Source organism: Malania oleifera, chromosome 9 (genome assembly GCF_029873635.1).
Source record: "Malania oleifera isolate guangnan ecotype guangnan chromosome 9, ASM2987363v1, whole genome shotgun sequence".
NCBI classification, from domain to species: domain Eukaryota; kingdom Viridiplantae; phylum Streptophyta; class Magnoliopsida; order Santalales; family Ximeniaceae; genus Malania; species Malania oleifera.
Window position 1 is genome coordinate 11291167 of NC_080425.1, and position 144179 is coordinate 11435345.

At 37.0% G+C, this 144179-nt stretch overlaps 2 protein-coding genes across 4 annotated transcripts; both read right to left on the minus strand.

The window, feature by feature from the left end:
* Nucleotides 1-16141: 16141 nt before the first annotated feature.
* On the minus strand, nucleotides 16142-19358 carry LOC131164116 (transcription factor bHLH71-like). Of its 2 annotated transcripts, XM_058121085.1 has the most exons (3): nucleotides 18019-19358; nucleotides 17467-17892; nucleotides 16142-16608 (listed from the first exon to the last, which is right to left on the minus strand). In XM_058121085.1, the coding sequence occupies exons 1-3, from the start codon at nucleotides 18430-18432 to the stop codon at nucleotides 16513-16515; spliced, it is 936 nt and encodes a 311-aa protein (XP_057977068.1). In that variant the 5' UTR covers nucleotides 18433-19358; the 3' UTR covers nucleotides 16142-16512. The 2 variants fall into 2 exon arrangements, with proteins under 2 accessions (XP_057977068.1, XP_057977067.1); XM_058121084.1 differs by having other exon boundaries at nucleotides 16142-17892; nucleotides 18019-18679.
* Nucleotides 19359-21679: 2321 nt separating this feature from the next.
* LOC131164115 (uncharacterized protein At4g17910) lies at nucleotides 21680-119874 on the minus strand. Of its 2 annotated transcripts, XM_058121082.1 has the most exons (16): nucleotides 119671-119874; nucleotides 119480-119543; nucleotides 119325-119370; nucleotides 110420-110553; nucleotides 110018-110091; nucleotides 109779-109851; nucleotides 109576-109665; nucleotides 83328-83401; nucleotides 63669-63756; nucleotides 53317-53443; nucleotides 53122-53226; nucleotides 42453-42582; nucleotides 42292-42343; nucleotides 42140-42184; nucleotides 22822-22920; nucleotides 22316-22723 (listed from the first exon to the last, which is right to left on the minus strand). In XM_058121082.1, exons 1-16 carry the CDS (start codon nucleotides 119718-119720, stop codon nucleotides 22571-22573), a joined length of 1404 nt encoding a protein of 467 aa, XP_057977065.1. In that variant the 5' UTR covers nucleotides 119721-119874; the 3' UTR covers nucleotides 22316-22570. The 2 variants fall into 2 exon arrangements, with proteins under 2 accessions (XP_057977064.1, XP_057977065.1); XM_058121081.1 differs by lacking the exons at nucleotides 22316-22723; nucleotides 22822-22920 and adding an exon at nucleotides 21680-22256.
* Nucleotides 119875-144179: the final 24305 nt, after the last annotated feature.

The window sequence follows — 144179 nt, forward strand, 5'->3', positions numbered from 1 at the left end:
ATAACACAGAATACTCATGTTTCCACACACTAGTATTAGTTTATTTGCCTTATTGAAAGGTGTCTCACCCTAAATTTTATAAACATTTTAGGAGCCCCTGATAGGAGAGCGGGTAAAGCCCCGCAGATTTATTCCAGTTGATCTGCCCTTCTAGAAGGGTAAGTGTTTTGATAGGGTTAGATGTATTTTGTGGAAATGGCCCTAAGACATTTTTGGATTGTGTATTGTGTACATATATATACAGTGATTGTAGTAACTCTGGTATTGTGATGTATGGTATAATGTGGTGTTTATGATTTATGTTTCCTGCTGCATAGGCTTCTGTGATGTGTTTCTGATGTATCCCTGGTACCCACGGGCCCAGGTGGATTATGATTTGCTGAGCTTTGTGATATTGTATTTATATTATGAAAAAAAAATATGGAAATTAAACAGGTCGTCACAGATACAATAAAAATAAGTGGGAGTTGCGTGTAGGTAAACCCAGCCAAGACTGGGGTGTTTGGAAAGGCATCCTAAAATTTAAAAAATCTTTCTAGGAATGTGTAGAAATTCAGATAGGAAATGGGAATAGAACATCATTTTGGATCGATAAATGGGCAGCAAAATGATGTTTTAAAAACTTATTCCTTGCTTTTTCTTTTTCTTTTTTGAGTGATTTGCTTGTCAAAAGTGATAATAGCTAGCACTGTTGTGATTTGAATCGAGTATAGGATACACACACAAACAGCGGAAGATATAAATTTGCAACAAATCACCAAGCCTCAACAACACACAATCAATATGAATGAGAAACAACAATTTATCACATAAGAATAAAGTAAATGGCACTTAATATTCACTATAATGTGAAGAACAACAATACACTAGTCTTACAAAGTTCTCTATAAACAAAATACATTCATATATACATAAATAGAAGTTTCTCGGAGGTTTCCCTCCAAATACCCAACTACCATAACGTCCAATTCAAATTTTGAATTTCTCTTCATGGCCCAGGTGATACTTGTCAACGAGTATAAGGATTCATCAATGATATGAAGAAGACGACTCGTCGAGGTGTCCATACTCTCATCGAAGAGTTTTCAATTTTAAGAAATTCTAACTCTCAATATCTACTCGTCGACGAGCTCAGGGCACTTGTCGATGAATGCCTGCTGTGCAGCCCCTCCATGTTCTTCTTCCTTCCCTTGTTTATGAAACTCCAAGAATAAGAGCCACACCATGAACAAAAATCTCCACCTTAACAATTATACGTCCCCTTAGGAGAATACTAAAAAACATATGAATTGCTCCACCTTGAACTTGAATCGCTTGGTTGGGTTATGTCTCCCTTCTAACACTTGGAGACAAATACCAAGTCCAAACAATACCGCTTGAACTTACCGATGGCAACTTCAGCTTCTACCATCAACCTCGATGCAATTGTAGATTCATGACCCAAAGACTTTCCCCTAGGCTTCCAACAAAGCCTTCCAACAATAGTAAACAAAAACTGCTGCAAGTCTTATATCACCAAAGCCCCCTACATAGTCTTCAACAAATCTCACAACTGACAGTCCACTCTATTGCATGCTGAAACACCCCATTTACACAATCGTGGAGGACCTTTGACATATCCTGGAAATCACAACCAATCTTTGGGTACTGAGCGGTAGACATTTCACAACGATTTTCCACAAAATCCCCTTGAGACGAAAAACAAAGTCTCCTTACGATTCCGTCCACAAAGCCACTCTGAGATAATACCAATCTCCCTGCAGCTTTTTCCATGTGAATCAACAAATCAAGACCCGTCTTGGTCGTACCCAACACATTCATGTCAAAACCTTTCAACAGAGTTTCTAATTAATTAAAGTTTTAGTTAAAGCATTTCCAACCAATAACATGACATTCATACACAACAAACATATCACTCCACTACATCTTATGACCCTCTTCCATATTGGAAGCCTCACCACCTCACACACCTAAGTGGTGGTCTGATAGTGCACATGAGCTTACCGTGATTCTGTGGATCTCCTGAGCTAAAACTCCTTGCAATATGACCAATGTCATTTCTGCCCTGAGTTTGTTGCTCCACCTGCATCACAAGCCCATTTAATATGTGATATTGTTAACTTGAGTTAGAACTCCCCGCATTTCTACCCTGAGTCCCTAACTCCACCTGAATAACATGATTTGTAATGTCCTCAAAATTCTCACCATTTATATATATAACCATATCTACGCAACAGATACATAAGTCATACAACCATTTATACTGTACAATACCAGAACTCAAAATATTCAAACCATAGTCATATTAAACAACTCCCTCTAGTATCACCTGCCCCAAAAATCAGGGTAACCAAGTAACCTCTCTATCCGCGAGCCTGATCTGCTCGCCTAGTTGGTTCACCTGAAAAATGGTAAAGTAATAGGGTGAGACAACGTTCAGTAAGTGGAAATATGCTATTACTAGTGTGTGGTGACCAAGTAGTATAACTATAATAATAGTATTTAAAACTACATGATCTAAAAAATCTGTAGAGCACATATATCACATGTATAGTAGTTTGAAATATTTATATCATCTGAACTTTCTATCACTCATATTGCTAATATCATACTATATACAACAAAAGCTGTAAAAATGTATACATATACATATACATATACATAACTGTGCTCTTTTCCTGGGACTCTGTATGTTATGATTTGACCCCTCATGACAGCGTTGTGCGGCCTGTAGGTGGGACTTAATTCTGGTCGGCCCTCCAAGTAAGTCATCATACTCTACACTACCTTTGTCCGGCCAAATTGCATCCACTCCTAAGTTCGGGACTGGTTGCTACCTATTCAAACTGGCCCCCTCAACCCAGTGAATTAGGGAGCTGCAACCTCTCCGAGCACAGTTTGACGGTACCCACACATTATCTGAGATATGTGGTTGCACTCTATTCTGTATATAGCAACGGTACCGTGCTCTATAACTATATCTGTCTATAATCTTTCCACAGGGATCTGATACTATATACATATATACTATACTATTTTTACTGTTTTCATTATATTTCAAAAATAACCATAACACAGTTAATCTGAACTGTAAAATATCTGTAGCATCTCGATGCTATAACTGTATAATCTGTCAGTACTTTCTATATGTGTAATCTTTCTATATACTTTGAGTGTTATAGCATTTAGGAAAACATAACATTCTGTAAATACTATGTATACTGATCTGAATAAATATCTGTGTATATATATTTATTTATTTATCTGTGAAGCTATCTGAATAAAAACTATATATGTACTTATATCTGTCTGTATAATATCATATACTGGAAAAACTGTATAAAATTCTACATTAAATAATATCTACTCAGGCCACACATACTTTAGAATCTCGTATTCTTTAAAAGCTACATAATAACTGGTATACATGCACATATATAAAATTCCTGTTAATATAATCAAATCTCCTAGCATAGCATATTTCCCTTACCTAGTTTCTGAAAAGCCCTCACTAAACTATGGCCCTATACTCGCAGGGTTCTCCACTCAACACCTTGAAAGCGATATCCCCCAGAACAATACATCAGTACTTTCCTACATACAACATTTCCTATAACTGTAGGGAAAACAGATTTTGAATAAAACACCTTACCCTGAATTTGGGATGAATTCCAAACCAATTCCACCAACAATCAGCTCCAGCAGTCCTGCAGAGAACTTCACTAGGAGCATCATGGTGGTCTCGAATTTTTGATCTGGCGAGAAACGGGGTCGAAATCGAAGAGAGAAGGAGGGAGAGGCGTTTAGAGATAGAGAGAAAGAGAGAGAGAGAGAGAGAGAGAGAGAGAGAGAGAGAGAGAGAGAGAGAGAGAGAGAGAGAAAGGAAGATTTATGCCATTTTTTTGCAAATTAACCCAAGTTTTCACTATTTATAGGCCCGGATTCGTCGACGAGACATGTCATCTCGTCGACAAGTTCTTAAGTGATTTCGTCAACGAACCTTACTTCCTTGTCGATGATCTTCAGACTGCCCAAAACCCCTCTCGGTATCTTCTCATTGACAAGACATGGTTTCATCGACGAGGTCTCCTTATGCACTCATTGATGAACTCCATGTGTTCGTCGACGAGGCCCTATGTAAATCTTCTGAGTTATTACATCCAAAGTGAAACATCATCGACAAAGTCTGTTGCCTCCTTTTGTTTTTGTTTTCATTTCCCTCCCTCTTTATTATTTAAATATCATTATTCTTCGGGTTATTACATGATTGTTACTGCCGCAGTTTTCTGGCATTTCTGTTTCTCTTCCTTTAACTGAGTACGCTGCCCCATGACTTTATTAACAAAAAGTCATGCCCTCAATCACCCCTTTGTTTGCCATAGGATCACCCAACTTGCACCCTCCTTTCTTAGTGAATAAAGAAAGAGGAATTGTCAGGACAAAACACCAAGCCTAGATCCTTCATCACTAGAATAGTGCACCAGTGGACATCCACTCACAACCGATCACCCAACTTGCACCCTCATTTCTTAGTGAATAAAGAAAGAGGAACTGTTTGGAAAAAACACCAAGCCTAGATCCTTTTTCACTAGAATAGTGCACCAGTGGACATCCACTCACAACCGAGTAGTTTACCGCAAAAACATGCCCACAATTCACTTGCAACTTTCCCATCTAGCGATACTTTTGCCAATTGATTACTCGAGAAACGCACCATACTCACTGATTTCACCAAGAAGTACCCTGCATATAACTTGCCCTACTTACAAAACTTCTTAAAAAAAACCCGCGTACTCAGTCCCCTATGTCTAACATAAGGATTTCTCTCCTAGTCTGGTTCTCCACCTTAGCCACTACATGAAGTACACCAAGACCCTTCGTGATAAAGTCACAAAATACATATGTCTCTCCTTTGATGCTATCATCATCGGTTTCCAAACATCTGAATATATGTAGTCACTTATATGCTTCAACTGCATATACCACAAAGTAACTGATTCAGATTCAACAGTTGCATCTCCACCTACAACCGTAACACCCTACAATACATAGATATTTCCCTCTATCTTTTATCCTTTCATCACTATTGAATCGCCTTCACACACCTTCATTTCTCCTTTTTCAGACTCGTAACTATACTCATTACAGTCTAAAATACCCAATGAAATAACACTCTTTCCTAGACCCTCCACATGCCTTACTTCGTATATAGTTCTTACAACACCATCATACATTTTTATTTTTAAATCTCCAATACCAAGTATTTTATATGAAATATTATTTCCCATCAAAAGACAACCAGTATTGATTGACCTGTATGTATCAAACTATTTTTTGTTTGCTGTCATATGATAAGAGCATCCAGTATCTAGAATCTAAGAGTCTTTTGTGACGCACTCCGAACCCGATGAAATACATAGCATATATCCATCACTACATTTTGAATCTCTTTCCACTACACACGCAGATTTTGACAAACCTTGCTGATTTTCAGAATTCCCTTTCTTCCACTCTGGACATTCTGGCCTTATGTGCCCAATTTCACCACACTTAAAGCATTTCACATCCTTCTTCTCGGATTGCAACCGAGATTTACGTTGGGACTTACGTCTCCCATGTTCTTGATTACCTTTTACAACAAGTCCTTCACCATGTGAAGCTTCATTGCTAATCACCATTCTTTGATGAAAACCAAGCAATATACTTGTCACTTCTTCCAAATTCAAACTATCTTTGCCCCATGTAAGAGTTGTAACCAAATTTTCATAAGTTTGAGACGTAGGAAGGGAATTTAATAGCATCAATGCTATATCTTCCTCCTCAAACGTTACATCAACACGTGCCAAAACACTCACAATTTGATTAAAAATGTTGATATGTTGGTTCAAATCTGAACCCTCAACCATCTTAAGCCAATACAATCTTTGCTTAAGAAAAAGTTTGTTCGACAAGGATTTAGACATATATCGGCTTTCAAGCTTTCACCACACGGCCGCTGGAGAATCCTCATCCATCACATAATAGAGAACTTCATTAGCTAAACACAAGCGTATTGTAGAAATGACATTTGCTTCCAATTCTCTCCATGTTGCCTCATCCATTCCAACTGGTTGAACACCAAGTAGAGCCTTAGTCATTCCCTGTTGCACAAGAATATCCTTTACTCTCCTCTTCCACAAACCAAAGTTTGTGATTCTATCAAATTTGACAACGTCAAATCTTGCAGAAGACAATCCTGATGTCATAACAACAATTGCTCTAATACCAATTTGTTGTGATTTGAATTGAGTATAGGATACACACGCGCACACAGCAGAAGATATAAACTTGCAACAAATCTGCAAGCCTCAACAACACACAATCAATATTGATGAGAAACAACAATTTATCACATAAGAATAAAGTAAATGGTACTCAATATTCACTATAACGTGAAGAACAACAATACACTAGTTTTACAAAGTTCTCTATAAATAAAATACATGCAGAAATACATCAATAGAAGTTTCTTGGAGGTTTCCCTCCAAATACCCAACTACCATAACGTCCAAATTCAAAATTTGAATTTCTCTTCGCGGCCCAAGCGACACTCATCGACGAGTATAAGGATTCATCGATGATATAAAGAAGACAACCCGTCGACGTGTCCATACTCTCGTCGATGAGTCTTCAATTCTAAGAAATTCTGACTCTCGGTATCTACTCGTCGACGAGTGCCTGCTGTGCAGCCCCTCCATGTTCTTCTTCCTTCCCTTGTTTATGAAACTCCAAGTATAAGAGCCACACCATAAACAACAATTACACTCACCAGAAACCCAAGAGGAGCTGAGCATAATGAAACTGTCAAATTTTTTAAATTGGTATACAATAAACAAAACCTTGATGACAAAGTGGATACTAGCATTTGGGCTGTTTCCAAAGATAAATTGTTTTCGATCAAAAGCTTTTATTCTAGTTTGATTGCTAGTCCTTTGATGTTGAAATCCCAACTTGGAAAATTTTTTGGAGCCCATACTAACCTCAACAGTCTATTTATTCTTTTGATTCTCAACTAAGAATAAAATCTTAACCATTGATACATTAACAATAATAATAACAACAATCTAAGCCTAAGAATAATGGTATTTTAATAATAAAGAGAGAGGGTAATGGAAATAGTAACAGAAGGAGACAGCAGATTTCGTAGACAAAGGTGTGCTTCGTTGATGAAAAGATACCGAGAGGATGTTTTTGGCGACTCTGAATTCCGTCGACGAAGGGGAGAGTTTGTCGATGAGGTGACGTGGCTCGTCAACGAAGCCCATAGTATAAATAGCCCAAACCTCGGATTTTTACGCAGAAAATCAGAAAAATCCTCACTCTCTCTCTCTCTCTCTCCTTTCTATGGTTTCTCTCTCCTCTCTCTTCGATTTCGGCTCCAACGTTCACCAAATCAACGATCTGAGGCCACCACAATGCTCTTGGAGAAGTTCTTTCCAAATCCGCCAGAGCGGATCGTTGGTGGGGCAGAGTTGGAATTCATCCCTAGGTTAAGGTAAGGCTTTTAATGCAAAATTTGGTATTTCTGTAGTTATAGAAAAGGTTATTCATGGAGAAATACTGAAGTTTAGTTCTGCGAGTTGTCGTTTTCAGGGTGTTGAATGGGGAACCTTGCGAGTGCAGGATCAGTAGATTTTAGGGGGTTTCTTTTCAGAAATCAAGTAAGAGAATAAACTAAAGCTATTATTTGCCATACAAATTATTATTATTTATCAGCAAATTAATTTTTAGGAAAGCATGTATTATATTTGTATATTATAGAGAAAATGCATATTTGGGAAAATACTGTTATTATGTTGAAATGTATATATATGTATGAAATGCCAGAAATTATGATTTTAGAATATAATGTATGGTTTTATACAACAATGTGTGGTATAAATATTATTTTACATGGGAGTATTATGATATGGAAATTTTACGAAGAGAGCATGTTTCCAGAAATTATGAAAGAATGCAATTCATTATGATTTCAAAATACATGATACATGACTATTTTATTCAGAATGATATGTATGAAATGTTCAGCCCAAGGTCATGATTGATAGCCAGCGCAAGGTCGTGTATAATGTATGATTTCGGCGCAAGATCGTATATATATATGTATGATTTTGGCACAAGGCCACAGATATGAAAGTAATCGGCGCAAGGCCATATGTATTTACGTTAGTACGAAAAATGCTATCAATCTATTTAGGTTAAACTGTATATTATCATGTATTATATATTATTAAAACCCGGATGATAGTTTAGTTCAGTTACAGGAGCACGGTACCGTATCTATACATATTAGATTACTATGTTCAGATTTGTGCTAATAGCCCCACAAGGGGTGGGAAATGGATAGTTGATGTGGTTTTCAATGTAGAGTTGTAGACGTCCACCTGACAGTCTGGACTAGGGTGTGGCGAGCTCATCGTACTTACAGACATTTTTTATTCGGCAATGGTCAGCCAATCATTGTCGGGTCCCGCCTTTGGGCTGCACAACCCGTCATAGGGGATAATACATGACATTAGTTAGTTATATATTCCGGGTAAATTTCAGTATTATCAGATATATCAGATATTTCATGATCAATATGAATTATTAGAAATTATGAAAGTTTATGATTATTCATATATGTTATCAAGAATGTTTTTCATAATATGAAATGTACTATATATGTATTATAGTATCAAATATTCATGTTGCCACATAACTGTATTTAGTTTATTTTCCTTTACTGTGAAGTGTCTCACCCCCGAACTTAAATAATTTTCAAGAAACCCAAAAAGATCGGTGGTTCAAGGCCGCTGTTGAGATAGTACGATACTACCCCGCTAGGAGGGTAAGTTTTGATCTAGGAACATGAGATGTAGGTTGTGGGTTCCTAGATATATACATATATTTTGTATTTTTGGAGATTGTATATAAACACAGATACTTGGTTTATAGTTGACTCTGCTATTTTGTATTTTGTGGTTATGAGAATGTGATTTATATTTACTACTGCTTAGGTTTTCGCTGTGAATGTTAGATGTATCCCCATTACCCACAGGTTCGGGTTGACTTTATTAGTTATTATGCTTTATTATATGATAAGATAAGCAGATCGTTACATAACAAAGTAATTTACTAGCATTGTAATACATGGAAGGGAAGATGTCCCTTTAATGATATTTACCGCCATGACTCGTGTTAGTGAGTTATTTAATTATGATATTATGGTAATCTCACTAAATTATGAATAAGCCAGTGTTATGCGCATATTATGGTTATATTGTTAATCCATATAAATGTCATTCATATGGGCCAAGTGAAAGAATGTAAGATATGTCCCACGTGAATACTGAAGCGTATGTCTCATATGAATGGCATTATGGTCATATTTATGGATTAATGAAATTAAGGGTTTTGGCTTTTAAAATACTATGAGATTTAAAGGATGGAAATTGAAAGGTTTTCCTATATATTAGTTACTATTATGGGGAGTAGCTGTATGGTAATCTGAATGGAATTATGAATGGTAATAGAAGAAAGGAATATAGGAATTGTCCTCTCTCTGCCTTAGTTCTCTATCATTAGCCTTACTCCCATAAAATCTGTTGAAGTACAGAAAGAGATCGGGGTGAAGCGAAAGAAACGATTTCTTCGAGTGCTTTTCTCGATTGATATATATCATGGCTAATTCCGGTATGTGAATTTATGGTTTCTTTATTTTCCGCATAAAAGTAATTGATGTGAAGGTCATGATTATTAACAATCCTATTTCAGCAATACCTGCAAAATAATAATATAAATTCTTACATTATTAATTTTTTTTTTTAAAAAAAAGGGTAATTTTGAACTAATATTTTTTCTCATTGTTTTTAAGGCTTTCCTTTCATATAAATTTAAAATTAAAATTAAAAATTATCAACTAATAAAAATAAATATATTTATATTCTTTAAAATACTATCCCCACACCAGTCCAACTCCTAATTATTTGTATAACTTTTTCATGATCTCCATAAAGCATGCAAAAATGGGAGTCCACAACAAGCTAGTATGCGCGTGGGTGTATGTTTGTGCATACTACATAAACCCAATTATGCCTTCTTTTCTTTTTTCTTTGGGTGAAATTTTATCTTCAACAAAGGTACCCTCACACATGGGTAAATAGCATGTGGCAAACGCAACTTGCACTTCTCCATCATGCCATATCATGTACACCCATAATACTAATAATAATAAAAATAATAATAGGAATAGTAGTAATGCATTATGTAAATATGCCTATGTAGTGGAAGTAGCTAGACAGGATGAGGGATGACACATCTCACTCATAGTACTTTGGGGGGGTGTGTGTTTTGATTCTCTATGGCTATGGGTCTCTGGATCGTCAGGGGGTGTCCTCCATGTCTGTGCATGGTTCCACAAGCAGACATCCACCCTTAAATGAGGCCTTCTCAAAAAAAAAAAATCAACCCTTAAATGAGGGTGCACATTCACATACTTACAAAACTGAAGCCCTGCCCTCCCACGAATCTACGCAATTTCATACAGTATTATTTATATATACATAATTGCATCGAACTCATAAAACCTGCTCTCTCTCTCTCTCTCTCTGGTATGGTATGTAACTACAAAAGACACGGACGTACATGAGTTTCCCTAGAGCTTACGGCACTTATTCTTGACGGTGTTTTAAACAATTGTCAACCCTCCATTATTTTCAATTCCACTGCCAAGCTCCCCTCCCTCTCTCATTATTATACGTACTTACCTTGTGTATGTTTGTTTGTCTGTCTGATCTGCGTATATCTGCTTGCTAGATCACGGCCAGCCTCTCTACCACACTGCCCATCCTCTTCTCCCGACCTATGCCGCCTTTCATCTCAACTTGCCCTTCTCCCAGGGTAACCACGGAAACTTACTGCATGTGCTATTCTTGTCTACTAACGTCACAATTCTTAATTTAATTGAAAAACCTTATCTTGATATATGGTCCCCACTACATTAGTTTAGGACGGTGAAAAAGTGGTGAGATTGTTGTTGTTATGAGTTCAATGGGTTAAGCCACTGATATCTATTAAGAAATTCATTTATAAGCTTGTCCTGCATTGAAAAAATAGGGTGAAAGGATGAGTGTTTATATTCATGGGCGGAAGCCAAGATCTAATAGAGATAAACTTTTAGATCAAATTGGTTTTCATCCATATGTATCAAACTCTCATGTAAACTCCCTCTATGCCGACACTATTAATTAAGAAAAGAGGGCAGGATCCCAGATTTCATTAGAAAAAAAGATGTTTGGAATCCCACTAATATTGAACAAAAAATAAAATAATTTTGCAGAAATTTCTTTTTAATGAAGATAGTCATGAGTTTCTAATCATAGGGAAGCAAAATTTTAAATATTCAATCATACATCATTAGGTGGTGAGGTCAAAATAAAGTTCCATTATCAATTTTTAAGACAACATGTATGTGGTAGCTCGGGAACCAAACTAGAGTGGCCGCATCCCTAGAAGTAGTCAAAATCAAATGATGTCAAACAAGGGACCAATATATGAATCCAACTAATATGCCTCTATGATTTAAGTAGCATAGAACTGCGTAACAACAAAAAAAAATCAAAAGGAGCTTAACCAATTACACCTAAGATTGTCACCTTCACCAAAAAGAAAATAAAGTTTGAAATCAATTTCTAAGACAACATGCTTGTGGTAGCCTGGGAACCAATCTAGAATTGCCACATCCCTAGAAGTAGTCAAAATCAAATGACATCAAACAAGAGATCGATATATGCCTCTATAATGTAAGTAGCTAGCAAAGAACTCCTTAACAAAACCAAAAAAAAAAAAAAAGCCTAAAGGAGCTCAACCAATGACACCTAAAATTGCCACCCTCCTTACCAATAAGAAAAATGCTTAAAAATGGATTAGGCATTAAAAATGGGTCTCCATATTTAATTAATTGTTTGTGCCAACTTGCTTTTGAGGCATCCATCTCTTTTGTCAATTTTTTTTTTTTCCGTAGGCACATCTGGAGATTCATTGCAAAATTTAAAGGTGAATATAATGATCTAACAAAAGTCAAAAAATTGAAATGCCAAAAAATTTGAGCTTCATGATCAACTAATGTAATCTATGGAAGACGTTACAACTATTTTATGAAACAATGTATCAAGATGTTAGCATTTCTATAACTAAGAAGAGAAAATCTATAGTTATACCTTCAAATTGAGTCAAGGAAGCCTTTCAACATGAGCTTATGAAGTAATTGAACCATATACACAAGTCAATATATATCCTATCACAATAAATCCATGATTTTCAAGCAAAAACTAGTCAATACGATTGTATGCGCCATCAAATTAAAATTACATAGAAGAGGAATTTAGGCTTTTAGGGCTGGAATGGGTTCCAAATATCATTACTTGGAATCCAAGTTGCATTATAATTAATCCCATTTAGGTCTAGAATTTAGTCATTTAGGTCTAGAATAGGGCAGACATAAGCATGCATGGAAATAAGCAACAAAATGTTACCCATTGTCCTTGAAACGCTAAAAAACTATCCTCATATTATATAAATATATTCTCTAAATGATGAAGATGAGTGTTGTGTGCAAATATAAACTTGAGAGGAAGAAGCCATATAATTAATTAGCAAAGCTAGATCTCCATATTGCGCATAATAAAACGATCCAAAACTAGTAGTACAAGAAAAGAAGAATATCAGAAGTGGAAAGCCTAACTAAATTGTAAAAAGATAGGGCAATACAGATGAACAATGCCAATTGTTATTCAGTCAAAGTGTTTTTGGTGATCCCTTAACAAAGACATTAAGACAACCACCAATCAAGAGCTATAATGGCACCTTAGATCCAACTAATCATGTAGAAAATTCCTAGACAATCATGATGCTTCATGCAATTTCAAATGCCATCATTTACGATACTTTCGCAGCCACACTCAATGGCATTACCCTAACTTGGTACTTAATTGCCCAAGTTGTTTGAGACATAATTCATTAGCGCTTAAAAGGTGAGAAATTCGATTGTGGATTTGATGATGGTAAGATAAGGACTTCATGAATCCAATGATTCAAAATGGAAATTTGTGCCTTGGGATTAAGTTAGGATATTAGAACCATAACTTTCATTGATTGGATAAGGATCAAAACACAAATTTCAAATTTTTTATTTTCAAAATCTTCATTAAAAGGGTGGGGGATCAAAAGCATCAACTCTTATACAGGTACTCTTGACAAGCCCCTACAAAGACATTTAGACAACCACCAGTCAATGATAACGACAATCCAAGATCCTACTAACCATGTATGAAATGTATGGACAGTCATGATGCTTCATGTAGTTTCAAGTGCCACCATGTACCTAGCTTTCACAAAAATACTTAATAGTGCATTTGTTGCTAATGGCACTATCCAAGCTCAATTATCATTTGATTAAAGTATCCAAGTTATTTGAGACATAGTTCATCATTAGTAAGAAGGTGAGAAAGTCGACTATATGTTTGATGATGCTAAGGTAGACTCCATGAATCCCTTAATCCATACATGGAGTTTTTACAAGTGTTGGGATTAAGTTAGGACATCAAGACAACACCGTTATGGTTGGGTAAGGATTGAAATACAAAATTCAATTTTTTTCCCTTCCAAAATATCAACTAAAAGACTTTGCAAATTTTCTTATTTAGGATGTCAATCCATAGAAATTTATAAAGACCCAAAAGAAGATTCTATATAGTAGGTGCCCAAAAAGAAAAAAGAAAATTTGAAATACCACCACAACTTATTTTACTAGGCTAATGACAATAAAAGCAAGTAGAATCTTAAACCTACTTCTTCAATTAGAGATTTTGATGCACATCCAAATTTATGAGTGCGGTAAATGCCTAAGGCATTAAGAGGAAAGTCAAAACCACACTAGAAGGGATTGAGGTTATTGGAGTATGTGGCTCATATTGAGTCGAATACATGCTCGGAGGAAAGTATGGTAAAGTAAGAACAAGGTAGCTGAGCTACAGGAAGAAACCGTTAACAGTTGGGTCGACGATTTGGTCAATGGTTTGCTCTCAGAAGATAACGGTCATAGTTTCAGTCAGGTTACTTCATTCTCAGCATTAAACCATCAACGATTTGCTGAAACCGTCGACGGTATTTTTCGACGCTGTTTACTGGATTTGAATCGAGAAGATCATTAGCTTGAGCACTTTGGAGGATTTTCCTCTGGGGATTACTATAAGAGTATTTTAGATAATTTGTAAACCTTCTGTACGCATAGAGTTAGCATATAAACATTATTTTGTAATCCTTGTTTGACAATGATAGTGAAAATCAATCGCTTGCTCTCGTGGACGTAGGCACATTGCCGAACCACGTAAATTCTTGTGTTTTTGATTATTTCTTTCCTTTTATTCTCTTTGTGATTGATTGGTTTTGTATTGTTCATCGTTGATTGTTGCATTGCACGTTTCGATATAATTTGTGTTTCTACTACGCATTGGTATAGACTCTTTGCACAACAGAGACATACAAACACTATAAGTTCCATCAAGATCATAATCAAGCATGCTATAGGCCATCAAGGGCAATAACCTAAAAAATTATATTGCATATATATCTAATTGGTTTGGATTCTTGGGAAGATACAAGCCTAATTATACAATTGAAAAACAACAAAATGCCAATTATATTTTCCACTAGATGCATGATTCCTTCATTAGAATCCTAAATGCAAATAATATGATTTTTTTCTTGTTAGTGAATCATCCATAGATAATATTGAGAAGACTACTTGTGAGTTTGTGCCACCATAAAAAAAATATAGTGAAAGATGGATGCTTATATATACACGGTTGTACTCAAGGCCTAACGACTTAAATTTTTGGGTCAAGTTGGTGCTCACCCATGTATATCAAGTTCACCCATAAGGACTAACCCGATCCTAATAAGTGATATTAGAGCAAACAATTTGAACTGATTCAAGTGTTCATTCATTTTTTTCTTGCATGTGTTGATCTCATAGAAGAGGAATGGTGGATGTAAGAAGCAGAGAACTACTTAACAAAAGATTTGGAGGAGCTTAATGACCAATGATGCCAAAGATTATCACCCTCCTTACCAAAAAGAAAAATGCTTAAAATGGACTAGGTATTAAAAACAGGTTTCAATATTAATTAATTGCTTATGTATGTTTGCTTTTGAGGCATCCACCTCTTTTATCAGTTTTTTTTTTTTTTTTTGGTAGGTGCATTTAAAGATTAATTGCAAAAGTCAAAGTGAGAATAATGATCTAACAAAAAATTGACATGCCAAACAAATTCCAGCGTTTCATGATCAACTAGTGTAATCTATTGAAAATATTTTGAACATAAGTCATAACTACTTTTATGAAACAATGTACCAAGATGTTAGCGTTTCTATAATTAAGAAGAGAATATCTATAGTCATACCTTCAAATTGAGTCAAGGAAACTTTACTCAGCCAATGAAGTAATTAAACTACATACACAAGTCAATGTTTATCCTATCACAATAAATCCATGATTTGCAAGCAAAAACTAATCAATTAGATTATATGCAATAAGGTTAGAGTCATCAAATTAAAATTGCACAATGGAGGAATTTAGCCTTTTAGCACTGGAATGCCCGTCATTACTTGGAACCCAAATTGCATTACAATTTATCCCATTTAGGTATGGAATTTAGCCTCTTAGGTCTAGAATAGGCCAAGTGACATAAGTGGAAATAAGCAACAAAATGATACCCATTCGAAGAGAGGCAGACAAAGCCAAATGATACTTACCTCGTCTCCTTTCAAGCTTTGAAATTATAGCTTCGATTACAACCTTGCGTGCGCGCGCGCACACACATATATGAGGGCTTAGACTACCAATATTTAATTTTAATTAGACTAGCTTAGAGATTTGGCTCCATCATACAAAATTAAGATTCAAGTGTTACTCTTGCCATGATATTTATTTATTAAGGCCCCATAGTAAAGTTGGATTGGCATAAAGGTACTGTTGGACCCATGACAATGGCAGAACATTGTTTACATCGGTGGACATTCGTTGAAATTTTATGAGCATGCATGCATGAGTGCACCAGAATTCATGAAAATGACATTACTTGATTTCTCTCGAAGGCTCGCAGTCAACTCCCCTCATGAGTCAATTACAAAATCCATCCTTGATAAGATGGGGCTGCCTGCCCTTTAAACCCTATTAACTACATCTCCTTCTTCTCCTATTTTACAACATATATATATATATATAAACCAATTAAGCAAACCCAAGTGACAGCCAAACACAGCCATTGTGCTACATACAAGCACAGAAAATTTTTCTTTTCTTTTCTTTTCCTTGTTTTTTTTTTTTTTTTTTTCCCCCCAAGTTGATGCAAGAAATTAATAAAAGAAGTGAGTGGCATTCTAGTGATTTCAACCAACTCCAGGGGCAATCTTGGCATATCAACAACCTGATCAACATAGTGCACCTTCCCCCTCAATTATTCTCAGCATGTGGTGAACTGCTCCTGCTATGTCATCTACTGACGTGAGTTGGCATTCTTCCTCGACCTGCAATGAGAATGTTCAAACTTTAGCCCAGAAGCCTTTAATTTCCATATTCATCAGCCTAGCTAGCTACTCATTTCTCTACTTACGTAGAAAACAACACTAGAAGCTATAAAGAAAGACATTGCCCATTCTCCACTGAATCAATCAATAATGGCTAAATTAGCGAGAAAGACTTGAGAGGAACAATTCCTCGATCTATGTAAGATTAGGAGCAACTCACCAATAACAAAATGTCATAACAACATTTATCCTGCCTGTGAAAGTTTAGATCTCAGATCTTGAGTTTAGATTTGGATGGGTATTTTGAATTAAGAACAAATACAAAATCATATAATTTTGTCTAAATGCATACAACTACAAATATAGACCCCAACCAAACACAAACAATCTTAAAGTATACAAACTAATGAGATGTATGTTTTAGTTTGAATTCCAATGATATGGGTCCCAGCCTAATAGGTCCAGATATTAGCATAACATCCTTGTGCTTCATGTTCCATTGCAAAAATCATGTCTCCAAAACATTTCTCTGAATTGGCTAGCTAATGTTATATCCACCAATGTACAGAAATGGTTCAGGAAAAGACTTTCAAGGGTTCAGAGAGGGGGGAAAAAAAGGTTCAAGGGCCTCTCAATGAATTCCTATCCCAACCCCTCAGCCCCAAAAAAAGGGGGAAAAACATGCAAGTCATGGAAAAAGATATACACAATTTGCATGAAATGAATATATGTAAAAGTTTAATGTCATGCTTGATTTGCAGAAGGAATGAAACCGAAAGAAAATTTGAATGGAAAACAATTGACATTCCAATTTAGGAAACATATAATAAATGCACAAACACTTAACCACATCTGTACCTTGGCACTAATGGAGTAGAGAACCAGTTGGTCCAAGGTGGTGACATTGAGGTGGAGGATGGTAAGGTGAAGTGTCTGAAAGCCGATGACCATCTTCGAGAGCTGCCGGGGTTTTCTTTGCAGGAGAATTCGGAGATTTGCGTGGGTTTCAATCAGAGTGACCTCAATATCAGCTGTTGCCTCCTTGCTCTTTGAGGTATACTTGTTGGGGATCTGAGACCAAGTGTACTGAGGGTACACAAAAAATTGGGAAAAGGGAGGTGGTGACAATTTGGTCATACTGGCGATGGAGTCCTCTGAAACCCCACTTCCAGGCATTCCTTCTGCTGCAGGTAGCTGCACTTTCTGAGCTTCAAGGGACTGCAGCAATTGCTCCAGCTCCTTCACAAATTCTATAGCTCCACCTACTACAGAAGCCTGGTCACCCTACAGCGCACACAACCCATTTTTTCCTTAATTTAGTATTGGTGCAATTTTTCTTCTTCTAGCTAGAACAGGAAATGGGTACTGAGAAAATGAGTGAATTAACACATATATAGAGGGAATACGAACTCTTTTGATGTAGGAGTCTGGCATGAGAGAGCGTAAGACAGCGAGATGGTCATTCATCTGTCTCCGGCGATTTCTCTCCACAGCAATGTGAGTCATCCTCTGTGTCTCAGCTTCCTCTTTGTTCTTGCAAACCCTTGGTCTTCTCCTCCTCTTCTTCCGGCCTTGCACCACAGCCAAAGTCTTGGGTCGGTCAGCGAGTTCCAGCGCTGCTCCGACCGAAGCGGTATGGTGTGGCTGCATCGCCGGAGATGACTTATCAGAGACGCTGCCTGCCGGTTCTTGCGGCTTCAAAGAATACTCCAACAGGGAACTACTATCTGAGGAATGGTGGTGGCCAACACATGGGGTTGCCGATATTGTGTCATAGATGATGAAGTTCAATAGCTCATTGGAAGAAAGAGCTTCTAATGCCATTTCTCACTACTACACTCTTCCCTGTCTTCCTACAGTACTATCCTTTTCTCCCTGTCCCTCTCTCTTTCTCGATCTCTCTCTCTAAATGACCCAGTAGTACTGTTTTCTCCTTCCAATTCAAAGGGTCTCATCATTTTATAGCAGAACCCAGTTCTTGAATTCAGAAAGAGAGATAGAAAGGATGGGTTAAAGTGAAGGGAGGTTAGAAGAGGGGTAGAATGGAGGATATCCTATTGTGCACGTGAGAGGGGGAGGCAGTAAAGGACTCGTGCTTTTCTGCTTCAGAAAGCTAGGAAAAAATAAGATGCTGGAAGTCTCTCATCTCTTTACCCTAATTTGTTTTGTTTTGTTTTCTCCTTAATTTCATATATAGATTAGATGCTGCCAATTCTGCCATGGCTCCTGCAATCGAGAGGTGGAGGGCGTGGGGGGCCCCAAACCCAAATACAAAATTTGCATAAAAACAACAGAACAAGCTGTGTAAAAGCTACCCTTCACGTTCAATTTTGAGTTGGGCTTACCAAGAAATGAGAAATGACGGACGACCCCCTCCACCTTCACACACAGACACCCACGCACGCACACACACTCGCACTAGATTCTCATATTTATGGTTCACATGGAAAGTACAGCATATGCTCGACCTATATTCATTGTACCCATCTCGACCATTTAACAATTTTGGACGGTCTAGATTAACACCACCTCGGGTATTTGGACACATGTCGCCCATCGAAGCACATAACTCAATGTTTGTCATGGTAACAAGTCACACTAAATCGCTACCCTTCACGAATTAATGAGAGCCTTTAGATTACAACAATGAAAATTTTACATGTATAGGAATAGGATGCCTTTTTGGAATTCTACGAAAGCCAAGAGACTCGTATGAAAGGTCGTTGTCGCTGTTGGGTCAATTGTCAACACTGGGAGCAAATTCAGAAAATCAGAAAACAAAAGCGCTGAAAATTATAAAGATTAAGATTTAAAATAAATGAAATCAAGCGTTCCACAGACCGGGTTCCATTTTAAAAATAAATAAATAAATAGAAAGAAAGAAAAATTTAAAAATATATTAAAAAAAAAATTAAATATGATCTTGTAAGAAAAATATTCAGTAAATTTTGGGAAATTTTTTATTCAACTAAATTAATTTTATTGAGAATAAAAAAAATCTGAATTTTAATTTCTGAGCAGAAACCTAATGATGTGGAAGCTGATGGGACTGACAAATAGTTGCATCATTAGGGATTTGCAGCGTAGGCTGTGTGATGGCTTATATCCCAAAGTGGAAATCAGTGGGCCCTACATGCCCATGCTTTTCCCTTAAAAATGCAAATGATTTATTTTATTTTATTTTATTGATATGTTTGGACTGATAATATTAAAATTGCTAAGGAGTCATTTAGTATTAGAGAAATAAAAATTAAAAATAAAAGCTCAAAATTACGAACAGCCATTAAAAACTAAAACCAACCATCTGTTTGGTTAAAAGTTATAAAATTAACGTAAATTAAAATTTTAATTCATTTTCACCTTTAAATCAAAATATTATAAAAAAATATATATGGTTGAAATCATAAAACTACAAATATTATACATTAAAAATTTTACAATAATAATATAAAAATTTTATTGGGCATAGTAAAATTATTTTATAATTAAATTTATTAATTATTTTTTAAAATTTATGTTTACTTTTCTTTTAATTTAAATTTATTAATTATTTTATTTTAATTTAAAAGTGTATAAAATAAATAATTTAATTCAAAAAACCTATTGAAAACAATTGAAAACAGTAAAATTTTGATTTTCAATTAACACCCGACAAAAATAAAAAACTGACAATAGGAACAAATGTATTTTTATAATTTATTTTTTTACTGTACAAAAATAAAAACAGAAAATAATAGCGATATTAAAAAAGCCCTTTGGAGCATAAAATAAATTTTTTTTTAATTAAAATTAGATGATATTGTTATTTTAAAGCAATAAAACCTACTCCATAAGGGGATAGGCAGACTCCCATTCCAACACTCTGTTGGATTTCCCAAATTCTAATGTGGATTTAAAAATGGAAATTCTAGTCTCCCTTTAGCAATGAGACACCACTACCCCTGCCCAGCATTATGAATCACAGCCTTCTAAAATACTTGCACGTTTCATCTAGGAACATGATTTTCAGCGTTCGATTTAAGCACGTAAAATTCGACAGAACTCAATTCCCAATTAACTCTAAATTTCAAGATTTGAACTCTTCTCAAATATAATAAAAATGAAAAATCAAACTTTGTAAATTCGCCCTTTTTTGGCTTATTAATACCTAAATTGAAAATGAAGGGAAGGAATAAAAATGGGTAGATTCCGATTCCATATGCAGCCTGCCTATTCGTACCTTCGGATTCAAGCATTCAAATCATTTTAATTTGATTCCTACCTATGCCACAATCAATGCCTCCATGGAAACTACTATAGCACTTATAGTAGCCTTTATCAGCAGGAAACTTGTATTTCAAGAGGTTTTTGAGTCATCATATTTTGAGTATTTCTAAAAGTTTGACCTAAAATCTTGTATCCCAAGCATTAGAAATGTTCATGAGAATCCTATACCCACTTTCCACACCTCATCTGTTTATTGTCATTCATTGAGATCCAATATCACAGAACAAAAACATCCCTTCTTAGGATTAAGCACCTTAAATTACATTTTTTGAAAAACAAAAATCTATTTCTAAGATTAATATGAAATACAATAATAATATAATTAAAATTGTATAAAAATACTATAATTTAAAAACTAGCTTGTAACATTCCATCGAAGGAAGAATAAGAAAAGAATATTCCTTCCCATAATTAATTTTAGGAATAGTTATTTCTTATTTATCTCATTATCATAAATTCATAAAAAAAAATTACAATATTATTTGTTTTATAGATAACAAATGTTTTCTGTAAACTATCAAACTGTTTTATATTAAGACTCATATTCTTAATAACAAGCAGTACATGAACACGTAGAAGGAAAAAATTATGTCCACACAAATATTCTCACCTTATGTTTGGGAAGCCCCTGGATTTGAATTTGTGTTGTATTTAGATAAATTTTAATGTATAATTATATTAAAATTATTTAAATTCGTTCAAATCCAAATCCAAGCTCCGAAATATATACTTCTACCTCATGATATTTGAATTAGTGTGTTCCATAGGGATGGCTTTGATGATAACTTTCTCTAGAGTATGATTATATATATATAATGCCTTTTATGATTATATTTTCACCCTATTTGAAGCATACATCAAACCTCCAAAACATTTCAACCATGATCTACAATCATACTCTAGAGAAAGTTTTATATATATATATATATATATATATATATATATATAGAGAGAGAGAGAGAGAGAGAGAGAGAGAGAGAGAGAGAGAGCGTAGAAACAGTGGGAAGCGTTACATTATCTTGGGGTGATGGTGAGAAGAGAGTGAAGAGGACGGATGAGGGGAGGCGTCATCCTTGGACCATGGTCCAATGGGTGTCAGAGACCCAGGCAGGGGAATCCATGTGACCACACAGACCCACACCCAGCAGCAGCATTGCAGCATCCCTCCCCTCGTAAAGGTACAAAATTCCAGCAATCATCCCCATTTCAAAATCTCTCCAACTCAGCTTCTCCTTCTGTGCCCCCTCTCTCTCCCCAACTCCCCCATTTCCCAACTCTCCTTCCTTCCATTCAGCCATCGCTCTTTTCCTCCCCCCACCCCTACTGTCCTTCACTTCCGCAGCTGAAAACCACCTCACCTCTCCTCCCCCTATTGTCTGTGCCTGGAACACACGAAAGCAATGCACAAATTAAACTATGAGTTGTATGTTCACTCCGGATATGAAAAATCATGTGGGCATTATATTGTATATCAAATTAGATATATAGGTAATTAAAGTAATTTTGATGCTAAGAATAGCCTTCTGGTGCATTCTAAGATACAGGTCATCTGCTTGTGTCCAGGTGCCTCACTTCTGGAGCTATAACACTCCACAATTGCACAGGAGAGAGAAAAAAATGAAGAAAAGAGAGGCTAACTCTGTTAATGAATTACAACTCAGAATATAAGAATTTACACAACGGGTCAAGTACCCCTCTACCAAAATTTCAACCGAATGCCGTAAAAGTCTGCTAGTCCAACAATAATAGTCAAGGCAAACGAATAGACAACCAAAGTAACAAGGGCTACGCTTGAAGAGGCAAACAGGGTATCCATAGACAGGTTTACCAGCCCAGTGAGTATATTTGCCTGTGTGAACCATGAAGAGAAAATTCGTTAGTTGTCTTGAGTTCAACTGAGGGAGAAAAGATGATTGGGAAAGGGATGAAAATATCAGGCATATTCACCGCAAGAAATGAACCCAGTAAATTCCGGTCGAATGCTTCTTCAAGTACTGGAGTTTTACTTCCAGGGATATAATCAGACAGCATTAGGATTGCCAGACCCTGAAGAAACCAATGACAAGTCAAGAATGCAACTAATTTTAAAATCCTGGACAGTCCAAAAAACCTTTCCCAGCCCCTTGCAGTTTGAAGTCTGGATCAAGACAAAATAAGGGAAACTTTTGATCCAAACTATGCATTCAGTTCAGCAAACTATATAGTTCTCTTCATGAAAAGCTAAGTAGGTGAATGGGAGCCAAAACACATGCCACCTCAAGAGTTCAACATACAAAAGATACTGCTATGGTTTTGCATGGTTTATGCCCTGTATGGACTTTGAAAAGTAAATAGACAGCTTAAGCACATTTTTACCTTTTCTTTTTTTTTTTTTTGGGTGAACTTCAGCATGGTAAAACTACCAACATTTATTAATCTTGTACCAGCTAAAAGGGAAATCATAACATAAATTGATCTCATTATTCAGCAGAAAAGAATAAAATAAAAAAATAAGCACTCATCACACACAAAATCATATACACGTACACGCACGTGTGCCTGCCCCTACCCTATGGCCTCATTGTACCACATTTTGAAGGACAGCATATAATGTCCTCACTCCATTTCGACAAACTAAAAAAACCATGTCTTGAACTCGTATGACACAAATTTAATATTTGTGAAACTCTATCAACGTATCTTACACTAGTGAAAGAAATCAATTTACAATGAATGCCTTTAGAAGTGGCTTACCTAACCAGAACACAATATGTAATTGATATAAAAATGAAAAGAAAACTGATGATCCCTTTTTTAAGAGAGAGATCCCACTGCTGTCATAATTTATCACACAAACGATGCCACTTGTCACGGTCCGACTATTTTCACACCCTTGTGAAGGGCCGTGCGGCACTAGCTAAAGCATTCTTGCTCAACTAGCCAGCCTATCGTTTACCAACATTCATCCACGAAACACTTTCATTAACATTCATTTAGATAGCAGCGAAAACAAGAATCAATTCATGAAAGTCGTGGCAAACAAGCAGTAAACATTGAAGCAAACGTAATTCATTAACAAATCCTCCGTTGACATGTTGTACTTAGCGAGGGAGGCAAGTAGGCTAAGCACGTTGACATTTGCTAGTGAGTTTTACAATGACAGATGAACACTCACCCTCCTCTAAAGAGGTTTTTATGTAATTATCATCCTGGCACTAGGAAACATCAAAGTGACCGAGGAGTCATACTGCCTTATTTGTCTTACAAAGACTATACTAGCAGAAAATAACCCTACACTAATATTTACATGATGGAAACCCATCCTAAGCACACGAGATAAGCGGTCACAGGCAAACATAATGCCTTGAACAAGCTTAGCTCGTGACATTCTCCCCTACTTATGCGGTCGACGTCCTCGTAGACTTTTTGGCGGTAGGTACACTTCAACTTTGTCCACGAATGGCTTCAAATCTTCCGCACAAATCCAACTGATTTCTTTGTCATCAAGGCACTTCCACTTCACTAGGAACTTCTGCCGCTTCTTCCTTGAGGATATGAACTTTCTATCTAGAAGGATCTCTTCAACTTCATGTTTGTCAAGTTGCACTGTCTTCAACTCTGCGCTGTTTGACTAAATTCTGCTCAGGTCGTTGGTGTTGGTGTTGAATGGCTTGAGGCAGTTGACATGAAACTGTGGTCTTTTCTCATGATCTGCCCACTTCTTCATTTGCTCAGAAGCTTTCTCCAGATAGGCTTGGGCAAACTCTGCATTCTGTCTCCCTTTCACTGGTGAAGATGTACGCCCTGGGACTCTTTCGTCTGTACGGCTTGCCCACTGTGTGAGGTAACAACGGCAGCTGGCCTGTAACAAGCTCAAAAGGGCTCTTGTTGGTTGTTGAGCGCCTTTGGGCGTTGCCACAGAACAGAGTCACATCAAGTAGTTGCACGCCATTCTTCTGGTTGTCGTTGACAAAATGGCACAAGTACTCATCTAGTAGCTCTCTGAATCTCTTCATCTGTCCGTCTGTCTGTCGGTGATAACTCAAAGAGATGTCAATATGTGACCTGAATATCCTGAAAAATGCTGTCAAGAAGTTGTCAGTGAACATTAAGTCTCGGTCACAAACAATAACTTGGGGAACACCCCAATGTTTCACAATAGTCACAAGGAACAATTGTATCGTCCCCTCTGCCGAATAGTACTTTGGTGGCAATGAAAGTACCATACTTCTTCCGCTCCCCCTTGTCTTGTTAGCAAGTGAGACAAGTTTTGGTATAATCAACCACATCATCTCGCGTGTGCGGCCAAATTATACCTCCCCAGTAGTCCTGTCATTGGAGTCATTCTCTGTGAATACCTCTCAACAAACTTCCTACAGTATCTAGTAAGGCCAAGAAAGGAACGCAACTCCTTCACTGTCGTGGGGATCTTCCGTTCTTGAATCATCCTTACCTTCTCCATACCCCTCCGGATATGACCTTGTTCAACCACTTGACCAAGGAATTTGTTGCTCCACCAAGCGAAAGAGAAATTCTCCTTCTTCACATCCAGACTGTTTCCCCTCAGCCTGTCGAACACCTTCCGTAGATGCTCTTCATGTTTCCTCTGAAACAACACCGATGCTCCCAACAGCGTTTTGGAAGGACGAACACATCCCGCTTCCAATTCATCAAGCTGTTTCTCCAACTCTACTATCTCTCGAGGCGCAATTTGACATGGCCCTTTAGTAGGTGGTTTCACTCCTGATAACAACTTGATCTCATCCTCCACAGTCCATCGTGAAGGCAAATTGTGAGGCAGCTTATCCGACAACACCTCCTTCTACTCATCCAACACCGCTTGGATGGTCGTAGGCTCCAGCTCTTGGCCTACTTCTTTGTCTACCACCACCGTGGCTAGACGTGTCTGCTCACCCTTACCCAATCCTTCATTGAGTTGTATGGCAAAAAGGGACTTCCTGTCGTCTCCTTTCGTTGCAACGACTTGCACCATGCACGAGTGATCTCCCATCAGACACAGGGAACCAGCCGAAGGCATCAGCACTGCCCTCGTCCCCCTTAGGAACTCCATTCCTAGAATGACTGGAAAGTCATCCAATGGCACCGCTATGCAATTCGCATGACCTTCCCACTGTCCAAGCTTTATAGCCACTTTCTTGGCTACTCCTAGAGTAGGCTGGGCTATAAAGTTAACTGCTTTCATGCGTCCTGTATCCTTCTCTAAGGATAAGTTGAGTCTCCCTGCTTCCAACTGCAAAACAAAATTATGAGTAGCCCCCGTATCCACCATAGCGCGAGTACTCTTCCCATTTATCCTCAAGTCCACAAACATTAACCCCTTTGCTCGTGTAACTTTCGGTGTTTTTGCCTACTTTTCCAATGCGTTCACCAGCCGCACTAAACCCACCCTTGGGGCATCATCTTCTGCCTCGTCGTCTTCCACTGCCTGCTCTACAATGGAAGCCTGTAAAGCATTAAGTGATGCTTTGTGAGGGCACTCAAAAACTCTATGAGGACCTCGACACAAGAAACACTCAAGTTTACTCTTCCCCTTTCCATTGGGTGTGTTGAACCCTTGAGACAACGAAGCTTCCTGTGAGGTTGATGATTTAGAGTTGGCTCCCCCACTCTTGGGTTTGCCATTCTTGAAAGACTTTCCACTGTTTCCCTCTCCGCCAAACCGTTTGGACGAAGCGGTATCATCACCAGCGTAGTCAATCAAGTGTTTCGCAGCCGCTTGTGCAGTTGACAAGTCTTGAACCCTTTGCCTATGAAGTTCAGTTCTTGCCCATGGTTTAATCCCCTCAAGAAAATAGAACAACTTGTCCTTCTCCGACATATCCCGAATATCCAACATTAAAGCAGAAAATTGTTTCACATATTCGCTGATCGACCCCGTATGCTTGAGATCTCTCAGTTTTCTCCTTGCATTATACTCAACATTCTCAGGAAAGAATTGGGCCTTGAGCTTTCTCTTCAAGTCTGCCCAACTATCAATTACACAGCTTCCATTTTCAATTTCTCTGTACTTGGTACGCCACCATAGTTTAGCATCACTAATCAAGTACATGGTCGCAATATCCACCTTTGCCTGTTCTGAGGCCATCCTCACAACACAAAAGTACTGCTCCACATCAAACAAGAAGTTCTCTAACTTCTTGGCATCTCGGGCACCCCTATACGTCCTGGGTTCTGGCACCTTGGTCTAACTAACTCCCGGAGTGTTGGAGTTCCCCATAGCAAGAACCATCACATTCATCTTTGCATCCAGATCTACCATCCGGGCCTGCAAAGCTTCCACTGTGTGGCGAAAGTCCTCTGACAAGTCGCCTAGCAAACCTGTTTGATGTTTTTGTGATCCCATCACCTCATCAACAAGTTCTCTCATCTGGGCCACCTCCGCGGCCATAGTGTTGGTTGTTGTCTCAACCTGTGCTTCCAGCACGCTGATCCTCTCAGCAGTGTTTGGTGCCATGGTCACTTACCAAAGCTTCCCAAATCCAACAACGAAGGCAATCGAATTCACGTAGCAACTCAACCTTGGGCTCTCACCAAGTGTCACCGACTTGGCTCTGATACCAAATGTCACGGTCCGACTATTTTCACACCCTTGTGAAGGGCTGTGCGGCGCTAGCTAAAGCACTCTTGCTTAACTAGCCAGCCTATCATTTACCAACATTCATCCACGAAACACTTTCATTAACATTCATTTAGATAGCAGCGGAAACAAGAATCAATTCATGAAAGTCGTGGCAAGAAAGCAGTAAACGTTGAAGCAAATGTAATTCATTAACAAATCCTCCGTTGACATGTTGTACTTAGCAAGGGAGGCAAGTAGGCTAAGCATGTTGACAATTGCTAGTGATTTTTACAATGACTGATGAACACTCACCCTCCCCTAAAGAGGTTTTTATGTAATTATCATCCTGGCACTAGGAAACATCAAAGTGACCGAGGAGTCATACTGCCTTATTTGGCTTACAAAGACTCTACTAGCAGAAAATAACCCTACACTAGTATTTACATGATAGAAACCCATCCTAAGCACACGAGATAAGCGGTCACAGGCAAGCATAATGCCTTGAACAAGCTTAGCTCGTGACACCACTCCTTGGATAAGTAATATAACATAACTCAGTTACCATGTTTACACATGTAATGTATATGCATAAAATTACTGTTTTTCCCTCGATTATGAAATTATCCCACATTGTACTTGCATGCATGCATGCAATCATGAACTAATTGTTAAGAATCTTACATTTTCACCTTTGCAGGAAGTCTGACTTGCAGCTTGTGTACCAAAGACAGATCGCAGACATGTGATAGGTCTCCAAACCATTCCAATCCTAGGATGCTATAAAGAATCTTAGCTTAATAGGCTCAAATCAAGATTCTTTACAGACACACACATCTCTCAAATACACATGCAAAAATACCTTTTAACTTCGAATCCCTCTAGCCATCAAAATCCCATCACCTGTAACCTCTCACGCTTGAACTCCCTAGGGATTGCTTGATTTTTCCTACAACATCCACTACTTGTGTACAACGCAAGCTCTCATCCCTTTTCAAGAACCACCCCTACATTTTTGGAAACTCCACTAGGGAGGAGTGTGACCGCAAGGTAATGGCTAAAAGAAGGCTAGGTAATCACCGAGAAGCTTCCAACACTCAACCTACCCAATACAATGAGAATAGGATAGACTTGGGTGATCAGCCTACCAAACACTAAAAACCTCAAGATTTTGTCATGTACATAGCGCCCACCACTCCTCCCCCACACCCACGCGCGCGCGCGTACATCAAGCTTAACAAGAACAATGACTGAACAATTCCTCCTTTCTGGGGGACATGGCAACAACATGTTGTTGGTTTTAAAAAAGAGAACCTTCTAACTCAAACAACCGCAGTAATCCTAGACACCGACATCAACCACTAGAGATATAGTTCCTGTTGTACCTCCAACTACTACTGCAGCCCTCCCAAAATTTCAGCATGGGGATCTACTTTGCATGCTCCTCTGAACATCAATCATGTATCTTCAACTCCTATTAGATCCAATTCTACCCATTATATCACTAAAAAGAGATTGAACAAGATTTTGGAGAGGAAGCAACAAAATTTGTTCTCTCTAGGTTCAATATTATTTTTCCACTCTTTTATACAACTCAGGTTACTTCCAAGCCTTATCTGAAAGAATACGCTATTCAAGTTCTTATGGCAAGAGAGGAGCATCTCAAGAAGTTTAAGGAGATATCCAAAACTACATTTTGGATGACTAAGGAATTCTTTTGAGTCCTTGACTAAGAAGGCATATTCATAGTACGTTAAACCTTAAACTCACATCAATGGAAACCTAGAGTCAGATGTGTCATCTTCTCTATAAGAAACTCTTTTTCACTTATAAGAAGGTGACTTCAAAAGACTTCATGAGTGAGCATCAAAAGCCTGAGGCCGACTTGGTAGGCAGTATGGAATGCTTTAGTGAGTGGGTATTAGAAATTTGAGACACCATTGAAGAACAAGAGCAAAAAATACTTCGCAGCCCATTTGATGAAAAAAGTGGAGAGTTATAAGAACGGCATCATCTTCAATGCACCTTCGTTGATAATTGGCCATCTGTAGACTGTCAACGGAAGAGCAAACAGCAAACAGCAAACAGCAAAAGATTTCTTTCCTTATTTCATCCCACAATTATTTCCTTATTTCTCCATTCATTATTTTGTACAGTTAGCATATATATTTTTTGACAGATTATAGTTTACATGTATAGGGCTTGACAGATTAAAGTTTACATGTATAGGGCTCGAATCATGCTAGAACTTATTTACTTTCCAAATATAGCATTCTTGTAAAGTCTATATATAATATACAGAACTCAAGGCCAAACCATTCAGCCATTCACACAATACTTTGACATGGTATCAGAGCTTGCCGACTACTAATTTTTTTTTCCCCTCGAATTATGTTTTTTTGTCTTCTCAGTTTCAGAGGTGTCTCATTCCTGTGGCTGTTATGAGTCTATTCTCTTTTGGAATTTTTTGGTTCTCTGATTTTTGGTATTTCTGTGGCTGAGTGGCTGTCAGAACAGCTTTCTGTTGCTGCTCCAGTGCTTCTCTGTCCTTGTGATTCTCGGCACAGCAGGTTTCTTGGTTTGCAATTTATTTTTAGTGCAGGCAGGTCGACCAGAACAGCTTTCTGTTGTTGTTTCTGGTGCTTCTCTGTCCTTGTGATTCTCGGCACAGCAGGTTTCTTGGTTCAAGATTTATTTTTTAGTGCAGGAAGGTTGATCTTGGTTCTTTCTCATTTTAATGGAAGGGAATGAAGGGTGAAATCAAAAATTTTGTGGTAGAATGTGATGTTTGTCAATGACAGAACAAGGAATCCATGGGGAGTCCAAGCTTTCTACAACCTCTTCCTATTCTAGAAGAATCTTGGATTGATATCTCCATGGATTTCATTGAGCGACTACCATATTCACATGGTAAGTCTACCATTTTTGTTGTTGTGGACCATGTCACAACATATGCTCATTTTTGTGCCATAACTCACCCTTATATAGCTATAAGTGTTGCTCATACATTTGCTGAGAATATTGTCAAGTTGCATGAAATTCCTTAGTCTATTGTCAGTGATCGTGACAAAGTCTTTACCAGCAAATTTTGGAAGGAGCTTTTCCATTTGCAAGGAACACAATTGAATATGAGCATTGCACATCATCCACAATTAGATGGGAAAACTGAAGCCGTTAATAGGTACTTGGAGACTTATCTTCATTGTTTTGCTAGCAACAAACCAAAGGATTGGGTGTGATGGATCCTATGGGCAGAATGGTGGTATAATACCATTTATCATTCCTGAATCAAGTTGACTCCATTCGAGACTGTTTATGGTCGAGCTCCTCTTGTTCTTGCTAGGTATTCAGCCGGATCATCTAGAGTTGATCAAGTTTACACAGAGTTACATGATCAAGACAAAGTGCTTCAACTCCTCAAGGAAAATCTTGTTACAGCTCAAGCTCATATGAAATAGCAAGCTGATAAGCACCATAGCGAAAGGGAATTCTTAGTGGGAGATTGGTTATTTTTTAGGCTACAACCCCATAGACAGATATCTATGAATGTTTGATCTTCAATGAAATTGTCTCCTCGATTCTATGGGCCTTATAAAACCCTGAAACGCATAAGCCTTGTGGCTTATCATCTTGACTTACCAAGGGGTTCTAAGGTACATATGGTTTTTCATGTCTCTTAACTCAAAAAATGTTTAAGGGAGCAAAGTTTCTACACGACGTCACTTGCCTGATATTACACCTACTAGGGAGGTTCAATTATAGCCACAAGCAATTCTAGGTCGCAGAGTGGTCAAACGTAGAAGTCGAGACACTATAGAAGTTTTAGTTCACTAGTCTCACTTACCATCTGAATGCGCAACTTGGGGAAACTTATCAATCCTTGGAGGAAAAATTCCCAAAGTTTCTTGCTGCTCAACCTTGAGGACAAGGTTGATTTGAAAGATGCTAGAATGTTAGGATTCCCAAATCAATTGGGATTTCTAATCAATGTGTTATGACTCCCAAATCAATTGGGATTCTATTTAATATAGGATTATTGAATGTTCTTAAGATTCCCAAATCAATTAGGATCTCTAGGGGATATTTTACAGTTATAATAGGAGTCAGTTTCTCTACCCTATATATATGTGACCATATCACGCTGTTAGCATTCAAACAAGCAATGAAGCAATAACATAATTCATAACCTTTGGAATTTGGAGGTCCCCTCGAAGTGATCAAACCCTATTTATTGTAATATTTTCCATTCTTTAAATTTCCCTAATTTCTCCACAATAAAACCCCGGGGTCTTATCAGCATGAAGAAACCTATAGTGATCAGTTGGACAACTCTTCCATCAAGACCCTAGCATGTATGAGCATTGATTTCTGGCTAAGGCCGATTAAAAATTCTACAAGGTTTCATGTGATTGATGCTCCTATTGTCTACCATCAATGCATCTACTATCTACCATTTTTCATGATTGGAAAATGATTGCATCATGACAACTTAGTGCCTTCTACTCTCCATCAATGCATCAAGGGAAGGTGGAATGAAAAAAATGATGATTTATTCACATAGCAAGGGCTCCTTTCGACCATTAGGTGCCTTACTTGGTCCGATCAGCCCACCACGATGAGCTCGCAAAAACTGGCAAGACAACCATGACTTTCCCTGTCATTATACCCCTCTCATGGAAAGAGATGAAGGATACAACAAAGACGAACAATAGGGAGCTAGAAAGAGAAGGAAGGATATTTCAATGCTCAAGTAGATGGAAAAACAAAAGCTGTAAAGATCAAATCATGCCCTCATGCTAACAGGACGGTGTGTCAATTAAAAAGGAGTGGGAGGCTTGGGCAAGGTCCCTTTTTTGAGTCTCAAGCCCTCAAATGCAAAAAACACCTAAAAGAAGGAACTTGTTCCTCCCAAATTGCCTCCAATCCAAGACCCAGATCCCACCCTAGAGACACTCCGAGATGAAATAAAACCTCAAGGGGAGGAGTTCTAGGCCTCTTTTAATAGGCAATGAACTTCCTATAAGCATTGGGCCAAATTTTCTAGTTCCTAAAAGAATATCAAGGTGCATTTGCCTTAACTTATGCAGATTCCAAGTTTGAGTAAAATTGAGAGATGCATAAATTGGAAGTCACTCAAGGGAGTACGCCAATCAAGGGAGTACGCCAATCAAGCAATTTGAAGTCCATATAAAAGTAGAGATTGAGAAAATTCTAAAGGTTGGATTCATCAAGCTAACCTAACACTGTATAGCTGGCAAACATAGTTCTTATCAAGAAGAACAAACTTGGACATGTGGACTCTTGAGACATCAAAAGGCCTGTCTTGTCTCAAGGATGATTTCTGACTACCTAATATTGATACCTTGAAAAATGCAACTATGGGATAGAAGATGTTCTCCTTAAAAGATGGTTTGAGTGGGTATAATACAAGGTTAAGATGACTCCGCAGGGTGCGGCGGAGACAAACCTAAGTGGGAATTTCTACTATAGCATTATGCCTTTTAAGGATTAAGACAGCAAAAGCAACCTACCAAAAAGCTATGGATATTCTATCCCACAATATGATGCATTATACCAAGGAATACTAAATGTATAACATGATATTGAAATCTAAGAATCACAAACGCACTTACAGGGGGTTTAATAGATGTTGACAACTCAATCCAACAATGAACCCTCACAAGTGTGCCTTTAAAGCTTCATCTTGGGATGTATGTTTCACTAAAATTGTATTGATCATGACTCCTCTTCCTATGACTAGAAGCAACTCAAAAGTTTAATTGGCACGGTATCATATTGTGGGAAATTCATCCCAACCTTTTATGAGACCTCAACACTACAAATTCTGCTAAAGAAAGATGCTCCATTCAAGTGGATAGGAGAGGAAGCCTTTGATAGAATAATAGGGATCCTTGATGCTACTGCCACCATGAAAATACCAAGCAAGGTTCTCCTAATGAGGTTGTATCTCCCTCCCTTAAGAACTCTGAGGGGCTCACACAGGAAACAAGGTAGGCTGCAACACCCAATTTATTATTTAAGCAAATCTTCGCATATGAATGAAATTAATTACAAAAGAAAATAATTTCTCATCACTTGTCTTCAAAAGCTCCAACACTATTTTCTAGCTCACAAGTTCTTCTCATGATGAAGTCCGATAAAGCCAATTACCTCCTCCCAAGGCCAATTCTTTTAGGAATGGTGGCCATGTGGTTCTTGCTACTTGGACAACATCACATCGCCATTGTTCCTCCCAAGGCTATCAAATTTCAAGCTCTCCCAAACCTTTTGGAAATTTCCATCTCCATAAGATGGGGTTCTCTAGTAGGAAGAGATAGATGTTGGAACAATGCTTACACTGCCAAAAATAGAAGATAATTCCCTTGGAGTTGATAAGAGAACTCTAACCCTAGGCCGAGAAACCATCTACCTGGAGCCATGTGGTGATTGTGTCTCTTTTGCTCCAAGTCAAGGGGTATCCTCCCAAAATCATATAAGAATCATCTACTTCCCCAACTCTTGATCATGGATTAACAACTCCAAACCTAGTCAAAGAGAAGGTCTCCCCACAGCTAGGTCAAGATTCTATCTCCCCCAACATTAGGTTAAGGAGTGCTCTCCATAGCCCAAAGTCACGAAGCTACTTTGATGGTGTCAACGCAAACATGTTCTCTGCAACAATTTTGAGGCCTAATCTCCCATGCATTAGGTAGAGATACTATCTCCTTGTTACTAGCTCGAGATTTGATCTCCCTAAACTAAAAATTGGACTTTCCTTCCACAAATAGCAAGGCAAAATATGAGATCCCAATACTCAAAACTCCCTAGTTCCAAACCAAGTGGTCCTACCAAAATTATATAAGAATCCTCCATGAAAAGGAGGCAAAAACACTTATGTATCATACAAGACACCTTCCATGACAAGAGGGTTGATGAGGTGCTATATTGCTATCTATGTGGGCTAGCGCTTAGGAAGCTTGGGGAAGATTGAGACAAGTCCATAAGCAATGCAATGGTGTGAAGAAGAAGATCCATCCTTCCATTGTCGACTTCAAAAGGTTTGCAATGGCCAAGGATGCTTCTCAACATAAGAGTTTAGGAGCCAAATATGCAGCATCTCTATACCCTTGGGAGTGCAACTTCACTTGAAGCACGTATGATGTCACACAAACATTGATTTTTTCTAGAATAAGGTATTCCCTGTCAATCGTGAAGATGGCCTTTTATCAAGAGCAAGGTTAAGCAATATTCTTCGTGAGACAAAAAGCCTTATTGGATATCTTTCGGAAATCTTTTGAGGTGCCTTTCTTATGATGAGGCAAAGCATACAATTGACCACAAAAAGAAAGTAGATTATACTAGTAGCTTTTAGATAGCGATTATTATTGGTCAACCATGAAGAGGGATAGTTTAGAAAATGCTTGACTAGCCAACTTTTATTAGGATTCCCAATTCAATTGGGATTTTCCATTAATGATAGGATTCCCAAATCAATTGGGATTTCTAATTGATGTGTTATGTTTCTCAAATCAGTTGGGGTTCTATTTAATGTTAGGATTATTAAATGTTGGGATTTTTATTTAATGTCTTAGAATTCCAAAATCAATTGGGATTGAGTCCATTAAGGGCTTGGATTGGGATATTTTACATTCCTAATAGGAGTAAGTAAGTTTCCCTAGCCTATATATATGTAACCATATGAGGCTTTTCCATTCGAGTAATAACATAATTCATAGCCTTTGGCTAATTTGGAAGCATATCTCTCGCATTGATCAAACCCTATTTTCTCTTACTATTTTTGCTCCTTTAAATTTCCTCAATTTCTCCATGATAAATCCTAAGGTCTTATCATTTGGTATAAGAGTAGGCATTTTTACGGATGCTGTTAACCCACTGGAAAAAGCGAGATCATGGAATTCTTAATCTTCACTCATATGCAATTAACTCAGAAAATTCAGCAGTCTTAGATGGAAGCAAGGCTAAAGGCTGAACTTAGCAATATGTTTAAGTCTCAATTTGAAGAGATCCAAGCACTGCTCTCTAAACTACTCATTACATCTTCCTATTAAGAGAGAGAAGATGATGTCTCTACATCAGCTAATCGTAGGGAGTACCCATACAGGAGCAAAGGAGGGTCTTTCTCATATGAAGGTGGAATTTCCTCAGTGGGACAATGCCTACCGGTAGGGTTTCCAAGGCTGAAAAATACTTTCACTTTCACCACACTCCAAAAACATCTAAAGTTGAGATTGCTTCTATTAGTCTGGATGGCGATGCTATTCAATGGTATGACTAATTTGAAGCTCGTTATGAACTGCCTTCATGGGCAAAATTTATTTCTAGGTTACTTGTTTGATTTGGGCCCACTAGAAATGAGAATATCGATAAAGAACTTGCCAAAATACGCCAAACTAGCACTGTCTTGGCGTACCATACACAATTTGAGTAGCTATCAAACAAAACTAAAGATTGGAATGAAATTCAACTCGTCGGTACTTTTATTTAATGTCTCCTACCTGACATTCGGCATGAGGTCAAAGCGCCTCGACCATAAACTATAACTACTACAATTTTGTTTGCACAATTAGAAGAAGAAAAGTTGGGAGAAGAATGACGTCACTCCACCAAGACTATTAGTAAGTAAAATGTCAACATTACTATCACACCACCTACTCGTTGCAATCCTCTTGCCAAATGATTGACTCAGGAGAAACTTAAAAAGCGAATGGCAAAAGGTTTATGCTGGCACTATGATGAAAAGTGGCATAGAGGGCACCATTGCAAAAGGGATGACTCTTGATGATTGAACCAGTGGAGGAGCCAAAAGAGGTTGAGGATGAGGATGACCCCCATTATTCAGATCAAGAAGGTATGGAATCCGATGATAATGATGAACCTATCACTTTTTCAGTTCATGCTTTAGCTGGTTATGCTAATCCTCAAACCATGAAAACTAGTGGCTTCTTAAAACACCAACCTACTACTATCATAATTGATACAGATAGCACTAAGAATTTTATGGACACTAAAATTGCTAAACGGCTAGCCTATCTTGTGGAGCTGTTAGAGCAAGTGTCTGAAGGTTAAACTTACTATGCAAAACCATGGCTTGTATGTTGGTTTCTTTTTTCTACCACTAGAAGACCATGAAGTGGTCTTGAGTATTGAATGGTTAAAGACTTTAGATGATACAGCTTGGAATTTCTCTAAACTAGTTATGAAGTTTGCAATGAATGACTAAAAAAAAACTCTTAAAGGCAAACGATCTAGTAATGTCACAATAGCTTCAAGCCATCGTATAGAGAAGCTCCTTAAAAAGGAGCAACATGGCTGCCAAGTACAACTTCAAGCACCAATGGAGTTACAACATCAATCTGGATAATATAAAGGGCTAGACTCTTATTTCATAACTTTCTGACCTAATTACGAAGCCATAGGGATTGCCAGCTTAGCAAACACATGATCACCACAATCCTTTATTGCCAAGTAGTGTCCCTAGACTCCCAACCTACGTCTGTCCTTATCACTATCCTTATTTTCAAAAAAAAAAAAAAAATAGAAAAGATAGTGAAAGAAATGTTAGATGCTGGCATAACTCAACCAAGTGTTAGTCCATATTCTTCTCCTGTCTTATTAGTGAAGAAGAAGGATGGCTCTTGGCAAATGTGTGCTGATTATCAAGCATTGAACAAGAACACTATGAAGGATAAATATAATATCCCTGTTGGCGATGAATTGTTAGACGAGTTGGGAGGTGCCCAACAATTCACCAAACTCGACTTGAGATCAAGCTAGCACCATATTCAAGTACACATGGACGACATTCATAAGATTGCGTTTAGAACTCACGATGGCCATTACAAGTTCTTGGTTATGCCTTTTGGGTTAACCAATGCGCCTTTGACCTTCCAAAGTCTCATAAATGACATTTTTCGACCTTACCTATGTAAATTTGTTCTCATATTTTTGATAATATCCAAATATATAACTCATCTCTTAGAGATCATTTAGGTCATTTGCGAATTGCACTCACCACTCTTCATAAGCATGATCTGTTTGTCAAGAAATCTAAATGCAGTTTCACTCAACCGCATATGAAATACCTTGGACATATTTTGTCCCAAGAAGGTGTTTCAGTTGCCTATTCCAAAAACAATCAAAATGCTATAAGGATTTTTGGGGTTGCAAGTTTTTCAAGGATTAATGAAAGATTATCGCTCCAGGGACTACTCTACTGAAAAAAGATGCATTCAGATGGAGTGAGAAAGCTAAACAAGCCTTTGTCAAGCCTAAGCACGCAATATCCACCATACCAATTCTTGCCTTGCCAGATTTCAACAAGGTGTTCATCATTGAGTCAAATGCATCAAGAGTTGGCATTGGTGCAATTTTAATGCAAGATAGACGCCCCACTGCTATTACCAATAAGGCTCTTTTCCCATCCCACATCGGCTTGTCTATTTATGACAAAGAGGTGCTAGCCATTGTGCTTGCAATTACAAAGTGGAGACCATATTTAATTGGTCGGCATTTCCAAATCCAAATTGATTACAAAAGCCTGAAGTATTTTTTGGAGCAACGTATCTCTTCCATGGAACAACAAAACTGGGTTACTAAGTTATTGGGCTATGGCGATGAGATTATTTACAAGAAAGGGAACGAGAATGTGGTGGTAGATGCACTCTCACGACTTCCTGAACTAGTTGAACTTATAGCTATTTCTGTATCTGCATGTACTACTCTTGAACAAAGTAAGAAGGAATAGTGGCAAAATTTGGAGACTAGAGGCATTATCCAAAAGCTACAAAATGAGCCAACTTCAATACCTCCTTACTTTTAGGACTCTTTAAACTTACTGTAGAAAAGGAGGATTTTATTAGTGCCTAATTCAGCCTATAAGCAAACCATACTGAAAGAATTACATGCATCATTGGCTTCAAGTCACTCTGGTTTTCGAAGAACCTACAAGTACATTTCTCAAGAATTTTATTGGAAGGGAATAAAGGGTGAAATCAAAAAGTTTGTGGTAGAATGTGATGTTTGTCAACGACATAAAGGGGAAACCATGGCGATTCTAGGCTTTCTACATCCTATTCCTATTCCAGAAGAATCTTGGACGGATATCTGCATGGATTTCATTGAGGGACTACCATCTTCTCATGGTAAGTCTACTATTTTTGTTGTTGTGGACCGTCTCACAAAATATGCTCATTTTTTTTCGTAACTCACCCTCATGCTGCTATAAGTGTTGCTTGTACTTTTGTTGAGAATATTGTTAAGTTGCATGGAATTTCTTAGTCTATAGTTGGTGATCATGAAAAAGTCTTTAGCAGCAACTTTGGGAGGAGCATTTCTGTTTGCAAAGAGCACAATTGAATATGAGCATTGCGCATCATCCACAATTAGATGAGCAAATAGAAATTGTTAACAAGAACTTGGAGACTTATTTTTCTTGCTTTGCTAGCAGCAAACCGAAGGATTGGGTGTGATGGCTCCCATGGGTGAAATGGTGGTACAATACCACTTCATTCCTCCATCAAGTTGTCTCCATAAAGGTTGTTTATGGTCGAGCTCCTCCTTTTCTTGCTAGGTGTTCAGCTGGATCATCCAGAGTTGATCAACTTGAAAAGGAGTTACATGATCGAGACAAAGTGCTTCAACTCCTCAAGGAAAATCTTATCGCAGCTCAAGCTTGTATGAAACAAGAAGCTGATAAGCACCATAGTGAAAAGGAATTCTCAGTGTTTTCCTCGGAATTCAAACAAAGATTTAGAAGTGAGGTGAAATTTTTATTTTAATTTTATTTATTTATTTTTATCAAACAAAAGATTCTTACAAGGGCTTTTGAAATTATATGAAAGAAATAAACTTACAACAACATTTTATTTAACCATTCATATCTAAATTATCATTATTTGTATAATAAATAACTTTTAAATGATTTATGAATTTCATTTGTATTAACTAAATATGTTTAATGCACATTATATTACAATTATGTTTGATACACATTATATTACAACTTTTCCACCTCATACGCAACATTGATGTATTTAACTTGTTATGTCTATTAACCATTTCTAAAGTTTCATAAAATAATTTCATGCTTTACTACTGATTTTAATTATTTTTTCATATCAAAAAATTTTCACATTTTTGGAGCTTTGAAATTTGAGTCAAAATCAAAATTTAAGACCTTGATCAGGATCGAGATCACACTCCTATTCAAGGATATGCTTATGCAAATTGAGTTAAGCCACATTCCAACAAAAGATGCACAACCGCGTATTGTACTTTTGTTGGTGAAAACTTGGTTTCTTAGACGACTAAGAAACAAACTGCAGTGATCAGGTCAAATGTTGAGTTAAGAGTATAAGGGCATGGCTCACATCACATGTGAACTTGTTTGGCTGAAGAACACATTGGAAGAACTAGGTTTTCCATATTCTCAGTCTGTGGAGCTGAGGTGTGATAATCAAGCTGCCATTCACATTGCCTCCAACCAGGTCTTCCATGAGCAGACAAAACACATTGAAGTTGATTGCCACTTTGTTCGGGAGAAACTTGTGCAGAAGCTCATCACCACAACTCATGTGAAGTTTGATTTGCAGCTTGCTGAATTATTTCATTAGTAACAAGCTAGACGCAGACGATATATATGCTCCAGCTTGAGGGAGAGTGTTGATGGTTATTTTAGTCATTTAGCATTATTAGCGTGCTAGCGTTATGATATTAAGTAAGAGTTAGTAAAGGTATTAAGGTCATTGCAATGTACTTTGACATATTATTAATAGAGTGAAAGACCTATCATTGTGATTAGATCTTCCATTTTACCCAATTATTAAACATCATGGAATTCTTTTATTAAACTTTAGAAATAGTTAACACTCATAATAATGTATGTTTTAGGACTAATATATTACAATTTAAATATATCTATGTTGTGTGTGAGGCGCAATAGTTGAAATGCGATGTGTATTAAACATATTTTTAATATAATGTGTATTAAACATATTCGATAATACAAATGAAATTCATAAATCAATTAAATGTTATTTATTATACAATTAAAGATAACTTAGACATGAATGGATAAATAAAATGTTGTAAGTTTAATTTTTCATATAATTTCAAAAGTCCTTTCAATAATCTTTTACTTCAATAAAAAAGAAAATGATAAATTGAGAGAGAAATTTTACTTTGCGTCTGAATATTACATTTGAATTCTGAGGAAATTTCATTCTATAGTTAAAATTTCAATAAGTTTTGCTAAAAAAATTTCGAGATTTTGATAAATTTTAGATGATTCGTTGAAATTTCGTCAAAAATTATGTAAGACATAAATTAACTTCCATTTTGATTTCAAGAGTGATGAAAAAGTAGAAATTTAGACCGGAATTTCACAATTTTGTGGAAATTTAAGACCATGATTACAGGAAATTGACTAAAACAGATATATATATATATATATATATATATATATATATATATATATTTGTGTGCAGTTTACCAAAGGATATATCATGTATACTATAGGAAAGAGACCAAAACAGACATCTTTCATTGAAGATATGCAGCTAAACAATGGGAGACTGGTGTGCTGTAAATATGTGTTCCTTTAGGCATTTATTTGTCAAATTACATGTGTACCCTCTTTTCTAATATTTGATTTAGTGTGTTAACATGTGAATGATGAAGTGTTTTTTGGGAATATGATGACCTAAAATATGCAGATTGAAACTTGTTTGGGATTCTTTCCATTAATAGTGTCTGTGTGTGCACGTGTGTATTCCACCTCCCTCACCTAGCCAATCTATTTGTTTTTCTTCTCAAGTTTTTCCATCATTCTTTCTTCCACACCTAATTCTTACCGCCTATCATTCAAAGACAAGAAGAGAGAAAATGGTTCGCCACATGAGCACCCACTCTTTTTCACAAGGATGAACAAAGAAATTGACAGCATCTAATTCAAATTACAAACACAGCGGTTGAAGGGACATTCGTTCGTGGCAGAAGATAGGTGACAGCAGGCAGCAAACAGTAATGAACAAAAGAAACAGAACTGCTTCCTTTTTGGACCTTCATTCCTCAACTTCATGTTTACAAAAGGGATAAACAAGTCATTTTATCAACAACTTGGTCATTTAGCAATTGTTTTATTAAAAAAAAAAAATTGTTTGGGAGTGGCCAAATCCAAGCCCTGGAATCGCAAGTTAATGGATTAGAACAATCTACTGCAACACAATTTGCAAACACAGAACAATTCATCCTCTGTTCTAGAAAGAAATATTACCTAAGATGAAGCCACACAGAAAGAAAGATTACCCAGGAGGAATTCATCCTCCCTGATCCCCACACCAGAAAAAATTTAAAAATCAAAACCCAAAGGTCTAAATAAGACATAACATTAACAGAATGACAACAACCTTTTGATGAAGAACTGATACACGTAAGCAAAACCAATGAATAGATTACACTATTAAACAAAAGTAAATGCAAAAAAAAAAAAATGAATACAGAAAATAAAAATTAAATTTAAGTACTGCTGATCATTTGCACCACTTGTAGAAACAGGGTAATTTGGTTAAATAAATTCCCAGTCTTCTAGGGTGCAATGAACAAAAAGTATGCAGAGTTTGAAAACATGTGAAAAATACACAGCCATCAAATTCAATAATCATTTAGATCAGTGGAGGAAATGATAATAACCTGTAAGTTTGTCGCCAGCACCAAAGTAACATACGCCAGGTTGCACTGGAATATACAGTTTATATTAGTATGTCGACACCCACAAATTAAGTGATAAAATTGCAGCTACAACCCCTCATGAATTAAGAAATATATTGAGCAACACATCCTACCATTCTGCGGGAAGCCCTTTCAACATGGCTATCTAGGAGTATAGTTAAAAACCTATAACAAGCATTGATGGAAGCATTAACATGTCATCTAGACAGCAATCAGATCAATTGAAACACATGCACAACAGAAATTACAAAATCTATTGAGAAAACAGACATACCAAAATGAAAATGAAAAAATCCAGGCTCCAGTCCTTGCCCATTTATTGCTTCTCAACCCAGCAGCAGGCTTGTCACCGAAGAAAAGAAAATTTCCCAATTGGACACCGACAAGATACATCCCCCAATATCCTGGGAAGGAAACAAGAAAATCACTTGGATTCCTACATTGATGATAACTAGAATACACACCACATAATTGCTGTTTAAGATCAAAAAACAATTTATATGCCTTTTCATGTGATCCCAGGATCCTTCACCTTCAGAACTGGATCTGTGTAAAAATCATCAAGCTACAAGTATGGATACAGGAATAGGTACAGCATGGAAAATCTGTGTCCATAGAATAATAGGGAGCACTATTAATTTACCATGCTTGATGTCATCATAAATGAATCACTGTGATAGTTGAAGAAGGACCATCCACTTCACCAAAAATCAAAAGGAGCTTGGTTCCCACTCACCCTTCAAGATCAAGCCTAGTGTCATGGTGCTACATTCTTTTATCCATGACACATGTCAAATGGCTTGTTGAGCAACCTTGGATAGTTTTGATGTTCATGTTGGCTTGGTCGTGGAAGGAACTTTGGTTAACATGGATTCAATTATGGAGGTATCAAAGGACGTGTTATGAATGTTACTATGATGTTGTGGTGGATCCAAACACCTGTCATGATGGCGTTCTAAGGTTGTGATGTATGATCATTAGACCCTACAAATGGTTACTTGTGTGTGAATGAGAATATGACGGAAAAATTTTACTTCTGGGGGAACACCAGCTGAGTGGTCTATCCCCCTAGTATCCTCTTGAGTACTAAGCAACCTAAGGAGAGCCCAAGGGCGGGCTCTTGACATTCTCAAAGAGTGTCCTGGGCTTCTGTGGTAGGATTGGGAGCCCCATGGACGACTCATTAGAGAATAAAGTCACTCATCACTCTCAACCTAGAGATTGTAATGTTAACTCTTGTTGGCACTTGAATTATACTCTTGAGCAGTGTCGTCTCATACCCAATTGGACTATTGATGGAAGTTGATCCTTTATATGTCTAACTCAAGTAATGTATGGTGTCACTTCCCTTAGCTCTAGCTAGCAATGTTTGAAATTAGGTGCAGTGATAGTCATAGTGTAACGCTTGTGGCCATCGCAGACATTACAAAATGGATAATGAAGCGCCCGCAATTTATTTTTCGCATTAGCAAACTTCTTAAAAGACATATAGATTCACATGTTTTGACCCCAAAATCCTATATACTAATGCTCCAAATGATTAGTAAATTCTAACCACTTTAAACATAACGTATATTACAAGTATTGGATGCCATCTTGGTTGCTTTAGTTGTTATTGGCAAGAAGAAGCATGCATATGCTACTTTTTGCGCTACATTATCGATTATAAATTTATAAGTGAAATTCAAACTAAGAAATCGTAAATATAAAGAAATATTAAATATAAAATGCCATCTTTTGTACTCTTTTAGTCTTTAATGCAATTTTTGTTATCCAAAAGAAATAAAATATTGAATGTTCATATGTAAAACAAGAACAAAATGCATACGATAGAACGTATTTTAGTCTCCAAGCTAGGTGTAAGAAAAACAGAAAAAAAAAAAATTAAATAAAATTGAAAGAACTTAGAATATGAACATGTGTAATTTAATGAAAGAAAAAGTTGGGTTTATTTGAATGGTAGTATTAAAAAAAATGGAAGCTAAATGTAAAGGAAAATAAAACCAAAATGATTTTTTTTTTTTTTTTTTTTTAAACAGTAATTAAATAAACCAACTAAAATTGAGTTTCTCAGCTTCAATAAAGGGAAAAGGGAGGGGGAAATGCAAAAAGGAAAGGTCTCAAAAACTTATTTTAATCATTCACAGCCAGTCTGGCACTGTAATGGCCTGTAACAGTCCATAACAAGCATTGCGGCGCCATAGTTTTGAATCGGAGTATTTCAGACATATTGCCCCATGACGGTCTATAAAGCCATCACATAACATCTATAACAGCTGTTACACACGGATTTTTAAAACTATGGCTGGTAATGGGCAGTAAGTGATGTGTGCTCTTACACGAGAATTGTGTTGTGGGGATGAGAGTTACTCTCAATGCTTGTCGAAGGCAAGTTCAAGACACTGACTATTCGAGTCATGGTTCTTCAGTGACAATCTCAGTTGGAATAAGGGTAGTCATGCTGTGAGCCCTTGACCACCAATTGGACATTGGAGTATTTCCATGGATGAGGAAGAATCTGGACAGGATTTGGTGTACTCTCGTCATCACACAGGTAGGGCAGCAAACGAGCCAAGCCAAGCCAAGCTTTAACATCTTTAGGCTTGGCTCGAAGAAGAGTAGCTCGGCTCAGGCTGGAACTTGATTTAACTCGAGCTCATAAAATAAAGCTCGAGCTTGGCTCAAAATTTTAATTTGTGGCTCAGGCTCAGCTCAAGCTCGGCTCGATTTAATGCTTTAAATTTTGAATCCCACTCCAAGCCCATTTAATGTTAAGAGTTTTGAATCCAACTCAAACCCATTCTCTGGGCTCAAAACAAAATATCAAAAACCCACAATATGGGGCCTACAAAAACCATAAAAAGATATAGACCCATAGAAGAGCAAGCCTGCAACTTGTAGAGAGTGAGGACAAATGTTGGGCTGAGCAAGGATTTTATAAGCAGGAGAGGAGGGAATTTTTTCTCATCTTTCCGATGTGGGACTGCTTCCCTTCCTTTCTTCCCCACTTCAACTCCTCTCTCCCCCGTCCCCCTAACTACCAATTCCCTTCCTTTGTCCCCCACTTCAACTCCCGTTTCTCTAATTCTATTCCACATCAGAAGATGAGTCTTCCTAGGGTCCTCCCCCTCTCCTATATAAGTCCCCTTTCCCATATATCTTAATGATATTAATAATGCTAACTAATTTAAGTAATAGTTTGGCTAATTCATGTGTGAAACAATAGTTAATTTAAAAACAAACAATAAATAAACTATTTAAAGACTAAATTTGAATTCGAGCTCATTACTAAGCCTAAACAAGATGCTCATGTGCCGAAACGAGTCAAGCCCATTTGTGTTCAGGCTCAGCTCATTTACTAAACGAGCTGAGAAATTGGGCTTGGAGATCGCTAATTTAAATAATAAAAAGCTCGAATGAGCTCTTATTAAACCGAGCTCACAGCGGCTTGGTTCATTTACAGCCCTGCACATAGGCATGACTCCATCACATTTTACCCAGATTAAGGCAAGGCTTGTGGCCTTGGAAATCTGACGCTTCATGATAGTTGGTATTAGAGGGGGGGGTCTCTCTTTTGAGAGCTAAAACAAGATTATACTGTGGGTATCAACTCTATTGTGGGAGTTCAATACATGACATTCAGTGGGGGAAAGATCAATCTACACTTGAGTAGGTATTGGACACTTTCTCCCCTCATGTTATGTGACTCCTTGGGTAATGGGGTAAAACCACTTCAATAGACTATCTTGTGAAAATTAGAATGCTAATTGTACCACATACCCCTGATAAGGGGATGATGGCTGATCTGTGGAAATTAAGATGATGAGAATATCCTACGCCTTAAAGCAGGTACCAAGACCGCACAATAGGATTTTTCCCATTTTGGTTGGTCCACAAGTTTGGATACCGATCCGTTGAGACGTTGTGCTGTCCTCATTCCTTAGCTGGAGGTGATATTCCTAAATCTAATGGAAAGGGATGGATGCAGGAGTTTTGCCAAGGGTGTTTTTTCACTAAAATTGGGAAGTTTAAACACCATACAGAAAGGTGAGATTCTTGGATCTATGGGAAAGAAAGAGCGACAAAAACCTCTTGAGCAGATGATCCTTGAGCCACAAGAATCAGCTTTGTGTTCGTCAGATTGGTGTTGGAAACCTAGTGGGTTGTGGACTCAAAAGGAACCACAAATGTTGCTTGACTTCATTGGAAACCTAAGAGGTCCTTATGATGTGTGTTTCAATAGAAATGCAGTTGAACATTGCATTTGTGGAATTGATGGTTGAGAGCTAGTGTGTCGTTGGCTTGTGGGCCTCATCTTTACCCGTGCTAAAGGGCATTGGGATGTGGTTTTCCATAGCACTCATGTGCAGTATTGGCTGGATGACCTTTTGTGTTTCTTGTAGTTGTGCAAGTTACTTCTAGTGCAATTTGGCAAGAGGGCAGTTTGTTTATGTGAAATGATTAAGTTTGAACATGGGAAAGCCAGAGGGCAGTGGTAAACTATGGTATCATAAAGTTAGCCATCATTGTGCCTATTTGGGGTTTAAGGCTAGAATGTCCAAGTATGCATAAGACCAAAAACAGTAATGATTGCTGGTATTTGAAGCAGATGTTGAACTTTTGAGCCTTAGGGATCTGAGCATGGAATTTGAGCAGATTGCTGGCGGGTGAATAAACTGAATGATCAATTTTTTAATCATGTGATTCGAGAGAAAATTGAGTACACTCAGGGAAATTTGGGGATGTGGACAGCAGATATATGTGTGGACCCCAGATTTATGAGACTGATCATATTATAAGAGACTTCAACGTGTGGACTCATCTTTGGAGTGGGATGCTGGAAATGAACTTTGACAACGCACATTGGATGGCAGCCCCAAATCTGTGGGACTATTAGATTTAGAGAATCTTCGAGATGTCAAGTTATTTTTGAAGTGTAACGATGGCAATGAGCCTCAACGATTTATCGGGCATGGGAGCCTTATCTACCATTGATTGGAATGTGGAAAGAAAAACTATGAAGCCTTCGATATTATAAATTTTTGGGAAAAGGGGGCACAAGATGTACTTCTTCGCAGATGAAGAATCAGTAACAACCTCCAAGTTGTGTGTACTGATAAGGGTCTCAAGGATAGATTTTGAGAAAGGAATCATAACCAGAATTCTTGGGCTGAATCGGTGTGGGTCTCAGCTGATTTCTTGAGCTGAGGTCTCTGCTGGGGAAGGAGTTGCTTTCGTGCATCAAATGACGAATCTTTTATTCAGTTGTGAGGGAGCTTGGTTTCTGTGGATCAAGAAAGAAATACAAATCCGTATCAAGGATTAACACGGTGGGGTTCTAGGAGGACTGATTTGTATCCTTGGGAACTAGTAGTAATACAGATGGACACATGGTCTAAAATTTCCACAAAATTTTCGAAATTTCTATCGACATTTCCGATTTTTGTCACCCTCAAAATCGAAATGGCAGTCAATTTCTGTCTAACATAATTTCCGTTGAAATCTCAACGAATCATCCCAAAATTTATCGAAATCTCAAATTTTCAACGAAACTTGTCGAAATTTTAACTATACAATGAAATTTCCTTTGATTTAGGAGTGAAGTGAAATTTCTCTCTCAATTTATTTTATTTATTTTTATTGAAACAAAATTTTATCACAAATTCTTTTGAAATTATATGAAAAAATAAACTTACAGCAACTTTTTATTTAACCATTTATGTCTAAATTATCATTATTTATAATAAATAATATTTAAATGATTTATGAATTTCATTTGTATTAGCTGAATATGTTTACTGTACATTATCTTACAAATATGTTTTACACATAAACTATATTACAACTTTTCCACCTCATACACAACATAGATGTATTTAACTTGTAATATATTAGTCCTAAAACTTACATTATTATGATTGTTAACCATTTCTAAAGTTTCACAAAAAATTCCATGCTTTACTACTGATTCCGATATTTTTTCAAATGGAAATTGACATCGAAATCGAAATTTCCATCAAAATTTCCGTATTGTTGGAGCTTCGAAATTTCAGTCGAAATCGAAATTTAAGACCATGGATGGTGGATGGCCAATAAGTGGGAGCAATGTTCTTGGACGTGGCAATTTCATTGAGGATTCAAATATCAAAGCATGGTTCTTTGATGAAGCGAAATATTAGTTTGGACCTAGTTAGGAAGAAGAGGACTTTGTGTTCAAGCAACCTCCTACTCTTAAAAGCTCCATATAGCTTGATGCCTTTATTTGAATACAGATTTCCTTACAACGGTAGGAACATCTGTGTTGCAGTTTACTAAAGTTCCCGTCAAATTTTACACATGCTTAAGCTCTCTAAAATCAAAGAAATTTTGGAAGAAATCTATTTTTCATATGATCAACATTTCCATATGAAGCATTGTTGTTTCCCAAGAACCATGACCATTAAATCAATATTAACTATCCAGCATTTTTTTTTTTTTTTCGAGGATCAAAAAAGAACATATGTCATCAAAGAACAAAGTGTATATATATATATATATGATGTTGTGAAAAACAAATTGCACAGTGGAATATATTTGTATGTAGGATCAAAAACACAATGCAGTAATCAAAGATGAATATACAAAACAATCCACAACCACAGCAAGTATATAAAAGCAATAATAACAATAAGAACACAAGGAATTACGTGGTTCGGCAATGCCATCATCCATTGGAGCAAACGGAAAAGATTCACTATCTTCTTGTCCAAATTACATGAACAATACATTAACCCTCTCAACCAACCTTCCATATACATCTGAGACACCATATATGTAAAGTTCCCGAAGCTTTTCCCTCCAAACCCCAACCATATTAACGTCCCCTTATTCAAAATTTGAAATCTGCGTTGACTGTCCCAAGCCAAACCGTTGACGGTTAGAGCCTTACCGTCGACGGTTTCCCCTTCTGCTTGATTTCCTTCATGCTTTCCCTTTGTGCATGCTTTCCACTCAGTATGTGAGCCACATATCACAACAATCTCCACCTTGGCGAACATACGCCCCTTAAAAGAAACTAAAAACATGAACCTGCTACTCCACTTTGACCTTGGGACGTTAGGTTAGGACTGCCTCACGTCTAGCAACTGGAGACAAACACCTAGTCCAAGCAAGGCTTGAACTTGCCTGTGGCAACTTCGGCTTCTGTTAACAACCTCAATTCAGTTGTAGATGTAACAACCTGAGACTACACCCTAGGCTTCCAACAAGTAGGCCTTCCCACAACAGTAAACACAAAACCTGCTGTAAGCCTTCTATCACCAAAGTCACTTGCAGTGTTTTCAACAAATCTCACAATTGACAGGCCACTATGTTGCCTGTCGAAACACCCCATTGCACCAGCATGAGGGGCCTTTGACATATCCCGGACATCACTGTCCGTCCTTGGGTACCAAGCAGTAGACATTTTACATTGATTCTCCACAGAACCCCCTTGAGACGGCAAACAAAGTCTCCCTGCAGTTCTGTCCACAAAGCCACCCTGAGATAACACCAATCTCCCTACAGCTCTGTCTATGCAAATCTTCAAACCAAGACCCTTCTTGGTTGTACCCAAAACATTCATGTCAAAATCTTTCAATAAAGTTCCCAACTGATTAGCCTCGGTCAAAGCTTTCCTAGCCAATAACATGTCATTCACAAACAACACATGCATCACTCTCTTGCATCCTATCACCTTCTTCCCCACTGGAAGCCTCACCAACTCCCACACCTGGTTCTTATGCAATACTTTCATTTCCTCCACCATAACATTTATCCATCTATTTTTCTCTTTGTTGTGCACTGCAACTTGAAAAATAGTAGGAATCTTGCTACTGGTAGTAATGAATGCATAAAACACCAGAATACTAAATTTATACCTAAGTGGTGGTCTGATAGTGCACCTGAGCTCACAGTGATCCTACTGATCTCCTGAGCTAAAAACTCCTTGCAATATGAACAATGTCATCTCTGCTCTGAGTATGTAGCTCCACCTGCATCACATGCCCATTTATACTGTGATACAGTTGACTCGAGATAAAACTCCTTGCATTTCTACCCTAAGTGTCTAATTCCACCTGAATTACATGTTGGCTACTGCAATTTTCTAGCATTTATTTCTCTTTCTTTACCTTAGTACGCTGCCCCATGACTTTCTCACCAAAATTCATGTCTTTACTGATCACCACTTTGTTTGCCAAAAGATCACCCAACTTAGACTCACCTTTCTTATACCCCAAAAAGATGTACTGTCCAGACATAACACCAAGCCTAGATCCAATATCACTAGAAATGTGCACCTGTGGACATCCACTTACACCCGAGTAGTCTACCACAAAACCTGCCCACAATGCACCCGCAACTATCCCATCTAGTGATACCTTTGGCGATCGGTTAAATGAGAAACGCGGCATACTCACTGACTTCACCAAGAAGTTTCCTACAAGCCTTGCATATAACCTATCCTACTCATAAAACTCTTTGAATAAAACCAACGTACTCAGTCCCAATGTCCGACCTAAGGATCTCTCTCCCAGTCTGGTTCTCCATCTCAACCGCAAGTTAAACCTGGTAAACACCTCAGACTTGTGCCACATGAGATACACCAAGACGTTTCGTGATAAACCCACGAAAAACATGTCTGCCCCATGATGCTACCCTCACCGGTCCCCAAACATCTAAATACATAGAGTCACCCAAATGCCCCAACCGCACATGCCACAGAATATCTGACTCAAATTCTATAGCTGCAGCTCCACCTACAACTTTTGTACCTTGTAGTGCATAGATATTTCCCGCTACCTTTTGTGCTTTCATCACTATCAAGTCGCCTTCATACACTTTCATTTCTCCACTTTCAGACATGTAACTATATCCATTAAAGTGCCTAATGAAATTACATTCTTCCTTAGATCTGGCACATGTCTTACATCACATAAGGTTCTCACAACACCATCATAAATTTTAATTTTGACATTTCCAATACCAATTGTTTTGCATGAAATATCATTTCCCACCAAAACACAACCAGTATTAACTGACTTGTAAGTGTTGAACCATTTTCTATTTGTTGTCATATGATAAGAGCATCCGATATCTAGGATCCAAGAATAATCCGTGAGGCACTCCGAACCCGATGAAACACATAGCATATCACCATCACTGCTCCCTGAGTCTCCTTTCACTGCATTTTTAGATTTTGACGAACACTACTGATTTTCAGCATACCCTTTCTTCCACTTCGGACATTCTGGTCTTATGTGCCCGCACTTAAAGCACTTTATGTCCTTCCTCTTCCCGGACTGCAACCAAGATCAGTTCCAAGACTTACGTCTTCCACGTTCTTAGTTACTCTTCACCACAAACCCTTCACGATGTGAAACTTCATCGCTAGCCATTTTTCTTTGATTAAAACCGAGCAATGCACTTGTCACCTCTTCCAAATTCAGGCTTTCCTTGCCCCATGTCAGTTGTAACCAAGTTTTCATACATGTGAGACGTAGGTAGGGAATTCAATAGCATCAGTGTCTTGTCTTTCTCCTCGAACTTTACATCAACACGCATCAAATCACTCACAATCTAATTGAATGTGTTGATATGTTGGTTCAAATCCGAACCCTCCACCATCTTAAGCCAATACAACTTTTGCTTAAGAAACAATTTGTTTGACAAAGGCTTAGACATATACCGGCTTGCCAAAATGCTGCTGGAGAATCTTCATCCATGACATGATACAACACATCATCAACTAAACAAAGTCGGATGATTGATACTACCTTTGCCTCCAGTTCATTCCAACTTGCTTCATCCATGCTTTCCGGTTAAATTCAGTATAAGGCCTTTACCATGCCTTCCTGCACTAAGAGATCATTCACCCTTCTCTGCCACAAATCAAAATTTTCGATTCCATCAAACTTGACAATGTCAAATTTCGCAAACGAAGATCTAGAGGTCATTTCAACAATGCTCTGATACCAATTTGTTGTGAAAAACGAATTGCACGGCGGAATATATTTGTATGTAAGATCAAACACATAGTGCACTAATCAATGATGAATATACAGAACAATCCACAAGCACAGCAAGTATATAAAAGCAATAATAATAATAATAAGAACACAAGGAATTACGTAGTTCGACAATGCCTACATCCACGGGAGCAAACGGCAAAGATTTACTATCTTCTTGTCCAAATTACATGAACAATACATCAACCCTCTCAACCAACCTTACATATACATCTGAGACAACATATATAAAGTTCCCGGAGGTTTCCCTCAAAACCCCAACCATATTAACGTCCCCTTATTCAAAATTTGAAATCTGCGCTGGGTGTCCCAAGCCAAACCGTCAACAGTTAGAACTTAGAACCTTACCATCGACGGTTTCCCCTGCTACTGCTTGATTTCCTTCATGCTTTCCCTTTTTGCATGCTTTCTACTCAATATGTGAGCCACATATCACAGCATATAAAATATATATATATATATATATATATATATATATATATATATTTCAATTTTCACATGATCAACATTTCTAAATGAAAAGTGTTGTTTCCCAAGAACCATGAATCATTGCAATCAATATTAAATATTCCAGCGTCATTTTTTTTTTTTAAAGGATAAAACAGAAGATGTCATAAAAGAAGAAAGAACGTACAAAAAAAGAAGATATATTTCATTAAATACTCCAGCGTTTATTGCATAGCCACTAATCTCAGACAAATTAAAGAAAATAAAAGAAAAGATTAAAAGAAACCCATCCATCATAATAGTTTGTAAATATATAAACACAAAGCAAAACTTTGGTTGAAATGCCAAACAAAGCGACTTAAAAGGCATGTGTGTGAACACAGACACGCACAAGTTTCACATAAAAAGCAAATGAAATAAAAAAATAATAATTTGAGAAGTAATCCTTACCAAATATGCTGTAGATTCCCTCCTTGTTCTGGCTGATGATGTCCATTTTCCTTTCACTAGAAAGCAGATACACATTTAAACCAAGCATCAAGCAAATTTGATATCCTGAAAAATTTTGAATTCAAATTATAACCCTATATATATAGATTTTTCACAAGGACAAATACCAAAAGAGAATTCCAACTGAATTTATACCTATCAGAATTAGCGAACCTAAAACTCCACAATATTTTGGAGGAACATTAATTAAGGATGTCAGGACTGATACAGCTGCAAGTGTGAAAAAGAAATTCCAATGCACTCCATATTCACCCACATGAACCTACAGGGACAGTAGTAAAGACTAGAATAAGATAATATAATGAGGGGAAAAATTCGAACCATGAAACCTAATATAGAAAGTCATGCAAGATGAAATATAACATTTTATAACACAGTAGGCAAGAACTAGATTATGGACAGTTGGACGCCTTAACAAAAAAGTCACATTGTTGCGATACTTTACATCAACTTGAAACTGGAAACTATCTTTAGAATAACTCATCACTGAATTAGAACAGAGCACGTTAACCAAATCAAATGCACAGGAGCTGGATTGTAAGGGATAGTGGGTAGGTCAAAGACTAAGAATCTTCTCTATCCAAAACCAACAACTATCTTGAAGTGTTTTAAGTGATGCCATTTCATATCTATAGAAAGCCATTTATATTAGGATTTCGCAATAAATACTGAATTGAATATGACATATACTCAAAAGAATTGCAAATGCTTAACCTTTTCCATTTGCACTTCTAATTAACAGCGAAATAGAGGACTCTCAGTGTGCATATGGCATCAACCATTGTAGCACAAGTTGAAGTTTCTTCAAGTGGGCACCTTTTTCTCTTTTATTCGTTTTCTTTAAGTCTACTAAGAGCACAAAAAAAGGGTGAGTACAAGCCAAGTACATGGTAACATACTAACAAGGGAATTATACAAACAAAATAACAAAATATAAAGGAATTTAGAAACAAAGGGACAAAACAAAACTTTAAAGAACTCTTTGATCTGTCTTCTATAGCTTGTCCACATGAAGAAAGAGAACTCCAAAACAATATCCACCCCATAATCTACTGCGAAAGGACAAGAAACTACAAATCATAGGCCATAATGCTCTAAACAGTGTCTTGAAAACTACACCATCAAAGGCATCTTCCTGCTTTTTTCCTTCCGCAGTCATCAATAGACACATAAGGGGGCCCATCTTCCAAAATTTTCCTAGTTCCTCCTACATCCACAGTCCTCCTGCAGCAATGCTTTGAAAATTAATGGCGTTAGAGAACCACTTTACTTAAAAGCTTAAGTTATTAGGTTGTGGGCAACAATGTATATCAAGCTTTAACACTTCCCCGGACGTGCAGCCCAACACCATGTAGAGAGATAAACAGAGGATTTAAAACACCCATGATAGGGAACACGATAATTTTTTTAAAACACCACAACACAACAAACTCAGGGAACAAGACTAGAACCTAGGACCTCCTAGTAACTAGCTCTAGTACCATGTTAGACCACCACTTTACCATTGTGGGCCAACAATGTATATCAAGTTTTAACAAATGGCAAGAACCTTTGACAATCCATAGAAGGACAAATGGACTTTTAGTTAAAATATATGAAAAAGTGAAATCATCAAGAAGATTAAAATCCTGATAATTCCCCCATTTGAGCTTAGGGCAGAATAGCCCTATTTCTTCTTGTTGCTAATTAGGGTGGTTTTTTGCCTTCTTGAGATTTTCATTTTCAGAGATCTCTTAATGATAGGGATATGGAGGAACTTTCCATTTTGTTGATTTTGTTGAACAATTGTCGTATTTCTTTAGGAGTGGATTATCGTTCTTGGTCCTTGGATCCTTTGGGTGTATATCCATGTAAATCCATTTGTAAATTCTTGACCTGCTCAAATTCTTCTTTTCCTCTTAATACCATTGAAAGGCCAAAGTCCCCACTAAATCAAGGCTTTTATCTAGTTGATTGTGTTTAATAGAATCAATACTAATAACTTGTTGCAGAGTAGGAGAGCAACTAAGGCACTTTCTCCAGATATTTGTGCTCTTTGTAGTAATAGTTCAGACACAGCATCCCATCTAGTTCTGAATTGGGATATTTCCTGGAGAATGTGGAATAAGTTATTTGGTTTATTGGGAATTTGGGAGAGAGTTGAGTTTGTCCAGATACAGTGGAGGATTTTTTTGGCAGCTTCATTTGTTGAATTTGGAAGGAGAAAGGACAGGGCACACTATGAAAATGCGCTTATTTTGCTGCACTGTGGGGTTAGGTTGGAGCATAATGCGCATTATTTTTAAGAGAAGAAGTTGAATTTTTCTGCTGTCAGAGAAGATTCATTATTTGGCTCACTTTGGTGTGTTGGCTATGAGTACTTTAAAGAAGTGAGCTTCTTGTATATTCAACAGGATTGGTGTTATTTGCTGGCTTGATTATATGTGCTGCGTGTTTTCTGTTTGCTTCTTTTTCCTTTTGCTCTATTTTTTTTGTATTTCCTATCTAATTTATTTCAATTTTTTTGTAGGGAGATGTCTATTCTCTTTTTTGTATATTCCTAATCTATTAATGATTTTTCTTTTTTTGCAATCCAAAAAAAAATATTCCAGTTTTTCCCTGCCATAAAATGCTACATATGTGCAATTATTCTTGTAAAGGGAATGAATGCTAGTTCTTGTTTTAGGCAGGTCTTCAGTGACCCAAGACACTCCAAAATCTTGGATATTTTTTAAGGTATTAAAAGAGATATTAAGAGACAAGAAACACAATCAAGAGAGGACAAGAGACCTTCAGAAAAGAGAAATCTCTTTTCAACCCCTTGGCATTGTAAATAGCAGAACACTGTAAATTAGCTAATTCCCACTTTCCCTCCTTTGCCTTAGTTTTACCACCATCCAAGCAGAGTTCCTCGCCTACCAGAAACAGACTCATCTTGTCCAATGTGCTTCTAGATCATTATCATTATGAACCCCAACATGAGAAATAAGGGCAGGCAAAATACCAGCCTCAGTCGGCTTATTCATCTGCCTCTTCTTGCCTGTTCCGTCTTCCCCAACAATAGAAGCACTGTCCAAACCGTACAACAAAAATGGAGGAACATAGGAAATATCACTCAATAAATCAGAAGACTCTGATACATACCCAAACTGATCACAAACCTCGTCTAAAAGTAGTTCTTCATCAAAAGCAAAATTACTACCCAACACATACTCATCATCAGACGCATTGCGCATTTTTTTCTCCTTGATAGGATTTTCTTCACTAACCTTCTTTGTAGAATCTAGTTTCAACCATTACGTGTCTCAACATAAGGATTCCTCATTTCCATGCCCTTCCACCCCAACATCTAATGAGGATAGATCAAGGACATTATTGTCTATCCCTCAACTAGAGATTTATGCACCTCACCAACCCCCTCTTTTCATTATAGACACCTATCATCTCAAATACTAGCCTGATTATCACCCAAACTGACCTTTCTCTGTTTTTCCTACAACTCTTGAACGTTGACCAGACTTCCATCCTCCTGATAAATTCCTATAGTTTCCTCATTAGTAAGTGAACCAGTTAACCCCTTATCTTTCACTAGAGAAGAACCACTCAACCAGCCACAAGTTTTTTTTTTTTTTTCTTATGACCACACAATCTACCTGACACCAACTTTACTATCTTTCAACCTGTGATATTTGATGGGCCTTTGAAGCCAACCTTCTAGATGCCTTCTTTCCTTACATGTTGGACCTCCAAATTCCGTTGGACAATAGCATAGACCTTCACATAAATACCTTGGTCATCAAACACATTTTTAGAGCAATGAGCCTGCTTCCTTCAAAGACTATCCTAGCCTACTTGGGGAATAAGTTCAGTAAGGCCTTCACTACCCAAGAGCTGACCCAAGTCCAAGACTATTGCTAAACAGCCCAGGGCACTCCACATCACCTTCTTCACATGACCATCCTCCATTGAAACCCTAGCCGTCTCTATTGCAACCAACATACCCCTCATAATATAAGTGTTTGGCTACCGTCAATGCTCAAACAAGCTGCTTGGGCGGCATTACACCCCCACAACAAACACATGTAGACCTGGAAAAGAAAATTGGGTCGGATAATCCATGGCAGATCAGGCAGCCGGGTGAGCAAAATACAATTCATATCCAACACAATCAAGTGGTGGTTTGGATCTAATAATCGATGGCGTGTGGCAAATAACCTATCATTCCCGAGAATGATTATTTTTCGATTCAATCAATAATTTATTTTGTAACATAATAATTGCAGTTGTGATTGAATTTGTAATTTGGTATTGTAGAAGATTTATTACGTAGAAAACATAAACAACAACAACAATCCAAGCCTTAAGTCTCACTAGGTGGGGTCAACTACATGAATCCTTTGCCGCCAATTTACACAAGCATGGGTGTTGACTCTACGAGTCCAATCCGTTTTTGATGACAAATAACTTGGTATTTGATCTGTACATTGAGTTTGTGAACAGGAACTATATTAAGCATGCACGGAAGGATAACGAGTCGTGGAAGTCACAAAGTAAAGCTATCAAATCTTGGCAAGATCCATGGAACTCAAAGAGTACGAGAATCAAGATGCAAGCGGCAAAGTTCAAGAACATCTTGGGAATGGGTATTTAGAACTCATGTACTTACATTGTCATATGATTTAATTTGAAGTTCAACATGACTTAGAATGATTTTAGAATTCATGCATTTCATGTACATCAATAGGGAATTTTCATGGACTTAGAAATGTTTTTGAATCATGGAAAATATGCTTTATAAAAGACCCAAGAAAAGAAACAAAGCAGAATTTAAAACTAGAGAAGAAAAATTGAGAAAAATGGGACTTCGGTAGCCTGAACTTCACCTTAGTCGCCTAAAGAATTTCTTCAAGAGCCTGAAGATTAAGTTCGGTAGCCTGAAGAATTAATGGGAAACACAGCAAGTTGGCAGAGGCTCTTCGGTCGCCTGACCTTGGAACCTCAGGCGCCTGAACCCACTTCAGGAGCCTCAACTTCCCTCTTTAGGCGCCTGACCTTGTATTCCAACTTGATTTTTCAAAGGCTTAAGGAACTTCGGTCGCCTAGACTTTCGACCTCAGCCGCCTGAACTTGCGGGAAACTTAAAAACTTGTTTTTTATTAAAAGAACTCGCGAGCTATTTCATCGATCCAACGACTGAGATCAATTCTAAGGGTAAGACACTATATATACTGAATATCTAAACCCTAGAAGAAGCTAAGACACACAACAAGAGAAGAACACATCGTATTGCAAGATTGTAGAGAAACTTGAGCTGATTGTCTGCACTTCATTCTACTTTCATCGTCTTTGGGCAAATCCATTCCGAAAATCAAAGGGCATTCATTCATTCAACTATACTTTAATCTAGTATTGAGGTTTGATCTTTCAAGTTATTTTTCTTAAGAACTTCTCATCTCATCCCATTACGTGCTCTTGATTATTATTAGAAAAGTTTTGATCTTGAGTGTGCATATTCGTATAAAAATTGATTTTTGAAAAGATCATTACTTGAGAAAGTTTGTTTAGCTTGGTTGATTGATTTTTGATTCAAGAGTATATAAATATACATATATATCATTCATAGAGCTTATTATTGAAAAACCTATTTTGATTATAAGGTTGATCTTGAAAGTGCCTATACACATACATAGTTATTTTAAACAAGATCATTACTTGATTTAAGTTGTTTGATTGATTGAAAGGTTTGATTCAAGTGTGCGTTTTCTAAAGGAACTATATTTTAGATATATTAACGTTTGATTAAAAATCCTTGGTACTTATAACTATATATTCTATTGAGGGATATTTTCTGAAAAACAATATACTCAGTTTGTGATTGAATACTTGAAAGAAAACTTTGTGATTTTGATTGATTTAATATTCAAGACAAAGTTTTTATTAATAAGTTCACATCAAACATATTTGTGCATTTTTGCAAAGTGAACCAAGAACCCTAGTATACTCCAACACATTTTAAATATATCTTTACTTGGGAGTTTTGGTTAAATAGGGATTTGTGTGTTGAAGCATATCATACTTAAAATGATTGTATTGTTTTTTCATACATTCATGAGCTTCAAGTTATATCATATGTTAATGTGTTAGGAAATTGAATTGTACTCACAAGCTTTTATTAGAAGCATTGTTTTTGAGTGTTATTTTTCAGATCTTACTGTATACACGGTTCGATGTGTGAACCAGTGTGTGAGGAGAGAGTTGTATCTCTTGTAAGCAGCGGAGTAGGAGGGAGTTGTGCCTCTTGTAAGCATCGGATTGTAAGTGAAGCTCCGTCCCAATTTAAGGAGCAGGGATTTAGTGAATCCTTGAGTGGTTAATCAAGGCGAGGACGTACGCCGAGTCGGCTGAACCTCATAAAACTATGCTTGTCTTCTCTCTTCCCTTTACTCTTTATTTTTAGCACTGCATTTATATTGTGTATATTGCATGCATAGGTTGGATAGTCTTACACGTAAGTAATTGAGTAACAAGAATTTATTGGTAAATATATAAGAAGGGTTTAAGCGGTAAATAAGTGTCAAAGATTTTTTTTATACCCAATTCACCCCCCCCCCTTCTCTTGGGATTACACCTGATTCAACAATGGGTAATTTCCTTTGACAAACTCGGGACTATTAGATCCTTAACATCTCATTCCAAGTTATTTTAAGTCTAACCCTACCCCTTCTACTGCCCCTCATTGTAACGAGCTTACTCCTCCTCACTAACGCACTATTTGGCCTATGTTGTAGGTGCCCAAACCATCTGAATCGTCCCTCCCTTATCTTATCTTCTACAGGAACTACACCTAACTTACCGTGAATATGTTCATTCATTTATCTTTTAACATTATACCATTCATCCACCTTAGCATTCTTATCTCAGCAACTTTTACATTTTGGATATGTTGTTCTTAGTCCCCCAACACTCTAATCCATATAGCATAGCCAGTCTTACAGTTATCTTATTGAACTTCTGTTCTAATTTTAAGAGTATTCTACGATCACATAGCATACTTGAAACACTTCCCTATTTTATCCAACCTGCTTTAACTATATGCATCACAGGTTCTTCAATTTCTCCTTCAACTAACATAATAGATCCAAGGTATTGAAATTTACTATTGCTATTGATTTCTTGACCACTAAGTATAACCTTTTCTCCAATATTCTTCCTAACAACAACAACAACAAAATCAAGCCTTAAGTCCCACTAGGTGGGGTCGGCTATATAAATCTTTTTCCGCCAATTTATGCAATAATGGACCTTTTCTTTTGATAGATTCAGGGCTATTAAATCGTTACTATCTCATTCCAAGTTATTTTAGGTCTACCTCTACTCCTACTGTCTCCCATAGTAACTAACTCACTCTTCCTCATTGGCGCACTATGTGGCCTCTATTGCAAGTGTCCATACCATCTGAGTCGTCCCTCCCTTATCTTCTAGAGGAGCTACACCTAACTTATCGCGAATACGTTCATTCCTTAATTTATCTTTCAGTGTCATATTCTTCCTACTATGACTAAAATTACATTTCATATATTCTATCTTATTTCTACTTATCTTAAAACCTCTATATTCTAAAGCTTCTCTCCATAATTCTAACTCTTAGTTTCATCAATCAAGACAATATCATTTACAAACAACATACACTATGGAACCTCATTTGGGATACTCCTAATAAGTTCATCCATCACTAGAGCAAAAAGATAAGAGCTCAAAGCATATTCTTGATGTACCTATTGCGATTGGAAATTCCCTAACCTCTACACCTATTGTCCTAATGCTAGTCATTACTCCATCATACATATCCTTGATGACATCAATATATCAACTAGATACACCTTCTTTATTTTCTTTTCCTAAAACTCACCATAGAACTTCCCTAGGCGCCTTATCATACACTTTCTTTAAGTCAATAAAAACCATATGCAAGCCCCTCTTCTTTTCCCTCAACTTGTCCATTAATCTTCTTAAAAGATATGGAGGTTCTATAGTAGATCTCCCAAGCATAAAACCAAATTGATTTCTTTAGAGCCTCGTTTCTAACCTTAATCTTTTAGTTTTCATTAAATAGCTTAGTAAAGTAACTTCACCATCTTTCTTTTATGTCTTCACCCTTAACCAGGATAATATCATCCTCACTTTTCATACATTTTACATCACCTAAGTCCTTGTTGTTTCTTTCTCTAGCTCTAGCAAGTTTAAATATGTTTCTTTCCCCTTTTTTGTATATAATCTAGCATATAAATTATTAAATTATCTATGTTTAGCTTCACTAATGGCCTTTTTGCAACATTTTGTTTTTTTCACCTCTAAATACTTCTCAAAGCTTTCCATGTTTCTACAATTTTGCCATGTTTTGTACTAAATTCATTCTATCTTGATAGATTTTTAGACATCTTGATCCCATCACCAACTTTCTTTGTTGTCCTAGAATCTTCTTCTTGATTCATCTAAAATCTCTTTTGCTATCTTTTTAATAGAGCTTGCTATCCTCCAAACAATGATTGTTTCTACACCATCCTCTATTGTCTAATCACCATTTTGATCACTTTACCTTTAAATTTTATTATATTTTCTCCTTTTAGGTTCCACCACCTAGTTCTCTTGCATTGATTTATATTATCCATTCTCTTCCAATTTTTTTAATACATATATCTAACACTAAAACTCTATGATGTATAGTTAAGCTTTTACCTAGGATAATTTTACAATTCTTACATGATAAACGATCCACCCTCCTAGTTAATAAAAATCTATTTGATTTTTATTTTGTCCACTCTTAAAGGTTATTAAGTGTTCTTCTCTTTTCTTAAAGCGAGTATTTAGTGTAATAAATCATATGATGCGGAAGTCTAAGATCATATCATCAAACTCATTTTTATCTCCATATCCATGTATCCTCTCATAACCTTTATTACATAGCTAAAATGTAATTCTCAAAAATTGACTAAAACCCAATATTCAAAAATCAATTTTTCATATAAGTTTAAATATAAAAAAACATAAGTATTCTAAAAACTAATTGAAAGCTAGGCACGGTTTCTCTAAATATAGACTTTCTCCTTCTCCGTTTACCTCACGTTTAGCAATCATTAGCAACTTGCTAGTTGTCAACTGCAAACAAGATTCATATGCCCTCTTCAGATCCAAAATTAGCTTCAGTGTAGCACGAAACAAGCTCCAATCCTGCCATTCAAGCCCCATGGAATGAAAATCAAATGTCCCTTCCAATTAAGCCTTAATCCAATTTCAATAAATCAATCCATTCGGGGGGGATCAAACAGCCACCCAATACCATAGCCCCCCAACTTGCCTCCTCCAATCAAATCTGTCTAGGTGAGTAAAAACAAAGAACAAACATTTAAAAAATCCATCTGGCCCATTGACAACGAAACTGTAATCCATCTATGTCAATGATGATTCTTCTCTCGCACCTGAATGAAACCCCTTATGCCCAATCTCCACAATTGCAAGTTAAAGACCTTCCTTTTGGTGACTTTTGTTCAAGTAAAATTCATTTCTAGTTTAACTAATGGAATTTATGTTTGATTCAAACTTATCAAATTTTTAAAATAGTTGGAACTTTTCACTGTAAAATATATGGAAGGTAAAGATTACACAATAACTTAAAAGATTTATGAATTTTATCCTATTACATAGTTGATATAAGCTCTTACATTTTCAAAAAAAATGAAAAAAGAAAAAAAAAATGAACTGCGCATTCCAAGGAGGGGAGGCATTGATATGTATGTTGTGATATGTTTTCTATGGTACTAGCTGTGGGCACACACAACGTGGTTTTTTTTTTAATCACTATAAAAAAAATAGGCAAGAGTCGAAGGGTATTTTGATTTGATTAGGGGTGTTTTGGGTAATTAAAGAGCATGCATATGAGGCAGTAAAACTTATAGAGGTGTTTAGGGCATTCAAAAAATCAGACCAAGTATAGAAAAAATGGACAGCAGCTGAAGGGTATTTAAGCTTGATTACTAGAGCAATTATGGGGAAGCTATAGGCGTATTTTGGACATCAAAAAACCAGACCAAGTTTGGGGAATCCCCTTTCACGTATTAGAGATTAGAGATTAATGTTTGATTATACAGCTCTGCTAAGATTTGTTCCCTAGACAGTATCAAAATTTGTTACTATGCTGAAACATAGAAAGCAAAATTACAAGATAAAAGACAATATACTGATTCCCAACCCATTTACAATCAGGTAAACGTAAGCCAGCCAAAACTAAACCATTTAGCAAGCAACTAAGTCTAAAAGCATTTAATTCAGGTGGCTAAAATCTAGTTGAAGTTTGCCAGCCCTAATCAAGGAGTTCCCACCAAATTCCCCAAAAAAAGTAGTGTTCAGATAATTTAACATTATATTAACATGAAGATACACAAATATATGCACTCCACAATAATAAAACAGAGATAATTTATATCACTAGAGAAATAACAACCATATCATACCTGATAGTCAACGCCTCCTGTAAAAATTAGACGTCCAACCCCTAGAAGGATTAATGGACTGGTAGACTGAAGAGCAGACATCCAATTCCTGAAGGAGCATGCACAACCAGACAAGATAAGACCAATATGATGAATATAAAACCATGAATATTAAAAACCAATTCAAAATGAAAAAAAAAAAAAAAAAAGCAAATGTATAGATAATTCTAGTAAAAGAAGTACAAATACAAGCACCTTTTCTATATGAATGGATCATCTTAATATCAAGTCTTTGTATCAGCTATATGAATCCTCTTCTATCATTTTGCAAGATCTAGGGAAAATTTCTTAAGAAATCGGAGCGCTATCAAGTTTTATAATTGTTAGATTACCACCTCTCAATTCTATCTGTTTATAAATTCTAATATCTACCCCACCTAGTGGGACTTTAGGCTTGGTTTTGTTGTTATTGTTTATAAATTCTAATATCTGTCCTACATCACGACTTTCCCTAAAAGCTTAAGCTATTAGGTTGTGAACCAACAATGTTTATCAAGCCTGAACATTCACCTGCACATGCAGCCCAACAACATGTGGAGAGAGAAACAAACAATGAGTAACACCCACATTGGGGACACAATAATTCTTTTTAACAAACTTACATTAAACGCGGGCAACAAGACTAGAATCCAAGACCTCCTAGTGACCAGCTCTGGTACTATTTTAAATTACCAATTTACCTAAAAGATTAAGCTATTAGGTTATGGACCAACAATGTATATCAAGCCTTAACACTTCTATCACCTTGGAATTCTAGATCCACCCCTCCACCTCCTACAACCTCTAATGTCAACTAAATCGCTCATTTCTAATGGAAATGGTATTTGGTATATGCCCAAAACATCCTACCTATCCTTCTTATGGGTCTATCATCTTCTACAAGTGCTAAATTGGCTTAGGTGGAGATTTCAGTTCCTCAATTTTATCTTTTAGAGCTATACCACTCATCCATCTTAACGTTCTCTTTTCAACTGCCTTTACTTTTGCAATTAAGAATCTTTACAAAAAGAAAGTTGTGAATAGATATATATATATATAAGGCAGTCAGGTGCATAAAGCTCCCGCATATGTGGGGTCTAGGGAAGGGGCAGGCCACAATGGGTCTATAGTATGCAGCCTTACCTTGTATTTTTGCAAGAGGCTGTTTCCACGCCTCAAACCTGTGACCTCTAGGTCACACAGTGACAACTTTACCATTGTGCAATGTTAGGGTGTGACAATGTAATGGGGAAAAAGGGGAGAGAGATATAGCTCTAATTATATTCTCCAGGGATTTAGAATGAATCTATGATTATTTGTGCTAATGGTTGTATGGTTATTCTCTTGGATCTGAATAATACAAGTAGTCATTTTCATTATGGTGTTTTGTTGCCTTGGATTGTGATATACCTGATTATTGTAGCCTTATTCTGTGTATGTGAATATATTGCTCGTGTGATATCATATTGTTCCTTGTTTCTGTTGATTATTGAGACTCACCTGGTGCTCATGCCTGCAGGCTTGAACGTGTGATTGTTGGCCGACTCGTCGGGGGAGAGCTCTCAACGAGTGCCGCTCAACTCTTACTTGAGTCCTATTTTAGGGGTCCGTGATAGTTGGTATCAAAGCACAGTGTGTGCAAGCACCATGAGTGGTAACATGAGAAACAAGTCTGGAAAAGTAGAGCGTATTGAGGTGCTTGAGACAAAACTTGTAACCTTGGAGACAACGTGCTATGAACACCAAGGATTGGTGGCAAAATTTATAAAGGAGAAAGGCGTGCCAATAGAGCTTGAGGCCATCGAAGAAAACCCTAGAGGAAATCTCTATGGGGTATCAAAATTTGAGGAGAGAATCGAGGAACTTGAAAAATTCATTCCACATGTAAAATCCCTAAAGAAAAGGCCAATAGAGCTTGAGGCCTTCTAGAGGAGTATCAAGCAATTGAAAGCCTTTGAGAGTAGGCTGGAACATATTGAGGGCATATTGCCATCTCTTACATCCCAGCGCGGAGAGCCAATAGAGTTTGAGGCCTCCTTACGGGAGCTAACGGATAATTTTGATTTCCTTGCAAAAGATGTTAAGGAGTCCATCAGTGCTTTGAAAGAAGATTTGAAGGAGATGAGCAATATCCAAAGTGCTATGGACCAAGTTCAGAAGGATTTACAAGAGATGACGGTGAAAGTGAATGCAGTGGCGCAGATAGCCCGAAGGCCGATTGCGGTACCAAATGAGGGTATTCGATTAAAGGTACTGGAACCTAAAAGTTTTGGGGGTACGCGAGATGCAAAGGAACTGGATAATTTCTTCTTTGATATGGAGCACTACTTCATGTGCTCACGAGTTGATCTGGAGGCGGACCAGGTAAATATGGCAACCGTATACCTTGTTGAGGATGCTAAATTATGGTCGAGAACTAAATGGAATGATATTCAGCACAATAAGTGTGTCATTAAGACCTGGGAGGGTTTGAAACAAGCGTTGAAGACCCAATTCTATCCAGAAAACGTAAAGTACACAAAACGGTGCAAAGTAATGGAATTGCAACAGGCCGACTCAATAAGGAGTTATGTACGAGAATATCAGACCTTGATGTTGGACATCATAGACATGACCGAATCAGATAGACTATTTCATTTTCTCCGGGGTTTGAAGACATGGCCGAAAAATGAACTACGCCGACAAGGTGCTAGTGACCTCTCTTCCACCCTTGCCGCTGCTGAACGGTTGGATGATTTTTCAGACAGTTCTGGGAAGCGAAATTTTCCAATGTCCACCAAAAATGATTCCAAGCCCAGTAAAGTGTATAAGGCCACAAATGGGGGAAGGGACAGGGAAATAAATAGTTCTTGGAAAGATAAATGAGCGCCCATAACCAGGGAGTGGAGGGGCGGACGAACAGGTGCTGGGGAGCGTCGGTTGCTGGTCTCATGTTTCCTCTGCATGGGACCACATCGAGTGGCGGAGTGCCCTCAACGAAAGGCTTTGAATGCTCTAAAAGCCCTTCGAGGGGAAACCAAAACCTCGACAGCAACCCCAAAAGAAAAACAAAATATGGTGGGAGCATTGAGATTTTTGGGGGCATTAAAGCGCCAAGTAGTTACCAACAAGTCTCAGGAAAAGGGCTTAATGTACGTTGATCTACTTTTGAATGGAAAGAAAATCAAGGTCATGATTGATACAGGGGCCACCCATAATTTCATTGTTGATACAGAAGTCCAGCGGTTAGAATTACAAGTAGACAAGGATGTGGGGAAGTTGAAAGCAGTGAATTCTGAAACGTTAACCATGGTGGGAGTGGCACCTAAAGTAGCCTGCCAAATGGGGTCGTGGTCTGGAACAACTTATTTCACCGTGGCACCCCTCGATGACTTTGATGTGGTATCGGGGATGGATTTTCTTAAAGTGACACGCTCAATGCCGATCCCAGCTGCAGATTGTCTTGTGATAATGGGAGATACACCTTGTGCGGTTCCTGCAGCCTACAACACTTTCAATGAGAGGAAGTTGCTTTCAGCCCTCCAGTTCAAGAAGGGAGTAAAAAGGGGAGAACCTTCTTTCGTGATTCTACCGGTAGTTTCAAAAAATGAAGAAATAGGCGAATATCCGGTTCAAATTAAGTGTTAGAAGAATTCAAGGAGGTAATCCCAAAACAGCTACCCAGAGTTTTACCACCTCGACGACAGATTGACCACGAAATTGAGCTTTTGCCAGGGGTAAAACCGCCAGCACGTGCCCCTTATTGAATGGCGCCGCCTGAGTTAGCTGAACTTAGAAGGCAACTAAATGATCTAATTGCAGCAAGATTCATCCGCCCATCAAAAGCACATTTTGGGGCCCCAATGTTATTCCAAAAGAAACAAGATGGAAGTTTGCGTTTATGTGTAGATTATCGACCTCTTAATAAGGTGACAGTTCGCAACAAGTATCCCATTCCGTTGATTGCCAATATTTTTTACCAGTTAAGTACAGCTAAATATTTCACTAAACTGGACTTGAGATCGGGATATCATCAAGTGTGCATTGTAGAGGGAGATGAACCTAAAACCACTTGTGCCGCCCGGTATGGAGCATTTGAATTCCTTGTCATGCCTTTTGGGTTAACTAATGCACCTGCTACCTTTTGTACTTTAATGAATCAGGTTTTTCAGGACTACCTTGATTCATTTGTAGTCGTTTACCTTGATGACATAGTGGTTTTCAGCGCATCCTTGCAGAACATAAAGATCACCTTCAGCAGGTTTTTCAAAAACTCCGAGAAAATCAGTTATATGTGAAAGGGGAGTAGTGTGCTTTCACTCAAAAGCATATTAAATTCTAGGGGCATATCATTGAAGAGGGCTAGATACGGATGGATTCAACAAAAGTACAAACCATCAATGAATGGCAAGCACCTACATCCGTTAGAGAACTGCGATCCTTCTTGCGGCAAGCCAACTACTATCGAAAGTTTTAGAGGGATACTCTAGAAGAGTTGTGTTGTCAACTACTATCGAAAGTTTTAAAGGGATACTCTAGAAGAGTTGTGTCGTTAACAAATTTAGTGAGGAAATGGGTACCATGGCGGTGGTCAGAAGAGTGTCAATCAGCATTTGTTGAATTAAAGAAAAAGATTGTAGGAGATCCTATGCTAATCCTTTCTGATGTGACAAAGTCATTTGAAGTACAAGCAAACGCCTCAGACCTCGCATTAGGGGGGGTTCTTTTGCAGGAAGGGCATCTAGTTGCTTTTGAAAGTAGAAAATTAACGAGTGCCGAACGGAACTATACAGCGCAGGAAAAGGAGCTTCTCGTTGTGGTACACAGTCTCCGAGTATGGAGGCACTATCTCTTGGGGTCCAAATTTGTAGTAAAAACCGATCATGTGGCAGTTACTCACCTCTTGTCACAACCAGGACTAACCTCAAAACAAGCCTGTTGGCAGGAGAAGCTAGCTGAATTTAATTTTGATTTTGAATACAATGCAGGGAAGACAAAGTAGGGTAGCGTTACCTTTGAAAGATTTTATCAGGGAACATTTAAGTACAGACCAGCAAGCGCAAACATTGAGCAAACTGGGTAGAAGATGGGTTGATAATGACTAAAGGCAGGAGAGTCTATGTGCCCAAAGCTGGAAACTTAAGGAAAACCTTACTAAAAGAGTGTCATGATACATTGTGGGCTGGACATCCTGGATGGCAAAGAACTCATGCATTGATTACGCAAGGGTACTATTGGACGAATGTGCAAGACAATGTGATGAGTTATACCAAAACTTGCTTGATCTGTCAATAAGACAAGGTAGAAAGAAAGAAGACCTCAGGTTTTTTGGAGCCATTGCTAGTACCAGCTAATCCATGGGAGAGTGTCTCTTTGGACTTTATTTTCTCATTGCCAAAAGTAAAGGAGTATGACACGATTCTGGTGGTGATTGATCGGTTTTCAAAGTATGCAACTTTCATGCCAATTTCGAAGCCATGTTCAGCAGAGAAGACAGCTCAGCTATTCTTCAAGCATGTGGTTAAATATTGGGGTGTTCCAGAAAGACTAATCAATGATAGGGATGTCAGATTCACTAGGACATTTTGGGGTGAACTCTTTTGCTTGATGGGTTCAAACCTTAATCTATCCACTAGCTACCACCCGCAGACAGATGGTCAAACCGAACGTTTTAATGGGATGTTGGAAGAATACTTGCGGCATTTTGTTAACTCAAATCAGAAAAATTGGGTTGTTTTACTAGATACGGCACAATTCTGTTTTAACTCTATGAAATCTTCTACGACTAATAAAAGCCCTTTTGAGATTGTGACAAGTCAACAACCGACTCTCCCGCACACTTTGGATGGTCCATACGAAAGAAAATTTCCCGAAAGCATACCAATTCACAAAGAATTGGTTGCAAAACATCGAAGTCACTCGAGCTCAATTAGAAAAAGCATCGAAGCGCATGAAGAAATGGACAAACAAAGGGCGACGACAACAATTTGACTTTGGAGACCTGGTTCTTGTAAAAGTGCCGCCAGAGACATTTTGATTTCTTCGCGGCAAGGATAAAAGGCTTTTATGCCGTTACGAAGGTCCAATCAAAGTGATCGAGAAGGTAGGGCATGCATCTTATCGGCTTGAACAACCAAAGTGGATGAAGAGCCACAGACGACCAATCCATCCGGTGTTTCACATAAGCAACCTAAAGCCATTCCACACAGATGAAGCAAATCCGCATTGAAAAAAGATAAGGAGATCAACAATTTCCAAAAGGCAACCTGTAAACAAAGATGTTCAGAAGATCCTTGCAAACAAAGTCGTCAATGAAGAAGGTCGTCAACAACAAAAATATTTGGTTCAATGGATGGGGCTGGGAGAAGAAGAGAACAGTTGGGAAAAGGCAGAAAACCTTCAGCATGCCATATAAAAGATTGAAGATTTCAAAAATTTGAAGACAACGACATCAGCTTCAACATCAGCAGAGTGAGGAGGCCTTCTACAACACATCAACGAGGACGGCGATAAAATGAGCGGGGGAGGATGTTAAGGAGTGGCAATGCAATGGGGAAAGGGGGGAAAGAGATATTGCTCTAATTGTATTCTCCAGGGATTTAGAATGAATCTATGATTATTTGTGTTAACGTTTGTATGATTATTCTCTTGGATCTAAATAATACAAGTAGTCATTTTCATTATGGTGTTTTGTTGCCTTGGATTGTGATATACCTAATTGTTGTAGGCTTATTCCGTGTATGTGAATATATTGCTCGTGTGATATCATATTGTTCCTTGTTTCTATTGATTATTGAGACTCACCCGGTGCCCGTGCCTACAGGCTTGAACGTGTGATTGTTGGCTGACTCGTCGGGGGAGAGCTCTCAATGAGTGCCGCACGACCCTTCCTTGAGTCCTATTTTGGGGGTCTGTGACACCTAGGTATATATAAATATAATTGATTGTGAAAGAAGAGTAAAAGAAATGGAGGGCAGGGTATTCTCCTACAAAAACAAAAACAAAAACAAAAGGAAATTAATACACAATGCTAGTATACTATGTGGCAAGAAAACCATTTAAAGAGGAGTGAGGATGCTTGTTTCTGAATTGGGAGCGAACAAGGCTCCACTCCTAATGCTTTTACTAAAGTTTATTTTCAAAGGATGCTAGGATGGGACCAAGGATCACCTGATGAAAGTGTCCTACAATTTTTTTGCCAATCTTGTGGTGATGCAACGTTCATGGTGGAAAAAGACCGCACTACATGTCAGACTAGATACTAAATAGATTAAAATTAATTATAGGGATGTTTAGTGGCAAAGAAAGATCTTGTCGCACACAAACATGGTAGTGGGGCTTATGGAAGGTGCCATTGGGTGAATCCTCAACCCCTTGCTTCAGATCTTAGGAAAACTCTCAATAGATTAGAATTAATAAGCAAAAACGAAACCTTCTTCATTATTTGGACTGACATAAATATAAGTACAAGCCAACCTTACGCATTAAATGTGCCAAGGAAAATGACCATTCTTGACTACAACCATTTATACTTATCTAAACTCGAAAGATAAAATAACTTGACAAGAGATAGTGAGTAAGGATTTAATATCCCTAAATCTGTCAAAAGAAATTGTCCATGATCGCAAAAATTGGTGGAAAAGGATTCATATAGCCGTCCTCACCTAGTGGGACTTAATGCTTGGTTTTGTATGTAAACTCAAAAGATCTTCAAAATGAATTTGGAGCTTCACTCATCAATAAAATTTGTAATAAAGTTGGGCCTTAAAAATGACACACTTTCACTAAGCCATAATAAATATACCCAGATAACAATAAATAATTATTATTATTGCATCTAACAAGGCAGAGTGGACTGACTTCAAGAGAATATTAACTGATGCTTCACTCGTTTAGCACTGCATCCTCCCCTCCCCAGCCCCCACTCTCCCAAGGCATGCTGTCAGAAGAAAATTGCCTTTGTGTGAGTTGTCATCCTTAGTGGTTCACACATCTTGGCATTGCTCAACATAAGCTCCTATCTGCTCATCTAGGAGTTCCCATGGTCGGATTTTCCCCTCCACATGACTAGAAATCAAAAGTGTCATTTTTTTTCCTTTGATTTCCCACACCTAAATTGCCTTTTTCGCCACTTCTGCTTTGTAGGTAACCATTCTCAAAGTTATCCCTTTCATCTTCATGACTGCAACTCATAGCCCATAGTCTCACTATCCTCCCTAAACTTGAAGTGGTGATCAGCATATTCATTTTGACTATTTTTGCAGATTCCCTATGTTCTCATTGAGCTTCCTAATTTCCAGCACTGTTGGATTCTAAAACTTGTTTTTGTTGTTGTTCCACTCTTGATTTAGTTTTGGTAGCTGCAACTAAGCCAATTTCTTGTACAATATGTTGATCATAAAAAGCCTTCTTGTTTTGGATACTGTTCATGGGAACCAGATCAACATTGGAGATGCAGCATGCTTCTGTTGTAACACCACTTATATCATTAAGGTAAAAAAGATGTACCAACAACTTCATCTACAAGAAGTTGATTTTCAGCTGAGGAAGCACTAGGTAGCTCCATTAACTGATACTGGGTTGCTAGCAATCTGGTATCATTTTCAGCGACATGCATGCATTTCATCCTTCTCCTTGCTTGTCACATCAGAATTCTCCACAGGCTTTAAAAGTAGTTTCTTCTTGTCACCATTTTTCACAAAGAAATAATAGTTATTGATATGCTCATAATGGAAACCACTTCGGTCATTTTGCCAAGGACAACCAAGTAGAATAAGTAGTACCTTTCCAGTGAGCAATGGGAAAATCCAAGTCACATTAGTATGGATCTCCAGAACCAAAAGTCGAAATAGTGATGGGCAGAGGAGGTGCCTGCATGGTAGTTGTGATGTTTGGGTTTGCTTCCCATAGTTCATAAACCTTCAATTGTTTCTCTGGATCAGTAACAAAATAGATTTGGAAGACGGGCAAAAGATTTCTTGAGAGAGATAAGGGTAGGAATAGGAGCATCAACACAAGAGGAGGGACCATAAATCGTTGATGGAATCAATTAGATTCATCCAAGGAGGACCCGACACAAGAAAAATAGGCTCCCCTAAAAAAAGGTGACATCATCACTAACATATTTCCTACGAGTGTGGGGATTATACCATCTATATCCTTTTTGGAGTTCTCGAGTACCCAACAAAGACACATGTAACAACATGAGGAGAGAACTTGTCTTGACCAGTATGTGGAACATGAAAAAGGCATGTGCACCCAAAGACATGAGGCACAATAAAGAACATGGATGTTTCTGGGTACACGATGTTGAAGGGAATTTGTCTCCCTAGAACAATTGAGGCATCCTATTGATCAGAAAACAGGCAGTAAGAAGAGCATGGTCCAAAAGGTTTTAGGAACATGCATATGAAGTAGTAGAGACTGTGCTTTGTCAGGTAAATATTTATTTTTTTGTTCAACTACTCCATTCAGCTAAACGGTATGTATACATGATGTTTGATGAATATCCCTTTGGCCAAGAAAAAATCCTGAAGCTCATTTTGAACAAATTCAAGTGCATTATTAGATCAAAAAATTTGAATACCAATGCCAAACTGAGTTTTTATTTCCTGGTAGAAATTTAGGCACATATAACACAAATGAAGGAGGAATAGAAGGAATTGAGAGAATATTGCCAGAACCAGAAATCAGTGTAATCAAACCATCAGCAAGAGTAACCTTAGAGTGTAAAGTAAGGGGGTTCAAGGACTAAAACAAATTAGGACAACCTGTCATATGAGAGAAGGCACCAGAATCTATAACCCAAGGTGAGAAGGATGAAGAGGCAATAAGCTTGGTTGTACATGAATGGGCCACTATAGCACTAAATATGGAATATATATATATATCTGAATTTGGAGTTGTTGAACGATGCAAAAATGATTGTTAAACTCCTCTCGGGACATGATGGATGATGTACTCAACTCCCCAATGGAGTGGCTAGGTGCGTTTGAAGTGTCAAGAGTAGAATTTCCTTTTGTAAGAAACTTATTGGCCCAAGCTAGTTTCCAAAGGAGATCCCAACATCAATTAATGGGATGATTTTCCTTGACAGAATGCAAGAATATCCACAACAAACTCCTCGTTGTATTGCACAACCGCTGCCACAACCACAGTCCAAACCTTGTCCTTGTCCTCCAAACTTTCCCTATTACAGTTAGAGATAGTATCCATGGCTGACTTATTGCGGGAAGGAGCTTGAGTAGTCAGGCAGCACACACTAACACAAACAGCTCTTTCAACACTTCAAAAAAAAACAGGAAAAAAAAAAAAAAAGAACTTACAACCCTTCAAACTCTCCAAAATCTATAAATTCCAGGATCTTTAATAGGCAGCTACGACTACAGAACTGAGCTTGCAATATCGTACGAGGAATTACTTAACCACCAAGGCCAGGGCAGACCACAGCAAAGTACTGCAGGCATTTAATAAACAACCTGGCACCAACTCCCCGCATTACAGCTGGCAGTAACTGTTAACAGAGAAGAACAGGAAAGAAATATTTGAGCACCAATTGAAACTAGCCAGCAATCAGTGCAAGAAGCAGCAAACCACAAACAGAGTGACAAAGGAACAGCAGCAGCAGCAGCATAAAAGAAACAGAGTATAACTGAGTTCACATCAGCAAATCACCATGAAAACACACCGCTTCTTGCCAAGGATGCTGCACAACCTAACCCATAGGGAGGGTGCTCTTAAACGACTCTCAAACCAATCATAAAATCAGATTTGAGGACGGATAAGGGGAGAATAGGGAAAAAATGAAAAGCAGAGCTTCAAAACTAATTCAGATAAATCAAATTTGAAGAAGATCAATGCTCTGATAGCATGTTGTAAAGTTAGAGATGGAGTAGAAAAGAAGAAAAGGAGAGAAGAGGAGGACGAGAGAAAAAGAGAGGAAAGAACCGTGCGGCAGTTTCCTGGAGTCAGCATAGAGCTCCAGGTCTGTCCTCTTATATATTAATAATAATAATAATAATAAACTCTTAAAGACAAAAATACCCCAAGTAACACAACCTAATTATAAAAATAACATATTCTCTTTTAGAGTGCCTTTTTGATAAAGAGCAAAAACAACAATCAAGCCTTAAGTCCCATAAGTAGTATTGGCTACAACAACAACAAAACCAAGCCTAAAGTCCCACTAGGTGGGGTCGGCTATATGAATCCTTTTCCGCCAATTTATGCGATCATGGATCATTTCTTTTGACAAAAGTGAAGCCTATTAAATCCTTACTATCTCATTCCAAGTTATTGGCTACATGAATTATATTTATATGTATATATATAGGATGAAGTATCCTCCAAAAAAAGAGTAGGAATGTGACTGAAAAAGGAAAAAAATAAATAAAAATAAGGTACAAGATATACAACAAGAGCAACAAGTCAATCTCTTTGCATGTCAGACAAACAAAATTTTCCCTAAAAAAACCATTGGCTGAACACCACCAAAAGCCACCTCTATATGTTCCAACCAGATACACCAGATCACTGCTAGCATAACCCTGCATAAAGCTTTCCTCTATTTTTTCCTCCCAAAACCCCTTAAATAAGTTGAGTATATATATCCTCTAAAGAGATCTGACAAATTCAAATTTCACCTAGTCAAATGGGGCATGGTGAAGCAACCCATTCATTTAGGAATCTTGCGTTTGAAGTCCGTTCTCATTTTCAATAAAACCCTTTTAGTGAAATGGTTGCAGAGAATCATGATTGAGAAAGATCACTTTTGGTGGGAAATCATTGCTGTGAAATATGGGCTTGAACATAACAATTGGATATCCTAGGCTAGCAGAGGACCACATGGTGTAGGGGTGTGGAATTTCATCAGGAAAGGCTGGAATGATTTCTCTTTCTGTATTAGATTTTAGGTGGGAAATGGGGACTATTTATTTTTGGCATGATTCATGGCGTGATCAAGAAGCTGTCCGTGTCTTATTTCCAGCCATTTACAACTTGGTCTGGGATAAAGATGCCTGCATCAGTCAGCACCTCCAAACCTCAGATCAGGGGCTCTTTTGGAACATCCCCTTCCTTAGAAATGTGGAAGATTGGGAACTCAACCAGCTCACAGACTTCGGCAGCTTTCTCTACATCTTCCAGCACCATAATAGTACTGATCTTCCAGTTTGAGCCTTAGATGAGAAGGGGGTCTTCACTGTTAGATCCTTCTACAAGAAGCTTTTTCCTTTGGAGTCAAACATCTTTAATTTCCCTTAGACCCAGATCTGGAAGACAACTGCCCCCACAAAAGTTGTCTTTCTTGCCTGGGAGGCAACTCATGGTATGACACTGACTTTGGATAATTTGCAAAGAAGGGTGCTATTAGTCACCAACAGATGTCCTCTTTGCATAGTTTTCACAGAATCAGTGGAGCACATCCTCCTCCATTGCACTTGCACCAGGAATCTTTGGAATATGGTGTTGTCTCTGATTGGACAACGATGGGTTATCAATAACTCAGTGGGAGGAGAACTCTGAGCCTGGAAAGGGATTTGAGCAACAAAGGAGAAGAGAAAGGCTATATCCCTCATTGCCTTTGCAATTTTCTGGTGCGTTTGGAAAGAGAGGAATAGGAGAGTATTTAAAAATTCAACCTCAGTACTCCAGATCAGCAAAGAGCACTGGTTTACTGTGGTCAATAACTGGCATAGTGGGACTGTTGTTTATGACTATGATGTAATCTTTGATTTTTGTGCACCCTTCAGGGTGCTTTACTTGCTGTACCATAGGCTGGCATCCCCTTGATGCCTTTCCAATAAATTTACTTATCAAAAAAAAAAAAAAATCCCCCCCTCCCTCCCCAAAAAAAAAAGAAAAGAAAAAGAAAAAATATTCCTAACTTTTGGTGAGAAAAAAACAATAATATGATCACGTCTTCCCTCTTTGGTGATAAAGCAGACTATGCAATAGAGATTTATTGGACTTTGTTGCAACTTGTGAGAGATCATAATTATTGGTTTTTTCAAGGTGCAGTCCAGGTGAAAGCCTTGATTTTGTAAGGCACCTTAGTTTTCCAAATAAAAGGTTCAGATGGAAAGAATGAATATCGTGATTACAAGTCAAATGAGCAAAGAAAGACAAACAAGAAAACTGACCAGAAGAATGCAAAACCCAACTTCTATTATCATACCCTGCCCAAAGGCAGAGAGAATGAAGAGTCAACATCACCACCACATCATCAGTCTCCGTATCACCAAAATTTATATTGAAATCGAAATTTCATGATTTAGAGTCCTCTTTTGCAAAGGAGAAATCAGCAATAGGGGCATCATGGAGGATGATATAGTTGGGGAAAAGCTTGATAAAAAATGAGCCCAAGCCAAATATCCTACCAGAAATAAACAGTTTCCCTTTCCCTATTTTATAACTCACATGAGTGAAGAAAGACATGTGAAACTTGAGAAACAAACTTCCAAGGCTGCACATGGCTAGCATCAGCGTAGCTCTAGAGATCCATTCATTCTGTGCATTCCCATATTAGCTACAAGTCACCTTAGGCCAAAGGGATTGGGTTTGAAAAGGGAACTGCCATAACCATTCCCCATTAAAGAAATGTTTTTATACACCAAATCACCCAGGTTCAACTCCCCATATTTCAGCTTACTAAGTCCTTTCTCTTGCCATCTCCAACCCCAGGCCACGAAAAAGTCACATGAGTTTTTTACCAATGACCCACCGACATTGAAAGCCTAAATTGAGAAAAATTATATATATATATATATATATAGTGTGTGTGTGTGTGTGTGTGTGTTTTTTGATAGAAAATTAATATTAGGGATTAAAAGAATGGCGTACCTGAATAAGAGTGATCAGACCGCATAAAACGAAAGCCTCCCTCCAACCATTCAAACTTCCAGAAACCATCTCCATGAATGGATTGTAAAGAGAAACAGCTATAGGATTAACTCCTAGGGGAATTCCTAGATTTGTGGGAGGCCAATCCACAATGCTACACATTGCCACTGGTGCATAAAGCGGAAGCTCACTCGAAACATTAATGCCTGCCCCCCACTTTTGGACAAATTAACCCTCAAGCCTCAACCTTCTAAAATACTTGCAGAATAGTCCACGCATTTGAAAATTTATCAAAATCCTTTGATAGGAAAACAATACTGTCATCAGCTAACTGTAAATGAGAAACATGCATTTCATCTAGGCCTACCCTGATCCCCTTCACAAGGTCCCTCTCAACTCCTCTATGGAGCAACCGACCAAGACCATCCACAGGTAGAATAAAAAGAAAAGATGTGACAAATCTCCTTGTCTAAATCCCTATACCTATAAACCAAGAAGGTAATGAGTCTCCTTGTCTAAAACCCTGTAATTATAAAGTTAATAATAATAGAGAAGAAGCAGAGACAACTGCTAATTTACTCCCTCCACCTACTACCAAGTCTCTTTCTCACTATTTGTTAACACTGTTTAGTAACTTACAAGAAACTTGATAACATACTTTTTCAAAATCCAATTTCAGAACAATACCAGCTCTTCCTCTCCTGCTAGCATCATTAACAACCCCATTGGCTAGCAGTGCAGCATCTAGAATTTAATGCCCTACCACAAAAGCACTATGGGTACAAGAAATTGAATCCCCTAGCATACTACACATCCTACTAGAAATACTTCGTCTATCTTATAGACACTGTATGCTAGTAGGCTTAAAATCTTTACCTTGATCTACTGGTCTTCTTTGGCAGGAGGGCAGTGAAGGTGAGTTAATACTGCCCACCATATGATGCAGTGCTGAACCAGAGAAGCATCAGTTAATATTCTCTAAAAGTCAGTCCAATATTCGCCATTTTAGTTGCTAATTATTGTTTTCTAGGTATCATTACTATGGTCTAGATATTAGAACATGTGCTCAGCAATCCTTAGTTGCTTATTCTATCGCTCATTATGTTTCAATATTTCACTTTCCTAGTCCTATATATGTTCTTTTGCCTTGTCTATTTCTTAATTCTCTATCCCTTCCTCTTATGAAACACTAGCTAACCCTGGGTGGAAGCATGCAATGGATGTAAGAATGGATGCCTTGACCCCTTGAGGGACACCATCAAATATCTTCCTAATGTCTCTATTGAACAGCTTAAGGCTCAGTTAGTTAGCAAGGGGTACACCGAAATATATGGTATTGATTATTTTAAGACCTCTCCAGTTGCTTGATTAAATTTTGTTTGTGTATTGATCTCATTGGCAGTTGACTTTAATTGGCACTTCTATCAATTGAATGTGAAGAATGCCTTCTTGTACGAAGATTTGCAAGAGGGCGTATATAAAGAGCAACCTCCTAGGAATGTTGCTCAGGGGGAAGATGGTGTTGCATAAGGCCATTCATGGTCTTAAACAGTCTCCTTGAGCCTAGTTTGACAAATTTGGTGTTGTAGTTTATGCACTTGGCTATATCCAGTGCTACTCTGATCATTTGGTTTTTGTCTGCAAAACGAAGACAAGTGTGGTACTACTATTAGTTTATATAGATGATATCATCATCACTGGGAGTGACCATAGCAAGACTGCAGATGTTAAGCGGCGACTTCAAGCAAAATTTCAAATCACGGACTTGGGTATTCTGTGTTACTTTCTTGGTATTGAGATTGTACAGTGTAGGAAAGGGTTAAATCTATCTCAATGAAATATACATTGAACTTGCTGAGTGAGGCTAGTGTGTTGGGAGCTAAACTAGTTGATACTCCTATGGATCCCAATGTTAAGTTGTCTAGGGATGTTGGACTGGACTTTGAAGACAAACATAGATATAGGCAGTTGGTTGGCAAGTTGATCTACTTGATTATCACTAGACCTAACTTATCTTTTGCAGTGAAGGTGGTGAGTCAGCTTCTGGAAAATCCCAAACAACCACATTGGGATGTTGTTTGTAAGATTTTGCGATATCTCAAAGGCTCTCATGGCAAAAGTTTGATATATAAATGTAATAGAAATTGTGAGATTGTGGGATACTCTCATGCGGATTGGGCTGGATCTGTTGATGATCGAAAGTCTACTACTAAACATTATACATTTGTGGGAGGTAATCTTGTTACTTGGCATAGCAAGAAACAAACTAGTGTAACAAGATCTAGTGCTGAAGCGGAATATCAAGCTATGGCTCATACTGTAGGTGAGCTTATGTTGCTGAAGTCTCTTATGTCAGAGATGGGATTCTTGGAATGAAACCAATAGATGTATTTGGTGATAATCAAGCTGCCATTTATATTGCTAGTATTTCAGTATTTCATGAGAGGACAAAGCACATAGAAGTTGATTGTCATTGTGTGAGGGATGATGTGTTGAAGAAGGTCGTGAGGACTCCCTTTGTGATATCTATCAATCAGTTAGGCAACGTTTTTAAGCCTGCCTTATCTAATGTTTGTTACAACTTTCAAGCTGGGTTAGGTGATATTCATGCACCTCCAGATTGAGGGGAAGTGTTAGAAGAGAATATGTTATTTTAATAATTAGGTTGTCTTAATGGGGTTATTTTTATCCTTAAGAATTTATTATTATTAATAATTTATAAAGGGCAGACTTGGAGCTGCAGGCAGACTCCAGGAAACTGCCGCTCAGTTCTTTCCTGTCTTTTTCTCTCATCCCCTCTTCTCTTCTCTGCTCCATCTCTAACTTTACAACAAATCCCTTTGTACATCAGCCAGTTGCAGCCCCATAAACAAACCAAAAGCAAAGTACCAGTGTGAAGCCAAAGAGAGAAAGCCGACTTAAAACTAAGTCAAAATACATCACCCTCCTATTGTAGATTCTAGTACTGCTCCAACCACATGCATCACACCACCACAAAAGTAGCACAATGCCAAAGAATTTTCTATTTCCCCCACCACCAAAAGTCCAAAACTAATGTAGAACCTCATGTCCTTGCACAGAAGGGATAAATCCTAATACCCAAATCAATTCATAATATTCAACTCTAAATAAAATCTCTGACAATCACATATTTATAGGCTTACTATGATTAGGAATCAAGCAAATAAAAATATGGAAACCTATATACTACTAGGATACATCTTTCCTAATAAAATTATCTAATACTACTGGGATAAAACCCTAGAATCTACTAGATTATTATCTAATAAAATATGTCATAAAATAACTACAATAATAAGAAAAATTTTGGAAAACAATAAAATTAAAATATTGCCTGAAAATCCCAAAAATTCCAAACATGATGAATTTGCACCATAAGGTTCAAAGCTCACATTGCATCATTCTTCCATGGTTAATAAAAATTTGACCTCAAATTTTAAAATGCAGAGATATAAGAAGCAGAAACAAAGTCATTTTCCTAATCAAAATCCACATAAGAATGAAATTTTGAGGACTTAATTCAGTTGAAGTACTTGTTTAGGATAATAAACTAAACACATTGGACCTCCCTGAATAATTTCAAATCTAACACTTGCAGCTGCACAATATCTATTGGATCTTCATAAACCTAACAATCCTTCTTATCATTGAAATCTTCAAAGGATGCCTTGGTTAGGTATGTTTGCAGCTTAGGAGCAAGCACATGAAGCACCTTCTCACCTAATTGTTTAGCAATAGGAAAATCCCTTTATTGTTAGACTTCGCACAGTAGAACAGTACGTAGAAATACTAATATGTCATCATTTTCCTCTAAGTCAAGAACCATAATTTCTCCCATGGCAGCAAGGACATAGTGGAACATAAAAAGGATCAATGTATCAAATTCAAAGGTTGAGCATAACAAGAAAAAAGAACGTTGGCCATATTTACAAGAATGGGGATCCACGTGTTGTATGAACAACTAGACCTGTCATGAACCTCCGCACACAAAAGAAATAAACCCTAGTAATCAAATCAATTCATAATATTCAAGTCTAAATAAGACCTGTTCCAATGACGTATTTACAAGCTTAATATGCTGGGGAATCAAGCAAATAAAATGAGGAAATCTAAATACTACTAGGATACTTGCTTACTAAATAAAACACTAGAATCTATGGGACTGTTACCTAATAAAACACTATTATAAAAATTCTAAAAAAGAATTGGAAAATAAGGAAAACAATAAAAATAGAAATTGCCCAAAAATCCCAAAAAATTACAAGTGCGATGAATTTGCACCACAAGCCTTGAAGCTCGAATTGCAGCAAAAACCCTTAAAACTTTTAAAAAAGAATTTTCCACAAAAGAACACATCCAATGATCCAGAAAAACATCAAAAGCCTGCTTCAAATCTTCCAGGAGAAATAACAACGCAAAAAACTAATGAGCATTCAAATCACTATTTTGCAAACAAAGAGCACACACTTTGGAAAGCCTAGCCTTTGCTGTATTCCATGTCTCTCGTGGCATTTGACCTTAGCGAGCTAATTTCACCTCAATTTGGTTCATTTTAAAGGAGAAGGAAGAGCAATCATCTTCTTTTATACTATTTACTTCTAGCCTGCTTCAAATCTTCCAGGAGAAATAACAACGCAAAAAACTAATGAGCATTCAAATCACTATTTTGCAAACAAAGAGCACACACTTTGGAAAGCCTAGCCTTTGCTGTATTCCATGTCTCTCGTGGCATGTGACCTTAGCGAGCTAATTTCACCTCAATTTGGTTCATTTAAAGGGGAAGGAGGAGCAATCATCTTCTTATATACTATTTACTTCTAGCCAAGAGGAAAAAACCTTTCCAAAAGTAGACGTAAGGCTGCCCAATTGTGCTTTCTCGGACCCTGATATGGCTGGGAACATTGTGACTCAGTGTTGCATCACTCCTAACCAGAGGAAATAAATCCTTGCAAAATATTAATTTTCAAGGGCATCATCATTTTTCCAGCATTAGTACGGAGTGGAATTTCTTAATTTTATAAATAAATAAATTTCCCCTCTTAACTCATAATACCAACCTACTCAGCTACTCCCCACGCCCTGCACCAGCCCACCCCAAAAGAAAAATAAGAATAAAAATCAAGAAATTAAATTAAGATGCTCCATCACCAATTCAAGCCAATTGGTTATCAACTGGATTCTGGATCACAAAGGTAAATAGATATATCCCCAATGTGCTTCCAACCCTCTCAATTTCAGAAATGGTGTAAAGCAAAAGCAAGTGCTCATTTTGATATTTACGAGGAGATAATGTCGTTGTTTTAGAAAATGGTGGGGAAGACTCATAAGAGACATTCCAAACATTTTGAATAAGTATTGACTTTTCTCAGCATTTTAGATGGCCACAAAAATATGTGAGGTGTTGTATCAACCCTTCTGCTAGAAGGGGCATTTCGACATTAGAGGACCCTTAAGATCTTTATTGCCACTTAATTATAGACTCCCCTTCATTCTTTTGCCATACTTCCCTCAAAAGAAAATCCCATACTCCCCTAAGTTTTTCCTTTCCATTGCAAATAAGTTGTGTATTTGCTCCTAAAACTTCAATAAATAAATAAACAAATAGATTGGTAAAAAGGCAATCCCTATATAAATGCAAAGCATGCTAACTGCTGAAAATTGGCAATTTGGTTGGGGAAAATAATACTTCACTTTCATAAACACATGCTCAATAATAATGCATAAATGAATAAAATTCAAAATCCTCAGTTTGATTTTGACAATATCAATATGTCCATTTGAACAGCATGAAAAATAACTCACGTTGATGCGATATTTCGTGCTTGGCGTGAAACCAAAGCATTTGCAATCACAAATGAGCCTACCCCGAGATCCATCTGTTTCGATAAAATCAATTTTCAAGTTCATTAATTTGAACTAAAAGAACAACTGATCACCAAAATAATATAATAATTTCGTAGATCCATCTATAAATAAATTTACTATGATTAATGTGGAGGAATAAGATCACAAATTTAACAATGATATGAAAAGTAAATACACATACAAAACATACACGCACATAGATATGGAAGAACGAGCTCACTCTAAACACACAAGCACAAAAACTCATGAATAATTTCTCCTTTTACAGCCTTTCCAGCAGTGTTTTGTGGCTACCTTGGGTCTGTGCTTCCAGATTAACCATTTTCAAAGAGTCAATACCAAAATCAAGAAATAAGGGCAGAAACAGAATTATCAAAGTTATCTAAAAACTAGCCCCCCAACTGGTGTATTTATATTGGTTTGCCTCCACTTAATTTTGTAGATATTTCGCACTTTCATAAAAACACTTTGGTGTACCCACACCCAACATGTTTCTCCCACCTTTAATAAAACTTTTCTATGCATTTCCATTGCAAAACAATACAGATTATAGAAATGATGCAACCTTTCTAAGCAAGATGATGAGTCCCTACAATGCACTATTTTAGGCCCCCATTTACCTTTATTTATCCCCATTTATCTTGTATGTAACCCTTTGTTAACATAGTTCGGAATTTTGCAAGGTTTGTTCGTGTATCAAAAAATACAGGTTAAAATATGAGAAGCCAAGGGAGTATTTGGGACAATTACAGCCAAGGTCTTAAATTTCGATTTCGACTCAAATTTCGAAGCTCCAAAAGTATGGAAATTTCGACGAAAATTTCAATTTCAATGTCAATTTCGATTTCGATTTGAAAAAATAACGGAAATTTGTAATAAAGCATGGAATTCTTTGTGAAACTTTAGAAATGGCTAACAAACATAATAATATAAGTTTTATGACTAATATATTACAAATTAAACACATCTATGTTTTGTAGGAGGTGGAAAACTTGTAAAATAGTATGTGTATCAAACATATTTGTAAAATGTACATTAAACATATTCAGTTAATACAAATAAAATTCATAAATCGTTTAAATATTATTTAGTATACAAATAATGATAGTTTAGACATGAATGGTTAATAAAATGTTACTATAAGTTTATTTTTTCATATAATTTCAAAAGCACTTGTAATAATCTTTTCTTTCGATAAAATGAATTAAATAAATTAAGATAGAAATTTCACTTCACTCCTAAATTTCTCATTTGAATTTTGACGAAATTTCAACATATAGTTAAAATTTCGACAAGTTTCGCTAAAATTTCAAGATTTCGATAAATTTTGGATGATTCATTGAGATTTCGACGGAAATTATGCAAGACGGAAATCAACTGCCATTTCGATTTCGAAGGTGACGGAAATTGGAAATCGTAAATTTCAACAATTTCGTGAAAATTTAAGACCATGATTACAGCTCAAATCATATGTTTAACCAAGCTCCTAGAGCCTCAACACATCAAGGGAAAAAAGACTTTGTTCGATTATGTGGTGCGACCAGCAACACAATGGGCAACCAGGTCACAAGCTGCAGACTCCAAGGTTCATACTGAAGACGAAATGCTACAAGGTTCGACCAAGTGACCCTCAGGAGCGACCAGGTCGAGACACTGAAGTTTACTGAGTCAGAAATACTAAGAGTCTCGACCAGGGAGACATTAAAGGGCAGCCAAGTCGAGTTCCTAAGTTGAACTGAAGAGTGAGATACTCCAAGTCTCAACTAGCAGTTTGACCATCAAGACCCTTTGGCGCGACGAAGTCGAAGATGCTGAAGTTCAAATTCCTAATTTCCCGCGAGCCTTGCAACCAGGGGAAAGCATGGGTGCAACTTGGTCAACAGCGACGATTTTCTGCACGAGATTTGCTGCAAACTTTCCTATTTTGAAATTCAAACCTTGTATGCCCTAATGGGTATAAATATTAGCTTCGAAGGTGTTCTTAGGGTTCTTCTTTGGCCTCTCTTAGGTTAGTGATAAACTTAAGACGTCAATGAGAGCCACTTAGAGTAGAAATTAGTGTAGATTTCAATACTTGTTCTAGTTCGTGCAAGAAGTCTTCGAAGGCCTGTGACAACATGCGAGACTCTTGTGATTCCAAGTAGATAGATGATCGTTTGGTTATAGCTCCAGCCGTTAGTGACAGGCGATTTGAGTGCAATGGAATGATCTTTTACATGCTTTCATCTTTACTGCTTTCCTTTACTTGCTTTCATTTATATGCTTTCCTTTACTGCTTTCTTTTACTTTCATGCACTTTTAATGCTTGGATTGTGATGAAGTTTTAGGGATAGGATAGCACTATTATCAATTTAGTCAGATATACGTAGTAGGCTACGGATACTAAAAAGGTTTTTCATGATCGTTGAGATAGAGTATACTCCGGTTTCCAATCGTACTCCGGATGATTGGTGCACCCTTGCTACCCTCTGCCCTCCAACTGCTCCTTTCACCGACTAGCCTAATACGGATAGCTGACTGAACGTAGTTTAAGCACACGACATTCTAAGTCAGATTCATAACTCAGCACTGCTTTGTAGGACTAGAGTTAAAGTAAAATTTACATGCTTTCAGTAGATTGTTAGAAAACCCCATAAAAATCTCTCCTTTTCACTTTCTTTTACACAAAACTTTAATAAACTACATTGGAAGTGGTTCGTAACTGCACTTCACTCCCTATTGTTCGACACCTGACTTTCTCACTTTCTACAGAACTTGGGATTAGTTAGGTTTTATAAATTGTATTTTTGATAGTTAAGGACCCAAACCTTGCCAAGCCTACCAAATTTTGGCGCCGTTGTCGAGGACTAGGTAACTGTTATAAACCAATTTCTAGTTTAGAGTATTACTGCTTTATTTTTCTTTGTTTTCTTTTATTTTTGTTTTTGTTTTATATACTGAAGTCTTGATTATGTGTGCCTTAAGTGCGTACATTGGGTCTGCATTCTCTGGATCCTGAGCTAGTACCTATAGACCCCGAGATTGAGAGATCTCGTAGGTCCCTTAGGAAACCCACCTCTAATCCTGTGTGTTGAGTCGTCTGAACCAAAAGTAATGACTGAGCGTAATCCGGTTCCCGCTGTTCAAAATCCAGAACCACAAGCTCCCCACCAACCTGTGGTGGACGAGCAACGTCTGAGGCCTCTTAGGGACTACTTTGTACCCAACAACTACACGTCGCCGTCTTGCATCCAATATCCGGATGTTCTGGCGACACAATTTGAGATAAAGACTTCTATCATCTCGATGCTTCCCAACTTTTATGGGAATTCAAATGAAAACCCTTATAAGCATCTTGATGAGTTCCTCAAGATCTATTCCACCATCCGAATACATAATTTTGATGATGATGCCCTCCGCTTAAGGCTTTTTTCGTTCTCTCTTAAGGATAAGGTCAAATATTGGCTGACATCCTTAGAGCCAAACTCAGTGACCAACTGGGCCACCATGCAGCACAAGTTCTTCAAAAAGTACTTCCCAATTGGAAAGACTAACTAGCTGCGAAGGGCAATCACTAGCTTCTCTCAATTTGATGGGGAACTATTTTTTGAGACCTGGGAGCGTTTTAGGGACCTATTACGTAAATGCCCACACCATAAAGTCCCTGAGTGGCAATTGGTTCAGACCTTCTCGAAGGGTTAGCTGAACAAGATCGGTCAATGGTAAATGCTTCTTGTGGAGGTACTTTCCTCACCAAACATGACAATGAGGCCTAAGTTCTCTTCGAGAACCTCACCAAAAATTCTCAATAGCATGCAATTGCTGCTCGTAGACCATCCTAGCCTTCCACTTCCAAATTTAAGGGAGTTTATGAGTTAGCCACAAGCCATGACCTACCACCCACACTGCAAACCATAGTTCAAAAATTACACCAGTTCTTGTCCTTAGGACAGCAACCACAGTCAATAACGTGTGCAGAAGTGTGCACCATATGTTCTGATCCTTCCCATTCTAGCTACAATTGCCACCACACGCCATCTCAACCTGAGTTTGTGCAGGAAGAAGTCAAGGCTACCCACAATTGGTACAATAGGCCATCTAGTGACCCATATTCAAATGCGTACAATCCTAGGTGGAAACAGCATCGTAACTTCTCCTAGAGGCCACAAGCTCCGAGTTTCCAATCCCAAATACCTCAACAAGCCCCTAATGCTCCACATCCTCACCATACCATAACTCTCAAAATCATCCTGTTTCTGCCCCTAGACCTTCATCGTTTCAACAAACATCTCCCCCTCAGCCCAAATATGATACATTTCAGGAGATGGTGTTGAAAAGCCTCAAGGGCATCGAGGCTGATCGTCAAGTAGATCGGCAACTCCTTCACTCTCACTCCCAATTGATTGCAAAGCTGGAAGCCACCATGGGGCAACTAGCTACCTCTTTGAGTAGGAGAGATGAGGGCAAGTTGTCAAGAAGGGCCAATACGGGGTAGAATGTAAACCGGATGCTAGTCCGCCATCATATCATGAACAGGCCTAGGCGGTGACAACTTTTCAGGGTGGTAAGATGGTACAGAATAGGGTAGAGGAGTAGTTGAGTGAGGGTGAGAATGAGGAGATGAGGGTAGAACCCAATGTTGAAACTTGCGCCACTTCCTCCTCTAGTTTAGTAATTAATCCTGAGATTTCCGTGCCCATTGCTGGAGGGACAAAGCCACACTATGCTCCTCATAGGGCATTTCATGTCTCTCCATCTCCATGCCCTACAGCTCTTCATGCACCCTCTTCATCAAAGAAGGAGACCACCACTGAGTCCATCATGGACACATTTAAACAAGTTAAGGTCAACAAGTCTCTCTTAGAAGCCATTAAGCAAACAACTGCATATGCCAAGTTCCTTAAAGACTCACACACGCAGAAGCAAAAGTCGAGGGTGCATATGAATAAATAAGTGAAACTAGCCGAGCAAATGAGTTTGTTGACTCTATGAGTCCAATCCTGTTTTAATAATGACAAATCATTGGTATTTTACCTGTGCATTAAGCTTTTAAACAGGTTCTTGACTTATTATGTGCAGAGGGTAAGTACGCTATGGAAGCCACGAGGAACACAAAGTACATATTACTTGACTCAACCCATGGAAGTCGAAGAACAGAGGCAATTCAGTTTTTCAGTTGTAATCTGCATTAGGTTTGATTGTATTTGCATATCTCATATAATATAGTTGGAAGCTCAAAATGACATATAGATTGATCTTAGGATGCATGTTTTTCATGACATATTCATATGCATTAACCTAGGTTGGATCGGGCTGAACAACAGGCAGCTTGTCGACAATTCCCCTGGCCGCATCAACGAATAACTGAAGGCCACTCGTCGCCGAAGGCTTTGCTCTCATCGACAAGAAAATACCGAGAGCTCAAAAATCTCAAACAGTCCACCCGTCGACGAATCCCTGGTTTCACTGCCGAACGAGTGTTGAACACTCGTCAATAAATGTATCCACTCGTCGACAAGTACGTCGCGCAAAACGACGCTCCAACACGGACACAAACGAAAATTCTTTATTTTAAATGATCCAACCACCAGAAATCTTCCAAATGGCGAGAACACTTATAAATACAAACTTTAAACCCAAGGTCATCACTTTTTGCATACTTCTTGAGAGCTTTGAACTGATTGTTAGACTTTTGCCAATACTCTATTGCATTCAGACATCGTTGTGCAACTATCTCAGTTTTCAAAGGGCATTCATATACACATCTTGCAAGCAATCCTTGGGTATTGAGGTTTGATACATAGTAGTTTCTTTGCGCATTCAATCTCTATATCAAAAGTTTTTCATCTCTCATATTCTTATATCTAATATTTTATTAAGAAGAAAAACTCTTGTTCTTCATCTATCTATTACTCGAAAATTTTATTTGGGAAAAAGTTTTTGCTAAAGCTCAAATCTTTGAAAGCATTCACGTTTATACCTTATTCAAAGATTACATCTTATTTTATTATTGTAAAAACTATTTGAGAGCAAGCCCTAAAATCTCTAAAATATATAGTTTTGAGGAATCTTTTCTGAAGAAATACTGAATAGGGTTTAGTTCTTTGGAGCATACTTATTATATAAAGATCATACATTTGGATCCTATTTTTGAAGCTAACTTATCATATATATATATATATATATATATATATATATATATATATTTCTATATACAAAGATCACATATTTGGTCTAGATCTTTGAAGCACGTAACATATTCTTTTTATACGAAGATCATACATTTGTTATTGCAAAAATATTATTAAAACATCACATCCACTCATTGAGCTTCACATTATATCCTGTGAGTGTGTTCAGATTTTCTTGTACTCATTAGCTTGTGAGAAGCATCTGAGTGTTCAGGAATCTTATTTGTCTATTGTATTGACGATTCGGGTTGTGAACCGGGAAGGAGGAAGCTACACCTCTTGTAAGCAGCAGATTGTAACGGCAAGCTTTGTCCCAAATTAAGGAGCAGTATAGTGGAATCCTGCGAGGACGTAGGCAGGGTTGGTTGAACCTCGTAAAAACAACGTTTGCATCTGTCTTTCCCTTAACTCTTTTAATTTTTGCCAACACTTAATTATCTGTTTGTACTGTATGTTAAGTAATTGGGTAATTCAGTTTGCTTGATAAAGTCACACATTAAATTGATAAGTTGAGAAATACTGAACTGCTTGTGATCTAGCTTGTACGTGTGTGGTTGTAAGTTTTTCAAAATTAGGACTTAAGAGACCTAGATTTTAAAATACCCAATTCACCCCCCCTCTTGGGATTACACATAAATTCACATTGGGTATCAGAGTGAGGTTACACTAGACTTAAACGATTTTTTGTAAAAGATCACAATGGCACACATCGGTGTAACCCCATTCGGTGAGGGAGACACTCATCCACACGACCACCTATTTTTTGTGGTGTTAACCACACATACTAGAAACAAAGAATGTGAATCTTTCTTCAAAATACTGATCGGAAAGTATGGAAAGTTGTTTCCAGAGGAAATCATATTCCTATGAAAATTGTAGAGAAAGAAAGCATACCTAAGACTGAAGATGAATATACAGATGAGGACATGAAAGCTCTTCAAATAAATGCTACTGCAATGAATTTGTTATACTGTGCTTTAGACGTAAATGAATTTAATAGAGTCATGGCGTGTACAACTGCTAAAGAAATATGGGATAAATTAGAAGTCACATATGAAGGCACTAAAGATGTAAAAGACAGTAGAATAGACATGCTAACAAGTCAATACGAAGCTTTTAAAATGTCTTCTAGTGAGTCAATCCAATCTATGTACACCAGGTTCACTCACATCACGAATTTTTTGCATGCTCTTGGTAAAACTTACCCCACTTATGAAATGATCACGAAAATTCTTAGGGGACTACCACCAGTTTGGGAGGCAAAGGCTATAGCCATAGCAAAAAGACGGAACCTGAAAGCAATGACACTAGATGAGTTGATCGGGTCGCTCATCACATACGAGCTGACAATAAATGAACGACTGAGTGAGGAGAATAAAACTAAGAAAGTAACAGCCCTCAAAGCATCATCCAGCAATTCCAATGAAGAGAGTTGTTCAGAATCAGAAGACAATATGGCTCTTCTAACTAAGAAGTTCGGAAAGTTCTTGAAAAAGAACAGGAAGTATACCAGAAAATTCGGGGACTCAAAAACAGAAAAGGGAGAGTCAAGTAGAGGGAAGCAAAAGGATGATCATCCTACGTGCTATAACTGCAGAGAAGTTGGACACATCAAGCCAGATTGTCCTCAGCTCAAGGTCTTAAATTTCGAAGCTCCAAAAGAATGGAAATTTCAACAGAAATTTTGATTTCGATGTCGATTTCAATTTCGATTTGAAAAAATAACAGAAATTTGTAATAAAGCATGGAATTCTTTGTGAAACTTTAGAAATGGTTAACAAACATAATAATATAAGTTTTAGGACAAATATATTACAAATTAAATACATCTATGTTTTGTATGAGGTGGAAAAGTTGTAAAATAATATGTGTATCAAACATATTTGTAAGATAATGTACATTAAATATATTCAGTTAATACAAATAAAATTCATAAATCATTTCAATATTATTTATTGTACGAAAAATGATAATATAGACATGAATGGTTAAATAGAATGTTACTGTAAGTTTATTTTTTCATACAATTTCAAAAGCACTTGTAATAATCTTTTGTTTTAATAAAATAAAATAAGACAGAAATTTCACTTCACTCCTAAATTTCTCATTTGAATTTTGATGAAATTTCATCGTATAGTTAAAGTTTCAACAAGTTTCTCTAAAATTTTGAGATTTCGATAAATTTCGGATGATTCTTTGAGATTTCGACAAAAATTATGCAAAACGGAAATCGACTGCCGTTTCAATTTCGAGGGTGACAGAAATCGGAAATTTCGACTAAAATTTCGACAATTTCGTGGAAATCTAAGACCATGCCTCGGCTAAAGAAAGTGTCCAAAAAGAAGAAGGCACTAAAGGTCGATTGGGACACACACAGTACCAGCAGTTCATACTCTGAATCTAGCGACGACCAAATTGCTAATCCGTGTCTAATGGCCATGAAGACCACGAGGTACAATCATTTTGCTCAACTTCATCATATTATTCTAGTGATTCTAATAATGATGATAGCATGATTTCATATGATGAATTGAAACAAGAATATCTGTATACTCTTAAAATGTTTGAGAAAATGACTAAGAAAAATTCTAATTTGAAATTAAAATTAAAGGAATTTTCAAAGCTATTGGAAAGACAAAATGAATCTCATGCATCTTCGATAAAAGAAAATGATTTGAAAATTGAGGAGTTAGAAAGAAATTTGAAAGACAAATCTAAAATTTTTATAAATTCACAGAGGATCAAAATAATTTTGAAAGGCTTCTTGGAGCTCAAAAAAATTCCCTAGATAAGGAAGGTCTTGGTTTTAATGGAAAGGAAAACCTCAAACAGAAACATCTTTTCATGGGATACTTCGTGAGAGAGTCAAAATCTTATGTTCCAACTAAAGACTCTTATAGATATACTACATGTTTTAAATGTAAGAGGCTAGGTCACATAAAATTTGACTGTCCTTTTAAGAACAAAGATGTTAAAATTAAAAAAGTCTAGAAAGTCAAAGGAGAGTCAAGCACAAACCCCCATGGACCCAAGAAAATATGGGTACCAAAATCAGTCAATTAAATGTCCATTGCAGGTGTGCTTGAGATTGTCCGCCTCAAAGGATAAATGGTATATGGATAGTGGATGCTCTCGCCATATGACCGGAGATAAAGCAAAATTCGCATCCATCACACCTAAAGATGGAGGATTCGTCACCTTCGGTGACAACGCAAAAGGTAGAATGATTGGAGTAGGTAAGGTTGGTAAGGAACCTTCCCTTGTTATTAATAATGTGTTATTAGTAGATGGTCTAAAACATAACTTGTTAAGTATAAGTCAATTGTAAAGTTATAGGGTTTCATTTGAACATGACAAATGCACTGTAGAGAATAAATCTGAAAACAAAATATTGTTTACTGCTGATCGTCATGAAAATGTCTACACCACTAGCTTTGATAATCTTGCTTCTCAACATGTAACTTGTTATTGATAATGTGTTATTAGTAAATGGTCTAAAACATAACCTGTTAAGTATGAGTCAATTGTGTGATAAAGGTTATAGGGTTTCATTTGAACATGACAAATGCACTATAGAGAATAAATCTGAAAACAAAATATTGTTTATTGCTTATCGTCATGAAAATGTCTACACCACTAGCTTTGATAATCTTACTTCTCAACATGTAACTTGCTTTTCTGCAATAAATGAAGCTAGTTGGCTTTGGCATAAGAGATTAGGACATGCAAACATGGACTTATTATCTAAACTAGTTAAAGGAGAATTAGTTAAGGGATTACCTAAGACAAAATTTGCGAAAGATAACATATGTGATACATGTCAACTAGGAAAACAAATAAAATCTAGCTTTAAGAAGAAGAAAGTTATCTCCACCACTAGGCCACTTCAAATGTTGCACTTAGATCTATTTGGTCCTAATCCAACTCAAAGTCTAGGTGGTAAATTATATGTTTTCGTCATTGTTGATGACTGTTCTAGATTCACATGGGTATTGTTTCTTGCACATAAAGATGAAGCATGTGAAAACTTTATTAAATTATGTAGAAAAATTCAAAATGAAAAGGGATATATGATCACACACATCCGAAGTGATAGGGGCAGAGAATTTAACAATAAGGATATGGAAGAATTCTGTGATTCACAAGGAAAATCTCATAACTTTTTGGCACCTAGGACACCACAACAAAACGGGGTAGTTGAGAGAAAGAATAGATCTTTACAGGAAATGGCCAGAACCATGCTTAACGAACATAAGTTACCTAAGTATTTCTGGGCAGAAGCAATGAATACCGTCTGCTATATATTGAATAGAGTTCTTATTAGACCCACTCAGAATAAAACTCCTTACGAATTGTGGAAAGGCCATAGACCAAATATTTCCTATTTCTATGTCTTTGGCTACAAATGTTTTGTTCTTAGAGGTAATGAACACCTAAGAAAATTTGACGCAAAATCTGATGAAGGTATATTTCTAGGTTATGCCTTAGATAGTAAAGCCGACAGGGTATATAACAAAATAAAATTGACCATTGTAGAATCCATTCATGTAGTATTCGATGAGTCCAATCCATTTTCTAAAAAGTCTGATGAGGATGATTTTGAGATAAGTAAGGAATTAGAAAAACTATCTATCGAAAATACTTCAGATAAGAGCAATGAATTTAAGGAAACATCTTCTGAAGATAATCAAGTAGAAAGAGAGGTTAATGAGCTACCTAGGGAATGGAAATATGTAAGGAATCACCCCATTGATCAAATCATAGGTGAACCATCACGTGGGGTAGCTACACAATCTTCACTTAGAAATATGGTTAGCTACTTTGCGTTCTTATCACAAGAAGAACCTAAGAATGCGAGTGAGGCAATTGAGGATGAATCATGGGTGATATCTATTCAAGAAGAATTAAATCAATTTGAGAGAAATAAAGTCTGGACATTAATTCCTAGACCTGATAATCATACAGTTATTGGAACAAAATAGATATATAAGAACAAGAAAGATGAAAATGGAATAGTAGTTAGAAACATCAGAATAGTTTTACCTATGCATTGAGCTTTTGAACAGGTTCTTGACTTAGCACGCACAGAGGGTAAGTACGCTATGGAAGCCACGGGGAACACGAAGTACATATTACTTGGCTCAACCCATGCAAGCCGAAGAGCATAAGGATAAAGGCAATCCAGTTTTTTCAGTTGTAATCTGCATTAGATTTGATTGTATTTGCATATTTCATATGATATAGTTGGAAGCTCAAAATGACATATAGATTGACCTTAGGATGCATGTTTTTCATGACATATTCATATGCATTAACCTAGGTTGGATCAAGCTGAACAATAGGCAGCTCGTCGACGATTCCCCTATTCTCGTCGACGAATAACTGAAGGCCACTCATCGCCGAACGCTTTGCTCTCGTCGACGAGAAAATACTGAGAGCTCAAAAATCTCAAACAGTCCACCCGTCGACGAATCCCTAGTTTCGTCGCCGAACAAGTGTTGAACACTCGCCAATGAATGTATCCACTCATCGACGAGTACATCACGTAGAATGACACTCCAGCGCAGACACAGACGGAAATTCTTTATTTTAATTGATCCAACTGCCAGAAATCTTCCAGATGGCGAGAACACTTATAAATACAAACTTTAAACCCAAGGTCATCACTCTTTGCATACTTCTTGAGAGATTTGAACTAACTGTTAGACTTTTACCAATACTCTATCGCATTTAGACATCGTTGTGCGACTATCTCAGTTTTCAAAGGGCATTCATATACACATCTTGCAAGCAATCCTTGGGTATTGAGGTTTGATACATAAGTAGTTTCTTTGCGCATTCAATCTTTATATCAAAAGTTTTTCATCTCTCATATTTTTATATCTAATATTTTATTAAGAAGAAAAACTCTTGTTCTTCATCTATCTATCTATTACTTAAAAATTTTATTTGGGAAAAAGTTTTTGCTAAAGCTCAAATCTTTGAAAGCATTCACGTTTATACTTTACTCAAAGATTACATCTTATTTTATTATTGCAAAAACTATTTGAGAGCAAGCCCTAAAATCTCTAAAATATATAGTTTTGAGTAATCTTTTATGGAGAAATACTGAATAGGGTTTAGATCTTTGGAGCATACTTATTATATAAAGATCATACATTTGGATCCTATTTTTGAAGCTAACTTATCATATATATATTTCTATACACAAAGATCATATATTTGGTCTAGATCTTTGGAGCACGTAACATATTCTTTTTATACAAAGATCAAACATTTGTTATTACAAAAATATTATTGAAAACATCACATACACTCATTGAGCTTCATATTATATCCTGAGAGTGTGTTTAGATTTTATTGTACTCATTAGCTTGTGAGAAGCATCTGAGTGTTCAGGAATCTTATTTGTCTATTGTATTGATGGTTCGGGTTGTGAACCGGGAAGGAGGAAGCTACGCCTCTTGTAAGCAACAGATTGTAACAGGAAGCTCCGTCCCAAATTAAGGAGCAGTATAGTGGAATCCTTGGGTAAACTACCCAAGGCGAGGACGTAGGCCGGGTTGGCTGAACCTCGTAAAAACAATGTTTGCATCTCTCTTTCCCTTAACTCTTTTAATTTCCGCCTGCACTTAATTATCTATTTGTAGTGTATGTTAAGTGATTGGGTAATTCAGTTTGCTTGATAGTTTAACCAGGTGCGCGACCATATCTTTGTTGGAGCGACCTGGTTGAGTCTTTGAACTTTTCTGGACTAGAAAATTGTCGAGAGGTTTGACCATGTTCGCGACCAGCACTAAGTTGGGCGCAACGTGGTCGGGAGTCAATGTCCCTACTTAAGCCGAAGGGTACGACCAAGCATGACCAGCACACGAGCTGGTGCGACGTGGTCGAAATGGTCAAAAGTAGTTTAAAACTCTGTTTCGCCAGAGGCTCTTCAACTTTCCGCCATTGTCACTTCTTGGTCCATCTTCGTTGCCCCACCTTTCCACTTCGTCGCCCGAGCATTGATCACCATCTCTGAGCCTTCGGTGACTCCCCGACCACCATACTTAGCTCTGGCAATCTCCTAGTCTTTCGAAGCCCTTTTCAGTGATCTAGGGTTTCACCCTTTTTCTTCTTGAACACCTGTGCTTCTTCGTCTTCTCTATTTTTCTTCTATACACTTCTAGTCGACGATGAAGCTACGCTTAGGGACCAAGACTAATGAGAAGCACGGTCAGTCCTCACGAGCTGCAGCTCGGAATCGACGGTCCCAAGTCCAACAAAGGGGAGAATTGCCTGCAAGGGGATAAGTTGCTACGGGGGAAAACGAGCGGCCGGTGGAAAAGTCGAGGGGTCCACGGGTGCCCCCTGAGATTACGCCACTACCCCCGACACATGCTACAACACCACCTCTGGCTAGTGTGCCACTTTCCACTCTAGCCCCTGTGATCTGGAATGCGATGGTGGAGATGCTCCATAAGAAAGTCGCGGTAGTGGCAAACTCTTCTAGCCCCAGCAGTTCCCCTGAAAATCCATACACCATTTCTGATTCGGATTCAGAGTCAGAGGAGGACTAGGACGTCTGTTGACTCGCTCTATTTATGTATTGTGCTGCTGAGACACACCTTTTGTTTCTTTTCTCTTCTTTTCTTTCCTTTTATTTTCCTTTTGTATATCATACCATGTTTTGGAAGGACTGTACTGGTGTTTTTACTAACTCGTATGCATTGCACTGCTTCCACAATTAATGAGAATTACATGGTATTTTTTGTATACATGTCTCTTGTGTTTCAGTGTACTGTTGCATGCATGCAATTTCTAAATTCTATGTGTTTGTGACTAACGCAGGTACACCGGTTGATATATTTGTACCATGCAGTGTTTCCTCCCATGCATTCCAGGTTCTTTCTTTCCACACTTCAGTAAGGACATTGAAGTTTTAAGTTCAGGGTAGGGGGTAGGGGGTAGGAAAACACTACATGGCACATTTCAAGCACAAAAATGACAATTACAACTTTTTTTAAAAAAAATCAGTAAACATCACCTGTTTCATGACATGTTAACACTATTTATACTATTTACATACTCTTATATTACCCACACGTTATATACATAGGCTAATCAATTATATGACCTTGTTATGCACACTAACGAAGTAGTGAGTTGTTTGAGCGTAGTTTCACATAACATAGTCTCTGTGCTGATATGCTACTCTATGTGGGTTGACTAGTGATTCATTTGTGTTAATATGATTATGCAAACTCTTGTATTCACATGGTACTCGTGATTTGTAGCACTTAGGGTTCCATGAGAGCACTAACAAACGTGGCAACTATGACACCTTGTGAGAAACTGTTGAGCCTCTCATTTATTTCTTGAGTGTTAGACGTCAACTCTAAGTTTACGGAGCTCAACTTTCCTTTTTATGGATTTTCTTTACCCGCTAGTCTTGGTTCTTGCATTAGCTAGCCTAGAGGTGATATCTAGTAGGAAGATACAAACCTAGGTCTTGTAGCCTACTCAAGATATGAAAATTAAACCACCCCTAGAGAGAAGACTTATTTCATGGACTTCTTTTCGAGCTTAATTTCTTAACGGAGGTATAAAGATGACATAAAAGTTGTGAAAATTGTCCTAGCTGACCATGAAAGAAAATGCATAAAAGAATGAGTAGAAGAAAGAAAGAGAAATGAAAAAATATATAGTGACCAGCTCTAAATATAAAAAGGTAAAGCTAGGGACACAACACATATGTTCTTACACGTTTGAAGACTCTTCAGCGATGCATAAGATGTACTCACGCTTGGTCTATGAATAAGTCAATCTGGGGTGGTCTTGGTTGGATGTGGCTAGTAGGTGAGAAGACGTTAGGGTGAAGGACTTGACACCTCATTAATAGGTTGGATCCCATTCTTATGAGACTAGTTCACTCCATTCTTAGCGTTAGTTCTTCAAAATATATGGGATGTTTGATCATGACATTCTTCCTCACATATGAGAGTGAACCTATTTTCCTGAGTGTTTTTTAGGGTATACCAGTGAGGCTGAGTCGAGACGACCGTTCTTGTAGGTGTCCAAGGGTATCCTAAGTGTGACAAATCATGCACTTTACACATGCCTTGTGACGTGGCCTATCCATACTTGAATTTACATGATAATTTTAACTCTAAATTGCAATTGCTGGATTGATTCTCTATGAGTTGTGTTTTTTCTTGATGGCTATACAATGTTGAAACTCGTATGAGTGATTTGCTTCAAAGTTGTGTGTATGGCGAAGTTATGGATGAAGAAGCCTGTATGTAATTAGGTTATATTCTTGTATGTAAAATGGCATAGCTGTGTTGCATGTTATATTACCTGATGTTCACTAATATCGGTGTTTGTGGGTACCGCCCTGGAAACCCTCACGAGACTACAAACTCGTCCACTAGGATCAACCTAAGAGTTTAAAGCCTTGTTGCATACTTGCATTTGATAAATGCAACCGTGTTTTCCACAAAAGAGGAGGTAGATAGGATTTTCTAGTTTTCTTAGTTTTTGCTTTACTCGAGAACTAGCAAAGTGTAAGTTGGGGGTTGTGATGAGTCCCTAGAATGCACTATTTTAGGTCCCCATTTACCTTTGTTTATCCTCATTTATCTTGTATGTAACCCTTTGTTAACATAGTTCAGAGTTATGCAAGGTTTGTTTGTGCTTCAGGAAATACAGGTTAAAATCGAGGAGTTAGGCATAATGAGAAGCCAAGGGAGTATTTGGGACAATTACAACTCAAATCAGATGTTCAACCAAGCTCCTAGAGCCTCAACACATCAAATGAGAAAAGACTCTGTTCGACCATGTGGCGCGACCAGCAACACAATGGGCGACCAGGTAACAAGCTGCAGACTTCAAGGTTCAGACTGAAGACGAAATGCTACAAGGTTCGACCAAGTGACCCGCAGGGGCGACCAGGTCGAGACACTAAAGATTACCGAGTTAGAGATACTGAGAGTCTCGACCAGGAAGACCATGAAGGGCGACCAAGTCGAGTTCTTGAACTGAGCTAAAGAAAGAGATACTGCAAGTCTCGACCAGTGGTTCGATCATCAAGACCCTTTGGCGCGACGAAGTCGAAGATGCTGAAGTTCAAATTCCTGATTTCCCGCGAGCCTCGCGACCAGGGGAAAGCATGGGTGCGACTTGGTCGACAGCAACGATCTTCTACGCGAGATTTGTCGCAACCTTTCCTATTTTGAAATTCAAACCTTGTACAGCCTAATGGGTATAAATATTAGCTTCGAAGATGTTCTTAGGGTTCCTCTTTGGCCTCTCCTAGGTTAGTGATGGACATAAGACGTCATTGAGAGCCACTTAGAGTAGAAATTAGTGTAGATTTCAATACTTGTTCTAGTTCGTGCAAGAAGTCTTCAAAGGCCTGTGACAAAAGTAGATAGATGATCGTTTGGTTGTAGCTCCAATCGTTAATGATAGACGATTTGAATGCAATGGAATGATCTTTTACATGCTTTCATCTTTACTGCTTTCCTTTACTTACTTTCATTTATATGCTTTCCTTTACTGCTTTCTTTTACTTTCATGCACTTTTAATGCTTGGATTGTGATGAAGTCTTAGGGATAGAATAGCACTACTATCAATTTAGTCAGATATACGTAGTAGGCTACAGACACTAAAAAGGTTTTTCGTGATCGTTGAGATAAGGTATACTCTGGTTCCCGATCGTGCTCCGGACGATTGGTGCACCCTTGCTACCCTATGCCCTCGAACGGCTCCTTTCACTGTCTAGCCTAATACGAATAGCTGACCGAACGTAGTTTACGCACATGACATTGTAAGTCGGATTCATAACTGAGCACTACTTTGTAAGAGTAGAGTTAAAGTAAAATTTACATGCTTTCAGTAGGTTGTTAGAAAACCCCATCGAAATCTCTCCTTTTTACTTTCTTTTACACAAAGCTTTAATAAACTAGATTGGAAGTGGTTCATAACTGCACGTCAGTCCCTGTGGATCGACACCCGATTTTCTATAGAACTTAAGATTAGTTAGGTTTTATAAATTGTATTTTTGGTAGTTAAGGACCCAAGCCTTGCCGAGCCTACCACAAGAGAAATGTCTTTGAGGAAAAAAAAAAATTGGCTCATAAAGGTATATTGCAAAGAACTTGAAAATTGCAGATTGGTCTGAAGTGTAGCAGACAATACAGGTTGGCAAGGAATAACAAAAAATTAAACCAAACGCAAAATCAAACTAAAACAAACCAAAAAATCAGTTCACCATTTTTTGGTTCAGTTTAATCCTAATGATAAATATTTTAAATTTACATGTAGATTGTTATGGAAGAAAAAATATTATTTGTAGTGATTATAATACTTTAAATTGTATACAATGGTTCAGTTTGGTTGACCATTGGATATTGGTCTCAAAACCGATCAACCAAATTCTGGTTAACCATTTCAAATGGTTCGGCTTCAATTCATTTTCTAATGAACCAAAATTTCAGGTTTGATTAATGGTTCAGGGGGCAGTTCAGTTAACTGAGCCATGCCCACCCCTAGCAGACAATCCTAAATACAGAGAAAATCAACAACAAATGGAAAGAAATAAATCATCTTTAAATTCTGAGCTGAGAAAAGGATAATCCCTGAAGAAGTTATAATGGAATGGAAGATATCATCATTGGCAAAGCATCAAGAGAAAGTTAATTGTATGAAGTTAATCTACATTGGATACATCATGAAAAAAAAAATTATAATCTTTGGGATTTTCCATGAGATACAAAACTAAGGCTTCATTCAGACCTATTAATGATAAGTACTGAATCAGGAAAAAGTACAGAATTTAGCAAGTTCTGTTAGCAGGTAAAATTAGCTAGGAGGTCAAAAGTAGTGTTTCATAATGTCAAAATCACATACTGCTGTAGCTAATAATATGCACAAGTAATAAGAATAAAAAATATGAATAGTTCAGCATAAGCTCATATAATTTTTATCAACAGCCTGTTTACTAAAATATTTAAATATATTGACAGCCTTGTAATAGAACTAAAAAGATCATCAGATAGAGGTTATCCTAAGACATAATCACCACCCAAAGGCCTCAAAGTTGGTAGAAATGGAAGTTCTTTGGAGGTCTCACATCTCATGTTCGCGGATGACACCATCCTTTTTTGTGAGGATGACCCTCTCCACATTCTGAATCTGAGATGTATTTTGGCAGCATTTGAGGCCGTATCAAGTTTGAAAGTAAATCTAGGAAAAAGTGAAATTATTACAATTGGTGACAATTTGGAAGACCTTTCCTTGCGGGTTTTTTGGGATGAAAATTAGGATCTTTCCCTATCAATTACCTTGGGTTAGCTCTCGAAGCCAAATTCTAATATAAAGGAGGGTGGAACCCCATTATCAAGAAGTTAAAAAAAAAAAGTTAGCAGGGTGGAAAAAAAAAAAATTTTGTCACATGGAGGTAGACTCACTCTGATTAAGAGCAACTTGACAAATCTTCCAGTTTATTTCTTGTGACTCCTCACTCTCGACTTCTGCTGCCAAGAGACTAGAAGGAATTCAAAGGAGGTTCTAATGGGGGAGCTTGGTGGCAGAATTCAAGTTCCACCTTGTCAAATAAGGCATGGTGAAATAACCTATTTGTTTAAGGCATGGTGAAATAACCTATTTGTTTAGGAGGCTTGGGTTTTAATGTCCCTCAACATCTTCAATATAGCCCTTCTTTGGAAATGGTTGTGAAGATTCATGATTGAGAAAGGTCATCTTTGGCAGGAAATCATTGCCATTGAATATGGGCGTGAGCATAATGAGTGGATCTCCCAAGCTGACAAAGGACCGCATGGTGTAGAAGTGTGGAAATACATCAAGAAAGGCTGGAATGACTTTTTTTCCCTTTATTAGATTCCAAATGGGGAATGGTGAAAACATTTAATTTTGGCATGATGTGTGGAGTGATCAGCAGGCTCTTAGGTTACGTTTGGTTCTCAGAATGCCTATTTCTAAGAATAGATTAGTTTTAATAGCTTAGTTACAATTAGCTATACAAGAAATTATGTTGTTACTATAAAGTAAATAACAATGTGAAACTTTTTATGAACTAAGGAATAGATAGGGAATAACTATTCCAAATTTTCATTATGGAGATGTGATGTAGGACAAGAAGCAAGACCCTAGGAGGATCCATGCTGGAGAATAATTCAGAAAGGTAGGGTTAAGGAATTTTGAGATTAAGTTAGCAATTTATTATGTGTGTTAGTATTAATTAGTATAGGATTATGTGTATTTGGGGGTTGTTTGAAGTAGGGGTATATTTGTAATGTAATGTAGTTTTAGGGGTTTATGTGTAATTTCATGTGACGAGGCTTTCTTATAAATAGTGTGTAAAAGCCATGTTGTAGGCAGTTGTTGATGAATTTGAATGTACAATTGAACATGAGTTTTCCCCCTCGTATCTCCTCTCCATGGCTACAAAGCCTTGATGCTGCCCCTGGGTCATTTGGTATCAGAGCCCAACCACGATTTCTTTCTTCCATTTCAATTCCTCCATATTTTCCTTTCAATCTTCTTCTTCCCCCTCTTCCTCTCTTCTTTCTCCCCCCACTGTTCTGCAACTTCTATCTCCCTCTACTGCTACTTCCTCTTTCCTTCTCCTCCTCTGTTCTGTAACTTCTCCCTCCCTCCCTGCTGCTGCTTCTTCTCCTCCTCTTCTTCTTCTTTCCTTCTCTCCTTTGTTCGGTAACTTCTGCTCCCCCTCTGCTGCAGCTTCTTCTTTCTTCTCTTCTTGTTCTCTGGTTTTCTGCTCTGATCCCATGCTCTGTCCCTAATCCCTTGCTGCCCAGTAGCCTTCTGCCCTCTTGCTTCTTCTCTGTTTCTCTTCTCCTTCTCTTCTTCCTCCTTTAATTCTCTGCCATAACTCTCTCAACTCTCTAATTTCTGAATTCTGTGGCTGTCTCTTGGCAGTTTCTGGCAGTTTATGTCCAGCAACTCCTCCAACCTCCCATCTTCTTCTTTTCCCTCCTTCAGTTTCTTAATTCTCTCTCTCTCTGTCTCCCTATTTCTGAATTTCAGTTTTACAAAAAAAAAAACTGAAAAGCAGTTCTGCAGTTTCTGAACTTCTCAGAAAATTCCAGCCATGTCCTTATTTCTTCAAACACCACTTTACAGCCACCATCCTGCAACACCACCCACACCATAAAAAATAGAACACCCCAATGCCCCTTCCCCTATAATTTCATTGCCTACTGATCACCTGAACAGGCTCACGCGCCAGCCAAAACTTCTCCAGCCATTGGCACTTCAAAAACTCTTCATCTCCTGTGCTTTTCTCATACACCACCACCGCCAATAAACTTCTCATCCCCTGATCTTCTCTCAACCCAAGTTTCATTGCTGGAGGTGCCTCACTGGTGGCGCACACACCCCATGCGCTGGTGACCTACAACTGAGAAACTTCCACAGTTTTCTGCAATTTCCAGTCTCACGAAAAATTGCTTCAGCCACAAGATTTTGGATTTTCTCCACGATATTTTGACCTGCAAGGAGATATTTTTGTTGTGGACACAACATATTGCAAACAAGCACGGTAATTTCGGCACGAAACCTTAAAATTTCCGCTTCCAGCATCAAAGATCAGGTTTTTTTTGCTTTAATTTGTTAGTTTTCTTTGAAAATTTATTTCATTTCAGCAGGACAATCAATATCAAGGTAAATTAAAGACAGTTTTTGAGAAACTGGGAGTAAGGCTTGTGGGAAATTGTGTTAAAGGGTTGTGATATATAGCTGCAGCATATGTATAGGCATAATTCAGCAACATGGTGACAAATTATAGGAAAAAGGAATGTCATTTGCCAAACTTTGGGCACAATTCCAAGCTTTTCAACACCTTTCTCAAATGCAGAGAAAAGGAACTCCACCAGCTCACTGATTTCTACTGTAATATTTACAAGTTCCAGAACCAAAACACTCTAAATCTCCCTGTTTGGACCTCAGACAAGAAGGGGTCTTCACTGTCAGATCCTTCTATAGGAGACTTTTCCCTCTTGATACTCACTCCCCTTGGTCTCAAATATGGATGACAGCTACCCCTACAAAGGTTGCTGTTTTTTAACCTAGGAAGCAACTCATGGTAAGACCTTGACCCTGGACAACTTGCAGAGAAGGGAATTCTCCATCACTAACAAATGCGCCCTTTGCATGGCTGAGGCAGGATCAATTGAGCACATCCTTCTCCATTGCCCCTGGACCAGTAATCTTTGGAATTTGGTTCTGACCCTTATTGGACACCTGTGGGTCACTGCCAACTTTGTGGGAGGGGGGGCTCTGGGCCTAGAGAGGAATTCGAGCAACAAAGGAAAAAAGGACAGCTTTGTCTCTCATTCCCCTCACAATTTTCAGGTGTGTTTAGAAAGAAAGGAACATGAGAGTTTTTAAAATTTCAATCTCATTGCTTCAGTCCAGCAAAAAGTAGTTGTTTACTGCAGTTACTAGCTGGCATGGTGGACTTGAAGCAAATGATTTCAGCGTAATTTTTATTTTTTGCAACACCCTTCAAGGTGTTTGATTTCCTGTACCTCGGGCTGGCATCCTATTGATATTTTTCTAAATATATACTATCATTTACTAATCAAAAGAAAAAATACTAGCCCAAAGTTGCGCTTTAGCCACTTGACAATGAAGAAACAAGAGGTCACTAGTTTCATTCACCTCCAAACACATCACACAAATATCGGGACCAATAGCCTTGAAAGACCTTCTCACCTGCAACAAATCATTGGTATTAAGCCTATTAAAAGAGCCAGAGTGTACATAAAAGCCCTAATTTCCAAAGGAACCTTACCTTTCTAGATTAAAAGCTTCCGGAGAAAATAAGAACGCTTTGGAATTTTCAGAAACTGGAAAAGAAAGGATTTTGTAGAGAAAGAGCCAAAAGAATCCCCCAACCAAATCCTCAAGCCACTCCCTATTAGAGGTATAAAGGATTCCAACACTCAACAAAATGGTTAAATCATCAACCTCTCTCTAATTGAGATTCCTAATAATGAAAATCCTAAAAGAGAAAACCCCCCCTCACAGGAATAGGAAGCATTAATCAGTGCATTATGCAGTAGAAAGTCTAAAATGGTGAGGGACCAAAGACTCCAACGAAACCTCACCAACTCAAACATCCTCCCAAAATCAAATAAGATTCCCATTCCCAACACAAAAACAGGTAAGAGGGTAAAAGAAGTGAGCAAATGGAAATGGAATTTTCTTTTTCTATAGCAAAATAATATTTCATTAATAGAAAGAGAATTTACACGAGGGAGAATAAGACATCTCCCAAAAAAGGCCTGGAACAATTCAGAAAAAAAACAACTACAAAATACCAAAAAATAAAAGATCAGCATTCCAAAACCCAAACCATCGCACCACAGTAGGCCAAATACTGAATTTTATCCCAAACCAGCACCCAATTTAATTTCTTCCCATTGAATATCCTTGCATTACACTCCAACCATAACCCTTGTAAAACTGCGAGTATTTCAAACTTCTATAGGACTGCCTTATCTTTTCTCCTACCAAAGCCTTTGAAAGAAATAGCTAACAATTCACCAACCATAGAAGAGCAAACCCAGCTCTCTCCAAAAATACCAAATAGCAAATTCCAAATTCTCCAAGAAAATTCACAGTGCAAAAGAAGAAGAGAAGCAGTCTCAGAATTTTTGTAACAGAGCACATATACATAGGTATAGAGAGCCTTCAAAGGTCTCCAAATTAGCAGCAAGTCATTAGTATTAATTTTATTGAGCATAATCAACCAAGTGAAAGCCTTAATTTTTAGGGGAGTCTTATCCTTCCATATGAAACGATAGAGTGGGAAAGAAGAATTGGAGTGAGTCATGAATTCAAAAAAATATTTACAAGAAAACACTCTCAACTGATCCAATGACTAAGACCAAACATCCCTCCCCTATGAAAGATTACTCCCATTCAATAAAGATAACAAGGAAGACAGCTCCACCAAATCCCTATCATTTAGAGGTCTCCTAAAATGGAGATTATAGGAAACCAATGGGTTACTAAAATCCCCAACAAAGAAAGATATAGCTCTGTTTTGCTCCAAGCTCAGTCAAAAAAGATGATGGAATGAAGTGGATAAGGATGCATTACCCAGCCAAGGGTCTTTCCGAAAATGGATTCAAGAGCCCCTCCCTGCATCAAGTTTAGAGTGAGGGATAAAAGAAGAATAAATCTAAGAAATGGACCTCCACGGACTACCCAGAGAACGTCTTAAACAAACATTGGTATCCCACCATTCTCTTCCAACCCAAACCTACTTCTTATTACTCTATGCCAAAGGGATGATTCTTCTAGAGGGAAGAGCCACATCCATTTAACTAAAAGAGTCGTGTTTTTAGACACAAACTTCCCTAGACCCAACCCTCCCTCCTTTTTTGACCAATAAACGTCACACCAACTAAGTAGTCCCTGTGATCCCCCCTACCAAACCATAGAAAGTCTCTCATAATTCTCTCAAGCTTGCTAGCAATCCCCATCAAAATCCTAAATGCAGACAGGAAATATAACAGAATGCTAGAAAGACAAGCCTAGATAAAGGTTATTCTACTCCCTAAAGAGAAAAGAGCCCCCTTCCAACCATCTAACCTCTTAGTCACCTTGTCCACTACCGGATTCAAAAAATCCGCTGCTCTAGGATTACTCCCCAAAGGGACCCGTAAGTAGGTCATAGGCCAATCCAAAATGCCACACCCCACGTCAATGGCCCTTTCCTTCGCTCACTCCATGGGCACACTCAAAGCTACTAATCCACTATTTCCCATGTTAACTTTAAGGCCTAACACCCTCTCAAGAATATGAAGAATATCCCAAATTCTCCAAAAGGAAGGGCTATGATCGTCAAGGAAGAAAATGGTGTTGTCAGAAAATTGAAGATGAGAAACCACGGCTCCCTCTCCCTACTTCTAGACCTTTAACCAACCCCCTCTCCACAACCAGCATCCTACTCAACACATCAGCTGCAAGGACAAATAAAAAAGGGGATAAAGGGTCACCTTGTCTAATGCCCCTAGAAGCTTTAAACCAAGATTTCAGCTCACCATTAACGATCACTGAGAACCACACATTAGACAAGCAGCTCCTAATCCACCGATGCCAATGCTCGCCAAAGCCCTTCCTCTCAAAGACTTTATCCAAGAAGCTCCAACTCTATCATAGACTTTCTTGAAATCAAATCTAAAGACAAAATCCCTCTTCTTATTCCTAGGAACATCCTCCACCACCTCAATGCTTACAAGTATAGCATCCACTATTTGCCTTCCCCCCCCCCCCCCCCTCCCCCCCAACGAACACACTCTGGGCAGTAGAATGGTATCAACAAGCACCTTACTCTTCAAAAGTTCAAATAGACTCATGGCCTGTTTTCAAAGGCTTCAAAAGGAAATCCAATGGTTTTGCTTACCATCCTAATTTTCCCAAGCACCCAATCAGAAACCTGCTCTTTGAAACAATCTCTGCCAGTATCCAGTCCCTTAAACACCTCAAATCCTAGGGAGGGGGGACTGTCTTGCAAGTCATCAAAGCCAGAACTGGGGGCTGGAACTAAATCTTTACATTCATCCTCCTCCTATAATTTCATAGATTCATGATCGGACTGCACAAAAGAATCCTCATCTGCATGGGAAGATCCTAGAGAGGAGAGAGCTCTGGACTTGCTCTAACAGAAATCCCAAAGCTAACCGGGATTTTAAGGGAGTTCGCTCCACTTGGGCCTTCAAAGGCTGAGAAAGAAATGAAAGCATATAGCTGGCGTAGGGGCTCAGAGGAAGAGGCCTGCATGGATGGAAGGCCAAAAAGAAACTGACCATCCTCATTGGTAGCAGAGCCCAAATCAAGGCACATCCCAAGATGAAGCTTAAGAAGGCTTTGGGCCTAAGTGGGCCAGGCCCGGAAGAATTTAAAAACTGAATGTTGGTGGTCAGCTCCCAACTGTTCTGCCTCACAACACACGCGGAGGAGGGCCTGACCTAACTCGTCATCTCCGTCCCTTGCAAGTGAACCTTCTTAAAATCACAGAGAGTGAGCCTCATGCAGTTGCCACAATGCAGGCACGAGCACCCCACCCATCGAGGATTTGGAGTTGAAGTTGAGGCAGCTCTGAGAGAGGGATCCCTGACTGGTCACCTGTTGCAAGAAGAAATCTCCTTCGTCATTGCAGAGACCTTGGATTTTCAATTCAGGCTGGGAATAACTCACCCCCCAAGATCCACAGCTGCAAAGGAGATTTTGCACCATTTCATCGCATCGAAGCCTCTATAAAGGCCATATTCCTCCAATATCTAGTGTCAACCTCAGTTAGAGCAAGAAAAATTTGCCAAACCTGCTTTCCTTGAGATGGAGCAACAAGGTTTTATTCTTGTTCTTCGTGGGATGAAACCAAGGAGAGGATACGGCTCCCACCTTTCTATGCATCAGAAGTCCTTCCACGTGGCAAGAAACCACTGAACCTTGTCCACCTCCAGGAAAATTGAGATCTTCCTGATTCTACAATATTATGTGATTATGAGGGGATTGACATGCTCGGCATCAAGAACGAGGTCAAGTCTTCCTTTCAACAATCACTGTTCTTCTCAAGTCACCTCCCACGAGTGAGAGTGAGAGAGAGAGAGTGGGATTAAAAACCATTCACTCTCATTTTTTAGGAAAATTAAATGAGCAATGACAGCCAATAAAAAACAATGTTCTTTAAGATTCATCTTATTAAGGGAAGCCATTCCAACTTGTTAATTAATCAGTGATAATCAGAACTGACTAAAGAATACTGTGTCAATTTTAGTTGGGAAATAAAATGGTAAAGTTACCACCATGCAAACAAGTAGAATATAATTAATCAATAATTGCAACAGGCACCTCCCAGCAAAATCTATATCTACCATCGCCATAAAATAATTTAGATGAATTCTATTTTGAAATCAATAAATGAACAACTGCAGCAGCAGTAATCACATATTCGATACCACCTGAGTGAGCTTACCAAACTAACACCGTAAGTCTCTGTCTTAGCATATCTTCTAGGAAATATTTTGAAGTCAACAGCCAAGATAAACAAGAATGTTAAAATCATCTGCAATAATCATATTTGTAAGACAGGAAAAAAATTTGGAACATGCTGTTAGAGAGAGAGAGAGAGGATGAGGGAGAGAGAGAAAAGACTGTAAATATAATTGAGCAGTTTACCATGCAAACCCTGTATGATGAAATGTGTGTCCTTAAAGAATGGGAAGCTTCATGAAAACTAAACAAACCAAATCTGCAAAGAGCATATACACTTCAGGGTCAATATACTAAATGGTTTTCAATTGGACATTTGGATTGCACTACTCATGCCATATCATTAAGTACATAGGTATTCCTAAGACTCAGAGAAAATCTAAAATATTTTCTTTCTTAAAAAAAAATAATGGCTGATAGTTCACCTTTTAACTAAAATGAAGAAAAGTAGTAGCAACACCAACAAAATTGCACATGCATTATTCCACTCTGCCAAAACCTGAAGGATTAATTCTCTCTTATCAACAACAGTAACTTGTAACAAAAAACAATATAAACCTAAAAAGAATGGGCGCAGAAAAATATATTCTAAATGTTCACATAAGACTATGAGAGGCAGACAGCTAACTGCTAGAAAGCTAGTGACTAGACACCACCAATGCGGGAAAACTTTGAGACTGAAGGTCACCATGTAAAACATAGAAGGTTCATAAGCATCATAGATGATGGACAAGTCAATACACAGAAACTGTGGTTCAAAGTAGCTTATATTGATTATGGTTGTTTTACGCTAATGGAAGTTCTGTGTGTTACTCAAGAACACTTACAGTGAAAAATAAAAGGATAGGAAGAATAATAGAGAGAAAATCCCCAAGCATTGTTGTAGTGTAAGCCCTCAAACTCTTCAAACCAACAATTGCATTGTCATTTTTCTTCAATGAGATCTGTGTAGCTTCGGGAGCTGAAGAAACATATCAACATAACATAATAAGCCAACTATCCTCATCATGTATTGCAATAATTCCTTCACCAAATGCACAAAACAGTATAGCTGAACAATAAACAATGCAGCAAAATGCTTTGTACCGCAGGATCTGGAGAAACAAAATGCTAGATAATATCAAGTTTACCATCATTTATTAACCATTATAACATTCTTCAATAATAAGAGATGCACAATTGAAGATACTTCAGTTGTAAACTGTGATCACATTGAATCAAGAGAATATTGACACCATGAATGGCAAATTCCTGGGAAGTTCATTATTAATTCAGGATGACATTACTGCATAAATTTCAGATGCTGCAAAAGGCATTTACACTTACACCATCAATCTAAGAATCTCCTAAGTCCTAAGGTAACAATTCCACTTTTGCAGCACTATCCCATGCTTCTCATTCATAATCATGCCAATGTTATGGTTCTCTATTGATAAAACATCAAGGTGGCTTGTGAGAGTAACCAGACAAAGCATCTGAGCCCAATCAAACATAGGGCATAAACTCATAGGCCTGTAGCAGATAAGACGAAACTGGAATCTATTTTAATGTTGATGAGCTACACTAGAGGATTTTCTAATCAACAACAAGAACAACCAAGCCTTACGTCTCACTGGGCAGACATTTTCCACCATTCTACATGACAAAATGCAACATCTTCTGAAAGTTGGATAGCTTTCAAGTCTTCTGTTACTACTTTGATTCAATTTCTAGGTTCACCCCACTACAGCTTCATATATTTGACCAAGTCACTATTTATTGATGAAAATTATCTGCTCCACATTGCAAGTGCCCTAACCATATGAGAAGAGAAAAACCAAAAAAAAAAAAAAAGGGGAAAGATGGAAGGAAAAATACTCCAAAAATAAAGGGAAAAAACACATAAGATCCCCCTCAATCATTTGACATGTCATTCAAAGAAATATCCTCTAAATATTTGAAGCTAAGGCTAAAAAAAAAATACAAGTAATAAAAAAATAATAAAAGCCCTAATATCCCAAAGCGAACCAATGATATAACAATCATAGAAAATCCCACCACATCCTTCCTTCCATGCCAACCACATAAGCAAAGTGCCTGCAAGTGGTTTGAATGTTTTCACTTCTTCAAAAACCAAACCTTCATCTGTATAAAATCTCTCATCATAGCAAGACAAACCCACATTTTATCAAAGAATTCAAACAATCAAGTCCAAACCTGCCTGGCTATTTGATCTAATTTATGTTTTTATTTTTTTAATTGGATAGAAAAATACAATCTGATTTACAGTATTAAAAAGCTCTAGTTCTCCTCTTGTATGAAATGAGGTTCAATCAGCTGGTGTTGCTCATAAGAGTCTTCAAAGAAAATAGTCTCTGTACAGGGAAAAAAAATATTGAGAAACGAGGGATGTACAAAAAAAAGAGGATAATATATTCTCACAAGAAAAAATGGAACAAAAAAATTAAAAGGACTAAAAAACTGAAAGCAAAATACAACAATAAAGTCCAACCGAGGCCACCCAATCCCAATGAAGTCTGAGAAACAAATTCCAAGAAAACAGCCAAATGAATATGACCACAAAGAAGAAACAAATACTACGAAAACAGCCAAATGAATATGCCCACAAAGAAGCAAAGAAAACTATATTTTTTTATTTTTATGAGGTGAGTAGATTGATAACCATAGCCTTTAGACCACAATAAATTTAAATTACTTCGATAAATTTGCATGATTTTGGTTTATACCAACCACATTCATTAATTAAGTTAATTGATATTGAAAATTCCATTCCACCAATTAATGGTAGGAAGGGCTTAGATGAAAGGAAATTAGGAGGGCCATGCTAGAACATAAATGGCATGAGTAGGAGCAAGGAGAAAAAAAAAAACAAAACAAAAAACATAGCGGGGGCATGCTGAAATCAGGTGTGACACCTGGCAGCATTACAAACCAGCAGAAGCCACCTGGCTGCACCTCAGACCAGCAGCAAACATCTGGCAGGCATCGTAGACCAGCAACAGACACCTGGCACACAGCCGGCAACACTGCAGTGGCTGCTGTTCCAATCTGTTTCCAGCAATAGCAAAATACACCTTAGTAAACCCTAATTCTAGAGAGAGAGAGAGAGAGAGAGAGAGGCAGGAAAAGAGAGAAAACTCTACATGAAGTCAGGGAAATCAGGAGGAAATACAGAAAATTCAGAGGAAACTTAAAATAATTTGGAGAAGCTGAAAATCAAGGTAAGTATTCTTCATTTTCAATTATTCATCTTGGGATTTCGGGTTTAAATGGAAATTTTCCTAAGAAAAGGGGGTATAAACTAGCATAGAATTGAATCCTAACAAGGAAAGATTTAATCTTGTTATTTCTAAGCACTAGATATGGCTGCACATAGGTTATCATGGCTGCACATTTTGTTTTAGTTGGGAAATTACATGTGACAAATATTCATCCCGCAAGGATGATAGTTATACTTGCTATGGCATAGCTTGTGTGTGCATATATTTTTCTATTATGTGAAATAGCTGGGACCAAGTGTTGTTTGTGGCTGTGACTTGTGGGATTTAAGCAAGTACAGATTGTCTCTCCCTTAGTGAAAGGCCTTAGACCTCCGGAGGGTGATTCTGCATTAAGCGGTAGTTGGCGAAGCTGGAAATTGGCACTTGGCCGAGATTAAAAAAAAAAAAATTGCACTTGCCTGGGATGGTACTGCATGTTAAAAAAAAAAAATGTTGAATGCACGCTATTTGAATGTTTTGTGATGGTAACTTTAGATGAAGAGATTGCTCTAAACAAATAGCGTTCATACATACTGCTTAGAATAGTGTGTTCATGCACCATGTGATTATGCATGCATATACAAAATCATATCTTAAAGAATTGAAATCCTTATTTGAATAAGAGGAAATTAAGAATGTCCACTAAGCTCGTGATTTTTCACCCTACTCCTTGACAATTTCATCTTTGAATTAAAGGAAAGCCTATGGTCTTAAATTTCCAAGAAATTGTCGAAATTTCCGTTGAAATTTCCTGTTTCTGTCACCCTCGAAATCGAAATAGCAGTCCATGTCCGTCTTGCATAATTTCTGTCGAAATTTCAACGAATCATCCGAAATTTATCGAAATCTCGAAATTTTAGCGAAACTTGTCGAAATTTGAACTATGCAATGAAATTTCCCCGGGATGCAAATGAGACATTTAGGAGTTAAGAGAAATTTCTCTCTTAATTTATTTTATTTATTTTTATCGAAACAAAAGATTATTGCAAGTGCTTTTGAAATTTATGAAAAAGTAAACTTACTACAACAATAAATAATATTTAAATGATTTATGAATTTCATTTGTATTAACTGATTCACTACATTATCTTACAAACATATTTGATGCAAATATTATATTACAACTTCTCTACCTCATAGACAACATAGATGTATTAACTTGTAATATATTAGTCCTAAAACTTACATTGTTATGTCTATTAATCATTTCTAAAGCTTTATAAAAGAATTCCATGTTTTACTACTTATTTCCATTATTTTTTCAAATCGAAATCGAAATTGACATCAAAATTGAAATTTCCATCGAAATTTTTGTACTTTTGGAGCTTCAAAATTTGAGTCGAAATCGAAGACCTCGGGGCCCACGGAAAGCCCCACTTAATAAGTTTTCCAAGATGCTGACTTACTAAGCATGTATTTTGTTGGTGGATATGTATTTAGTCTAGGAAGTGTGAAAAAATGTTCTATGTAAAGTACAGCCCAATTTAAAAAGCTTGTCAATGAAAGTAAAAATATTTTTTTATTATAAAAGAGGATTGTATTAAGGTAGAAAAGGTACAATCAAGGCTAGCACACTAAATCCCAAAAAAATAAAAAATAAAATAAAGTAAAACTAAAAAAAATAAAAAATAAAAAATAAAAACAGAATGAAAATAGAAAATAACAACTGCTAAAATCAGCCAAGAAATCCCTTCTTTAAACCTTTCCTATCATAGTTCACCGAACACTTCAAATTAGCTAATTCCCTTTGACCCTTTTTCGCCGTGGATTTCCCACCATCAAGCCTAACTTCAATACCCCCTTAATCAGACAACATGATGCCAAAGTCATCCAACAACCTCTGAGTTTCAACGCCCCTCTCAGGAATTTTGTCTTGAATGAGAGCAAGAAAAATTCCATCCTTTACCTTTTTAACATCATTTGGGACCTCCTCTTCAAACATATTAATACCTTCTAAACCTTCTAATGGAGGAGGCAGCACATAAGTTAAATCTTAGAGACAATCAATGGAAGAATCAGAGGAATATTCACACTATTCCAAAATATGGTCCAATAATAGACCTTTTTCGCATTCAAAATCACTAGTACCTATGTTGTCCTCATCCGAAACATCTCCCCATCTCTTACTTTCCTTGCTCAAATTTGCCCTCTCATCACTTGGATCTTCCCATATACTTAATATCTCTTTGGAATCCCTCTTTATAATTCTATGTGTTTTCTCACCAGAAACTCTCACTTATCTTCAAAACATTTCCTTGAATCGAAACCCATTTGCATTTCCTTACAACGAGCATATACCTTACCACTCCTCGAATTATTTAAATAGATTCCCTTTCCAACATGATTTCCCACCGAACCAAAAATGAAATCCTGATTCTCAAAATCACAAGAATTAAAATTCTTAAAACTAGTCTTCCCCCCTTACAATCGTAGAGCTCCCCTGTTGGCCTAACAAGGTCTTTCAATCGGTTTTGGTGATAACAAACAAAGGACTATTTAACTTGGAAAGGTTGAGTTTTTGTGTTTCAGGAAATATGGATCTAGTATGGTTCAAGTGAAGTTCAAGTATGGTTCAAGAAAAGATCAAGTGTGGTTCAAGTAAAAATCAAGTATGAATCAAGTATGGGACAACCATTCAATGATCCAAAAAGAAACTCTGATATTTGCAGCTCAAGCAAAGAACTTCAAAAGCAAAGAATGAGGAAGATGTCAACTTTGGCATACAAAGTTTTAGGAAATATATTGTAAGTATTTCAAAAGCTAAAATATCGTTTGAAATATGTTTTGAAGCTCTTTCAAGAGATTATAAGGACTTAAAGACCTATTTAAGAATATTGAAACAAGTCTTGTAAAAATCATAAGAGAGCAAATCAGTTTTTAAAGAAAAATATTTTTTAAAACAGGTTCTTGGCAGATTAGATGACTGAGCTTTTCAGTTCAGATATCTGAAGTGGCAACTTCAGATGACTGAACTTCATGTTCAGACATCTGAAGATTAAGTGCAGACGTCTGAAGATTTTATGAATCAAAACAGAAAGAGGCAGTAGCAGTTCAGACGTCTGAACACGCAACTTCAAACATCTGAACCTGGCACTTCATACGTCTGAACCTTCTCTTCAGATATCTGACCCTATGTCCAATTAAATTTTCAAAGGGTTTCAGGAACTTCAGACGTTTGTCCTCAAATCCTCGGACATCTGAACACTGTTCAACGGGCAAATTTTTAAAAAAACTTATTTTTTAAATTATAGCCGTTTGAACCCCAAATTTTCTAATAACTTGGGAAACTCTTTAAGGAAACTCTTGCAACAAGGAAACTTGCTTTGAAGCCTATAAATACATGGTTCTTGTAAATCAAAATATACACCAAGCATTGAAAATCCCTCAAGCTCTCTTGCTGTCAAAATCTCACTTTGATCAATCTCTTGCAAGCTGAAAGTATTGTTGTTCTGATACTCTTGCTCATCAATTCCTGAAGAAAGATTACTGATTTCTCATCTGGAGAAAAGGAATTTGGTGAAATTCTTGTAAAGCTTCAAAAGTGTATTTCTTTCTTGATATTTATCTTTTGAAGTACATAGTTTCAATTTGTACTAATCTGCTCTTTGTGTGAGACTCTCTTGTACACCAGCTTTTTAATATCTCTCTTGTAGATTTTGGACGATTCCAGGTTGTTGGATCGTTAGCCAAACAAGGGTATATTGTTTGAAGAAGGCGGACTCTAGCCTTGACCAAGGAGAGGTTGTAAACAGGCGTTGTTCCACCCGGTAACGGAACTGCTATAGTGGAACCCTTCGGTGTTTTGCCAAGGGCGAGGACGTAGGCTGTGTTGAAGTCGAACCTTGTAAAAATCTTATGTCTTTCTCTCTTCTTTACTTTCTATATTCTGTACTTGTTGTTGTTGTATGATTTAAAAGTGCAGGTTGCAGGTTTTAAAGTGAGAAAGAAACAAAGACTCTTGATATTTAGAAAGTACATTTTGATTAATCGTTTGCAGAAACCCAAAAGGGAGTACATTGGTTAATCTCCGGAAATCTTGATCAAGAGAAGTGCATACGAAGAAGTTACTCAAAGAAGGTGGTAAACAATCACAGGGAAATTGACAAAAATACTAATATTCTTGGTTGAGTAGTTGAATTGTTTTGATTTCATTGATTGGCTTGTGAATTTAAATTTCAGTATTTTCAAATGTGATTATCAGTTATTAATTGTGTTTTTCTTGGTATCATAAGCAAAAGCAAAAAAAAAACTATTAAAATCAAAAAGAATCCAATTCACCACCTCTCTTGGGAAGTTATTCCTAATTTCATCCCCTAATGACAATTCCCTCTAGCAGAGGAGAAGCAACATACCTATCAGGCCTTCCTCCTTCCATCGGCTCTTTACCTTTAGCAGAGCATCCCTCATTATGGCTTAGTCCTCAACTAAACTTCAATGAAAATGAAAAAGCTCTATATACAATAAACAAAACCTAAAAGAAAGCTCCCAAAGGCAAAGAATGACTAGACAAATTCGAGCATTCCTCTTTTAACCAAATAGTGATGGTAGCTCGTCAATCGTTGAAGTTCAAGTGGTAAACCGGTACAATTAGTGGTGTTTAGGGAGTTTGGTCAAGGTAAAAAAAAAATGGGGCAATAACATAGAAGAGGAGAGTGATTTGAGAGAGCTTTTGGAACAATGAGAGGCTATTATTCGATGATTTTACAAGCACAACATGACTATGATTTACTTTTAGAAGAGGTTTCCCATGTTACAAAATAAAACACTTTGTCTAAAAGAGATTTACTTCATTTGAAGATGAAGTAGGTAAGAAAAGAACAAGCTCAGATCCAGTAATAAAAGTGTTACATCTAAAACCTGAAGATCACATCCCAATTCACAAAAACAGCTACACTAAATCTAGAAGTAGGTTGCGTATCCCAAACCACTGATATGGCCTAGGAGCCGAAGAGCCTTTCGCACTGGATATTATTGTTGAAGTACTGAGTAAAATGAAAATGCTATCACAAATATTTGTCTCTCCCTCTATTTATAATATATATCAAGTACACACCAATGACCATAATATCCTTACCAACTCATACTTGCTAACATAACACTAACACATGCTAATAATGCTTACAAATCAAACTTCACACAAGTGGTTATAATGAGCTTCTACACAAATTTCTCCTAAACAGAGTGGCAATCTACTTAAGGTGTTTTTGTTTGCTCACGAAAGAGTAATATGAATAGTGGCTTGATTATCACACATCAACTTGATAGACCAAAAATGTGGAAAACCAAATTCTTCCAAAGTGTTCTTCAACCAAACAAGTTCACATGAAGTGTGAGTCATAGCCCTATAATCTGATTTAGCGCTTAACCTAACCACCAAAGTTTTTTCCTTACTCTTCCAAGAAATCAATTTACCACGATACTCTACTATGGATCTTTGGTCGAAAGGCGATTCAACCAAATCTACATCTGTAGATCCTTGAATATAAGTGTGACCCTAAACTTGGTATAGGAGACTTCTCCCAAGTGCACATTTGAGGTATCTCAAGATTTGAAAAACTGCATCCAAGTGATTTATTCTCAAAGAATCCAAAAATTGACTTCCAACATTTGTTGCAAAAAATATATCCAATTGAGTGACAAAGAGATAATTCAACTTCGCACAACTCCGACAAGTTTTCGATACCATCTTGGATCAGACAACAAATCAACCATATCTAACTCTAATTTGTTGTTAGGATCCATGGTATACGTATATCAACATATTTGGATCCTAACATCCCAGTCTCACCCAAAACATCAAGAAGATACTTCCTCTATGACAAAACGATTCCCACTCTAGATTTTAAAGCTTCTCTCCATAATTTTAACTCAAAAACCCATATTTTACTCAACACTTCCCCCCCCCCCCCCCGGGCGGGGCTGCCTAATTTCATCAATCAAGATAATATTATCTGCAAACAACATATACTATCGAACCTCATTTTGGATACTCCTAGTAAGTTCATCCATTACAAGAACAATAACAAAACCAAGCCTTAAGTCCCAATAGGTTGAGTCAGCAAGTTCATCCATTACTAGAGCAAAAAAATATGAGCTCAAAGTAGATACCTATTTGCAACCATTGTGATTTGAAATTCCCTAAACACTCCTCATGTAGTCCTAAAGCTAGTCATTACTCTATAGTACATATCCTTGAATAGCATCAATATACATACAGTATACTATTTTATCTAGAACCTACCAATAAAACTTGAAAACCATATGCAAGTCCCTCTTCTTCTCGTTAAATTTTTCCATTAGCCTATGACAAGTTTGTAAACAGAACCAAATAATAAAACCAATTTGCATCATTTGGTCTTGTCTTTGCAAATATGATTGCATTGATTTTAGCCCTTAAAAACAAGAAAGGCACATCCAATATTCTATCCAACAAGTACCCGTTAAAATAGCAGAAAGGAATCAGAGAATTTACCGATGAGGCGATTGAGGTGGACTGAGTGCCGCAGAAGCATCACAGCCTGACAGCAGAAAAGAACAGACACAGTGGAAGAAGAATAGAAATGCAATGCTTGCCAGAACCAACTGGATAACAAGTTAACTAGGAAATATGAAATTTGGGAGACTCACTGGGACTATTGTTAAATGTGCAAAGATTTCAAGCATGGAAGATCCAGTGAGGTTGCTCACAAATCTAACCAGAAAACAAAATGAGGAAATGCGAGTGTAAGATGCAGAGAAACACCTGACGAAAAAGAGGTTCTTGTGTGTGTGTGTGTGTGTGTGTGTGAGAGAGAGAGAGAGAGAGAGGGAATCGCAACTCTTCTTTCAAATGTTTATTCGGATTGAAGGAGTTTCCGAGAGGATCCATGGATGAAAATATCCGAGTAGAAGAATATGGAGACGAAGATGGAGAATGGAAGACGAGCGAGCTGAGATGAATAGCGCTGAAATGTTGCTTTAAGTCGTTTTTTGCAGAAACGATTTAGCATGTTGAATGACGGCTTTTGCGTCACGATGTAGCGTCCAGCTGTTTGCCGTTTGGGACTTCTAGCTTGGAATTCGGAATTTTTTTGACCGGGTAGGGCTCGTAATTTTTTAAATATTTCACATTTCTTGCAAAATTAACGGAAGAAATATTTACAAATATAAGAAAAAAAAAATGCATAATTCAATACTACAATATTAAAATAAGATGAAGTAGTTCAGAAGCTTCAAAACCCCAATCTTGATTTTTAAATTGCCTTTTTACTTTTATAAATAAATATTTCTGCTACTATTGATTAAAATTTTGACTTTTCTATTCTTATTGCTATTGAATATTTAGATTAAAAAATAAATAAATAAATCATGCACACAGGTTGTAACCATGCATTAATTTCAAACTCCCACAAGCTATGTTCTATGCGTTAATTTTCTCCTAAACACAATTCTAATATAACCATGACTTAATTTTCTCCTTTTTTTTTTTTCCTCTTTGTCAATGGAGCCCTCTAATGCAATCTACCTACAACTGCTCTCAAGTTTCAGACTTGCAATCTAGGTATATATTTGTACTTTTTATTTATTTTTTCTTTCATTTGTTGTGTTGTCTATTAGAAACCTGCAAAAGCAACTTTGCATCTACAAGCATGAAACTGAAATAAGGTTGTAATTCTATAAATAACAATTTTTTTTTGTTTTTTTTTTTAAATGCTATAATCTAACATTAATCATGATTATATCAATACTTTGGTTTGAAGTGTTTGTAAGAAATAATGTTTTTTTTGTTTATTTAATATTTATTGAAGTCTTTTTAAGAGTAAATTGATCAACCACTTTGCTGATCAATTAGCAAAAAAGGGGGTTATACAGTCGTGTTAGAGCATCTGGTTTTATTTTATTTTTTGGCATTTCCTTTTTGTAGGGTAGTCATCACTTTAGAATCAAGGGGCCTACCTTTTCTATGTTGGGTCTTACTTCCTACATTGATAAAAAAGTGCTACACGAGTTACTATGAAGTCACGTGCCTTATTCCATTAGTTTTATTTCTTCCTTTTTGCTTTTTCAATTTTTATAATAAAAATAAATAGTGATTTTTTTTAGTTTAGTTGTCATTTTTTTTTTCAATTAGAGTATAGAAAGTAACAAATACATTATCAAAGATTTCACAACCAACCTCAAGAATTGTAGCATTCCCGTCCTCTAAAAACATAATGCTTTGTCATTAAGAAGATTTCCTAATAATCAAATGAAAAATAATTTTGATGATGAAAGACAACATACAAGAATTTCTATTATTAACCTCATACAATCTTTACAAACCTTCCATAAATAATTTGTTGTGCATAAACTAGTTAATTGGGACCCTTTTAACAAAACCCTAAACCCCGCCTTCAACACCGTCCATCCCTATTCTCAAATGCCCTTCAAATGGTACATCAAACATTCATTACCAAAACTTCCCATCTTCGATTCTTTTGACACTTCGACATTGTAAAATCCTTCTTGACATTCTAATATTGGTAAAAGGAAATTTAAATTTAATTTCGTGCAAAGAACAGAAAATCATCCTCAATCTTGAAATGAGAATTAATGGTTGTGTTCATGTTAATTTCACAGTGTTTATTTATTTATTTTTAAAATTTATGTTTCTATTCATCAATGTTTTGACTAGGTTGACATAGGTGTAAAATACTGTACTCAGATAGCCTTTGTTAATTTTTTAGGCTATTAAATGCACTATTACAATGATATTATTTTCCAATTTATAATGATGTTCTTAATTTCTATCAAGTATTAACTTGTATTAACATTAATAAATTATAATATTGTAGGCATGAAGGAAAAATTGTCCAAGACTTTAGTTTTGCTTTTTACTAGTGAGCAGATGATGAACAAGAGGAATTTTTTTAAACCTCTTTGGCAATATGTAACTAGGATGAGAAATTTTGAATTTAAGGTTGGAGGTGGAGACAATGTATTTTTTTTGTGCAATTATTGCACGAAGAATCCTAGGTGATCATATTCAAGAGTAAATACTCATTTGCTTAAGCATCTAGGTTTTGGCATTGAAACTTGTCTTAAAGCCAATTTTAAGTATCTTAAAGAGATGAATACGTTAGTGGAACAAGCTGAATTAAAGCATGTCAGTTTATCATATTCTAGTCAAGGCTAAACATCTACAATCCAAAGTTTTGAAGTAAGTATGAGCAACAATTATTTTAAATGAAAGGTTATCTGCCAAAAAAAAGGGGGTGCTAGCAATACAACTTTAGAGAAAGCCTTTCACATTCAAATTCGGGAATAGTTGCATTAAGAAATTGCTAGGATGTTTTATTGCACAGCTTTGTCATTTCAATTGACTAGGAATCCTTATTATATAAGATATTACTCCTTTTTTGCCAATAATAATATCTTTGGTTATTTCCCCTTGATTTTAATTTGTTAAGAACTGCTGTTAGAACTAATCAAAGACACATGGTGTAAGAAAGAAATAATGATTGTGTGGGATTGGTGGAGTGATGCACAAAGGCAGCCTCTTATAAATTTCATGGTTGTAACAGAGTGAGAGTATTAACTTATGATTTTGAAGAAAATCAATTGCGAGGGAGAATATAAAGACAAATAGTTTACTCCAACTTGATTTGGAAGACTATTATAGAAGTGGTGTCTCACATTGTTGTTCAAGTAATAACTGATAATGCACCAATGTGTAAGGTAGCAGGATTAAAAATTGAAAGTATGTATCTCCACACTCTCAATTTGGGTTTGAAGAACATTTGTGCAACAAAATATATAAAGGCAAATGAAATGGTTTTTGAAGAATGCCATTGGATAACCTTTGTTGGGGGTGATATGACAATTATAAATAATTTTACGAATCACTCATGAGATTGTCTATTTCCAATGAATTTGTGAATTTAAAGAATTTATGACAGACTTTGATTCCATGGTTGTTTTTATTAAAAGACTTAAAAAGAGATAAAACATGGACAACAAGCAATAGTGATTAGTGAAAAATGGAGTTGCTACATATGAGTGATAGTATAGTGACTCAAACCCGGTAGGGTTCCTATAAATATTTCACAGCGGAAGTAAATAAAAACCTCAAATATATTTTATATACCAGCCTGCATGTTTTGATACCCTTCAAAATATTCCTCTTATGAAGTTCCTTCATTCCATGCTCACCCCCTAACCGCATATGCCACTAAACAGTATCATCTAACTCAGAATATACGGCTGCAGCTCCACCTATAACTGTACTGCCCAGCAATGCATATATTGACTTTTTGAGTCCTATCTCATTTTGATTATGACAAAGCACAACATTTTATATGAGCACTAAGTGTATAAAAAGGTTCATCTTTCAGTAAGCACAAATGTCTGAAGCAAAATGGAAGCCTTAAGGAACTTACACGAGCACATCTTCTAGCGTATTCCATGGATTTGTAAAGAGTAAAGATTGAAAACCTTTATATTTTTCAGTTGTGTTGTAATTAGGTTTCAATTATGCATGGATTTCATTTGATTTAAATTGAAGCCCAACTCTAACCTTAGATTGACCTTAGGAACTCCAACTTTCAAAGAAAACCTTTCACTTAAAAGATGATAAACTTACACACAAGGTTTGAAGTAGTTTTTGAACTTAAAAGAAGGCAAAAACTCATTTTTATTAAAGGTCAGTCGACTAAATGATAAGACCGGTTGACCGAATAGAAGAACTGGCCATAAAAATTTTGAAATAAATTATTATTATAATACTCAACGGTCATATAACGACCATATTTCAAATTTGCCTATATATACTTGGCCAAATCACTTGGAGAAGGTTAGAGAATCATTTTGAAAATATATTTGATTATTCTTGGATTTTTATTCATATTTTATACTCTTTCTGAAGATCAAAATTTTTATTTCTCTAATTTTCTTTTTGAAAATTCCTTTTAGAGAAAATTTGTGAGTTATTCAAGAAAAACTTTGAGCATATGTTCAACTCATATATCTTGCTTGAAAAGCTTATCTCTCTTGAATTTCAAAGGCCAATCTTGTAGAAAATCATTTTCCAATTTCTCATTGATTTTCAAAAATATTTTCAAAGCAAAACCCTAACTTCTCCACCTCTTATCTTGGAAAATATTTTTGGAGAAATCTTTTATTGGTGTTGAATCTTTGAAGTTTTCATTATACACATTTTTCTCAGAGATCACATACTCTCATTTTACTTGCAAAAACATTTTGGAGAGGATTTCATATACTCTATTGAGCTTCATATTTAAAATCATTTGAGAGTGCATCTAGTTTTTCAATTGTACAAATTAGATTTTGAGAAACATTTTGTTGTACGCAAAATTTATTTTTCAAATCATTTGTATTTGTGGTTCAAGTTGTGAACCATGCCAAGTGAGGATACATCGCTTGGAGAGGCTTCTCCGCCTATAAGGAGGGAACACGATGTGTATCGTGCTGAGCGTGGGGTATCGCTTGGAGAGGATGGGCTCCACCCTATTGAAGGAATGTGTAGAGGATGGCTCCGCCCTATTGAAGAAGTGTGTGTAAGGTGGCTTCGCCTTGTTAAGGAGTGGTTAAAGGAAATCCTCAAGTGGGTTGCTTGAGGCAATGACGTAGTCGGGGATAGCTAAACCTCAATAAAAATTGTCGTGTTTGATTTCTCTTTCCCTACACTATTTATATTTCCACATGTGTATGATTGTTAATATTTATTGTGGTTATTATTTTACATACACACTTTAATTTTGAGTAGGATATTGATTGTGAATCGGTGAAATAATTAGCAAAAGTTTTTTTTTTATAATTCCAATTCACCCCCTCTAGGGATTTACATCATTCGTCACAATTGATATCAAAGCCCAGTTGCAATAAGCTTAACTGTTTTTGTATAAAGATTGCATGACTCTTGTTGGTGTATCCCCGTTTTGTGAGGGTCGATCCTTTTCAAGGCATCTCATGTTTTGTGGTGTCTATAGCTCTTGGAAACAAAGAAAGAGCATGTTTGTAAAATTAATGGATTGGAGTGCTTGGAAAGTGACTGCTAAAGGGAATTTTGTGCCAATAAAAATTATTAATGACATAGAAATTCTCAAGTTAGAAAATGAAATGAATGAAAACGATGTTAGTTTAATGCAACTTAATTCTAGTGTCATGAACATGTTATGTTGTGTTTTAGATATTAATGTTTTTCATAAAATCATGGCATGTCAAAGTGCAAAAAAAATTTGGAAAGAGTTTGATAGGAGATACGGAGAAACCAAAGAGAAAGAGACCACTACTCCAGATGTTTTGGCCTCAAATGATCAAGAGAAAGCAACTTGTTGCTTAATAGAATTAGCCGATGAGGAGCTACACGTCTCTTAATCTACTTCATTAAATGATTCATGTGATAATTATTATGATGAATCTTGTAATGAATCATGTGATGAATCTAATGATGAAAGCATGTCTTCTTACGAAGAACTAGAAAATGCTTTATTTAAAATGAATAAGATTCTAGTTAAGATGTTTAAAAAGAAAACAATCTTGAAAAATAAAAATAAAAATTTAGCAAAATAATTAGAAGATTTAAAAGAATCGCATGCTACCTTAAAAATGTATAAGGTTGAAAAGGATTTAAAAATTACTTGCTTGGAGAGAAAAATTGAAGATTATTCTGGAATGATTTCCAAATGTAGAAGTGAAAATAATAATTCAAATAAATTCGTAGGAGTTAAAAAAAATAGTGTTTTCAAATAGGATTCAAGTTCATCTTATAAATCCCACAGTCATTTTTATACCTCATCAAGTAAAGATAGGTTTAATAAGCCAAATCTTTCACATGAAAACAAAGTATGCTCATATTGTGCAAGAAAAGGGAACATTCGATACACTTGCCCATTTAGAGGGGCTAGAGGCAAAAATAGGAAGATGACATGGCTAATCAAGAGAATCAACCCCTTAGGGCCCAAGAAAGAATGAGTTCCAAAAAGAATCATATAATTGTGGAGAACAAGTATTCCTAAATTTTAGGACTAGTTATTTAAATAAAAAGGGGTTGTAGTGATGCCCCAATTTTCATACCATTTTTTTTTCCAGTAAATAATAAACCATTAATACTCAAACATTGGCCACGTCAAAACTCTGATACCATTTAAACATAATCTGACCAAAAGTGGGATACCAGGTGATCAGTCAAACTTATATAAACAGCCCTATCAGTGAAAGTCAATATATACTGTTGGCCTAATAAGGCTTACAATTCTTATTTTGATGATAACAAATCAATGATATGTTTGATATGTTTCAAATAAATTTTTTTCAAGAAAGTGACAAAGCCCAAGTACATAAAGAAACCTATGGATTACAAAGAATTCTTGATGAACACAAGTAGAGTTTATGGATTACAAAGAATCCTTGAAGACCACAAAGAAAAACTTATGGATTACAAAGGGCATGAGGAATAAAATTATACTGCTGAAAAGTTCAAATAAAAGATTGAAACAATAAAGATGATGGAAGAACAAGATTGAAGATTAAATAACTATATTTTAGGATGTTCTTAATGTAAGTACTTCAAAGGTTAAACTCAAATATAAAGTGGTTTGAAGCTCATAGAAAATCAAAAATATTTTTTAAACATATATACTCTAAAAAGTTTTTTTTTTTTTATATAAATAAAAAGGGCTTAAGAAAAGAAGATTTTTTAAACCATGTTTTTAAACATATATATTTTAAAAAGTATTTTTTTTTTAACAAATAAAAAGGGTTTAAGAAGAAAAGATTTTTTAAACCATGTTTTTAAACATATTTATTTCAAAATATTTGGAAATAAATTTTAGGAATCTTTGGGAGTAATGGATGGCTTCTAAAAACATCTATAAATAGTCAAAAACTTCAAAGGTTTAAAATAATGATCATAGAAGCAATATTGAAAGGTTTTTGAAATTAAGCAATTCTCAAGAGTTTTCAGATCCAAAAATCTTCAAAGTTTTCAGATCCAACAATCTTCAAAGTTTAAGATCAAGCAACCTTCAAGGTTTTTTAGATTAAGCTACTTTTCAAAAGTTTTTAGATCAAGTGATTTTCAAGTATTCAAATTCTCAAAATATCTAAAATTTTCTTGTGCTTAAAATTTCTGATCTGATATTAATTTATATTTTTGAAGCAAAGTTTTAAAAATCAGAATTTTTCATTTTCTTTGAAAAATCATTTGGTAATTCATACTAAGCGTTGAGCTTCAAATTTCTTATGTTTGAATTACTTTGGAGTATAAGTGAGCTTATCATTGTACTAATCTACTCTATTGTGAGAGTTTTCTTTTGTACACAAATTTATTTATCATCATTCTTAAACGATTCAGAGTTGTTGAATCGTTGGACCAAACAAGGGGTTATTGTTTGGAGAGGCGGGCTCTAACCTGACAGAAGGAGTGGTTGTAAATTGGTATTGTTCCACCAGGTAACGGAACTGATATAGTGGAATCCTTTCGTGTTTTGCCAAAGGCGAGGACGTAAGTTGTGTTGAAGTCGAATCTCGTAAAAATCTTGTGTCTTCCTCTCTGCTTTACTTTATATTATTTACTTACTATTATGGTATGATTTAAATGCGCAGGTTGTAGATTCTTAAGTGAGAAAAAAACAAAGGTACTTGATATTTAGAAAGTACGTTTTGATTAATCATTTGCGGAAACCCAAAAAGGGAGTACGTTGGTTAATTTATGGAAATCTTAATCAAGTAAAGTACATACTAAAAGTTTACTAAAAATCAACTAAAGCTCTAATATTTTTGATTAAGTGATTGAATTACGTTGATTTCATTAATTGATTTGTGAATTTAAATTTCAGTATTTTTAAATGTAGTTATCGTTTATATATCTTGTTTTCTGGGTCATTAAAATCAATAGCTTAAAAATCATTAAAATTTAAAAAGAATCCAATTCACCCCCCCTCTTGGAAAGCTATTCCTCATTTCATATATAAATCATCCAGAATACAAATAATCAAAGTACTAAACATCCACACACACACACACACACACACACACACACACACACACACACACACACACACACACAGATATATATATATATATATATATATATATATCTAACACATTCCCAAAAATCAATCAAAACTCTAGGGGAATCATCCATCTCTAGCTCAAAACACTCACCCAGTCTATTAAGGTACCTGCTCCCCTCTATCTCGGAGCTCTATCACCTGGTCTTTCTCAATTTCCTAAAATATTTAGATATTTAGGTGAGACACATCTTAATAAGACAGAATAAATTATTTACAGTGTGTGACAGTATGAGTTTCATCATATCATAACTTATATTTCTTTTAGTGATAAAACCATATGAGAAACTATACCAATTATTCTCATAATCATATAGATATAAAACACAAGCTTTTATAAGTTTTATTTCCATTTTTACCCATTCACATGCAACCCATATTTATCAGCTAAAGCTCCCGAGGATAGGGGAGGTTACATGCCCATACATGTAGCTCCCCTCTACACTGATATCATTTGTAACCTTACCCGATTAACTTAGGTACGACTACAACAGATACTTATTAGGACACTCACCTTACTCAGTAAGCCCTCAAACGAAGAGTTTTACTTTGACTTATTTATTTATATTATTAAACTCACGTTCTTTCTTTTCACCTTCAATTTCATTTCATCATCAAGCACATGAGTATCCTAGGTAACCAATACATCCGCGTCTGTAACTCATGGTTGCCCTAAGGATATTCTCCATACCATGCTTCTCCCCATGGTTGAGGTTGATTCTCTCCACGCCTTGCTTCCCCCCATGTCGAGGTTATGCGGCCCAAAGGCTGGATCTAACCACGGTTGGCCTACCCGGCTAGATCAAAATAATGTAACCACATGTCTATAGTACGATTGGCCTACCTACTCCTGGTCCGGACGACAGGTGGCAAAACTACCCTTCTCACTAGCCCAATCGACTGCCACACCACACTCTCAACGAGACTGTGTGGTTGCACTAACACCTCGCTAGCAACGGTACTGTACTCAATATCAACAATTGTCCATCAGGGTTCTCATTTTAACATTTCAGTATTCACATTACAGTATTCTCATTTTCATATTCACATTTCCAGTATTCACATTTCAAATTCACATTGCAGTATTCACATTGCAAAATTCATATTCCCGTATTCACATTTCACATTGCTGTATTCACATTGCAATATTCACATTTTCATATTCACATTTCACATTCTCATTGCAGTATTCACGTTACAATATTCATATTCCTATATGTAACGTCCCTCAATTTCTCAACATAAAATATCACATAATAAATAAAATGGTCAACCCGAACCCGTGGGTAGCGGGGACACCTGTCAAACACAACGAAAAACCTAGCAGCAGTAAACATAAAATCTCAAACATCAAATCATAAAACATAATACCAGAGCATTCTTTACATCCTCACATACATCAAAATATCTCTAGGGTCAAACACAAAATAACTCTGACCCTATTACAAAATCTTACCCTTCTCACAGGGTAATCTCACTAGCTCAACGGCGACCCTGATCTGCCGGTCTCTCAGGGGCTCCTGAAAAATTAATTAAGTTTGGGGGTGAGACACTTCTCAGTAAGGGAAAATAAACTAAATACAGTTGTGTGGCAACATGAATATTAAATGCATTTGTACATATACAGTACATTTCATAATTCTATAAACATAATCATATCGTACTGGGTAAACATATATTTTCACCTCTGTTAATAAATCATATCGTACATATAATCATCTGTTATAACTGTAGTACTGAAAACAAACCCAGGATGACTAGCTAGCTGGTGTCATGTATTACCCCCCATGACGGGTTATGCAGCCCAAAGACGGAACCCGACAATGGCTGGCCGACCACTGCCGAATCAAATATGTCTGTAAGTACGATGAGCCCGCCACACCCTGGTTTGGACTGCCAGGTGGACGTCCACACTCTACTGAAAGCCACATCGACTATCCATCTCCCATCCCCTTGTGGGACAGTAGCACTAATAAGGCCTTGTGCCAAAATTAACCCATAGCTATGGTACCGAGCTCCTGGTCTGAACTAAACTAACATCCTGGTTGTGAAAACATATAATACATGATCATACGTAACATCATTACGGCCTCGTGTCGAAAACATAGATACGGCCTCGCGCCGAAATCATACATATGGCCTCGCGCCAAAATCTTAGTAAATATGGCCTCGTGCCAATAATATAAATACGGCCTCGTGCCGATAGCATAAATACGGCCTCGTGCCGATAACATAAATATATGACCTCGCGCCAAAAACATAAATACGGCCTTGTGCCGATAACATAAATATATGGCCTCGCGCCAAAATTGTTTCAGGTATATATATATATATATATACTGAAAACATATCATTTATCACATAATCGTCAAAACCATCACAACATAACTCATATTTTCATAATACCTGAAATCATACTTGGTTCGTAAAATCTTTCACATCATAATACATTTCACATAAAATAATATTCATGCCACACATATGCTGTTAAAAGTCATACTTCATATTCTAAAATCGTGAATTCCTTACATCTCATACATACATATACATTTTAATCATCATAGCAGTATTTTCCCAATCGTACATTTTATTCGTAACACACAATATAACATATGTTTTTCTGAAAATAAATTTACTCATAATCAATAATAATTTGCATGGAAAATTACTGCTTTAGTTTATTCCCTTACTTGGCTATTGAGAAATTCCTTAGGGCCCAAAATTTCACGCTCTTGGCGCCTGAAATTTAACTCCTGCAATTTACATTTTATCTAGATTAATTAATCTATTTCTTTAAAATAATACTCATCTAGTCTTCCCTAGGCTCCATATACCTCAAATTAATATTTAAACTATTATTTAACATTCCTAATTAATTTTCCAAATTTTACCTGTGGGTCCCAAAATTACCCCCGCGGCGCTCACCCGGGCCCTAAATTTCAGAAATCCTACTTCAGTCCTAGATGCTTAATATTTTAGCATTTCTAAATTAATACTAATTAATTAAAAATAAGCCCCTTAATAATCGCCGCACCCCAAATTTGGGGTTTTGGCCCGACACCCCCACGAGAATTTCGTCCCACTAGACTTGTAGAGAATCATCTCTGAATTCTCGTGGTAGTGTCTGTTCGTCAATTGGACTTATATTTTGCAAGAAATTAAAGAAAAAGGGGAAAATAGCTTACCCCAGGGAATACGCTTACGCCGCTCCTACCACCGATCCGCTCCGGTAGAAATAACGGCAGCGGCAAATGGAGTCCAGTAGTATTTTCGGATTTTCGATCGGACGAAAATCCATCACGAAATCGAGGAGAGAGGGAGAGAGAATGAGAGGAGAGAGAGAGAATGTTTAGAGAGTTGCAGGAAAATAAAAATAAAAAAAAAGAAAAGAAAGAATGAAGAAGAAGAAGATAGGAAATGGGGGGGGGGGGGGGGCTCCAATTTGAAGCACCTGAAGCTTCAAGAAGCTTCAGGTGATTTATAATAATAATAATAATAATAATAATAATAATAATAATAATAATAATAATAATAAATACATATTTAATTAATATTAATAATAATATATTTTATTTAAAAAAATAAAAATAAATTTTAATTATTTTTTTTCTTTTTCTTTTTCATTTAAATCCAATTAATTAATTAATTAGTTAATTTTTTTTCTTTTTCTTTTTTTTTATAGAAATCAATCCACTAATTTTTTTATATCTCTGTTTTTTTGTTTTTTTTTTTTTTTGGGTTTTTACACTATATTCATATTTCACATTCTCATATTCATATTTTCAATATTTATATCTCATCATTTTTTGTTTCTTTCCCATCTTTTCAATACACATTCCATTCTCATAGTAATATATATATATATCATTTCGCAAATTTCCACATTTCTCAATATAACATATCATATTCTCAAATTTCACCATTTTCCATAGAAAACATTTCTATAATCATATTTCATACGTCAAAACATCACAATTCAGTATTACTCATAACCACACAATTTTATTTGATATTCATATCATAATAATTTCAGGCAAAATATCATATTTTCATTTCCACATAATAATTCAACCAAATATTCTCAAAATGACTGTTATAATTTATTCCCCTTACCTAACTTACTAAGAGGCTCGTAAACACCCAAATCCTACACCTACGGCGTCCAAAACTCAAAACTATAAAAATTCACATTTTTTCTCAGATTAGTCAACTCAACTCCTTGAGTAATTCTTAGTAAACACTTCCTAGGTTCCGAATACTTCAAATAAATACTTAAATCCTAAAATAACTTACTTACCCTGATCTTGGGATGGTGCCCCAGACCTCCAAATTGAAAATCTGTTTCGGCTAAGTTGTAGAGAATCTCCCCATGAACCTCATAGTGGTTCTCGATCGTCAATCTGGGCTATAACAAAGCCGGAATCGAAGAGAGAGAGATGGAAAACCGTAGGTTTAGAAAGAGAGAGTGAGAGGAGAGAGAAAATATGATGAAAAATGAGGGTTTACATATTTATAGGCCGACGTTCATCAACGAGTTCAAGTGATTCGTCGACGAACCCATGAAGGCACTTCGTCTACGACGAGATTGGTTTGTCGACGATGAGGCTGGTTCGCCGACGAAACTGAAATTCCCTAAAATTCTCATACTCTCTGTATCTTCTCATCGACGAGACACTTGTACTTTGTCAACGAATTCTACAGGGACATTCGTTGACGAAGACCCTAGGTTTGTCGACGAAGCCCTACTGATCCTCCTTTTCCTTTTCCCTTTTCCCTTTTATTTCATTTCTCTTCTTTTATTACTTTCATTAATTTAATTTTCCAGATCTCTACATTCTCCCCTCCTTGTGAAATTTCGTTCTCGAAATTGCTATTCATCATCTTTTCATCCTTACAGAAAACATCCCAATTTTATTAATTACCCTCGCTTAAGATGGAGGAATACTGTGGTTACAAAGGAGGGTTCTGGGAGATTACAATAACCCAAGTAAAATTCTCCCAAAACCAATCATAAACAAAATCAAAACACTACCTATCCTACATTACACTTTACAAACCAACATACATACCTTTACTTTTAATCTGACTGACTCGGCACTAAACTTCACCGAAGAGATGTGGATATTTCTGACGCATTTGATCCTCTAATTCCCGGGAAGCTTCCTCTACTGCATGACTGCACAATAACACTTTTACTAGTGGAATCCTCTTTGTACGCAACTCTTGTTCTTTCCCGTCTAAAATCTACAGTAGCTTTTCTTCGTAAGATAAGACATCATCAAGCTTTAGTGCCTCATAACTGATCACATAGGAGGGATCTGAGACGTATTTCCTTAACATGGAGACGTGAAATACGTTGTGAATTATAGACAAAACCAGTGGAAACACCAACCTGTGGGCAACTGAACCCACTCTTTTAAGAATCTCAAATGGTCCAATATACCTAGGGCTCGGTTAACCCTTCCTCCCAAATCTCATAACTCCTTTCAATGATACCACTTTCATAAATACATAATCTCCGGTGTCAAACTTAAAATCTCGTCAGCGAGTATCTGCATAATTCTTCTGTCGATTCTGTGTTGTTCTGATCATATCTCTAATGAGTCTGACTTTATCATGAGTTTGTTGTATTAGCTCTGGCCCCAGAATCTGCCTTTTCCCAATCTCATCCCAATATAACAAGGATCGGCACCTCCTGCCATATAGCGCCTCATATGGTGTCAGCCCAATACTGACCTGATAGTTGTTATTATAAGCAAACTTGATCAGTGGCATGAACTGTATCCAGTTGCCTCCAAAGTCCAGCACACAAACTCGTAGCATATCCTCCAGTATATGTATCGTCTTTTTCGTCTGTCCATATGTCCGAGGATGAAATGTTGTGTTGAATGACAACTGAGAACCCATGGCCTTCTATAAACTTCTCCAAAATTGAGACGTAAACCATGGATCTCGGTCTGATACTATGGACACTAACACACCATGCAGTTTAACTATCTCTCGAATATACAAATCTGCCAGTCCACTCAAGGAGTAGTTAACTCTATTAGGCAGGAAATGGGCAGTCTTCGTCAGTCGATCTACGATTACCCAAATGGCATCCTATCCATGTAATGCCGACGGTAATCCTGTAACAAAATTCATCGCTATATGTTCCCATTTCCACTCAGGAATATAGAGTAGGTGCAATGATCCCTCCGGTCTCTGATGCTCAGTTTTTACCTGCTAGCATATCAAACACTGCGCTACAAATTCAACGATCTCTCTTTTCATACTGCTCTACCAAAAAGACTCCCGGAGATCCCTATATATTTTAGTGCTACTAGGATGTATCATTTACAGGGATCGGTGTGCTTCCTCCAAAATAACTTTCTTAATTTTAGGATCAGTAGGTACACATAAGCTGGTACGGAACCTCAAGGCTCCCTCATCTGAAATACTGAAATTTGCCTCCTAACCATCCTTTACTTGTCCAATAAGCTTTACTAACTCTGCATCACTCCTCTAAGCTGCTTTAATTCTTTCTTGTAGGGTCGGCTGCAATATCAGATTGGTAATAAATGTCCGATGATCACCCTCTACGAATTCCACACCGAGCCTTTCTAAAGCCATCCGGATCTGATGCTACATCACCTCTGCAGATACTGATGCTCCCACTAATTTTAGGCTCAAAGCATCAGCCACCAAGTTAGATTTTCCCGGGAGGTAACTGATGGTGTAGTCGTAATCTTTTATTAGCTCCAACCATCTCCTATGCCTCATTTTTAGTTCTTTCTACGTGAAGTAATATTTCAAACTGTTATGGTCAGTGAAAATCTCACACCTACCCCCATAAAGATAGTATCTCCAAATCTTTAGTGCGTAAACCACCGTTGCTAACTCCAGATCATGGGTAGGGTAATTCTTCTCATATTCCTTTAACTGTCGAGAGGCATATGCTGCAACTCTCCTCTGCTGCATTAGAACACATCCGAACCCTTTTATGTAACGCATTATTGTAAATCATGAAACCTTCTTCTCCTGAAGGAATCGCCAACACCGGTGCAGTGATATACTGTTGCTTTAGCTCTTGACTTCGTTCACATTCGTCGGTCCACTCAAATTTCACACCTTTCCTAATCAATCTAGTCAATGAACCCGACAATTTAGAAAAACCCTTAACGAATTTGCTATAATACCCAGTTAATCCTAGGAAACTTCTAATCTCCTACACATTCTTTGGCTGTACCCAGTATACTATTGCCTCAATCTTACTCAGATCCACTAAAATACCACCCTTGGATACCACATGTCCAAGGAAGGTAACTTACTCCAGCCAGAACTCGCACTTCTTGAGTTTCGCATACAGTTTTCTTTCTCTCAGCACCTGAAGTACTATCCTCAAATGTTCCTAGTGTTCCTTTGGGCTTTTGAATACACCAGTAAGTCGTCAATGAATACCACCACAAACTGGTCCAAATACTGGTGAAAGACCCTATTCATCATATCTATAAACACTGCAAGAGCATTGGTAAGTCCAAACGGCATAACCAAGGATTTGTAGTGGCCATACCGAGTCATGAATGTTGTGTTTAGAAAATCCTCTACTCTAACATTTACCTGATGGTACCCAAACCATAAATCTATCTTAGAGAAAATTTGTGTCCCCTGTAGCTGGTCATATAAATCATCGATACGGGGAAGCGGGTATTTATTCTTGATAGTCACTTTATTTATTGCTCGGTAGCCGATGCACATTCTTATTGACCCATCTTTATTTTTCACAACCAATACTGACGCTCCCCAAGGTGACACACTAGGCCGAATAAACCCCTTATCTAATAGTTCATGCAATTGATTCCTTTAACTCTGCTGGTACCATTCTGTACGGTGTTTTAGAAATCGGTGTTGTTCCTAGAATTAGATCAATAACAAACTCTACCTCTCGATCAAGAGGTAGTCCTAGCAAGAAAATCCATCACTACTGGGATATCCTATAACCTTAACTCCCCTTCTCACACCTCTTTCACACTGACCAAATATCCTCGACAACCTTCTAGCAACAATCTCTTCTCCTGAATGGCAGATAACAACTGTGGTGGGGTGCGCACACATGACCCCACAAATCTGTGCTCCTATCCTCTTGGAGGTTTGAGCACTACCTCCCTTTGATTACAATCAATACTAGCATAGTGGGTAGCAAGCGAGTCGATCCCCAGAATCATTTCAAACCCATGCATATCTAACACTACCAGGTTAGCTGATAGAGACCTCCCCTAAATACAGATAGGACGGTTCCTAAGTATCTTCTTACATATCCCTACAGCCCCTGTCGGTGTAGCCACTATCAAACTAACATCCAACTACCAAGTTTCTAACCCACACAACTTAATAAATTCCCAGGCGATAAAAGAATGAGTCACCTCTAAATCAAACAAAGTAGTAGCTAGATATGAAAGTATTGAAATATTACCTGTCACGACATCTCCTGTTGCCTCTACATCTCTTCGTGTCAGCGCATATACTCGTGCCGGGGCGGTATTCCTTTGCTGTTCGCCTCGAGGTGCCTGGTGACCTCCTCTATATGGTTTAAGAACAGGCGCAACAGCTGGTGATGCTCGAAAGTCTCTCGCCATATGCCCAGGCTGATGGCATCGATAACAAACAATCTCCCTAACCCGACACTCCCCCGGGTGTCTCCTATAGCATATGGGACAAAGAGGGGGCATCTGTCTACCATGTACTGCCTGATCTCCCACTCCCTGTCTCCGTTCTCCTCTGTTATCCTACCTCCTCCAAAGCCCTCGGCTAGACCCTACCTGAAAATCTAGAGGCACGGGCCTCTTTCCCTGGCCCTGTGTTGTAGTGCCTCTATGTAGGCCATTCTCAATCACTGCAGCTCTATCCACTACCTCTGCGAAAGTCTAGGCTCGGAAGCCTATAACCTGTTCAAACAAATTCTGTCTTAGGCCCTCCTCGAACTTCCTCGCCTTCTTTTCCTCATTTGGTACTAAATATGGGGTAAACCGGGATAGCTTGACAAATCTAGCTGCATAATGTTGTACCGTCATTTGCCCTTACATCAAGTGCAAAAACTCCGCTGCCTTCACACTTCTAACAGTAGTGGGGAAGTATCTCTCAAAAAAGATCTCTTGAAGCGGCTCCATGTCATGGCTACAGGGTTAGGTCTCTGCTCATCTAGTAGTCTTGATGATCTCCACCAGCGTTTAGCTTCCCCAATCAATTTAAATGTCGCAAATAGTACCTTTTATTCATCTGTACACGGAAGGACTGTCAACATGTCCTCTATATTCTAGACCCAATTCTTAACCACAAGTGGGCCAGCTTCTCCAGAGAACGACAAGGGTCTCATACACATGAAATGCTCAATCGTGCAGCTTTGCTCCCCTGAACCTTTAGCTATCTCTGCCATCACCTGCTGGGTGATGCTATGTAGTACTGCATCAGGGTCTCCACCACCCATACTGGAAGGCCATGCATCATCACCTCCAGCATGTGCACTACTACTACCAGGCTCCATCTTGAAAATAATACCAAGCAATCTTAAAACTCTATCATCTCAACATCACTAATATTCTCAACAAATTAAACTTATAAAATATTCTTCTATAATCATTCATCCCCAATATCCTCAATCCCAATTTAATATTCATTCCTACCACCCAGAAATAAGAACTCACAATAGTATCCATGGTTTTCCTGAAATCATCACCCCAGGATATCATAGAAACAACCACGAAACTCCTACCTCCAGGTTGTAAAATAGAATCCTAAATTCAAATTTTATCCTCTAACAACAACTGACTCATATCTTAATCTACCCATCTTCTATTTTCCTTACAATCCATTCCTATACTCTGGTATTGTATTCCACTGTTTTACTAGAGTTTACAGAACCTAGCAACCTAGGCTCTGATACCAAACTGTGACACCCCAATTTTCATACCATTTTTTTTTCAGTAAATAATAAATCAATAATACTCAAACATCGGTCATGTGAAAACTCTTATACCATTTAAACATAACCTGACCTAAAGTGGGATACTGGGTAATCAGTCAAACTTATATAAACAACCCTATCAGCGGAATTCAATATATACAAATCATCTAGAATACAAATAACAAGAGTACTAAACATCCATACACATATACATATCTAACACATTCCCAAAAATCAATCAAAACTCTAAGGGAATCATCCATCCCTAGCTCAAAACACTCATCCTATTTATCAGGGTACTAGCTCCCCTTTATCTCGAAGCTCTATCACCTGGTCTTTCTCGGTTCCCTGAAATATTTAGATATTTGGGTGAGACACATTTTAGTAAGATGGAATAAATTATTTACAACGTGTGGCAGTATGAGTTTCATCATATCATAATATATATTCCTTTCAGTGATAATACCATCTAAAAAATTATACCAATTATTCTCAAAATCATATAGATATAAAATATAAGTTTTTATAAGTTTTATTTCCATTTTTCAACCCATTCACATGCAGCCTATATTTATCAGCGAAAGTTCTTGAGGATAGGGGAGGTTACACGCCTATACATGTAGCTCCCCTCTATACTAATATCGTTTGTAACCTTACTCGATTAACTTGGGTAGGGCTACAACTGATACTTATCAGGGCACTCACCTTACTCAGTAAGCTCTCACGCGTAGAGTTTTACTTTGACTTATTTATTTATATTATTAAACTCACACTTTTTCTTTTCACCTTCAATTTCATTTCATCATCAAACACATAAGTGTCCTCAGTAACCAATACATCTGCGTTTGTAACTCATGGCTACCTTGAGGATATTCTCCACGCCATGCTTCTCCTCATGGTAGAGGTTGATTCTCTCCACGCCATGCTTCCCCCTATGATCGAGGTTGTGAGGTCTGAAGGCTAGATCTAACCGCGGTTGGCCTACCTGGTTAGATCAAAATAATGTAACCATGTGTCTGTAGTACGATTGGCCTGCCTACTCCTGGTCTTGACGCTAGGTGGCAAAACTACCCTTCTCACTAGCCCAATCAACTTTCACACCACACTCTCCAAGAGACCGTGTGGTTGCACCAACACCTTGCTAGCAATGGTACCGTGCTCAATATCAACAACTGTCCATCGGGGTTCTCATTTCCACATTTCATTATTCACATTGCAGTATTCTCATTTTCATATTCATATTTCTAGTGTTCACATTCACATTACAATATTCACATTGCAAAATTCATATTCTCATATTCAAATTTCACATTGTAGTATTCATATTACAATATTCACATTTCATATTCTCATTGCAGTATTGACATTGCAATATTCATATTCCCGTATTCACATTTCACATTCTCATATTAATATTTTCAGTATTCATATCTCATCATTTTCTATTTCTTTCCCATCTTTTCAATACACATTCTATTCTCATAGTAATATATATATATATATATATATATATATATATATATAAATATATATATATATTTTTTTCATTTCACAAATTTTCACATTTCTCTATATAACATATCATATTCTCACATTTCATCATTTTTCATAGAAAACATTTCTATAATCATATTTCATATGCCAAAACATCACAGTTCAGTATTACCCATATGCCACACAATTTTATCTGATATTCATATTGTTGCGACGTCCCGGGAGCGCGTGTGCCCCGGGCGGCGAAATTAAAAATCGATTTTAATATTTTCAAGGAAAAATCATAGAATGTCGGAGTCGCCACTAACCTCTAGTGTGGTTAGAACACATGATTACTCCCCCGTTAGGGGTAGAATGGGTCTACATTATTAGAACTGGGGTCGGGAGTTCGTTTACGCAAGGGGAAGGTACGAGCACCCCCTACACGCCCGTTCTTACGAACGTTATCTAACTAATTTGAAATTATCCCTAAGTTAATCTAGTAAGTCTTTAAAATTACTCCTCTAGTAAATTTATTAATACATGTACAAAGTGAATAAATAAATAAATAAATAAGTAAATAAATAATACAAAAATATATGTAAAATATAAATATTTACATATTCCCTCAGAACTAAGGGTACGTGAAGCCCGAAGGCTAATACCCTAGCATTAAAATCATAGGGATAAATATACACGAAAATATATAATACTATAAAATAATAAAAATAATTATCATAATACATGATACAAAATATACCCAAGGAACAAAAATACTAAAAATATTTAACATTAGTAATAATTAAAAGTGATGACAATATTGACAATAATATTACTATAATATAGTCATATACTAATAATATCATATTAATATTGTGACGCTACACTATAATAGTAGTATATAGTATCATAATAATACCATACTAATATACATAGTAAATATAATAGTAATAACAACGAATAAATAATAATAGTAAATAATAAATATGATAATAATAGTAAGTAATAAATGATAAGGATAGTAATAAATAATGATAGGAATAATAACAATATTTATGGCAATAATAATATACATATTTTATTTTCTTTAATATTGACACCCAGTTAAAGATTCAATACACACGTATAAGCAATTAATTAATGAAACAAATTAAATTAAAGACAAACAAATAATGAACTTATGGAAACCTATTCAAGCTATTACCAATATGTAAACAATGAGTATGGTAACTTCTAGACTTATAGTAATAAATCAAATCGAATTCGATATACAATCCTAAATAGTTAACATGATAATAATACAATATTATAGGATTAAACATTACATTACGTATAATACAAAATAATGAATTATATCATATACATGATAATAGAAACAATATAATAAACCTTAATATACCTAAATTATATATGCATAACAACCTTATAACCTAATAAACCATAATAATATGAAATAATATATTACGATATTACCTAAATATATACATGACAAAAATACCAATAAACAACAATATTACAACATACCCATAAGAGTTATGACTTAAATAACACAAATTCAATAAAAACATCAAGTAAACATTCAATATGAACAAAAATCCTGCACCCAAGAAAAATAAATCAATTAGTGTTTAATATGCATAAACAAAAATAATAAAAATTTAAATATGAACAAAAATCTTGCACCCAAAATGAATAAATCAATTAATATTTAATATGCATAAAAAACAGTAAAAATTTAAATATAAACCAAAATCCTGTACCCAAGAAGAATAAATGAATTAGTATTTACCATTAAAAAAAGGATATTAAAGATAATATTAACATATTGATTATCTAATAAATATAACAAGTAAAATAAAAAGAATAAATAATAACAATAAAAACTTTACTAAATAATAATAAATAAAGGTCTGCATATACAGCATGCATAAAAAATACAAATAAATAAGAATAAAAATTTCACTTTATAAAACAAACTGAACCTATATATATATTCATGTGTGTGTGTGTATGCAGATACAGCAGGGGCTTACCACCGGAGGTGATGGGAGTGTTCGCAGGAGGGGAGCAGTGCCTCGGCTGGTTGCTGCTGTTGGGCGAGCTGTGGTCGTCGCCGAAGATACTGGAGGCTGGTCGGAGGTCTTGGGCTGTCTGGTGTGCGGCCGGAGAGAGGGGGGAGTGGTGCTGGTGGTGGCCTGGCTGAAAGCGGTCCAAGGAGGCGCTGCTGCACTGATGGCCGAAGCAGAGATGGCCGGTGTGGTCTACGTGCTCACGGTGACCTCGGGTTGCTGGGCGTGGAGATAGGTTGGAGTTGCAGGAGTCTGGGGTGGTCGGCTGCGGAGGTCTGCTGGTTCGTGGGGACAAAGACGGGGCTGTCCGGAGGAACCTTTTGGGTTGGCGTTCGGAGCAGAGGATGGCTCACGGTGTTCGGGTGTGGCGATGGCGTGATCTGGTGGGGGGCGGAGACCCGTGCCTGCTGGAAGCTGGTGGTGTAGCACGGCTATGCAGCAGAGAGGTGCCAAAGGAGTCTCGGGTCTGCTGTGTTATGCTCTGCTGCCTGCTGTGGACTCGAGGCAGAGGATGGCCGTGGAGTAGGGATGCTGGTGTGGTCGGGGACGGTGGCTGTTCACGGCAGCTACATGCTGGCTGTGTAACTCACGGCTTGCTCGTGGAGTGTTGCCGATGAGGCTATTGGCGGTATCTGCAGAGGAGTTGAAGGCTGGACTGAAATAGGGGAGTGAATGAGGGTGGTCTGGTGCAACGCAGGGAAGAAGAAGAAGGAGAAGAAGAAGGAGTTGCAGAGGGAGGCTGGCTCGTGGACGACCAGAGGGCAGAGATTTGACGGTGAGGTGATGAACAGTAGGTTTTTTTTTCCCTTTCAATGTCTCCTCCCCTTTGCTGTGCGCCCCTTGCCCTTAAAAAAAAAAAATTTTTGAAAACCGTAAAAAAAACTTCCTTTTTTGATTTTATTTTTCTTTTTCTTTTTTTTTTACTTTTATTCTTATGCTAATAATGAAAATAGAAATAATAACAATAATTATTATTATAGTAATAATATAAGGATAATAATAATAATAACATCAATAAGGCAATAATAATAATAAATAATAATAATACTACTACTAATAGTAAATAATAATAAATAATTATAGTAAAAATAAAAATAATAAAGATACTATCAGTAAAATAATAATAATAATAATAATAATAATAATAATAATAATACTAATAAAAATAAAGTAATAATACTAATACTAAAAGTAATAACTAATAATAATAATAATAATAATGATAACATTACTAATAAAAATAAAGATAATAAAAATAATAATAACCAAAATAAGATACTAATGCTAATAATAATAATAATAATAATAATTATTATTATTATTATTATAATAATAATAAGGTAAAAAAATAAAAATAAAAATAATAGTAATAATAATCCAGAATAGTTATAGTAAATTAATAATAAAAATAATAAATAATAAAAATAATTATAAGAAAGTAATAATAAAATAACGATAATAAAAATAGTAATAATAATAAAATAATAAAAGGGAACTCCTTGTTCTATTTGGTTAGGGCAAAAATAGGGTGTCTACACATATCATAATAATTTTAGGCAAAACATTATATTTTCATTTCCACGAAATAATTCAACTAGAAATTCTAAAAATGACTGTTATAATTTATTCCTCTTACTTGACTTACTAAGAGGCTCGTAAGCACCCAAATCCTACGCCCACGGCGTCCGAAACTCAAAATCATAAAAATCACATTTTTTACCCAGATCATTCAACTCAACTCCTCAAGTAATTCTTATTAAACACTTCCTAACTTCCGAATATTTCAAATAAATACTTAAATCCTAAAATAGCTTACTTACCCTAATTTTGGGAAGGTGTCCCGAAACTCCAAATTGAAAATCTGCTATGGTTAAGTTGTAGAGAATCTCCCCATGAACCTCATCATGGTTCTCGATATTCAATTCGTGATATAACGAAGCTGGAATCGAAGAAAGAGAGATAGATAAAACCATAGGTTTAGAGAGAGCGAGAGGAGAGAGAAAATATGCTGAAAATGAGGGTTTACATATTTATAGGTTGGTGTTTGTCAACGAGTTCAAGTGATTTATCGACGAACCCATGAAGGCACTTCGTCGATGAGGAGGCTAGTTCGTCGATGAACCTAAAATTCCTTGAAATTTCCAGACTCTTGGTATCTTCTCGTCGACGAGACACGTGTACTTCATCGACGAGTTCTACAGGGACATTCGTTGACGAAGACCCTAGGTTTGTCTACGAAGCCCTGCTGATCCCCCTTTTCCTTTTCCTTTTCCCTTCTCTTTCATTTCTCTTCTTTTATTGCTTTCATTAATTTAATTTTTTGGGTCTCTACAGTTGTGATGACTAAATGATTGGGAAGTGGGTTGTTCTTAAAATTTCAAATCTTAGTATACACATATTAAGAACCTTAGAGAATCAAGCCAATATGAAAATTTATGTGATATATCCAATCTAATCGCTGAACGTATATATATCATAATGATTTGTTAAAATATGAAAATATTGGCTATAGCATGCTAACCCTGAACTGAAAAAGAAAGAGTTAAATTCTGCTTGAATGGGACATTGGTCTACACACAATCCATATCATTCCCTCGAAATATTTAGAGTAAAGGTTAAGTGTAAGAACCCGAATCGTGATAAAGGGGTTAAATAAATAAGAGAGGGGCAAATTGGGAATTTGGCATATTTCGTTGAAGAAGCCAAATTTCGTCGAAGAAGCCAAATTTCGTCGACGAAGCCTTTGTTCTTCTCGTCGACGAAATTCAGAGACTCGTCGAAGAGGAGAAGCCAAG

Excerpts from the sequence above, each read along its gene's own strand:
- LOC131164116 (XM_058121084.1), bottom strand. The coding sequence starts at position 18,432 with ATGGCATTAGAAGCTCTTTCTTCCAATGAGCTATTGAACTTCATCATC. Across the intron at positions 17,893-18,018 it reads CAGACTCCTACATCAAAAGA|GGTGACCAGGCTTCTGTAGT; the intron begins GTTCGTATTCCC and ends TGTGCGCTGTAG.
- LOC131164115 (XM_058121081.1), bottom strand. The coding sequence starts at position 119,720 with ATGGATCCTCTCGGAAACTCCTTCAATCCGAATAAACATTTGAAAGAA. Across the intron at positions 110,092-110,419 it reads CTATCCTTTTATTTTTCACT|GTTTTGGCAGAGTGGAATAA; the intron begins GTAAGTGTTCTT and ends TTAATCCTTCAG. Across the intron at positions 109,852-110,017 it reads TTCTTCATTTTAGTTAAAAG|ATTTGGTTTGTTTAGTTTTC; the intron begins GTGAACTATCAG and ends TGCTCTTTGCAG.